The sequence below is a fragment of the Perognathus longimembris genome, chromosome 17, assembly GCF_023159225.1.
Source record: "Perognathus longimembris pacificus isolate PPM17 chromosome 17, ASM2315922v1, whole genome shotgun sequence".
Classification (NCBI taxonomy): Eukaryota; Metazoa; Chordata; class Mammalia; order Rodentia; family Heteromyidae; genus Perognathus; species Perognathus longimembris.
The window spans coordinates 36,367,028-36,488,923 of NC_063177.1; the positions used below are offsets into that span (position 1 = coordinate 36,367,028).

Here is a 121,896-nt window from a genome sequence, read left to right on the forward strand (position 1 = left end):
GCAGTGATGACACCCTGGAGCTCTCCATCATGCCCAAGGACGAGGACATCCTTCAGCTGGTGAGTTCAGCCCCTGAACCAGGGGGCCGCAGAAGCCCTTCTCTTCTACATTGGCCCTTGTAGGAGACAGAGAAAGAGACACAGGCTGGTATTGCCCAATGTGGGCTGCCATGCCCATCCCTGGGTTGGGGCTACTGGTTGCTTCATTCAGGGCTGCTCTGTGCTCTGTGCTTTGGCAGGCAGGTTTCCTGCCAGGATATCTGGAAGGAGAGTGGCCCAGCGGGCCCTGCCAGACTGGCATGTTCTTGTTGCTTCTGTGAAAGATGTCTGTTTCCTGTAACCCCCCGCCCCCCCCCTGCACTCCACCCCAATTCATCCTTGATCTCAGTGAGTGTCTCTGCAGGTGTGTACATGCATGCATAACAGAAATGCACCCCCCCTCCTGCCCCTCACTGCCATGGGAACCACTCAGCAAAACACCAGATACACAACCCATAGAAACTCCTTCATATGGTATACCACGTACCACAGTGTGCCATACACATGCCCCATACCAGACCTAAGTCGTGATACAGATGACAGCAAGACCGTATACCTTGCTTACCAGAAGCAACGTCCCCCCCCCCCAGTGCCCACCCCAAAATCTGTCACAATGCATAGATTTCAACTCCATGCCACTGGGACACACACACTCATTGTTGTGCCCTCCAGACACTGGGGCATGCCCCAGCCCAGCTCAGGCTCCTGTGCTCAGCAGGGTCAGGGATCTGGCTTATACAGAGGTGATATGTAGTCTGCACCCAGCCTAGCTTACTTAGCTGTGCCGTGGAGTGTGCAGATCAAGAACATGACCCACAGAGGGAATCTGAGGCACGCACGCCCACAGCCCTGTGCCAGAGCTCAGGACACTCTTCCGGGCTCAGAACCCATTTCCCTGGCCTCATGGCCCCCAGCCAGATGTCAGCTTGCTTGGCCCTGAGGTCACCGTCCAGCCAGGGACGGCTGAGGGCCAAGCCCCAGAGGCCCTGGGAGCTGCTGTGCTGGCTTCGGCCCTGGATGTTCTCTCCTAATCACTGGAATCACGGGCCACCCTTGGCACGAGGCTCCTCTGGGAACCTCCATCCCCGACCTCAGTTGTCCCCTTGCTCTTCCTGGGGACAAGGAGGAACAAAAGGGGGCTTAGAGAAGTGGGTGGCGCATCTCAAGTCTCAATGGCCCTTGTCTGTACACTTCCCCTGTGGAGAGACCAGTTATGAGGGAGAGACAGGGTGGGGCCCACCCCCCAGGCCCCTCCTTCTACCCTTATCCCACCCACCCCCCTTTTTTTCTAGCTGATAGGGACAAGAAGGTAGCAAGGGCAGCGCTTTGAGTTCGGCTGCCCAGCCGGAGTGGACTGGCAGCCCCAGATGTCAGCATCTGGGGGCCTCTCTAACCCTCCACCCCCCATCTCGGAGCAGCCAGAGGGTGGGGCCCAGGCATTCCTGTGGTTGGGAGCCAAAGCTGGGAGGCCAATCCGGTGGCAGTAGCTGCTGACGCCACCACCGACGCGGCGAGGCCTCTCCACACCCATCCTCCCTCCTCCTCCCGCCAGCCAGCCTGGAGAGGGGGCGAGGGGGAGTCGCTGGGAGGACAGCGTGAGCGACCCAAGGCCGGCGGGGGCCGAGGCCGTGGGAGGGGCAAGCCTGGACTGGGACTGGGGGCAGCTGGCCAGCCGGAGGTGTGGGCTTGGAGGTGGGCGGGATGCTGCCGCCACCACCGTGATTCAGGGAGCTCCGGGAGCCAGCAGGATGGCAGGAGGGAGAGGTATGTGTGTCCCGGCCCGCCGGCCCGAGTGTGCCTGTGAGCAAGCCGGAGGGGCCGGGTACGGAGGTGTGGTTAGCTCATCACATGATGTTTGTGCCTGGGACTGGAGGAGTAGTTATTTGTGTGTGTGTGTGTGTCATTGTGTTTGGGGTGTGTGTGTGTGTGTGTGTGTGTGTGTGTGTGTGTGTGTGTGTGTCTGCTGGGTCGGGTATGTATCTTCCGGTGTCTCCAGTGGTGTGAGGTATGTGTATGTTTAGGTTCCCCCTTCCTCCACCTTTTGATACTTCACCCTGAAACACTGTCCCCCCCCCCTCCCCACTGCCCCATAGCTCATCCAGGGCCCAGCTGGGCCAGGGCCACAGGCTGCTGTCCCTAGGGGCTGCCTCCTTTTTTGGCTGGGCCTGGCACAGGCCCTGTCACTCCTCAGCAATGCAGCGTCAGCCTCAGCAGCCCGTGCCAAATTCCAGGCCTCGGGGTGGCAGAAGGTGGCCCAAGGCCCCTCAGCCAGGCTTGCCCCTCCTCCAAGTTGGCCTCTAGAGATCAAGGGCTGGGCACGTCCTCCTCACCCCTCCATTCAGAAGCCAGTCTACAGCTCCTGGTCCCAGCCTCCCTCCGCCCCCGGCTTCTGCCCACTCCCAGCCCACCCCACCCTGGCCACGCCCCTCGGCCGCCTTTCTTCCCTGTCATCTGCCACCTAGACTGGGCTCTGGTGGAGTTTTCCAGCTCCACTTGGGGGGCTGTGGGCATCTCTGAACTTAAGGGAGCAGGGACACAGCAAAGAGCAGGATTCAGGGAGGACCCCAGGGAACATGCTGAAATCTCTGTGGCTAAATGCCGCCCTCCAGCCCCCCTAAGTCTGGGAGTAATCCTGGCTCTGACTTGAGAGTGTGTATGGGTCTGTGAAGCCTCTTCTTTGTCCTCCCCTGGACTTTTTGGAGCCCAGCCTGCTACTCTCAACTGTTCAGGACACCCTCACTTAGTCCTAGGGGTGCTGTAGCGTTGCCCCGTGGCTGCTACTGGGCTCTGCTCACCTACCTCTGTGTCTCCGGCCAGGCTTACTCCCAGGATGCCTACCTGAAGGGGAACGAGCCATATTCTGGAGAGGCACACAGCATCCCAGAGCCGCCCCCACTCTGCTATCCCCGAAAGACCTACGCCCCACCAGCCCGGGTCTCTGCCTGGGCCACTATGGTGCCTGAGCCCACCTCAGCCCTGCCCAGTGACCCCCGGAGTCCTGCCACCTGGAGTGACCCCGGACCCCGTGTGCTGCCCGCCACCCGTGCCCATCTGGACAATTCTTCCTTGGGGATGAGCCACTCCCGCCCCAGCCCTGGTGCCTTCCCCCACCTCTCCTCCGAGCCGCGGACCCCCCGTGCCTTCCCAGAGCCTGGCAGCCGGGTGCCCCCTAGCAGACTGGAGTGCCAACAGGCCTTGTCACACTGGCTGTCCAACCAGGTACCTCGCAGGTTGGGGGAAAGACGGTGCCCAGCCATGCCACCCCGGGCCCGCAGTGCCTCCCAGGACCGGCTAGAGGATGCGACTGCCCACCGCCCATGGCCCTGCTCCACCTCCCAGGATGCCTTGAGCCAACTGGGCCAGGAAGGCTGGCACCGAGCTCGCTCGGACGATTACTTGAGCCGGGCAACCCGCTCCGCCGAAGCCCTGGGGCCAGGAGCCCTGGTGTCGCCTCGCCTCGAGCGCTGTGGCTGGGCTTCCCAGCGTCCATCTGCACGCGCCTCTGCCTGCCCACCCCGGGACCTGCCCGGACCCCAGGCCCCACCCCCAAGTGGCCTACAGGGCTTGGATGACATTGGTTACATCGGGTACCGGAGCTACAGCCCATCATTCCAGCGACGGACTGGCCTCCTGCACGCACTCTCTTTTCGGGACTCGCCCTTTGGGGGTCTACCAACCTTCAATTTGGCCCAGTCCCCCGCACCATTCCCACCAGAGGCCTCTGAACCACCCAGAGTCGTCAGGCCGGAACCCAGCGCCCGGGCCGTGGAACCTCCTGCCGAGGACCGCCGCAATGAGGTGGTCCTGAGGCAGAAGCCACCGACGGGCCGCAAGGTGCAGCTGACCCCTGCACGACAGATGAACCTCGGATTCAGTGATGAGTCCTCAGAGCCGGAGGCCAGCGGGCGAGGGGAACGCCTGGGCAAGAAGGTGGCTCCTTTGGCCAATACCGAAGACTCTCTGGCTTCCATCCCCTTCATTGGTGAGTGACGGCGCAGATGGCAGTCTTAGGAGACTGGTTGTGCCTTGTTACCCCGCCCATCTGCCTACCGTGCATAAGACTCTGGGCTGGATGCTGACAGAATCATCTTGTTCCTCTGTTTGTCCATCTGCCTGTTTATCCATCCGTTCACCCATTCTCTTGTCATCTTCTCTTCCATCCTACCTCTCATTCATCTGTTGAGCTATCTTTCCATCACTTTTCTTTCCTCCCTCCATCTTATCTTTCCATCTATTCATCCACCCAGCCATTCTTCCTTCCTTTTCCCTTCCTTTCTCCTCTTCCTCCTCCGTGTGTGTGTGTGTGTGTGTGTGTGTGTGTGTGTGTGTGTGTGTGTGTGTGTGTCCTGGGGCTTGAACTCTGGGCCTGGGCACTGCCCCTGAGCTTCTTTGGATCAAGGCTAGCACTCTACCACTTGAGCCACAGCTCCACTTCCGGCTCTGCTTTTGGTAGTTTAGTAGAAATAAGAGACTCACAGACTTTCCTGCCTTGGCTGGCTTTGAACTGTGATCCTCAGATCCCAGTTTCCTGAGTATCTAGAATTATGGGCATGAGCCCCTGGTGCCCAGCTTTTCTCCTTCCTTCTTTAGTTCATTTATTTGTTCCTTTCATTCATTCATTCATTCACCACTCTTTTAGTCTTCCTTCCATTCTTTCATTCTTTCTTCCCTCCTTCCTTTGTGTTTTCTTTTCTCTTTGTTCTTTCCATCTACTCTCTATCCTTCCACTAAACATTTCTGTCAGACAGGCTTTCCGTGCAGCCTACGGAGATAGTCAGTAGACAGAACAAGCTGGTGGTGTGGTTGTGGTACCAGGAGGTCCGGGAGGATAGGGAAGGATTGTATGGCTCAGATTGGGTGTGGCAGCCATGGAGAGGATCTTGGGCAAAGGACATTTTGGCTAAGAGTTGGAGGATGAGAAGAAGGTTGTGGGGGAAGAATGTTTAGGGAGAGCCATGTAGGGGGGAGTCAGGACGCTCTTCTAAGACCCCAAGGCCCTTTCTGTCCACGATGTCCCGCAAATTGCTAGGGCCTTGAATTTTACCCTAACAGCAGAGGATACTGTGAGGGAAGCTCGTAGGCTGGATGGTGAGGAGGAGTTAAGAAGGCAGAGGTCGAGATGATTCTCAGCTTTCTGACCTCATTAGAGAACAGTGTCTCATCCCAGCATTGGGGGATGGGGAGGGGAAGAAGAAAGTTTAAAGCTTGTTGGATATGAGGCACCCATCTAGGAGGGAGCAGACTGGACTGAGCCGGTCTGGAGGGGCTCAGGAGAAAGATGGGGATGCTAGATAATTGCGCTGGGAACAGGTCCAGGGAATGTAGCTGCATCTGATCCACACAGGAAGTAAGGAAGAAGCCGGGCGAGGGTGGCGAGCCACTGACTGTAGCTTTCAGTCTGGGGAGGCGCAGCCTGCTTTAGAAGTCCTCAGACTGGGGTGTTGTCAGACTTTTCCCCACTTGAGAGGGGCCTGCGGCCCCTACCCACGGAAGTCCCCAGCCAATGGAGAAGCCTGCCTTTACTCTCAAAGAGCTTCCAATCTGGTGGAAGAGCTATAGCCCCTGCCTTCAGGAAGCTTCCTGGCTGATGGGGGAAATATATTGGCTGTGCCTCAAGAGCCCACTTTAAGGGGTGTGGCTTAGACCCATTCCTGGGTTCCCTTGATGTGGGGAAGGGTTCCCTCAATGTGTGTGTGTGGGGGGGGGTGCCCTCAGAGATGAGAAAGTGTTCCCTTGAGGTGAGGGGGTTCCCTCCATGTGAGGAAGTGATCCCTCGAGGTGAGGGGGGGCTCAGTCTGGTGGGTGGGCTGCTCCAGGCAGTGTGTGCTTACGGCGGGGCTTGAGAAGCCTATAGCGTGTGCTTAGAACTCAGGGGTGCAAAGCCCCAGGACTGGTAGGGCTGGGGCCCAGCGGAGGGGTGGGGGGTGTCCCGCCATCTTTACACCTCCCCTCCTCTGCTCCCAGATGAACCCACCAGCCCCAGCATCGACCTCCAGGCCAAACACGTCCCTGCCTCCGCGGTGGTCTCCAGTGCCATGAACTCGGCCCCTGTCCTGGGCACTAGCCCGTCCTCTCCAACCTTCACCTTCGCCCTTGGCCGCCATTACTCACAGGACTGCAGTGAGTGTTCCTGCCCCTTGCACCCCCGCCCCACCTGCCTGTTCCCCGGTTGGGGGGGAGCGGGGGGGGCCCTGGGGGACCTTCCACTGCCCACTGTGTGTTTTCTGACAACCGGGTGTTGCTCCTCTGGGCCCTGTGGAGAGAATCCCCTCGTGGCCCTGCCCAGAATGGGGGGTGCTCTGGGCGGCCTGGACCTCCCAGCGCCGCAGCCCCTGAGGCCCGCTGTGGGGTGGCTTTGCAGGCAGCATCAAGACTGGTCGCCGCTCCTCCTACCTACTGGCCATCACCACGGAGCGCTCCAAGTCCTGCGACGACGGGCTCAACACGTTCCGGGATGAAGGCCGGGCGCTGCGGTGAGGCCCTGTGCCGCGCGGATGTGGGGCGGGGCGGCCTCCGCCATCCGGGCCCCCCCCCTCCCGCTGCTCCCCCGGCCCTGGCACACGGGGTGGGTGACAAGAGAGTGAGCTCCTCACCGTGCTTCCCACAGCCCTCACCTCCGGCCCTTGCTCCCCAGGCGCCTGCCAAACCGCGTCCCCAGCCTGCGGATGCTGCGAAGCTTCTTCACCGACGGGGTAAGCGGCCGGGGCGCCCCTGTGCCTGCTCTGGAGGGCGGCAGGGAGGGCCGGGAGCACAGCCGTGGGTGAGGGCAGGCGCCGTGGTTCCTGAGACCCCAGGGGGAGCCACTCGGGCTCCTGTGTCCTTCCTTTTCGTGTCACAACCCCCCCCCCCACCCCTCCCGACCCACCTTGCTTCTGCAGGCTTGGTCTGCACACTGCACCTCCTTCCTCAGGACGTTGAGCCTGTCCCTCACCTCATCTGGAGAACCCCTTTCTAGAGGCCCCACTCCCAAACCACAAGGCTCATCTTTCGGCTATTTGGCTACTGGATTTCTTCACTCAAGGCTGGCAGTCTGCCACTTGAGCCACACCTCCCCTTCTGGTTTTTTGGAGATAAGAGCCATGAGCTCAGAGCTCAGTTGTGAGATCCTCAGATCTCAGCCTCCTCCTGAGTATGTAGAATTACAGGCGTGAGCCAGTAGCGCCCAGCCATAACTCTCTCTCTTTTTCTCTCTCTCTCTCTTCCCCCCCCCCCCCACCTTCCTGTGGTGCTGAGGATGACACTAAGGCCTTACATATGCTAGGCAAGCTCTCTATCACTGAGATGCGCGCCATACTCCACAGCTCTGTGTGTGTGTGTGTGTGTGTGTGTGTGTGTGTGTGTGTGTGTGTGTGTACACTAGCCAGTACCAGGGGCATGAACTCAAGGCCTTGTGTTCTTTGCTCAACTTTTTCTCTCATTGCTGGTGCTCTATCACTTGATCCATGCTTCTACTTACAACTTTTTAGTGGCTAATTAGAAGAAAAAAAAAAATCTCACAGATGTATCTGCCCTGAATGGCTTTCAATTGTAATCCTCAGATCTCAGACTCCTGAATGGCATGAACGCCAATGCCAACCCTGGCTTTATTATTATTATTCTTTTTTTTTTTTTTTGCCAGTCCTGGGCCTTGGACTCAGGGCCTGAGCACTGTCCCTGACTTCTTTTTGCTCAAGGCTAGCACTCTGCCACTTGAGCCGCAGCGCCACTTCTGGCCATTTTCTGTATATGTGGTGCTGGGGAATCGAACCCAGGGCCTCATGTGTAGGAGGCAAGCACTCTTGCCACTAGGCCATATCCCCAGCCCCTATTATTATTATTTCTTTTCTTTCTTTCCTTCTTTCTTTTTTAGGTCTGAGACCAGAACTTGAACTCAGTACCTGCCGCTATCGCTCAACCATTTGAGCCACACCTCTAGCCCCTCTTCTGGATTATTTATGGACTTCAAAAGCCATCTTGCCATCTTGATTTAAATCCTCCGTGTCTTGAGTTTTAACACGTTCAAGATATTGCCACCTGGCTTGTTTATCACTTCCTCTGCTTACTTAACTCTCCCTGGCCGGTGTCCCCCCCCCCCCTCCCGTGACTGAGTCTTGTTGACACTGTGGCTTCCTCCTGGTGCTCCTGTGCACACAGCTACCTGCTTTTCTCACAGTCTGTTGTTGTTCCCACTTCCCCTATTTACTTAGCTCCTTGTTGACACAAGCGCTTCCTCTGTTTCCTTAATTCTTCTCAGGCTATAAAGTTAAAGGAGGTCCCAGATTGGCTCTCCTGGCGTGGTGAGGCCTGCAGTCTGCTGGCCTTTCCTCCTTTATGGCTTCTCCATTACATCTCATGACCCTAACACAAATGGTCCAGCGACTCACAGCACAAGCAAGGCCCACGAGGTCACACAGCGCCTCGGAGTGTGGCACAGACACTGGCCAGGGCCGCGTGGCTGCTGGTGGCTCATGGGGTTCCTGCGATGCTGGTACTGTGGAAGCCACCCTAAATTGCCCCCTGTTGTCTCCCTGCAGTCTCTGGATAGCTGGGGCACCTCCGAAGACGCTGATGCCCCCTCGAAGCGACACTCAACCTCTGACCTCTCGGATGCGACCTTCAGCGATATCAGGAGAGAAGGCTGGTTGTATTATAAGCAGATCCTCACCAAGAAGGGGAAGGTAAGGTGGGCCAGGAATGAGGTGGGGGTGGATGGAAGCTGGCTTTGGCAGAACTCTCCAGCAACTCCTACACCTACCTACTCTGCAGCCTGTGAAGCGACAAAGAACCTGCTTAGCCTGTAGCATGAAGGACAGAGATTAGAGACTGGGAAGGACTTCCAAGGGAAGGAGGAATTAAAGAACTCACAAAAAGGTTTACAAGAGAGGAGGTCTTTGCTGTGGGATGGGTGGAGCTGATCAAGCGGTGTTTGGAATCCTGACAAACCAACGTACCATGATTTGAGTTGGCCTCTCTGAAAACGGCCACTGGAGCTCATGAGAAAAGATTAAGGCAATCACAGAGGAGCTGAAGCCCAGGCGGAGAGCAGAGGCCAATCTTCTTGGGACTGCAGCAGCTTGGTCATCTCGTTCTCAGGGCACTTGAAACCCTCAGGGAGGGGGCCTTTGAGGAGAGTTAGAGCTTTCAGAGGCACATCACTTCCTGATGGTGGCTTAGAAAGAAAGAAGCCCAGTTAGGCCAGGCGCTGGCTGGGGTCTGTAATCCTAGCTACTCAGAAGGTTGCTTTGAACGGACAGCTCAGGCAGAAAAGTCCAGGAGACTCCATCTCCAATCAGCCAGCAAAAAGCTAGGCTGGAGATGTCACGCAATTAGTAGAGTGTCAGCCCTAAACAAAAAACAAGCCAAAGAAGACCTCAAGGCCCTGAGTTCAAGCCACAGTACTGTCCAAACACACACACACACACACACAAAGACCGGTTATAAACTACCATAGAGGCTCGGTGTGGCGGAACATGCCTGTCATCACAGCTGCTTGGAAGGCAGAGGTCAGAAGATTATATCCAGGCTGGTGGGTAAAAGGAGACCCAATCTAAAGCCAAAAAGACTAGGTGTATAGCTCAGGTGGTAGAGCACTTAACCTAGAAAGCTCCAGATCCTCAGTTCTATCCCCAGTACCACAGAAAGAGAGAGAGAGAGAAAGAAAGAAAGAGAGAGAGAGAGAGAGAGAGAGAAGGAAAGAGAGAAAGAAGAAAGAAAGGGGGCTGGGAATATGGCCTAGTGGTAGAGTGCTTGCCTTGCATGCATGAAGCCCTGGGTACAATTCCTCAGCACCACATATACAGAAAAAGCCAGAAGTGGCGCTGTGGCTCAAGTGGGTAGAGTGCTAGCCTTGAGTAAACAAAAAAGAAAAAGAAGCCAGGGACAATGCTCAGGCCCTGAGTTCAAGCCCCAGGACTAGCAAAAAAAAAAAAGAAAGAAGGGAAGGAAGGAAGAGAACTAGAAGAAGACCAGTTAGAATTCATTACAAAGACCTAGGTGAAAGATGGAAGGCCTGAACCTGAGGCCTAGGAGTAGGAGATAGGGAGGCTGTGGAGGGAAGGCAAGCAGGACTCCTAAGAGAAGATGGAGCCTAGGGCATGAATCTCAGGCAGAGGTTCCTCTGCATTCCTCTGCAGGCTTCTGTTTATCTCTCAGCATCCATACAAAGCCAGCAGGAAAACCTAGGTTTGACTCTTGTCTTAGGCCTCACTGTGACTTAGTGTCCTGTCTGTAATCTCTGTTCTTCAACCTCTTGCTTGGGATTAAAAGAAATGATGTAGCAGTGGCTCACGCCAATAGTCCTAGCTACTCAGGAGGCTGAAAGATGAGGATCACAGTTTGAAGGCAGGAAAGTCCTTGAGACTCTTATCTCCAATTGACCACAAAAAAATAAAAAATAAATAAAATCCAGAAGTAGAGCTGTGTCTAAGTGATAGAGCCTTGAGCAGAAAGCTAAGGGACAGCGTTCAGGCCCTGAATTCAAGCCCCAGTACCACATACAGAAAGAAAAAAGAAAGAAAGTGAAAGAAATTATCAAAGCAAAAGATTTCGCAGCCCCTGGGTCTGAGGGGCTGCTGTTCTGCCTTACTGCCACTAGACAAGAAGGGGGTCATCTCTGAGGCCCCGCTGTGGATGTCCAAAGTCCACAAGCACTCAGGTTCCTTCTGTAAAATGGGGTGGTACTTGCATCTAACCTTTGCCTACCTTCCCATTAAATCACAGTGCCTGATACAATGTAAATGCCAAGTAAATAGCTATTGTACTGTGTTGTTTATGGGATAATGGCAAGAAAACGCCCGTCCATGTTCAGTACAGTTCAGTACAGTTCAGTACAGATACAGTCTTTCTCTCATATTTTTTTGGTTCACGGTTGGTTGAATCCATAGATGTGGAACCTGAATATTCTGATCTGACTTTTCCACCTGGGAACAGCGTGTGTTTTTGTTTGTTTTGTTTTTTGCTAGTCCTAGGGCTTGAACTCAGGGCCTGAGCACTGTTCTTGGCTTCTTTTTGCTCAAGGCTAGCACTCTACCACTTGAGCCACAGTGCCACTTCCAGCTTTTTCTGTATATGTGGTGCTAAGGAATCTAACCCAGGGCTTCATGTATAAAAGGTGAGCACTTTACCACTAGGCCACATTCCCAGCCCCAGCGTGTGTTTTTAGTGAAATGCGCTTTGAAGCTCTTGCCCTGGCCATGTCCTCAAGCTCAGGGCTCTGGGGACCTCATTCACTTCCTTAAGCCTCCCTTTTCTGATCTATAAGATGGGACAATATTCTTCTTCTCCAAGTGTTATTGGTGGAGATGGAGTGGGACTGGCCCTTACCCCAATCAATGCTAAAGATCCCTCGCTCAGCCTCCTGTCAGGTTGTAAGGACACAGGGCGAGGGAGCCAGTCAGCCCTTCCCCTGGGGCTCCCAATCACAACAGAGACAAGTGCACAGATTGTCAGGAAAGGGGCTCAGGAGGTTCAGCAGGGAAGGGTAGGGGTGGGGGAAGCAGGCACCCAGAAAGCTGAGGCAGGAAGGGGATAGAAATGTTCTGGGCTGGGTGTCATGGCTCCCGCCTGTAATCCTAGCTACTCAGGAGGATGAGATCTGAAGATCATGGTTTGAAGCCAGCCCGGGCAGGAAAGTCCATCAGACTCTTAGCTACAATTAAGCAGCCTGCGATCTGAGGTGTGAGAGGAGGCGTGGGAGGGGGGCAGATATTCCCAGAGCTGCTGGCTCCATCTCCCAGGTACCTGTTCCCCCCAGGGGTGGCCCCTGGCCACCTGGCTTCCCTGTTTCTTGGGCAGGGATAGGCGCTGGTCCTGTTTGCTCACTGACCAGCACTGAGGAGCACAAGGAGCGTCCACTCCTTTGCTGGCCCCAACAGATGCCACTTTTGAAGCAGGTTAGAGGAAGGGTATCGTGAATCCATCCTGTGTCCCTTTTAGCGGCCTGATGTCACCTGCTCCAGCCTCCTTTCCCCTCCCAGTCCCAGCCTCCTTCAGACAGCGCTCACCAGACGTGAGCATACGTGGGGTACCATTCCTGCAGGAAGAGCCAGCACCGAGCAGGGTGCCACCACAAAGACTTCAGCTGAACTCTCATTCCACCAGCAGGGGGCACCAGTGCCAGGGCCCAGTGTGTCCAGGGCAGTCCAGCTGGTTCAGCCTGAGGGTCTCTGGGAGTCTCCAGGTTCTCTAGGACTCTGCCCAGCAAAGTCCAGTTGTTCGGGCTGCGGTCCCTGTTCTGGGCATCTCTGTCTAAGCCCAGGAGTTCTGTGAGGGCCGGCAGGGCTCACTGCTCAAGATTACCCCAAAAGGAGGCCACGTGTCCACTGTGTCCGCCCTGTCTTCTGTCTTTAGGGAGATGGATCCCCTACCCTCAAGACATGCCAAAGATCAACCTATTTAATCAGTCAAATCGGTGTATACCTGCCCTGCTCTGGGCTCTAGGCTTTGGGCTCTGGAGCTAAGAGGACAGATGAGCTCTTGCCCTCAATAACTGGCCAGCCATTTACTGGAGAAATCCACAACCAGGATGGCCTGAGATTTGTGGAACTGCCTTTAGGGGGGAAATGGCTAGATCTAGTGAGGTGATTCATACCTGTGTCCCAGCTAGCTACTCAGGAGGCTGAGATAGGGAGGATGGTGGTTAGAGGCCAGACTGGGCAAAAAGCTCTCAAGACCTAAGCTAGGCACCTGTGACTCATCATTCACTCTATAAAAGGCTGGGTGTAGTGGCTTGTGTCTGTCACCCCAGCTACACAGGACCTGTAGCCAGTGTAAGGTTCACCAGAAAGGAAACCCGCCACATGGTTCAGGCAGAAAGGAGTTTATTGGGCCGGGGGGAGGGCAGGGGGGGTGGGGAAGCAAACTTCCAGCCCACATAAGATGGAAGCATGGGGAGACAGAGGGGAAGGAAGAAAGGAAAAAAGAGAGAAAAGAGCAAGAGAGAGTTCGTGAGAAAAGGAAAGAGAATGGGGACCGTGTTGAGCTGGACTATATAGGGAAAGGAGGGAGGTCTGGCCAGGTGGATTGGATGTGACCTCAGAGAAGGGGGAGGTAACTGCCTCCAGGTGTGCCAGTTACCTAGGTAATGCAGGTACTGGGTGCGGACTTAAACAGGGGGCGGGGCAACTGCATGGAGCCCTCCCTGGGGTGGATTGTGGTCCAGATCAGCTCAGGCAAAAAGTGAGATCCTATTCAAGGGTGAAAGCAGCCAGGCACTGGTGGCTCACACCTGCAATCCTAGCTCTCCAAGAGGCTGAGACCTGGAAAATTGAAGTTTGAAGCCAGGCCTAGGAAAAAAAAGTTTATGAGACTCCACTTCCAGTTCACCAGCAAAACGCTGGACTGGATGTGTGGCTCAGAGGGCAGGGTCGGTTGTGAGCATGAAAGCTGAGCAAGAGCGTGAGTTTAAGCCCTGCTACCGGCACAAAAGCAAGAAAGGCAACACGGGTGAGGGGTGTGGCTCAGGTGGTAGAACACCTGCTAGCAAACCAAGCTCTGAGTTCACCTGGGCAGAGGATATGAAATTCTTATCTCCAGTTAACCACAAAAAGGTGGAATTAGAGTTGCACCCCTGGTGGTAGAACACTAGCCTTGAGCACAAAGACTCAGGGAGAGTGCCCAGATCTGGAGTTCAAGTCCCAGGACTGGCCAAAAAAATAAAGAAAGAAAGAAAAGTTCTGAGTTCAAATCCCTGTGTATAATAATCCCTGTAAATAATAATAATAATAAAAATAAGCTAGAGAAGCTGGGTGCTGGTGGCTCATACCTGTAATCCTAGCTACTCAGGAAGCTGAGATATGAGGATCATGGTTCAAAGCCAGCCAGGGCAGGAAAGTCCATGAGACTCCTTATCTCCAATTAACCACCAGAAAACTGGAAGTGGTGCTGTGGCTCAAAGTGGTAGAGTGTTAGCCTTGAGCAAAAGAGTTCAGGGACAGCACCCAGGCCTCAAGTTCAAATTCTCCCCACCCCCTGCCTGATTAAAAAAAAAAAAAAAAAAAAGCCCAAGAAGGCTTTATCCAGGAGGTGTTGATAATCTTGGAGCTCGATCTGAAGGGTGAGAAGAAGGCAGCCACATGAAGAAGTGAGGGAAGCCTAGCGAGGGGTAGGTAGAGGCAGAGGCAGGAGGCCTCGTTCGTAGCCCGGGCCAGCTAGACACTGCCTTGAAACCCCCCCAGGACTAGGAGCACAGGTCAGTGGCAGAACCCTTGCTGGCATGTGCAATAAGCTGGGTTTGATCCCTAGCAAACAAAAGTAAGAGAGGAGTTAGGACCTGCTCCCCCAGAGGGAGCAGCCAATGCGAAGGTCCTGAGGACAGGAAGATTTCAGCAGCTCACTGGCAAAGGCCCGGCAGCTTAGCAATGGAGGAAGGAGATGAATTGGGAGAGGGGACAGGCCTGCACCTCAGAGGACCTTGGATTTGGCTCCAGGGCCATGGGCTTCCATGAGAGGTTGCTGCTCCTTAACCTTTGGCAAGGATGGCACAGCTGCAGGCTAGAGAAAGCGCTGGCGAGGTGAGGGGGACCTGGGAGGATCCGTGCCAGTGGTGCTGCGTGCAAGATGGTGGTGGCGAAGGTGGAGACGAGCGATACTGTGGAAGTCGTAGACCCGTGGCTTCCTGAGGAGTTAGACATCAAGGGCGAGGAAAGGGGAGGAGTCACAGGCAACTCCCAGGTTTCAGGGCAATTGGGTGGATTGACTGAGGCCAAAGGGGGCGGGGGGAAGGAAAACAGGTTTGGGGGTGAGAAGCCTCAGCCTTGTAGTGGAGCGCCTCTGGGACACATGGGCACGGAGGGAGCCGGCCGGGAGAGGTTCAGGACGGGGCTGGGGCGACTTGTGGGCCAGGGCTGTGTTTGTGGGGGTCCCCCCCACCCCCAGCAGACAGACCGGGCTTAGAGCTCTGAGGTCTCCACTAGAGGCATGCAGGGAGGGAGGGGAGAGGTGGCACGATCGATGCTCAGGAGCCTCGTCTTCAAGGGCAGCCCTCTGACCTTCAGAGGTCATCCAGGCACGGTGGGGTGTGCAACAGCATCCTCCGCCTCTACCCACTAGCGGCTCTAGACAGATGCCCCCAAGGGGCGGGTTCTTTGGTGGAGAACTGTGTATCAGGATGGGCAGGGGGCAGTGCAGGAGCCCAAGAAGGAGTCGGTAGAGAAAAGCCAGAACATGGAGCCCCTCATGCCATGCTTTGGCAGGGGCAGAGGCAGGAAATAGACACTGGTAATGGCCCCACTGTGGTCTCAGGCACTCCTGAGAGCTGCTTCCAAGCAGGGGGTGCTAAGTGGAGTCATGAGGGACCGGCAAAGAATTGGGGACAGCCCCTCCCCGAGCGTGGGCAGCTCCTGACCAGTTTTTCCATGCAGGGCGGCGTAGCTGGGGTGGGGCATATACCAGGAATGGCTTTCAATGTTTACTTAAAGAGGGTCAAGCTGGCCGGGGCCTGTGTGCCCCTCTACAGGCCCCGCTAGACGTCTGCCTGGGTGGCGGTGCTGGCCTCTGGGAAGAGGTTGCCCAGGTGCAGCTGGGTCGATTGGGGCCCCTGATGTGGGGCAGGTTGGGGGGGGGGTCTGTCTCCGCTGCCATCCAGGGCCTGCTGCCCCTGGCCCCTCAGCTTGGGGCCCCGGAGGGGGGGCAGGCCCGGATCTCACCTGTACCCCGTCTCTCCCCCGTGTCTCCCTGCAGAAAGCGGGCAGCGGCCTGCGCCAGTGGAAGCGGGTGTACGCCGCGCTGCGGGCGCGCTCGCTCTCCCTGAGCAAGGAGCGGCGGGAGCCCGGGCCGGCGGTGGGGGCTGCGGCGGCCGGCGCAGGTGAGGACGAGGCGGCGCCCGTCTGCATCGGCTCCTGCCTGGTGGACATCTCCTACAGCGAGACCAAGAGGAGGCACGTGTTCCGGCTGACCACCGCTGACTTCTGTGAATATCTCTTTCAGGCTGAGGACCGGGATGACATGCTGGGCTGGATCAGAGCGATCCGGGAGAACAGCAGGGCCGAGGGCGAGGTGAGGCCCGGGGCCTGCGCCCCAGCGGGGCTGTGGGGGCCGAGCAGAGCAGGGCAAAGCAGGGCAGGGCCGGGCAGGACAGGGCTGCCTCTCCGAGCCTCACTTCCTCTTTACCAAACACTAGCCAGACTTCACCTTACTACTCGCCACCTGAGTTCATGTGCTCCCAGAGCACCCGGTGTCCTGGGTTCAGTAGCCGCCAGGAACAATAACAACTACGGTCAGGACAGTAATTACTACTATGGTCAGGACAGCCCGGGGCGGGCCCTGGTACGGAGAGGTCAGTTTCAGGCCAGCGGAGCAGGCAGCTGAGTCTCCCATGGAGCGGGTTCTAGAACGAGGCGCCCCTGTCCAGGCTGCAGCAGGGCCGGCCCCGCCGCAGGGGCTGAGCACCGGCCTTGGGAGGGGGCCAGGAGGCCTGGGCTCTGGCAGCAGGCCGAGCCACGTGCTCTGGCAGTGGTTGGATGGTAGCCCTTCTGGGAGCTAGGGCCACACTCCAAGGTTCTGGGTTGAATTCCTGCCCCACCCCCAGCTGACATGCGCACAAATGTGCCCTGCCCGCCTGCACAGTTGGGTAGGGTATTGGGGTTGAGGTTGGATGTGGGCACCTGCCTAGCCATGGGAGAGAGGCACTTAGGCCCGGCCCTTGGGACACAGCCCCCTTGCTGGGGACTCGGGCCGACTAGGCCCTGCCCTCCTCAAGATGGCATACTTTCCTCACCGTGGGGACAGCAAGCGCCTGGAATCGGGCTTCTGCTCCCCAGGCCTGGTTATGCTGTCCCCAGCAGGGCCTCTTCAAGGGGGTCCTGTGTCACTCTTCAGCACCCACAGTAGCTGCCCTCAGGTCTACCGGGATTATAAAAAAGTGCAGCGTGCACAGTTCTGCACCCCAACCCTGAGATCGCCCTGTGGGCCGCCCCGTATTTATGGCTGAGGTGACTGAGGCTCGGAGAGGCAGCATGGCCTATCCGGGGGCACCCAGCCGCACCTGTGCTGTTCACAGACCCTGAGACTGCGAGAGAGGAAAGAGGGAAGGCCAAGGCCAGGGACGAGCTGTGTGGTGGGCAGGATGTGGGTGCTGATGTGGCCGCTCTCTTCTCTCCTGCTCCAGGACCCCGGCTGTGCCAACCAAGCTCTGATCAGCAAGAAGCTTAATGATTACCGCAAAGTGAGGTGAGGCTCGGCTGTCAGGGAGCAGCCTTCTGGGGGTGGGGGGGGAGGGGGGGAAGGTCTGGGCAGCAAGGGTCTTCCTGGCTCATCTCCAGCCTGGGGCAGGGCGTGGAAGGTCTCCACTTCCCCACGCAGGCACGAGGAACGGCCTCAGGATGGGAGGGAGGCACCGAGGGGCAGGAGACTGGGGTGGGCGGCACGCTAGGCCCGCCCTGTTGAAGACTCCTCTCTTCCTTTTTCTCACAGCCATAGCTCTGGGCCCAAAGCTGATTCCTCTCCGAAGGGCTCTCGGGGCCTGGGGGGCCTCAAGTCTGAGTTCCTCAAGCAGAGTGCAGCCCGTGGCCTCCGGACTCAAGAGCAGCCTGCAGGGAGCAAGGGTAGGAAGGTGGCTGGTGGTGTGTGGAGGGGCGCCGAGGGTTTCCTCAGGGCGCCTATCCGCACGTGTGAGCCTGGGCGGTGCTGAGGGGTTTCCAGGCTGGAAGAGCCGAGAGCCTGATCCCCACTCTGTGACATCCCAGCCCGGGACGGCATGGGAGGCTCACCCTGCCCTGCAGATAGCCGTGTCCATCTCTGTATATTTAGATGTCCCAGCCACTTGCAAGGCAGCCATGGAAGATCAGAGGCAGAGGCCAGGCCTGGGCGAAGTTAGCCAGGTTCCATCTCAAAAAACAACCTGGAGCTAGGCATCAGTGGAGACCCAGAGGATGGCTGTTCAAAGCCAGCCCAGATAGAAATGTCTACAAGACTCCACCTCTAAAAATAACCTGCAAAATACGGGGCTGGAGGTGTGGCTCAAGTGGTAGAGCGCCAGATAAGCAAGCAAGCCCAGCGAGTGTGAGGCCCCGAGTTCAAACTCTGGACTGGCAAACAAATAGAAAACTAAGCTGGGCGCTGGCTCGATTACCGAATCACACCTGTACTCCTTGCTACTTAGGAGGCTGAGACCTGAGGGTTGAGGATTGAAGCCAGTTCAAGAGACTTTTTGGGGGAGGGGAGGCTCTAGTCTCCTAGCCCCACCCCCAGCCCCCTGAATACTTTTCTCTAGTGAAGTCCCTATGTGCCAACGTGTGTGAGTGTCACAGTGAATGTGGGTGACCGGTCTGGGCTCCCCCAGCTCATCCTAGCCCTCTCTGCCTCCTCCATCCCAGATGACAATGCTGCTGCCCCTAAAGCCCCCTGGGGCATCAACATCATCAAGAAGAACAAGAAGGTCACCCCAAGGGCATTTGGCATCCGGCTGGAGGAGTGCCAGCCCGCCACAGAGAACCAGGTGAGTTCTTTTCCCGTCTCGTTCCAGAGCAGCAGGGCAGGGGAGACGGAGGCCTGGAGGCCGGGCTGCGGGGGACGTGGAGACAGCCCTGCGCCCTGTCCAGATCCTCAGGAGGGCGCAGCCCAGCGCTGAGGCCCAGCCCTGTTCCCTCTGGCTCCGTGGTGCAGTGCCAGTGCTCATTCTGGAGGTGGCATGGAGCCACTGTCTGGATGCAGACAGAGCCTAACCCTAACCCCCTCCCTGTGTCCCCAGCGCGTCCCCCTGATTGTAGCCGCCTGCTGTCGCATTGTGGAGGCCCGGGGGCTGGAGTCCACCGGCATCTACCGGGTGCCCGGCAACAATGCCGTGGTGTCCAGTCTACAGGAGCAGCTCAACCGAGGGCCGGGTGACATCAACCTGCAGGATGAGGTGGGTGCGGCAGGGCTGGTGGGAGGGGCCTGTCAGGACAGTTCCATAGACAGCGGGGTGCGTTCTTGGGGCCCTGCCCGTTCAGCTGGCCATCTCCCAAGGCTGAGGGCACCCAGAAATTCAGTCCTAGCCCAGAGGTCAGAGGCTTGCACATGGCAGTCTTGGCAGAACCTAGGATCCCAGGACTCACCACAGCCAGTGGGAGCCAAGTTCGAGGTCCAGGCAGTGGGACAGCTGGTGACGGCGCGGATGGAATGTTTGCTAGGAATGAACAAATTCTGGGAGAGAGCCAGCTAGTAAACATGTCAGGCTTTGGTTTGCTCTGTTCCTCCTTCCCTTTCCTCCCTCCCTCCCTCCCTTTTTTCCTTCCTCTCTCTTCTCCCTCTCTTCTTCCCTCTCTCCCTCCCTCTTCTCACTGTAGTCTTTAACAATGCACAAGCTAGGGCTGGGAATATGGCCTAGTGGCAAGAGTGCTTGCCTCCTACACATGAAGCTCTCAGTTCGATTCCCCAGCACCACATATATGGAAAACGACCAGAAGGGGCGCTGTGGCTCAGGTGGCAGAGTGCTAGCCTTGAGCGGGAAGAAGCCAGGGAGGATAGTGCTCAGGCCCTGAGTCCAAGGCCCAGGACTGGCCAAAAAAAAAAAACACAACAAAACAATGCACAAGCTATACTTAGCCCAGGGGGCAAGCAAAACCAGATGGGGGTTTACAGACCCCTGGCCTAGAGGAAGGGGAGCACTCCACAAGCCGAAGGGGGCTTGGGAAGGAGGCTTGCGGCATGGGGAGTGAGGCGGGCAGATGAACCCTGCTCAGGAAAGCGGACAACCATACTTAGGAGTTGGTAGCAGGCCTCTGGGTTCTCAAATTATTTTTTTATTATTATTATTATTTTTTTGGCCAGTCCTGTGGCTTGGACTCAGGGCCTGAGCACTGTCCCTGGCTTCTTTTTGTTCAAGGCTAGCACTCTGCCACTTGAGCCACAGCGCCACTTCTGGCCGTTTTCTGTATATGTGGTGCTGGGGAATTGAACCCAGGGCCTCATGTATAGGAGGCAGGCACTCTTGCCACTAGGCCATATCCCCAGCCCCTGGGTTCTCAAATTCTGATCCCCAACATCCTAAGGTTTTTCAGAGGCTGAGGGAAGTCAAGGACAGATGGGGACCTCCATCTTGGTTGGAACTAGAGCTGCCCTTTTGGTTCTACCTGTCACATTGGGTTTTTGTTGTTGTTTTTGTCAGTCATGGGGCTTGAACTCAGGACCTGGGCACTGTCCCTGAGATTTTTTTTTTGCTGAAGGCTAGCACTCTACCGCTTTGAGTCACAGCACACTTCCAGTTTTTAGATGGTTAATTGGAGATAAGAGTCCCATGGCCTTTCCTACTTGGACTGGCATTGAACCACCATCCTCAGATCTCAGCTTCCTGAGTAGCTAGGATTACAGGTGTGAGCCACCAGTGCCCAGCTCACCTTGGGCATTCATGACCACAAAGGCTTTGATGAAAAAGATGCTTTAGAAAACCATAAATCTGAGTCATGAAGGTACCATGACCACAAAGCCCCTTCTTGCCCTTGAGAGGGTGAGGGAAGACGTGTAGGTATGAGTGGAGACCTGTGTGTGAGCCAGGGAGAGACTGGCGTGGGAATCAGGGTAGCGGCAGCAGCTGAGCCCTCTGAGGACGCAGAGGAAGGCAGTCCAGGTAAGGGATGACGGCACTGCCCAGAACCCAGAGTAGGACCGGATGGTTGGACAGAATGGACGCATCTTCTGGTCTTAGCGTTATTGAGGGTGAAGCCTTTGACCTCGATCCAGTAGACAGCAACCAGGGGAGGTGTGAGAAGATAGCTGGTGTGGTGGAAACACTGAGGGTCAGGAGGGCAACAGGCAGGAGAGATCCAGTCCCAGAGCTGGCTGCAGAGAGAGGAAGGAGGGGCAGGAACAGTAGACATGGGGACTGGAGACCGGGGACATGACTATGCGCCTCTGACAGGCGGGGAAGAGTTTGGAGAGGGACAGGGGCTGAGTCAGGTCACGTCTCCATTGATAAGTCACTGCAGGCTCCCGACTGAGTGGAACAGAGAGCGGCCTGGGGTCATGTCACATAGGACTTGGCACTGGGATGAGGGAGGAAGCTACTGTGAGAGAGAGCACGGGCAGCAGGCCTTCCAGGACCAGTTCTGTGTGAGGCCCACAGGGGGGCACCCAGAGGGCTGGGTGAGCTGGGGGACAGAGGCTAGAAGGATGGGATAGGATCCCAGGTTCAACAGCTGTGAGGCGAGGAGAACCCATCCCTGAGGGCCAGCAGGAAGAAGCCAGGCTGGGCACGCCAGCACTCAGTGAGTCAGAGCCCCCAGAGCCGGAGGGAGGGCTGATTTGAGCCAGGCACCAAGAGGCTCCGGGTGCTGTCAGTCATAGATGTCATTGGCGGTGGGGCTTGCCGGGCCTCAGTGTTGTGTGTTAAGCCTGTTATTTGGGAATTTTGTCGAGCGTTGAACTGCAGCTCAGTTGTGATGAGTGTGCACATTGCCCCTGGGGTCTCTTTGTTGAGGATTTTCCATTTGCTTTCTGGTCAGGAGTTCACCGAGGCAGGATGGCAGGGTGTTCGGGCCTGACTTGGCCATGGTATGGGGCGATGGTGCCCCCTTGTGGACGGAGGGGGCAGCCACCCGCTCTATTCGGCCATTGATTTCCACCAGGGTTTCTCTACCTTGGCACTGTTGACAGTTGGGAGAAAATAATTATGTATCCTTCCTAATGGAGGAAATTGAGCAACATTCCTGGCTGGATCCACTGATATTTCCTCCCCTTCCGTGGGTGATAATAATAAACAAGAAAACAAAAGGGTGGGGCTGGGAATGTGGCTTAATGGTGGAGTGCTTGCCTAGCTATGCATGAAGCCCTGGGTTTGATTCCTCAGTACCTCATACGCAGAAAAAGCCAGAAGTGGCGCTGTGGCTCAAGTGACAGAGTGCTAGCCTTGAGCAAAAGAAGCTTAGGGACAGTGCCCAGGCCCTGAGTTCAAACCCCAGGAGTGGCACAAAAGAAAAGAAAAGAAATGAGATGAGGAAGCAGTCATGTGGAGGGCGAGGGAGTAGAACTCTAGTACAGGGGGCAGCATGTGCAGAGGGCTTGAGACGCGGGGGAGCCAGGAGTGCCGTGAGCACGTAGGCTTCAGGTAGGTCGGTGACTCTCGCTGGGTGGGCCGCCATAGGAGGCAGGAGCCCAGCTTGGTCCTTGCTGGCCCAACAGAGGTGCTGAGGGCAGGTTTATGTGGGTGGCTCCTGCTCATTTCTGCCCCCCACAGGGCCTGGCCCAGAGAAGGTCCCTGGGACTTTCAGTAACAGGCCTCCTAGGGCCAGATGTGTGTTTTCTGGGCTGCTGGGGAAGCCTGGTGACTCGGGCAGGCCTGGCGGGTCCTGTACCTGCAAGTGGGGGGGCTCGGATACTTGAGGCGCATCAACATGCGGTCTGATGGCTTTCCTTCTTTCCCCAGCGCTGGCAAGACCTCAATGTGATCAGCAGCCTGCTCAAGTCCTTCTTCCGGAAGCTGCCTGAGCCTCTCTTCACTGATGGTGAGTGAGAGACGGAAGTGGGAGGTGTAGTGAGAGGATACACACACACACACACACACACACACACACACACACACACACACGACCCCCACGTTTGTATAAAACACTGAGCTGGGGCTGGGAATATGGCCTAGTGGCAAGAGTGCTTGCCTCGTATACATGAAGCCCTGGGTTCGATTCCCCAGCACCACATATATAGAAAAAGCCAGAAGTGGCACTGTGGCTCAAGTGGCAGAGTGCTAGACTTGAGCACAAAGAAGCCAGGGACAGTGCTCAGGCCCTGAGCTGGTACAGATGTGAAGCGAGAAATCAGGTCCTTGTCCTTCTCCCCTATCCTCCCTCCCCGAGGCCACCCTTCCCGCACACTGGCTACGTGTCCAGTCCTACTCCTTCACAAGAAGAGGGAAAGGAAGCTCAGAGAGGTCAGGTGACTTGCCCAGGGGCCCCCCAGCCTGTGTGTGGCAGAGCCAGGATTCTACCACTGAGCTCAGTTCTTGACCGGGTCCTGAGTTTCTTGTTAACAGTTGTCGCTTCCTTCCTGCCCGGTGCACATGGGTGGCACCTGTGCCTACGTGGGCTTTGCAGTTGTGTTTAGCCGTGTGCTGCTAAGTACCTCAGGGCTGGCTGTCTTGGGGGAATTCCGTGATCTGTGGCCTATTTCAATCTCCATGGTGTAAACACCCCCCACTATGACTTATTCTAAACCACCACCAAGATGTCATCAACATTAGCCAGGCACCCGTGACTCATGCCTGTCATCCTAGCTACTCAGGAGGCTGAGATCTGAGGATTCCAGTTCAAAGCCAGCCTGGGCAAAAAAGCCTGTGAAGCTCTTATCTGCAATTAGCTACCAAAAAAATGGTGGAAGTGGAGCTGTGGCTCAAGTGGCACAGTATGAGCCTCAAGCAAAAAGAAGTCAGAGACAGTGCCCAGGCCCTGAATTCAAGCCCTCCCCCCCCCAAAAAAAAACACCCCAAAGTTATCAACATGAAACTGGGAAAAGATGAGCATCATTCATTCCCAGGCACTGGTGTGCACACGCCGCAGCACACCCCCGGATTAGTTCATAACAAAGGCAAGGTTGTAATTTTGAGATTCATTCACGTCCCCGCAGAAAGCACTACTTCATTCTTCTAAATCCACCTCCTAGGATTGCAGACTGGAGAGGCAGTCATTTCTCTAATCCCTCCTCTCCGGGTAAGCGTCTAGATTGTCTTCAGATACTTGCTATTACAAACCCTGCCTTAGTCAGTGACTTTCCTGGAGGGTGTCCTGCCCCGCCCAGCGCTGTGCTCCTGGGTTAGGCGGCATGGAATTGCTGCATCCGTATTCCGCTGAGTATCTTTGAGAGCTACAGTCAGACTGTAGGCTGCGGGGGGGGGGGGGGGGGGGGGGGGGGGCTGATTCACGCTCTCACTCCCACCCCCACCCCCACCAGTGTGTCTTCCACTTCCCCATCAGCTTGGATGTAATTCACCTTTTAAGTTATTATTTTCTTAGAGGTACTGGGGGGGTGGGGGTCAAACCTGGAGTCCTGCATTAACTAATGCTATTAGTAATTTATGTGTTTGTGTGTGCCAGTACTGTGGCTTGAACTCAGGGCCTGGGTGCGGTCCCTTAGTTTTTTGCTCAAGGCTAGGAATGTTCTACCATTTGAGCAATAGCTCCACTTCTGGCTTTTTTGGTGGTTAATTGGAGATAAGAGTCTCATGGACTTCCCTGCCTAGGGTGGCTTTTAACCTCAATCCTCAGATCTCAGCTTTCTGAGTGGTTAGAATTATAGACATAATCCACTGGCATCTGGCCTTGTTATTAATACTTTAAACTTTTACTAGTCCGTGGAGGAAATGGAATCTCGTTTTCAGTGAATTCCCTTATTACCAGGGAGATTAAATCTCTCTGCATTAGGATTTTTGTTTTTGTCAGTCATGGGGCCTGTGCACTCTCTGAGCTCTTCTGCTCAAGGCTAGCACTCTACCACTTGGAGCCGCAGGGCCACTTCTGATTTTCTGGTGGTCAATTTGAGATAAAGAGTCGCACAGACTTTCCTGCCCAGGCTGGCTTTGAACTGTGGTCCTCAGATCTTAGCATCCTGAGTAGCTAGGATTACAGGTGTCAGCCACCAGCACCTGGCTCAAGTAGTCTATTTTGACAGTCTTCTTTATCTTCCTTTCTTCTTGCTGATTATTTTTAAGATACGGTCTTGCTTAGAAACCCAGCATGTCCTAGAATCACTCTGAAGTCCTGGATGGCCTTAAACTTGGGATTCTCCTACCTCAGCCCCCAGAGTACTAAGATTACAGGCACACATCACCACCCTCAGCTCTTTGTGTCAATTTATTAGCCTTTTCTCTTTCCTCTGCAATTGCTTGCCCACACTATATGTCCATTTTCTGCTGGCTTGTCATTTTCAGTAGTGATTTGTGGGAACAAATATTGTAGATTTGAACCCTTTGTTAGTATTTGGAAATATTTACTCTGGTTTGTCATTTTTCCTCTTAACTTTTCAGGTTTTTTCTTTTTACTTTCTATATAGTACTGTTTTATTTTTTTGCTGATCAGCTGGAGAATAGATTACAAAGATCTTGGTTATTCTAAGTACATAAATGTGTTTCCCCACTAAAAGACATTCACTTACATAGTTATACCATGGTGATCAAAGTTAAACAGCTGAGTGCCAGTGGCTAACACCTTTAATCCTCGCTACTCAGGAGGCTGAGATCTGAGGATCCAGGTTTAAAACCAGCTTGGGCAGGAAAGTCTGTGAGACTCTTACCTCTTATAGATTACAAAAAAAAGCCAGGAGTGACACTGTTGCTCAAGTATTAGCGTGCTATCCTTGAGTAAAAGGATCTCAGGGACAGTGCCCAGGCCCAGCGTTCAAGTCCTAGGGCTGGGAAGAAAAAAAAGTTAAACATCTGTACAAAAGTATTTCTAATACTGTCCATATTGAGTTTAAATTATTTTCATTTATTGAGTTTAACTTTTCTGTTTTGAGACTGAAAATGAGCTGGCCATAGTAGGGCCTGTCTGTAATCCCAGCACTCAGGAGGTGGAGGCCGAGGATCGCGAATCCTAGGCCAGTTTGGGTTCCATAATGAGACCCTAACCCACACGGAGGAGCATGCATCCTGGCTGTCGGCGTGCGTGTACGCAGCCGGGTAAATTTTGTATTTTGGTGTTGGAGGCGCAACGAGGGCCTCTCGTGTGAGCGAAGCAGGGCTCTCCCACCCAGCCCCCGCCCAGCCCCAGCCAGCGGTCAGAACCGCCTCCTCCTGGCTCGTTGTGAGGTCCCCTGCGTGGGACCGTGGGGAACTTCAGGAGCTGGGGGGGCGCAGGTGGAAGCGTCGGAAAGGCTCTCCTGACTGTGCTGACCTGCTGCGCCCCTGCGGCTTGTCCTGGAGAGGGGGACGGGGCCCTTCCCAGATCACCATGCGGCTCACGCCTCACTTCCTCCCCGATGGACACCCTGGGCTGCCCAGGTCAGGCGCGCACCCGAGCTGCCTTGGGCTGTAGACAGACACTCAAGGGCTCAAAGCTGGACTGGCATGGGCACCAAGCCGTGCCCTGTGGCAGGGATGTGGCGGGGGTGCCGCGCCCGCTAAGGAACCCTCCCTGCGTTCTAGACAAATACAACGACTTCATCGAGGCGAACCGCATCGAAGACTCCAGGGAGCGGATGAAGACGCTGCGGAAGCTGGTGAGCCATGGGGTGCCGGTGGGCAGACGTGGGGTGGAGGGCAGGAGAGGCCCCGGGGGACCCCTTCTCCTCTTAGGGCCTCAGCGTCCCCATCTGTGCCAAAGACATGGGGACAGAGAGTAGATTCCAGCCTCTCTGAGGGGGGACACCCTTGGGGACAGGGTGGGGTCAGGATGGGGGCATCTGTCATAGTCTGCCCCCCCTCCTCTTACCCCTCCCCCGCCCCCAGATTCGCGATCTCCCGGGACACTACTATGAGACGCTCAAGTTCCTCGTAGGCCATCTCAAGACCATCGCCGACCACTCGGAGAAGAACAAGGTGGGTGGGCTTGGCGTGGAATGGGGGAGGGGGGAGCCCAGGGCTTACTGGGGCCTCATCAGCAATGCCTGCCCTCACCCCCTGCTGCATGGCCGCCAGTGCTTTTGCTAAGCACGGAGGGCCTCCAGAAGCCCCGTGTGAAGGAGACCTGGCCTCTGATCAAGTGATCAAGCTCAAGGTCTGAGGTCCCCGCCTTTTCCCGATCAAGCACCTTTTAAAAAAAAAAAGGAAAGTGATGATTTTTCTCCTGGGTCTAATACCCTTGGGACCTCCACCGTAACTCCCATGCCAGGGCCCCCCAACAGTGGGCACAGACACCCCCCCCCCCGGCCCAGCCTGTAGAGGTGCACAGGCGGGCCACGGCTGTCTGGCCTGCTCTCTATTTGCCAGGCCACCCTCGTTGTCCATGCATGAGGTCTATCCCCTAAGCTAGGGACAGCTGGGAATGGGGCGAAGGGCGTGGAAAGGGGGAGAAGGGGGCAGTGGTGGGGGTGAGAGCTCAGAGCATCGACCCCGGCCTGCCCTCTTCCCCCGCCCAGATGGAGCCTCGGAACCTGGCCCTGGTGTTTGGGCCGACATTGGTGAGGACGTCTGAGGACAACATGACAGATATGGTGACCCACATGCCAGACCGCTACAAGATCGTGGAGACGCTGATCCAGCATGTACGTGCCCAGGGTGTACGTGCATGCGTGCGTGCGCGTGTGTGTGTGTGACTGGCAGGCATGTGTTGGGTCTGTTTGGGGATAAAGAGAAGCTTCTGGGGGGTGGCAGGCTGGCTGTGTTTCTAGGCAAAACAGGACTAGATCTGAGAAGTCCCATGGTTCTGAGGCCTAGGAAGCTCCCTGAGCTCCAGGGTGCCCCGAGTGGGGAGGCAGGGAAGGCTCCTGAGCTTGGGGTGGAATCAAGGGCGGCAGGGTGGGCAAGCGGCATGGGCATGGCTCTGGGACAGGATCCTCCATTCTCATTCCCGCCTTGGTCTGAGTCAGCTCGCTTCTCCTGCTCCCTGAGGACATGTCGAGTCCTCCCTCCCTGCCTCCCGAGTCCTCTTGTTTTCCTTGACTTTTAGCATATCTGTGTTGGTTGTGGGGCTTGAACTCAGGGCCTGGGCGCTGTCCCTGAGCCCCTTTGTGCTCGAGGCTAGTGCTCTACCACTTGAGCCACACCGACACTTCTCCACTTTTGAGTGGTTAATTGGAAATAAGAGTCTCACAGGGACTATCCAGGCTGGCTTTGAACCACAATCCTCAGATCTCAGCCTCCTGGGTAGCTAGGATTGCAGATGTGAGTGACCAGCGCCCAGCTCCTGGGTCCCATTGTCCACTCACTTTGGTCCTGTGCTTCCCTCCTGGGCTCCACACTGCAGCCCGCCCACCTGGCCAGCAGAGGGCGCTGGAGGCCCTCGTGTTCCAGACCAGATGCAGAGGCCGCTCTGCCCTCTTCTGGAGGTTTAGGATGTTTTTTTTTATGAGTCATTAGATTTCCATATCCAAATCTGAGACCCAGCTGCACCCGGGTCTAAGAAATAACATTGGACTTGGACGGAGGAGGTTCCAGCACCGGTTTTCGGCCACAGTCCTTCTACCCCTGCCTCCTGAGTGGCTGGGCTTACAGATTTGTGTCACTGTGCCTGGCCTTACCTTTAGAATGACCTGTAAAGACAGATGGTAAATTCCTTGGAATACTGGAGGAATATGCTAAAACTACAAAATGCCAAGGTCTGTGATGCTTGGGGCAGGGTGATGAGAATTTGAATGACTATTTCAATGAATTTAGTTGTTTGTAGTCTTTTTTTTTTTTTCATTTTTCCTTTGTCAACTTTGATGGCTTCCTAGAAATGCATTATATACAGTTTATCTGAATTATCACATTTATTATTCTTTGATATCTTTATTATGCTTCAGATTTCTTTTCTAGCTATAGTTATTTTTCCTTTTCCTTCTGTGTTGTTTCTTCTCTTTGTCTTTTTTTTTTTTTCTCACCAGTCTAGAGCTTGAATGAAGGGCCTGAGCGAGCACTGTCCCTGACTTCTTTTTGCTCAAGGCTAGCACTCTACCACTTGAGTCCCAACACCACTTCTGGCTTTTTTCTGTGTATGTGGTGCTGGGGAATCAAACCTAGGTCTTCATGCATGGCAAGGCAAGCTCTCTACCACTAAGCCACATTCCCAGCCCTCTTTATCTTGATCAGACTTGTTAGAGACTTGTTTTTTCTCATTTTTTTTCAAAGTACAAGCACTGTTCTTGAGCTTTTTTTTTCTTTTTACTTAAGGCTAGGCTTCTACCACTTGAGCCATAGCACCACTTCCGGCTTTTTAGATAGTTCAGTGGAGATAAAAGTCTCACAGATTTTGCTGCCTGGGCTGACTTCGAACATTGATCCTCAAATCTTAGCCTCCTGAGTAGCTAGGATTACAAGCATGAACCACAGGGCACCCAGCTCAGTTTTAATTTTTGATTAATTTTGTTTTATTTTATTTTATTTTTTTTGTTACCAGTCCTGGGGATTGAACTCAGGGCCTGTGCACTGTTCCTGGCTTCTTTTTGCTCAAGGCTAGCACTCTGCCTCTTGAGCCATAGTGCCACTTTCGGCGTTTTTCTATGTATGTGGTGCTGGGAAATCAAAACCAGGGCTTCATGTATATGAGGCGAGCACTTTACCACTAGGCCATATTCCCAGCCCACTTGTTGATTATTTTAAATACTTTGTTTTTAACTTTCTACTGTATTGATTTATTGGTTCTTTTCCCTCCTTTTAAGAATATTTCTTTGCTTTTGTTGGGTCTATTACCCCTTACCTTTATAAGTAAATTGCTTAGTTCATTTATCATCAGTTCTTCTAATTTCTGTTTAAATTCACTTTGCTTTTACTTCTAAATGTACTTATTTAGAAGACTTAGGTTTATAGCAAAGTCAAGAGAAAGGTACAGGGGCTGGGAATATGGCCTAGTGGCAAGAGTGCTTGCCTCGTATACATGAGGCCCTGGGTTCGATTCCTCAGCACCACATGTACAGAAAGTGGCCAGAAGTGGCGCTGTGGCTCAAGTGGCAGAGTGCTAGCCTTGAGCAAAAAAGAAGCCAGGGACAGTGCTCAGGCCCTGTGTTGACGGCCCAGGACTGGCCAAAAAAAAACAAAAAACAAAGAGAAAGGTACAGAAGTTCCTCTGTGTCCCCCGGGCCCCCTCTGCATTGTCATCCTCGCCCACCTTCACATGTGAGGTCCTATCTCCAGAAAACATAAAATCTGCTGGGGATGGTAGGGCACGCCTGTAATCCCTGCTGACTCTGGAGATGGGAGGATTGCTGTCTAAAGCTAGCCCTGGGTTTGAAAAGCTATCTGGAAAAATAAAGTAGAAAGGACTGGCGGTATGGCTCAAGTTGTTCAGTGCCAACTTAGCAAATGTAAGGCCCTCTGTTTAAAATCACAGTGCTGAAAAAACCAAACCAAAACAGCTCAGCAGCAGCATCACGCAAGTTCACAATTCACAGCAGGGTTCCCTCTTGCATCTCCCGTGGCTGGCCTGAATAAATGTAGGATGGAGGGTTAGACAAGGAATTTTCACTGCCCTAAAACCACCTCCTTGCTCTGCCTGGTCATCTCTCCCCTCCCTCAACACCCGTAACCATGGGTCCCTTTTATCTCCAGAGTTTTGAGTTTTTCAGAATGTCTTGTACTTGGAGAGTTGGAATCATACAGTATGAACATTTTAACTGCATAGATTCATTTAGTAGTATACAGTAAAGTGACCTCCGTGTCTTTTCCTGGCTTAAGAGCTCTTTTTTCCCCCCTTTTTAAAATTGTTATTATAAAGGTGATGTACAGTGAGCTTACAGTTACATAAGTCAGGTAATGAGTACATTTCTTTTTGGACAATGTCACCCCTAACTCATTTATTTTTGAAACTGAAGAATTTTTCATTGTCTAGATGTATCGTGGTTTATTTATTCATTCACCTACTGAAGGACACGTACGTGTTCCTCAGCCTTTTGTTAGTGTACATCTGAGGTAATTAACTTAGCAAGAAAAAAGGGTTTTATTGTGTTTCATGGTTATGAAGGTTCTAGTTCATGACTGACTCCATTGCTTTTGACTTGTGTTGAGGCTGCAAGGAAGCAGAAGAGAGTGAGCTGGGTCCCACAGTCCCCTTCAAGGACACACCCCAGAGGCCTAAGGAGCTCCCACCAGGCCCCAACCCCCTAAAGACTCCGCTTCCTCCCAGCAGTGCCCTGCGCGGGCTAAGCCATTAATGCAGGAGCCTTGTGGAACACTTGTCCAACCAGAGCAAACTCGGCTGCTTCCAGGGTTGGAATAAAATGACTATAAAGATCCATGTACAAGTTCTCCCATGGATCAAAGTTTCCTTCTTCCTTGGGTTAATATGAAAAGCGCTGTTTAGTTCTGTAAGAAACCACCGAACAGTAACCCCAAGTGACTTCGCCATTTTGCATTCCTACCAGTGTTGAACAAGCCTTCCTTGTGCTCCACATCCTAGTCAACACTTGATGCTGTCAGTGTTCTGGACTTTGGCCTAGGTGTCATAGGTTGTAGTGGCTCCTCATCTTAATTTGCTTTTGTTTAGTGATATACATTGTGGAACCTCTTTTTTTTGTGCCAGTCTTGGAGCTTGGACTCAGGGCCTGAGCACTGTCCCTGGCTTCCTTTTTGCTCAAGGCTAGCACTCTGCCACTTGAGCCACAGCGCCACGTCTGGCCGTTTTCTGTATATGTGGTGCTGGGGAATCAAACCCAGGGCCTCATGTATACGAGGCAAGCTCTCTTGCCACTAGGCCATATCCCCAGCCCCATGGAGAGAAATTTTTTTTTAATGTTTTTTTTTGTTTGTTTTTTTTTTACTCTGGGCCTTTATTTGACTTGCTTGCCCTGCTGGCACTCAACCACTTGAGCCAAACCTCTAGCCAGGTTTTGTTTTTTGTGTTTTTTTTTTTTAATTTTGTCAGTCCTGGGGCTTGAACTCAGGGCCTGATGTCCCTGGCTTCTTTTTGCTCCAGGCTAGCACTCTACCAATTGAGCCACAGTTCCATTTCTGATTTTTTTTTTTTTTTTTGGCCAGTCCTGGGCCTTGGACTCAGGGCCTGAGCACTGTCCCTGGCTTCTTTTTGCTCAAGGCTAGCCCTCTGCCACTTGAGCCACAGCGCCGCTTCTGGCCGTTTTCTGTATATGTGGTGCTGGGGAATCGAACCTAGGGCCTCGTGTATCCGAGGCAGGCACTCTTGCCACTAGGCTATATCCCCAGCCCTCCATTTCTGATTTTTTGAGTGGTTAATCAGAGGTAAGGATCTCATGGTATGCTGGTGGCCCAGTGGCTCATGCCTGAAATCCCAGCTACTCAGGAGGCAGATCATGGTTCAAATCCGGCTCTGGTAGGAAAGGCTGTAAGACTTTTGACTCCAGTTAACCACCAGAAAACTGGAAGTGGCGCTGTGGCTCCAAGTGCTCTAACCTTGAGCAAAAAACAAAACAAAACACCTCAAGGACAGTGCCCAGGTCCTGAGTTCAAGCCTCACAACCAACCAAAAAAAATGCTATTATTTCTCTTTTGTTTTCTATTATGAGCAGAGAGCATTGTCTGTACGATGCTGGCTCAGAGGAGTAACTCTTGAGTTCTTCTCTGGCCCAAAGTATGGTTGCTGTTTGGTTGTTTCACGTGCTTTCTCTAATGGCTGGGAGCAGGGTTCTAAGCATGGCCAGACTCGTCCATTGTGTTGCTCAGCACATCTGCATTTTTACTTTTTATCCGATGGGCTCATTACAATATTTAATTTTTCTGGTCTCACTGTAGTTCTATGAATCATTACTTAATAATATTCAATGCCTATGTACTATGATTTATTATATTTCTTAATCTGTTGTTCCTGTACCGGAACAGAAGATTCCTCTTTGACTCATAATTTTCCATAGTTTCTGTGTTGCTCTGTTTAAATGCTTCTTCTAGACCACACACACACACACACACACACACACACACACACACACCTTTTTTTGTTTTTTTTAAGAGAGGCAGGATCGGCCAGGTGCTGTTGGCTCAGGCCTGTAATCCTAGCTATCCAGAGGCTGAGATCTGAGGATCGCAGTTCAAAGCCAGCCTAGGCAGGAAAATCTATGAGACTCTTATCTCCAGTTAACCACCAGAAAACTGGAAGTGGAACTGTGGCTCAAAGTGGTAGAGTGCAAGCCTTGAACAAAAGAGTCCAGGAACAGCACCCAGGCCTGGATTCAAGCCCCACAACCCACAAAGAAAAGAGCTCAGGTACAGTTACTAGGTCCTGAGTTCAAACCCCATGACTGAGAAAAAGAGGCAGGAACAAGCCAGGCACCAGTGGCTAATGCCTGTAATCCTAGCTATTCAGGAGGCTAAGGTTTGAGGATCGTGGTTTGAAGCCAACGCAGGCAGGAAAGTTCATGGACTCTTTATCTCCAATTAACTACCAAAAAGCCAAAAGTAGAGTGTGGCTTAAGTGATAGAGCATTAGCTTGAGCAAAAACAGCTCAACAGAGAGAGAGAGAGAGGAAGAGAGAGGGAGAGAGGGAGGTTTATTTTGGATTTATTTTGGCTCACAGTTTCAGAGGACCCAATCTATGACTGCTTGACCTTGGGCCCTGGCAGAACATCAGGGAGCGGGAGCCTGTGGTGGAGGACTTTCTTAACCTCATGGTAGACAGGTAGTAGGGAGTGAACCAGGAAGAAGAGGGGCTCTTAGGTTTGTGGAATGACACACACACCCATTTCCCCCAGTGACCCACCTTCTCCAGCTAAGTATTATCTTCTAAAATTTCTCAGTCCTTCCAAAATAACACCATCAGTTAGGAACTAAGCTCCAGTAGATAAGCCTGTGGAAGACAATTCATAATCAAACTATAACATTCCGCCTCCAGCCTCCAAAGGCTTAAGTCCATTTCATAATGCAAAATACAACCTGACCATCTCCAAGAGTCCTCAAAATCTTATCAGTCCAACATTATACAAAGGTCTAAGTCCAGCTAGGTGCTGGTGGCTCACACCTGTCATCCTAGCTACTCAGGAGCTGAGATCTAAGGACTGCGGTTCAAAGCCAGCCAGCGGGGCTGGTAAGTTCCTGAAATTCTTATCTCCAATTAACCACTAGAAAACTGGAAGTGGTGTTGTGGCTCAAAGTGGTAGAGCACTGGCCTTGAGCAAAAAGAGCTCAGGGACAGTTCCCAGGCCCAGAATTCAAGCCCTATGACTGACAAAATAAAGAAAGCCAGAAGTGGCACTGTGGCTCAAGAGGTAGAGTGCTAGCCTTGAGCAAAAAGAAGCCAGGCCAGGAACAGTGCTCAGGCCCTGAGTCCACGCCCCAGGACTGGCAAAAAAAAAAACAAACAAACAAACCCCACAAAACCTCACCATGTGGCCCAGATTAATCTCCAACTGTAGCGCCTCCTGCCTCAGCCTCCCAGTGACAGTATTACAGGTATGTGCCACCCCACCTGGCCCTACTTTCACCTCCCCCCCCTCCGAGCAAACATTGATAAATATTTCTTCAAGATTCTTAATCTCTTAAGATAAATATATCTCAGTGTGAAGCTTTAATTTTATTTTCTATCCGCTTGTCTGGAAGTTTGTGAGAAAGCTCTTGCTTGTCCACCACTGGAAGAACATCCTAACACCTTTTTCTGGGTAGGGAATATGACACTTCAGTCCTTCATATGTACGCGTGCGCGCGCGTGTGTGTGTGTGTGTGTGTGTGTGTGTGTGTGTGTCCAGCAACCATGTAACCATATCTCACCCTTTCCTGCTAGTACACATGGCTGGCACCAGGGGGCGCTGCCGCCCCCCCCAGCCTTCAGGCTGGCATCTGAGTGCCGCTCAGTGAGATGCCCTGGCGGGACCTCCCCAAGCTAGTCACCTGTTGATAACTGGCCTTCTTGAACTAGGGGGTCTGCTTCCCTCCCACCCTGGGCCCCACTTGTCCCTCGGCCTCCCTAGTCTGTAGAGCTGGGCTCCCATCACCGCTGCGACCTCCTTCCTGGGCTCGGAGGAGGCGCCAGCAGATCACTCTCAGCCCCCTCCACGCTGATTTCACCCCTTCCTTTTGTCTCCTCTGCAGTCAGACTGGTTCTTCAGCGATGACGAGGACAAGGGAGAGCGAGTAAGTGATGGGGGGGGGGGGGGCTGTTCTGCGCTGGGCTTCCATCCTGGGGACTCCCAGCTCTGGCCATCTGATGGAGGAAACACAGCCCTTGTCTGATGGGGAAGTTATAGGCCTGGCTCCCAGGAAACCCAGTCCACTAGCCCAGGCTGTGCCCGCCCTCCACTCTTATGGGAGGGAAGGATGTGGGGAGCTTTAGTCTGATGGGGGAGACATGTCTGTTTGTCCCCAGCTGAGGGAGCCTTTGGGATTCTGTCCTGCTATGGAAGGCAGAGAACAGACCTGTGGAAGACACATGGGCCCTGCCCTAGTGAGCCCCAATCTGATAAGGAGACGCGGGTCCTAGTGTCAGGGTGCCCTGTTCTGAGATGTCCAAGGTCTAGCCTTGAGGAGGCTCGGGCTGACTTCTCGTCATGTTTGCAGACCCCTGTGGATGACAAGGAGCCACAGTCAGTGCCCAACATCGAGTACCTGCTGCCCAACATCGGCAGGACGGTGCCCCCTGGCGACCCAGGCTCAGGTGAGTGCAAGAGCCTGGGGTGGCTGGGGGGGTGGCATAGGAGGGTAGGCTCTGCCTTCCTGGGAGGTCCCAGTGCCTGGCCAGGAGTCTAGCTTTCCTGCTACAATCTCAGCCTGGCTGTCACCAGTCCCCACCCAGAGAGGAGCTGGGGCTGTCCCAGGCAGGCCCCTCCCCTCGCCTGGGGAGATCCAGCTTCAGGCCTGTGGAGCCCAGCACCCAGGCTGGACAGGGCTCCGCCCCCAGGCTGGGCAGGGCTCCGCCCCCAGGCTGGACAGGGCTCCGCCCCCAGGCTGGGCAGGGCTCCACCCCCAGGCTGGACAGGACTCCGCCCCCAGGCTGGGCAGGGCTGGGCTCAGCCTCCTCTGGTCTCTTTCCTCAGACTAATTTCTCATGGGCTGGCAGTGTCCTTCTATGCGAGTTCCTCTTTTTAATTTTTCTTCCTTTTCTTCTTGCACCCTGCCCTCCCTCCTTTTCTCCCTTGCTCTCCCTCCCCATCCCCTCCACCCTGCCCTCCTCTTCTTCTCCTGCCTCCCTCCTCCAGCGGACCTGTTGGAGATTTAAAGGGTACTGTGCAGTGTTGCGGCCTCGGTCACTAACAGTAGCGGGTGATTATAAGAAGGCTGGGCAGGCCCGAGAGCCAGGCAGGAAGGTGCCAGGCAGAGGACCCCACCCTGACGCACACCAGTTACCGGTGCTGGGTGACAGCAGACCCTCACTCCCACCCTGCCCCCTCTCATCCCTAACTCCCTTCTCAGGGGGGAGGAGGCGCTGCTGGAGCCCTGCCTGGCCAGCCCTCCAGCAGCCTTTGCTCACCTCAGACTCTCCAAGACTCAGAAAGCTGGGCTGGGGCTCAACCTCTGCAGGGAGCCAGTGACACGGCCTGTCAGCCCTTAAGCTCCCATTTCAGAGGCCCCTGGCCCTCCGCCCCCAGAGGCACAAGCATGGCCTCTTCCTTCTTGGCTCCCCTCACCTTTGGAATGCCCAGTTCTGCCTCAGGCAGAGCTCCCCACAGCAGCCCTACTTGTAAGCTACAGTCTGGGAGTGGGGTAGCGGGGATTAGCCCCCCCCCCCCCCCGTCTCTTCTAATCACCTGCTGCCGCTGTCCAGTGTGTGTGGTTCAGCCCATCTCACTGTTCTCACCGTGTGCTGGGGGTGGGGCTGGGGGGACCTCTAACCTGCCTGGCGGAGAGAGAGTGTGGATTAACCCCACCTGCCCGCGACCCTGGGGGGGGGGGCTCTGAATCAGTCTGCCCCCTCTCCAGCCTTGGAGGGGACATGGCCGGAACTTGTTTCTGGGTCCTTCTCCACTTAATGAATGCTATCATGGACATGGGACCCCAGTCCCACAGATAGGAGGCTTTGTCCTCTTTTGTGGCTCACTGTAATGGGGCTAACCTCCCTCCAGTCAGCAGCCCACTGTTACCCCTAGGTCCCACCCACCCACTTCATTTCCGCTCTGTCTGGACCATTCATGTGGACTCGTGGTGGGGTTGGGGAGGGTATAAAGGTGGGTACAGACCCCACCTCTCCATGCACTGTGTGGTCTCCATTTCTCCAGAGCATCTGTGATTTGCTGTGTTGCACTGCTGTGGTTTTTGTGGACTGCATCTGATATTTGGCATCTTCTCTCCAGTGCTTTAGAGTCACTGGGTCAGAAGGGGCAGGAGAAGGAACCAGGCCCAAAGAAAAGCACTCCTTCTCCTTATCCCTGGACAGATGATGGCCCAGTGGCCCCCAGCATGATGTCACTTCCTGCTGAAAAGGAAGTAGTCACTGACATCATTTTCAGCTTGTAGGGCCTGGGGAGAATGCCCTGGTTTCTGAAGGCTTTGAGGCAAGAGAATTGTGTTCCTAAGACACCCAGTCTTCTCTTACCCTGTTTCAACTTTGTTTTCTTTCTGTCTCTTACCAACAGATTCCACCACCTGTAGTTCAGCCAAGTCCAAGGTAAGCGGCTAGACAGTCCTAAAGGTTTTCTCCCTGTTCATACCAGCCCACCTTGGTTTTCCACCAGGAGAATTGGGAGGATGATTGTTGGACCATGAGGAAAAGTTAGGGTCCCTAGGAAGGAAGGTGGGAAATCTCAGTATCCAAAGTAAGCTGAGAAATCACTCACCTAGGCAGTACTTGGTGACACATCTGGTGTAGTAGAAGGGCCCAGCTTGGGAGTTCAGTGGCCAAGAAGCAGCGTAGCTAAGGGGTTAGAAGCACAGGCTCAGGGGTCAGTCTTTTTTATTTTTCTTTTGCCAGTCCTGGGGTTTGGACTCAGGGCCTGAGCACTGTCCCTGGCTTCTTTTTGCTCAAGGCTAGCACTCTGCCACTTGAGCCACAGCGCCACTTCTGGCTGTTTTCTATATATGTGGTGCTGGGGAATCGAACCCAGGGCTTCATGTATACGAGGCAAGCACTCTTGCCACTAGGCCAGGGATCAGTCTTGAGTTTGAGTCCTAGCTCTGCCACTCAGTAGTTTGGGGACAGTGGACATGTTATTTAACTTCTTTCTGATACTCAGCTTCTTCATCTGTAAAATGGGGATAGACCAGAATGTCTGCTATAAGTAAATATTCTTTGAAGTCTTTGGGAAGCCTAAAGCAAGCAAAAGGAAGGGCCAGTAAAGGTGAGATCAGAAATCAATGAAGTTAGAAGCAGTTAAAAAGTCAATTGAACAAAAAGCTAGTTCCTTTCTTTACAAAATCAATAAAATTAATAGGCCTCTAGCCAGACTGATTGTAAAAAGAGATGGCACCAATTGCCAATGGCAGGGAGGTGACACGGGACATCACAACAGACCACACAGACACTGAAAGTATAATCAGAGGATACTCTAAGCAACTTTATGCCTATAAACTCAGTAATTTAGAAGAAATGGATCAATTCTTTGAAAGACTCAAATCATCAACACTCACTTGAAGGGATAACCTGAATCATTCTATATAAAGAAATTGAATTTGTAATTAAAAACCTTGTAACAAAGAAAAATCAAGGCCTAGATGGTTTCACTGAATTCTAAAAAGCCTTTTAGGAATACACACACACACACACACACACACACACACACACACACACACTTTTTTTTTTTTTCTGGTCCTGGGGCTTGGACTCAGGGCCTGAGCACTGTCCCTGAGCTTTTTTGCTCAAGGCTAGCACTCTTCCACTTGAGCCACAGCGCCACTTCTGGCTCTTTTTGGTAATTTATTGGAGATGAGTCTCACTGGCTTTCCTGCCCAAACTGGCTTCAAACCATGATCCTCAGATCTCATCCTCCTGGGATTGAGCTCGGATTATAGGCGTGGGCCACACACACATTTTTGTGATATGGTTTCAGGGTTGCCAGAACTTTCTATGTAACACTATGTTTGAGGCCGGCCTCAAACTTATATTCCTTGGGCTGGGGACATGGCCTAGTGGCAAGAGTGCTTGCCTCATATACGTGAGGCCCTGGGTTCAATTCCCCAGCACCACATATACAGAAAATGGCCAGAAGTGGTGCTGTGGCTCAAGTGGCAGAGTGCTAACCTTGAGCAAAAAGAAGCCAGGGACAGTGCTCAGGCCCTGAGTCCAAGCCCCAGGACTGGCCAAAAAAATAAAGCAAACAAACTTATATTCCTTGTCCTCAGCCTCCTCAGTGCTGAGATTATACATTACCGTATCCAGATTAATTTTATTTTAGATAATTGATTTATTTAAACAATCTTAAAATATTTTAATTACGGGGGCTGGGGATATAGCCTAGTGGCAAGAGTGCCTGCCTCGGATACACGAGGCCCTAGGTTCGATTCCCCAGCACCACATATACAGAAAACGGCCAGAAGCGGCGCTGTGGCTCAAGTGGCAGAGTGCTAGCCTTGAGCGGGAAGAAGCCAGGGACAGTGCTCAGGCCCTGAGTCCAAGGCCCAGGACTGGCAAAAAAAAAAAAAAAAAAAAATTTTAATTACGGAATAGCATTATTTTAATATAGTTGTACCTAACCTAATAACATTTTGGTCTGTATGGAGCACATACATCGGAAAACCCGTAGAGCCTGGGTGTGTACTAAGCTGTTCTGTCAGGTTGGTGTGAGTATACACTATGATAGTCACACAACCACAAAGTCACCTGACCACGTACTTCCTGGAATGCATCCACATGGTTAAGTGACATGGATGCATTTAGATAATAGTTCTCTACAGTCTCTTCTAGAAAATAGAAGAACACTTTTCAACTCTTTCAGTAAGGCCAGCACTACCCTGACACCCTACACTGACGGTGTCTCTGTAGGGTAGGTTTATTTACTTAGTCAGACCATGGATCCTTCCTGAACATCTGCTACATGTCAGCTGGGTTCTGAAAGCATAACAAGCAAAGCAGAGAGCTTCCTGGCCTCCCAAGGCTGGTCTTCCCAAGTGGAAGACAGACGTTAAACTAATGAGCAGATAAGGACCATGTTGGGGGGGAGGGAGATAGAAGCTAAGATACTCAGCCTGCCCCCCAGGGAGGGAGGTGGATGAAGAAGCCCTGGGACCCAAGCGCCGCAGGCATTAGACACTTCCCCAAGCAATAGCCAGAGAGCGAGGAGGCACTGTGGGTGGGGTGGGCGGTGGGAGCGCTCCCAGCTGATTGGCACTTTCCCCTGTGAAGGAAGCGAGGACCTCAGCTCAGTGAAGGAGAGCCGGCAGGTTAAGCAGTAAAGGAAGTCTGAAATGGGCCTCAAGAAAGCATATGAATCCCTAAAGGTGCCATGGAGTGTTTAGGATTTGAGGGTGAAGGGAGGCCTCAGAAATGACTGTGGCCATACCTGCAGTGGACACCGCTGACTTCCGCCCAGTTCACAGGCCTCGGTTTCCCCAACCTCCCTTTCTCTGGCCAGCAGATTCTGGGCCTGCCTGATGGCCGCATTAGACTGGAAACTCCTCAGGAGGCCTCTGCTTAGCCGCAGTGCCTTAAACACGCACAGAGCACGTGGCCCAGAAAGTGCAGCTCTGCACTAAGCCCGCTCAGACTTCACTGTGACCCTAGTGAGCCACTTAGAATTACTGGTGTGAAACAGGAAGAGAGACGGACTCAAGCTGGTCAAGTGCCCGCCAGGCGCCAGTGGCTACAGAGAACTTTGCACCAATACCCATTTCATGTCATCCTTACAAAAGATCCTTGAGGGTTTTTTGTTTGTTTGTTTTTATCTTCGTTTTACCATCTCTATTTTGCAAATGGGAAAACCGAGGCTCAGATAGTTCCGGTAATTAGAATTCTGGGCATGGGCAGCGGCTGGTCAGTTGGCTTCTTTCCACAGTGAATGCTCTGTGCTCAGTTCTGACCCTCTGCTTTAGGCTCTGGGTGTTTTTCTTTTTTTTTGCGCCAGTCCTGGGCCTTGGACTCAGGGCCTGAGCACTGTCCCTGGCTTCTTCCCGCTCAAGGCTAGCACTCTGCCACTTGAGCCACAGCGCTGCTTCTGGCTGTTTTCCGTATATGTGGTGCTGGGGAATCGAACCTAGGGCCTCGTGTATCCGAGGCAGGCACTCTTGCCTCTAGGCCATATCCCCAGCCCCGGTGTTTTTCTTTTTGCCAGTCTTGGGGCTGGAACTCAGGGCCTGGGCTCTGTTCCTGAGCTTCTTTTACTCAAGGCTAGCACTCTACCACTTGAGCCACAGCGCCACTTTGGGCTTTTTCTGTTTATGTGGTGCTAAGGAATTGAACCCAAGGCTTCATGCATGCTAAGGCAAGCACTCTACCACTAAGCCACATTTCCAGCCCAGCTCTGGGTATTCCCTGCTTTCCTGATGCTGGGCTTGGATTTGTCCTTAGCATAAGCCTGAACTAGTAGACAAGCCTCAGAGGCAAGGACCAGGCTGCCAGTTTATTAGTAATGAAAAAGAACACCATGACCTGCCATGAGAACGGAGCCTAGACTGGGCCTGTAGCGGGTGGTCAGGGCGGTCTGAGCCACTGGGGATGCTGGGCATCAGAACCTAGGGAGAAGAGCTGGCCACATCCCATCCTGACCATAGAGATAGGGCTGCCTCGGGCCCCAGGGCCTGGCCCTCCTACTTGGCTTCCAAGGGCGAGGACCAGGTGGGGGGGGGAGTGGGGTGGGGTGCTCACACCGCTGCTGGTTGTTAGGGTTTCGCTGAGAGCCAGGACTAGGTGAGGCAGCGAGCACAGCCGCCATCCAAGCCCTCGGAGGGAGCGGACCCTCGGTGCTGGCGGCTGGGGTGATGTGGGGTGGAGGCCTTGTGGGTGAAAAGGCGGCGGTTTCCCGGCCTAGGGAGTGAACAGGGGCCGGGTGGGAGCTTGTGGTCAGGAAAGGGGCCTCGGGCACCGGAGGGACTGGCGTGCGGGGAGCCCTGGTCACGGCGACCTGTGGGGTGTCTGCGGGACGCCAGCCCCCATGGGAGCCGGGTGTGCAGGATCTAGCCAGGGCTGGGTTCGGGGCCGGGAGGGTAGACTTGGGGCCCCAAGGAGGGCCGGGCATCGCCGGGGTTGTGCTCCGGGGTAGGGAAGGACCCGCGGGGGCCCCGGTCGGCCTCGAACCGCTGCCCCTCACCTCCCCACCTCCCCGGTCCTCCCGCGCAGGGCTCGTGGGCCCCCAAGAAGGAGCCGTACACCCGGGAGATGCTGGCGATCTCCTTCATCTCGGCCGTCAACCGCAAGCGGAAGAAGCGGCGGGAGGCGCGGGGCCTGGGCAGCAGCACGGACGACGACTCGGAGCAGGAGGCGCACAAGCTGGAGGCGGCGGCGGGCGCGGCGGCGGCGGCGGGGACGCCGGGAGCCCCCGAGCGGCGGGACGCGCCCCGGCCGGGCGCCGCCGCCCCCGCCGCCCCCGGGCGCCTCAGCCCCCCGGCGGCGCCCGAGGAGCGGCCGGCGGCGGACACGCGCTCCATCGTGTCGGGCTACTCCACGCTGTCCACCATGGACCGCAGCGAGTGCTCGGGCGCCGAGAGCCGGCGCGCGGGCGCGGGGGACGAGGCGGACGACGAGCGCAGCGAGCCGAGCCTGGCGGAGACCGACACGGAGGGCGGCGCGGGCCCGGGCGCGCGGCCGGGGCGCCGGCCGTCCTTCAGCTCGCACCACCTCATGCCGTGCGACACGCTGGCGCGCCGCCGCCTGTCCCGCGGCCGCCCCGACGCCGAGGCCGCCCCGGGCCCGCCGGGCTCCGCCTCGTCCAGCAGCCAGGAGTCGCTGCGGCCGGCGGCGGGCGCGGCGGCGCTGGGCGCGCGGCCCTCGCGCATGGAGGCCCTGCGGCTGCGGCTGCGGGGCACCGCCGACGACATGCTGGCCGTGCGGCTGCGGCGCCCGCTCTCGCCCGAGACCCGGCGCCGCCGGAGCAGCTGGCGCCGCCACACCGTGGTGGTGCAGAGCCCGCTGACCGACCTCAACTTCAACGAGTGGAAGGAGCTGGGCGGGGGCGCCGCCCCGGAGCCGGCGGGCACGCGCGCCCTCAGCGACAACAAGGACTCGGGCCTCAGCAGCCTGGAGTCCACCAAGGCCCGGGCCTCGGCGGCCTCGCTGCCGCCCGGGGACCTGGGCGCCCCGCAGAGCCAGGCCCCGCGCCGCCTGGCCGCCTCCCGCCTCCACCAGTGTCTGTGACGCCCCCCACCCCGGCCTCCACAGGGTCCCTGGGGGAACGAGTCTCCCCCTCCTCCTCCTCCTCCTCCTCCTCCTCCTCCTCCTCCTCCTCCGGCTGGCACCCCCACTTGGGCCACCCCCCCTTCCTGGGCGCAGCGGGGTGCTAGCCAGAGGATCTGTGTGCTGGAACTGGTGGGCCGGGCCGAGGAGAAGCCAGGAGCGGGACAAAGGTGAAGGAAAGTGGGGTGAGGGTGGGGGGTTAGGGACCTTCGTTGGCCATGTAAAGTGAGAGGGAGCCCCGAGAGCCAGGCTCAAAGCAAGGTCCTGGGTGATACTGGCTTTTGGCTTCTTTCCTCTGCCCTCCTCCACCAGCCCCTCGCTGAGGAGGGAGGGGCCTGTGTCTTGGGAGAAGATTTGTACACGTGTGTTTGTGTGTGTGTGTGAAAGAGTGAGTGCATAAGTCACTGTCCCAAGGTGTTTCCAGTAGAAGCTTCTGCCCCCTTCCTCCCCTCACCTGCCCCTCAGGTCCCTGCCTCCCCCCCTGCTTGTTAGAGCCAGGGGGAGAAGCTGGGGCCACTCCACTGAGGCAAGACTGAACCCCTCACCAAGGTCATCCCCACCCCCTCTGCCAATCTCTCAGTCACCCCCTGAAGCTCTTTGACCAAGGGGAGCTTCAGCTCCCCAGTTTTGGGAGAACCCCTTTTAGTTCCTCCAGCTGTGCCTGCTCTGTCCACAGCTCGGCCCAGACATTGCCTCCCCTCCCTTTGCCCCCCCTTCTTCCCCTCGGAGGGGATAGTCAGGATCACCCCTGGTGGCTGTCTTTCACACACTGACTTACGGGGTCTGAGCTGGGCTGTTCCTGCAGGATGGGCAGGGCCCAGCCTCCTCTCCCCACCCCCACCCCCACCCCACACTGTAAATAGACCTCAGAGCACCAGGCCCCTGACCCCCTCACTCATTCCAGGGAAGCCCTGCCAGTCCTCTTGTTTTATGCACAGATTTGCTGTAGATTTCTCTGTCCTCCCTCTCCCATCCTTTTATTGTAAATATTGTCTCTAAATGTGTAACATATTATAAAGAATTTATAAGGATTTTTAAAGATGTTTTGCTCATTTTAAAGTGTTGTAACAGTGTTGGATAAAGCTCCCCCCCCCCCCCATTTCCGCATGGTTCCTGTCACTGTGCCCTTGACACACCTGTCTAGGCAACAACTAAGATTTTCCTGCTTCTGAAAAGCCCTGTCTTCAAAGTACAGTCTATATCTTGGAAATAAACAGCCTTCCTGGAGGCATGAGTCAGCTGTCTCACTTGTTTGGGAAGGAGGAGGGGGACAGAGCAGGGCTGGGATGGGAAACAGGTGAGGTTCCCAGTCCTCAGGAGGGCAGGGCCGGTGGTGCAGGCTTGGGTGTGGGCTGAGCCCGGCCAGGTGGAGGCACCGCCTCCCCTCAGCGGCCTGGAGACTGGTCTTGGCAGCGGCGGTGCAGGCTTGGGTGTGGGCTGAGCGCAGCAGCGGCACAGGGGCCTTCAGGCAACTGCCAGGCTCCTGCTTCTGAAAGTCTGCCAGCCTTCAGTACGGCTTCAGAGGTGCTGCCCAGCAAACAGGCTTGACCAGCTAGCAGTCTAGGTCCTCCAGGCCAAAATACTGCTAGAGGCCGGTGTGGGGGGTGTGTTTGTTTTAGACACATGGATATGCATCAGTCATCTCCATTCTGTATGCTAGGAAACTGAGGCACAGAAGTGATGACTTGCCCACAGTCACTCTGCTAGTAAGTGGTGGAGCCAGGGGACGTCAGAAGTCCAGGGAGAGGATACAGGGATTGAGTTGCCTGCTCTCTGGGCCACCTCCAGGCAGCAGTAAGTTGTGGATGTCCTGGGTAGCACATGCGCACACTGACAAGGACTGCCATTCAGTAGGCAGTCGGTGTTGGAAAGGAGAAGGAAGTGCCCCATGTGACTGCCCTGTGGCCCTTGGTCTTCAGTCGGTGATGATGAGAGAGATGGGAGTGGTATTGGCTACTCTCCATTTCTGGGAATAGAGTGGGAAAGAGAAGACAAGATCTGCTGACATCCTAAAGGAGGTGGATGGTTTCCAGGTAGGATGAGCTCCAGCTCTTTGGGGGACCTTGGTGGGAGGGGGGACCCATGTGGTAGCAATCTCAGCTGACAGTGAGCAGGTGCCCAACCTGTGACTCCAGAGGGCTGGAACAAGGCGCAGCTGGGGCTCCAGCAACAGCTGGAAGACTGGATACGGGACGTAGCCATTACCTTGTGGGACGGAATTTGTTAAGTGTTTTAGGGCAGGGACAGATGGGAGGCCCTCATAACCCCAAGATTCAGCCAAGCAGAACACCTAGAGCTCCCTCAAGGGAGCTTAGAACATGCTAGAACAGCGGTACAGCCTTCAAACACCAGGCACTCCTGAGAGCAGCCAACAGGACCTCTGGCCTGCTCTGTGCACACGGTGTGTCATCCCTCCATTGTGTTTCTTTACCTGTGTTTGTACAGGTGTGTGTGCACAGCTTCAAGGCTGATTGTGTTTATATCCCAGCTTCCGTTTGAAAGCAGCTGCTGTAGAGGAGATGGGGACATCACCCCCCCAAAGAGGGCGGGAGGCTGAAATCCAGCGTGGAGAGTGCTTGGAGGCTATCTGACCCTAATTGGTTTGGGGGAAGCATTGACTGTGGGGTTGGTGGGCAGAGCAGATTCAAATCCAGAGCTGTACTCCCTGGTTGTATGACTCTGGATGGATGCCCAACATCTCTTGAGTGCAGACTTCCTTAGTCCCATGACAGGGAGTGGCAGAGCAGCCATGGGAAATGCATTTCTTGGGATGCCTACCCTGGAGCGGGCCCCAAAAAACTCTCGGGGGTCCTTCTTCAGCGACTGAGATGGTGTTGATTCTCATGGGCCTTGCAACAGCACCAGCCTTGTGCTGGGTCCCATCCCTCCTCCTCCACACCCTGTTCTCCTAAGGTTGAAGCCATGAGTATTGGCCCCCTCGCCCAACCTATCCATCCCAGCTCCTTCCATGCCTTCACCAGTGAAGATGAGAAATAATGAGACAGCAGAAGACAGGGAAGGAGATCCAGGAGAGGAAAAAGAAAGTTTTATTAAAGCCCCAAACACTCGGCTAGAAAAACCAAAACAGAAAGAGCAGGAAGGTGGGGAGAAGAAAAAAAGACATTAAAAAAGAGACAGAAAAAACACAGCAACCCTTTTCCATTTAAAAATTGTCAAGTTACACCGACAGAGGTCACAGAACATCCACAGAAGCCATCACTGCTACACCAACACGAGCCCTACGGGGTGGACAGGGCGGGTGTGGAGCCCGGGTGGCCCGGGGATCCCTCCGGGACCCCACTCAGAGCCTCGGCCCTGAGGCTCCTGGGGAAACAGTGTCTTGTAGAAGGGGCAGGAGAGGAAACACCCCCCATGCGATTAACACAGCACAGTGGGCAGGGGCAAGGGGACCGGGTACAGGGGTCCCCAGGACGTCATAGTTTCTCGTGGTCAAGCACACGGATGGACGGAGCAGCGAGGCGCATGCAGCTGGGGTCATTGACGTGCTGTGGGCTTTGAGAGGCCGGGGGGGATGGGGGGGCTTGGAAAGAGCTGGGAGGGCGGTGCAGGAATGATGGGACACACATGCGTGCACTCACGCGCGCACACCCACAGAGGGGCTCCCACACTCCTGTCTGCACCAGCACTCACGTGCACACATACACACCTGCAAACACAGGTCACATGCACCTCCATGGATACACCTCTGTCCATCCACACACGGTCCCTATACAGATAGCCAGGCATGTTGGCACGTACATTACACATGTTCACACTCACATTTGCATGCCAATGCCCAAACAGGTCACGTGCACCTATATGCACACACTTCCCCTGCATGTGATAGGCCATGCCTTGTGCACGCATGTCCCGTGCCTCTGCATACATGGCCACTGGGCTTGTGCTAGCATGCACACACGCACACGCGCACACACAGGCTGCACACACTCCCACGCAAATGCCTCCCAGCCCATAAATGTGCAGGCACCGAAGGGAAGAAAGCTGGACTGTACTTGAGAGGCTGGGGCGGGGCCCAGTTCCCTCCGTGCCCCTCATGGGTGGACGTTTCCCCCTTTTCCCTCCTCCCCCCACAAAGGGACATTCAACTCAAGACAATGACAGTGGGGCACACACCCAGGTCACAGGGCTGAGTGGGGGGGAGGGGACAAGCAAAGAGTAGCAAGCAGAGTGTAATGGCGTGAAGGAAGGAGGGGGGTACCTCTCCCCCTCCCCTCCTAAGTCAGGGGTCTCTGTACAGCCAAACCAAACCAAACCGCTTCACTGGACCATAGAAGCCAGGCCTCGTGCCTGTCCCCAGCCCCCTCCCCCCCGCCGAAACAGCGGCTAGGGAGAGCGTGCCGTGGTTTTCTCTTTTTTTTTTTCTTTTTTTAAATATTTATATATATTTATATTACGTATATCATATATATATAATATGTAAATATATTTTTAAAACAATATAAAATGTTAAGACACTTCACTTAAATGTAAAGAGTTGCCTGCAATTAAAAGTAATTGCATCATTTATGAGGTCCTTTTTTTTTTTCTCCTATTTTCTAGGTTTTTTTTTTCCTTTCTTTTTCTCTTCCAGGAGGGATTTCTTTTTTTTTTTCCTCTTATTATTTCTCAAAAAGGCTTGCTTGCCTTGGTACAAAAATGATCCAAAGCTAAAAAAACAAAGATGAAACAACAGAAACCAAGAACCAAATAAATGAAGAAACACAACCCCATTTCCCATCCCTCCCCAAGCCCTCCTTAGCTTCCTCTGGCTGCCCCCAAGCACGGGCCTCCTCCACCACACCCCAAATCCTGGGGTCCTGTCTCCTTTCATGACTCCTTTGTCCTGTGCTTTTACGGGGACCAATCTTAAGGCCCACTCCTTGTGCTTAATACACCTTGTGCAATGGGGCGCCCGCCCATCCTCCTCCCCCTCCGCTGGCCCCTCTGTGCCCCCGGGAGGGGGGGGCGGGGGAGGGCTGCCAGCCAACACCAGTGCTCTCGCCCTACAAGGGGCTTCTGCAAGGGAGGGCACTTGGCCTGCTGCTCAGGCTTTGGGGACCCTCAGACATCTCACCAGTGATCACCGGATCCCCACAGGTCTCACCCTCGAATGGCAAGGAGGACAGCTGAAGGTCAAGCCTCCCCCAGCTGTGAGGCCCAGGCAGAGCTTCTCCTCACTGCACCCCACCATTTCCCTCCGTGGGTCCGTCCCCATTTCCCTCACCACCACACCCTCCAAATCTACTTCTCTAGGCCCTTCAACCTAGCCCACCCCACCCCCATTAAATAAGTTAATGGCATTTAAAGTGCTAAATTAGGAAACTAAAATGCCCCTCCCTGTGCGTGCTGCCCGGGTGGCGGGATGTCTGTCTGCAGGGCACAGGAACTCCTCCCTCCCATAGCACCGGCCCAGCAGCCAGCTCCTCCCCAGGGACCTAGCCCCTGGCCTCTCGGGCAAGTCCTACAGTCCTGGCTGTCTTTCGGGCCCCCTGGGGCTGGTGAGGAAAGGGGTGGAGTAGCAGCAGCGTTCACTGTCTCTTCTGAGGCTGGACGGGGAGTGGGGCACCTCCAGGGCCAGGGTTTTTCTCGTCCCACGGTCCAGCCTGGTGCTGGGGTTGGTCCAATGTCCAGCGCTCCTCCAGGAAGGGACGCAGTAAGGGGAGGAGTCTCTTGCTGCTCCAAGTCTCCGTGGCTCAGAGTTTGTTCCGGGTATTCTTGGGAAATTAGGGGGGGGGGGAAGGCAGGAGGGGGCGGGAGGAGAGGGGAACTTCAGGATGGACTTGGGAGGAAGAAGGTGAAAGAGAAGAGGGAGAAAGGATGACAGGACGCGGGCCAAGGACAGGCCGCTTGGAACAGGGGGAAGTCAAGGGAAGGCGGTGTGTTTGGTTTTCACTTGTACTCTTTTGCTTTTAAAGTTGTTGTTTGTTTTTTTTAAAGGAGATAATTTAAAGTGATTCATTTTAAAAACCAAAAACACCAATGGGGGGATGGATACAGAGGTCAGAGGAGGGCCACGCGCGCGCGCGGCAACCCTTGCAGAGTGAGGTGGAGTGGAGAGGGAGGGAGGAAGGAAGGGAGTGATGGCAGGCGTGAGGGAGGGCACAGGCTGGGATGGAGGTGGGAGGGGCTTCTAGAAGGAGATGGAAGAATTCCTTGCCCCAAAGGAAGTCAATACAGGGATGGAGGTTCTGGAACCCGAGGGCTTTTCTGAGACTGGGCTCGAGGTCTCATTCGACCCGCTCATCTCTTTAGATGGTTTAGTGGCCTGGAACAAAAACAGGGGCAGGGGTCAGAGAGAGCACAGGAGAGCCTGGGCGCCGGCTCCCCGCTGAAGTTTTGAAAAATGGATAAACCTCCATAAATCCGAGAGAGAATTAACTGCAAAAGCGAGAAACCTGCGGGGCATCGGGAGGGAGAGAGAGCGGTCCCCTGAACTGGGGAGATGGGGCACCGGGCAGGGACAGACAGGAAGTGGGGGAGGGGCGTGGGGTTTGGATCAAAGGGTCTAAAACCAGAGTGGGGGGGGCGGTCACCCACGGTTACTGATAGGGAAGAGAGAAGGCAGAAGAGAGACACCGAGAAGCACGGGAGAGACCCGGCCCAGGACAGGCAGAGGGGGACAAGGTGGGGTAGAGGGTGGGGAGGGGGAAGGGAGAAGAACGAAAGGTTAGCTGGGACAGGGAGGCATCTGGAGCCAGAAGCAGAGGGGTCAGCAGCCCAGCCCAGCCATCGGGGAACATCCAGGCCTCAGCTGGGGGGCCACTGGGAGAGACAGGAATGAGCCTGTCTCCCCAGGCACCCCAAAAAGCCCCAGCTGGGAATCTGGGGGAGAAGGCACTTGTGATACCCAGCCTCCCCTCAAGGTGCAAAAGACCCCATGGCAGCAGTGTCCCCCAACTCTCAGCACCCAGATGGGTAGCAGGGAGGCCACTCCCCAGGGCATAAGCTGTGCTCCCTGGCTGGCTCTGAGCTCCAGAACTTTCTGCTCACCTTCCTCCCCACCTCCCAGAGACTCCCTGGGTCTGTGCTGGTCTTGGAGGGCTGCTCTCTGAGGCAGTGCTCTCCAAAGCCTGGGCATCACCTCCAAGGAGCAACGTGTGGCATGTGTCACAGAGGCAGGCTCCAGCTTCCCTTCCGGAATCTTCTCAGATGTGAGCTGGGGAATGCGCATTTTGAGCAGGGGACCTAGGTGAGTCTGTTACACATTTGACTTTGGGAATCCCTGGGTTCGGGCAAAACAAACCAGGCTGAATTCTCAGGGTAACTATGCACCGTGTAGCCTTGTGTGACAACTGGATAGCCTTGACTTCAAAAAAAGAAAAAAAAAAAGGCAGTGTGACATGTCTCAAATCCTAGCCCTTAGGAGGCTGAGGCAGAAGCGTTGAGAGTTTGAGGCCAGCCTGAGCTACAAGGCTAGACCTGTCTCAAAAAAGCAAGCAAGCAAGCAAGCAGAGACTGAAAGCCTGGCAAGTAGCCCATACCTGTGACTCTAGCTACTTAGGAGGCTGAAAGCTGAAGATTGTGGTTCAAGGCCAGGTGGGGCAGGAAAGTCTGTGAGATTCTTACCTCCAGTTAGCCACAAAAAAAAAAAAAAAAAAAAAAAAAAAAAAGGTAGAAGTGAAACTGTGACTCAAGTGGTAGAGCACAAGCCTTGAGTGAAAAAGCTAAGGGACATCACCCAGGCCCTGAGTTCAAGCTTTGGTACTAGCAGACACACACACACACACACACACACACACACACACACACACACACACACACGGCTGAAAATAGAGTTGTGTGGCATATGACCAGACAGCTCTCTGTGGCTAGCTCTACACAGACTCTCCCAGGTGTCCCGCTCAAGTTTCAAGCAAGCCCTGCCTTCCGCTGTAGGGGCAGCAGGTCTTTGCTGGCCTGCCTGCTAGAGAGCCACTCTGTTGCTGGGGGATCACCAGCTCTTCTTCCCCGGGGGCATGAATGGCCTACAGGATGACAAGCCAAGTTTTATGACACTGCCATTTACAAGGGACAGGACATTCCCCCTTTATGGAAGTCAAGGCAAGATTGTAGGTCTTCTAGTCTGCCCCCCAACCCCCACCTGGCTGCTCCTCCTTTACTCAGGGTTCCTAGGCCACAACCTCAGGACCAGCAGGTCTGTCTCTCCCAAGCCTCCAGTACCTGAGCTAGAGACATATTCAACCCAGCAGCCCAGCAGCCCAGAAGCCCCCACCACCCATCCCATCCCAGGGGCCACTTACCCACCCTCCCCCACTCCAGCCTTCCCTGCAGGGAGTCCTTTCTCCCAGAACCCCATGGGAGGAGAGCACACCTACTGTCTCCTACCCGTGTCCCTTCAACCCCACCATGTCCACAAGCACGATGCTGGTTTCCTCCCGGATAGCCTCTTTGTTCTGAACCAGCCTTTCTAGTCAAAAGCTTTTGCTCTTCCCTTTGGTGTCTTTTTAGCACCTTGGTCTATTATAAGCTTTGATGTTTGGAACACCTGACTTCAAACTGTTGCCACCGCTGGCCGCAGGGCCCTTCCTTCCCTGTGTCCAGCATTCACAGGTTTCTGTGGCTGCCTCCAGGGTCCCTCTTCAGAGACCACTCTTGATTGCTCTGTGGCTCCTTTGTGAGGTCCTCATGGCCATCTTCCCTCCCCGGAGACTCTGATCTCAGGTCTATCCAAAACTCAAGGTTGTCAAGCTGGGGATGCAGGCCCCACCCTTCCCATGCTCCCATCCTGTTCCCCTCAAGTGTCTGGGCCACTGCCAGGGCCTCCCAGAGACCAGCAAGAGCAGGAAGCTGTGCTGTGGGACTTCCCCTAAGTAGGCAACTGCTCCACTCATCCCTGGGTGCCTTGACATCCCATTTGTCCCTTCACACTCTAGGTGGGACCCTCATATGTGTGGGACGAGACAGTGTGGTCTGTAGAACTCTTACTGTTAATGCAAGAAGGGTGTCCATATCAAGCTGTGTGTGTGTGTGTGTGTGTGTGTGCGCGTGCATGTGTGTGTACCTGTGCACGCATGCATGCATACACATGCCTGCCAGTATTGAGGCTTGAATCAGCATCTAGGCCCTGTCCCTTAGCTTTCTTTGTTCAAGGCTGACCTTCTACCACTAGAGCCATAGCTCCGGTTCTGGCTTTTTTCTGGTTAATTGGAGATAAGAGTTTCATGGACTTTCCTGCCCAGGTTGTCTTTGAACCACGATTCTCAGGTCTCAGCCTCCTGAGTAGCTAGGATTGCAGGCGTGAGCCACTGGTGCCTGGTTACTCCAAACTTTTTTTTTTTGCCAGTCCTGGGCCTTCAACTCAGGGCCTGAGCACTGTCCCTGGCTTCTTTTTGTTCAAGGCTAGCACTCTGCCACTTGAGTCACAGTGCCACTTCTGGTCATTTTCTGTATATGTGGTGCTGGGGAATCGAACCCAGGGCTTCATGTATACAAGGCAAGCACTCTTGCCACTAGGCTATATCCCCAGCCCCCCTGTACATGCTCTTCCTCCCATTTCTTTTTCTATCTTTTAATTTTTTCAGCCGTGAAGCTTGAACTCAGGGCCAGGGCGCTGTCCCTGAGCTCTTTTTGTTCAAAGCTAGCACTCTACCACTTTGAGCCACAGTACCACTTCTGGTTTTTCTGGTGGTTAATTGGAGATGAGTGTCATAGACTTTCATGCCCAGAGCTGGCTTTGAACAGCGATCCTCAGATATCAGCCTCCTAAGTTACTAGGATTACAGGTATAAGCCACCAGCACCTGGCTCTTCCCTGTTTCTTTCTTTCTTTTTTTTTTTTTTTTTTTTGTCAGTCCTGGGCCTTGGACTCAGGGCCTGAGCACTGTCCCTGGCTTCCTTTTGCTCAAGGCTAGCACTCTACCACTTGAGCCACAGCGCCACTTCTGGCCTTTCCTATATATGTGGTGCTGGGGAATTGAACCCAGAGCTTCATGTATACGAGGTGAGCACTCTTGCCACTAGGCCATATCCCCATATCCCCAGCCCCTTCCCCGTTTCTTATTTCTCTCCATCTCATCATTGTGGAAGACGGCTTTGACCACCAAGCAGGAACACCTGGCGAATGCATAGTCCATCAGCTCAGTGAGGACATGTGACTCTTCCCTGCGTAGCTTTTCAAAGCTCTTCCCCATGCCACTGGGACCTGGGATCTCAGAACCTGCTTCATGTTTTTGTCCCCTTGTACAGAGAGAGAAAGAAAGCCTGCAGAAAACAGAGGACCAGGGCCAAGATCACAGCGTGGGCTGGTGGGGACCAGGCATGGGAGTGACTGGAGCACAACAGTGTCGGGAGGAAGGGTCCCAGGAGGCCCAGCAAGGGAACCAACAGAACTGACAGGGAAGGATCCTGGCCAACAGGGAAGGGATTCCAGCTGGGAGCAGAAGGGATGGAGTTTTAGAAAGAAGAAATCTTCTAAATACGTTCTTCTAGCATAGGGCGAGTGACAGAGGTAAGTACAGAGGAGAGCACTTTGCCTCCCTAGGCATGAGGGTCTGGGAGGACCCCAGGGGTAGGCAGTGCTTCTCAAGGGGCCAGCAAAGAGGCAGTCACAGGCTGGGAGGTGTGTGGTGCCTAGATACCCAAGGACCCTGAAGACCTAGCGGTGGGGGCAGTGACCCCCAGCACAGAGACTTGGGTGGGCAGAGCAGAGCGCGAGGGAAGCCTGATCCCCAGGAAGAGGAGGGTGTGGTGGGAGGAGACAGGGCCAAGGCACCTGAGAATGGAGAAAGGAAGGAGTGGGTAGCAGAGAAATGCCCAGAAAGGAAGCAGCAGAAGGGCTAACATGAGGGGCGATAGGAGTGGGAAGGACACCAGGTCAAGGAGGGAGGCCCAGCCAGAAGGGACTGAGGAACCTGGGGAAGAGCAGCCTAGAGGGAGGCACCTGATCCATAAGGCAAGATAAAACATCTGGCAACAGGTGAAGAGGTGGCACTCCGGGGCACGGAGGAGACAGGATGGGTAACAGTGGGGTGTAACTACAGGCAGTGCATGTGTGTACTTGGGGGAGGCCTGTGAGATGGTCCTGATTTGTGTCCTGTTTCCTGGCCTCTGTCTCTCCATCTATCCAATGGGCACAATAAGATACCTGAGTCGTAGGGGCTGGGGATATGGCCTAGTGGCAAGAGTGCCTGCCTCAGATACACGAGGCCCTAGGTTCGATTCCCCAGCACCACATATACAGAAAACTGCCAGAAGCGGTGCTGTGGCTCAAGCGGCAGAGTGCTAGCCTTGAGCGAGAAGAAGCCAGGGACAGTGCTCAGGCCCTGAGTCCAAGGCCCAGGACTGGCCAAAAAAAAAAAAAAAAGAGAAAGATACCTGAGTCGTGAGAAAGGAAACAGCAAGCATACATGCCGGACACGAGTGAACACCCTAGAATGTCAGCTGCTCTTCTGGATAGAGAGGACGGGCAAGCCTGGTCAGGACACTCATCTGGGGCCATGAGGAGGAAGGTGGGGGCTGGTGAGGAAAGGTTAGGGGGAGGGATGGCTGGAAGGTCCGCAGGCTGACCTCGTACCTGCATGGCAGTGGCTTTGGGCTGTCTGAGTGCCACTCCTGGCTCTGATGCCATTTTACGGGCCCTTGTGGAAAGTCCCTTTCCTGTTCTGAGCTGTCCCCTCATCTGCAAAGGAGGCCACTCTATGCAACTATGCAACTCATGCACTCATGCAACTCTAACCTCCTGCCTCTGTGCCTAGGACCTGCTGGAAGTCAGAGCATCTGGACAGAGCAAGGCCCTCCTTGACACCAGAATGGGTGTCCTCCTGACACCCTGGGGCTGCTCACCCAGTGCTTGGCAGATCTTTCCACATCCAGACCTGACCACACAGCACACTACAGGCCATGAACACCCAAGGGTGAGGGTGCAGGGTCGTTGTGCCCCTCCAGTGCCCTGTTGACCTGTTCTTGACTGAGGCCAAATGTCCTCCCCTCAGTGCCACCCCAGTGGTGAACCAGTAGCAAAACTGGGGGACCAAAGAGCGGGTAGGACCAGCGCATGGGGAGGGAGGAGGAGGCAAGCGAGGTGGGCAGGAAGGTGAGGCACCTGGGACTGCTCTCACCCCCAGTAGCAAGTGACGTGTCACCAGGGCACAGGGTTTCCCAGTCCTGGAGCAGAGGACTCCTAGGGTAGCCAGATGCAAGGTCTGAGGACGGGAGGGAGGTGGGAGCCAGTTCTGCCTGGCAGGGACAGGAAGAGTGACTCGAAGCAGAGGCTCAGAACACACGGAGGGAGCACACACCCCCACCCCTGCCCTCACCTGCTGCTGGGCCTGGATCCTCATGTACTCCGCCCTCTGCTTGCTGTGCTTGCCTTTGTCAGGGCTGCCCACCTGGCTCTGCGTCGCCTTCAGCCGAGAGGCCCCGGGAGTCACCACCTTCATGGGTGGCACGCTGCCGCCGCCACTCTGCAGAAAGAGAAAGGGTTGTGGTGGCGGCGTCTCACGTGGCACCTGCAGCAGAGGGGTCTCTGAGACTGAGATACCCTCCGTGAGACTCCCAGAGGCCCTCCCCTGGCTCCACAACACGCTCAGCCCCACACTGCCTTCCGGGGCCTCTGTGGTGGCGTCCTTGAGTGGCCCAGAGGCAGCTGGTGCCCTTCTGGGGAGGTGATGGCCCCTAGCACCGTGTCTGCTCTGGGCGAGGGACACACCACAATGGTCCCAGAGGCGCAGGGTTAGGCAGGGGAGTGCTCTGGTGTGCGCGTTCGTGCGCACATGTGTGTTTCTAGGATTGAACCTAAGACCGTGTACATGGTAATTCTCGGCTACATTCTCAGCTTTTGCTTTTTTTGGCGGGGGTGGGGGGGTGTAGGGATTCTCTAAGAACAGACAGAGCCAGGTCGGCAACCTCAGGCCCTGTAATGGAGGGGAAGGGGAAGTCATCCCAAAGGTGGGCAAGCCTGGCCCCCTTGGCCAGGCCCGCCCAGAGGTGCTCTGGGAACCCAAAAGTGCAAGCAGAGAAATGACAGAGACAGAGAGAACTGGAGACAGGAGTGGGGAGCGTGAAGTGGACGAGGGGGGTAGATCTTTATTCGCTGGGATACAGATACAGAGTAGAGAGGGGGAGGTCCTTCCGGTGCCTTGCCGAGGCTGAGAGGGCTGAGTCCTGGGCAGGCTAGCTTCCCAGCCTCCCCAGGCTCAACCACATGCCCCTGCCCGGCAGTGGGCTTCCAGGAGGCGGTGGGCCGAGAGAAGGGTGGGAAGGGAGCTGCTGTGGGACCCCAGCAGCCCCCAGCCCCTCCACTCTGAAGGGCCAGACACTGGAGCAGGAAGACAGCGGAAGACTGAGGGGAGGCATCCACCTGGGGCCTGGGGGGCGGGGGCAGGGTGCTTCCAGGGTGCCTCGTGGTGGGGGCAGTGCCCATCTCCTTCAGGGTGGCTTCCAGCTCCCAGAGCGTCTCCTCTAGACTGTCCATCCTCGGCAGGGTGGAGCCTCGTACTGAGCAGCCAGGGCCGGCTGCAGGCTGCTCCTCAGGGCAGGTTTGGCTAGCTCGCCTGGACTCCTTGGGAGTCTCTTCTGGATGCTTCTCAGGAACAGTGGGTCCCCAAGGACAGGGGGCTCTGGCTCCTACATCTTCTGAGCTTTGGCCTCCTATGGCCAGGTTCTTCAGAGTTTCCCCTTGCTCCTTGGGCATCAGGCTGTTCTTGGGCCAGGGAGCCTCAGCCACCTGCCCAGGCAGGGCCTGTGGACCATTCCAGGCCCTCCTACTGCCAGTCAGAGTACGGGGTCTTGGCATGGGCGCCATCCTGGGACCTGGCTTCTCAAAGCTGGCCTCGGGTGGGGAAGAAATGCTGGGGGGACACTCTGTCAAGATGATCTGTGGGACACAGAATGCCCGGGGACCCGGGGCAGCCTGGAGGAAGAAGAAACGTGAGGAAGAATGGGATCCCAACAAGCTACAGCCCTAGTTGAGATGGGAAGTTTGAAATGGGTAAGGCTAGACCCTGGCTCTCCCAGATGGGGGACACTGAGCAGGGGAAGGGTAACAGCTGCTACCCAGGCCACTGGAGGCACAGCCTACTTCCAGGTAGACACCAGTTTACCAGGAAGCTCAGGTATATATACATATACATATATATATACACATACATATGTATATGTTATATTATATGTATATACTGTATTGTATATAATATGGGCACATACAATATATATTATATATAATAAGGGTATATATAATATATGTTATATATTCATTCCTCGTTGCCCAGGCTGAACCTGGAGGCAAGTCCCAGGGCTCATCCAGTCTTCCTTCCCCTCTGCAGTAGAGTAGGGCTGGGGGTGAATTTAGCCAATTCACGTGGGAATGTGCAGAGCAGAGTGCCCGGCATGTGGTGAGCTAATGGCAGCTATGTGCTGAATTGAACGGAATGATCCAGACCTTCCCAGGGCATAGGGCAAATGTCAGCCCCAGCCTGGGAGGGTAAAGCCATCATCCCCATCTCCAGCCAGAGGCTCTGGTCCCTCCCGCCCTTGTAAATGCTTCCGAATGGGGCTTCACAGTAGAGGGTGGGGCTCATCCTTGGCCGGTCCTCTTCTGGACACCCTTGGGTGCCTGCTCCCGTGTAAGCATCCACTCTGACCCTGACTGGGGTCCACAGAGGACCCCAAGGAGCTCCCAGTCTGAGTGAGTCATGGCCCAGTTCTAAGCATCTACCAGACTCTATCTCATGTACACCCTCCTCTTCATGCTTATAGACACCCCTGAAAGGAGCCCCTCACGGCCCCCACCTCACAGGGGAGGGATGTTGGGTGTGTCACCCACTGTCACAGACCCTCAGTTAGTGGCAGGGCCAGGACTTGAACCCAGACAGCCTGACTCCAAGTCCAGTGCTCTTTCCACTAAAAGGAGCTGTGTAGGGACGTGTGGGGAAACAAAGACCTCAACCACCCCTCCCAAGGCCACCCCCTAGCCCTGCAGCTGCTTACCTGGAAGTGGGGGGGCTGCAGGCAGGCAGAGAAGTCCCTACTTGCCCGGCTCCACTGTCCGATGGCACTCAGGATGCAGAGGGACAGCCAGGCCCAAAAGGTTAGGGAAAGGGCCTTGTCCATCAGACCCCCCCCTAGGGGCAGGTCCCCAGAACTGGAGAGCAGCAGAGCTGGCACTGAGGGGACACAGCCACCCAGGAGGGGCCCCTCCCATACTGCTCAGCCCCTGATGGCTCCTCAGACTGCTCTGGGCCATGCCCAGCCCAGCACATAGCATTGCCCAGGGTCTGATGTCTGTCTGCTGCCCCGCCAGGAGACCAAAGTACCACCAAGGCCTCAAGCCAGGCCAGAATTCAGGTGGCTGCCATCAGGAATCCACTGAGCACCAGAAAGAACCACACAAAGCAGGTGAAGGGGTGTGTGACTAGGACGCTGCCGCTTCTTGGGGCAGAAACTCTCCTGCCCCCACCTGGGCAGGCAGAGGGAGCGGCCCCATCCCTCCCCCGTCACTTCCCCAGTCACAGTCCACCCCCAAATTCCCAAGAAAGATAAGTGGAGTAGGAAAATAGCAAAGGACTGAAGTTAGAGAAAAGGAAGAACTTCCCAATGCTGAAAGACAGAACCAGCAGCGAAGGAAGTAGCATGGGTGTCTTCCATCCCAAGTTCCCCAACCAAAGGGGACATGGGACAGGGGAAGACTGTAGGGGAGCTATCTTGCTCCCACAATGCAAGGCATAGATTCTAGTGGGAAAAGCGGACCGCCTCCCCCGGCACAAGCAGCGGAGTAGGGCATGAGAGAGGAAACGAAGCAAGGACTCCAGACTTTTTTTGTTTTTTGTTTTTGCTTTTCCTAGTCCTGGGGCTGGAACTCAGGGCCTGAGCACTGTCCCTGAGATCTTTTGCTCAAGGCTAGCACTCTACCACTTGAACCACAGCTCCACTTCTGGCTTTTTGGTGGTTAATGGGAGATAAGAGTCTCACAGATTTTTTTCTTTGACCAGGCTGGCTTCGAACCTTGATCCTCAAATCTCAGCCTTCTGAGTAGCTAGGATTGTAGGTGTGAGCCACCAGCACCATGCCAGACAAAGTATTTTGAGTTGGACCCTGTCATCTTCTCAGATCCGAAGTACACTCTTGACCCAAGACAACTTTCAGGCTTTGGGTCAGAATCTAAACCCATGCTGCCAGCCAGGACAAAACACTCGGGCCACTGCCAGCCAGACTGGGAACCACGCCTGTAACAGAAGGAGGACTCAAAGGGTCACCGCACACCCAGGCTGCTGGACTCTCTGGGGAAGACCCACCTAGGGGGCCACAGGAAGGCTGAGCTGTGTGCGGCCCTTGGTGTGGGGGAGGGGAGCCCACGTGTGGGAAGCAGGGGCAGTGGTGTGAGGCGTGTTAGCAGGTTAGCGTGAGAGGTGCAGACAGGAAGCTGTGGAGGCACAGGCAGAGAGGAAGCTGTGAGAGGTGGGGGGGTGCAGCCCCGTTACCTTCCGTATGGGGCCTGGGGCTGAGCCCCCGGGGGCCCCCAGATCCTGAGGGGACAGCAAGATGGGGATCGGCTGACGGCGGGGCGTAGGGGGGAGGGAGGACACTGAGCTTCTCTCAAACACCTGGGGAGCAGAAGGTGGGGCAGGTTTGGAGGAGGGGGCTCCAGGGAAGATGAGGGTGCCGGTTGATGGCACAGGTACCCATGGGGAGGGTAGCCTGGGATGGCATGGGCCCCCAGCCTCACCCCTTAACCCATCGCCATAGCAGCCAGCAGGCTCCACCCTTCATTTTCTCTCTTCTTTCAGTGGTCCCTAAGGCTTCAGGGCTCCAGGCATTGGGGCAGAGGGGCTGGGGGCTGGGCGTTAGAGTGCAGTGGCTTGCAGCTTTGGAGAGCCACAGGGTCCTTGGACAATGGAAATCTCAAGCACTGTATGTTCAGAATACTCAGGCGATGGTCTCAGCGCATTAGCTGTACTCGAACATATGATCTCAGAATATGCGGGCGTGACGGGCTGGGAATATGGCCTGGTGGCAAGAGCGCTTGCCTCCTACACATGAAGCTCTCGGTTTGATTCCCCAGCACCACATATATGGAAAACGGCCAGAAGGGGCGCTGTGGCTCAGGTGGCAGAGTGCTAGCCTTGAGCAAAAAGAAGCCAAGGACAGTGCTCAGGCCCTGAGTCCAAGGCCCAGGACTGGCCAAAAAAAAAAAAAGAATATGTGGGCGTGGAGCTTCCACAGTAAGTACAGTGGGTCTTGGGGGTGCTCAAGTGAATCTCAGAGACTACCATAAAAAAAAAACCTAAAACCTCCAAAGAGGGGCCCAGGAAGATTCTCCCAAGTGCTAGAATTACAGGCGTGTGCCACCACACCTGGCTCAGGGAGGGACTTTCAACACTTTTATCCTTTTTATCAGTGTTGGTCCTAGGGTTTGGGAGGGAGATGTCCCTGAGCTTTTTTGCTCAAAGGTAGTGCTCTACTAATTGAGCCACAGCTCCACTTCCAGCTTTTTGGCGATTAATTGGAGATAAGAATCTCACAGACTTTCCCTGCCTGGGCTGGCTCCAAACAGTGATCCTCACATCTCAGCCTCCCGAGTAGCTAGGATGACAGGCCTGAGTCACCAGCCCCCAGCTTTGACCCCTCTATTTTACAGTGAAGAAACGTGGACACGAAGAATGGATCGCAGGGGCTGGGGATATGGCCTAGTGGCAAGAGAGCTTGCCTCGTATACATGGTTCGATTCCCCAGCACCACATACACAGAAAATGACCAGAAGTGGCGCTGTGGCTCAAGTGGCAGAGTGCTAGCCTTGAGCAAAAGGAAGCCAGGGACAGTGCTCAGGCCCTGAGTCCAAGGCCCAGGACTGGCCAAAAAAAAAAAAAAAAAGAATGGCTTGCAGGCTTAGCACCACGGCCTGCCCTGGTCCTGCTGCCTCACCCTGGAGCCAGTCTGGCAGGGAAGTGGGCCTGGCTGAGGCCGGGGGGGGGGGGGGGGCGGGAGGGGCACACCTCTAACCCACCTCCAGCTCAGCAATGATGCGGTCCTCATCGTCCTCGTCCTTGATGGCCGAAGCCATGATGGGTGGTGTGGACGCAGGGCGGGCCACCTCAGACACAGCCCGGCGCAGCTTCACCTGGGGTTTCTGCACCTCCAACTCCTCAGACTCAGCTTTCTGCAAGATCCAGGTGCTCCATCAAGAGCAGGCTCCAGCATCAGCTTATCTCCAAGGCCCCAGACCATCTCCCACCTACCCCGGCTCAGCACCTGCTACTTCCTCCATCTTCACCCAAGTGCCCCCACCAGGCGGGGCTGTTGGGGAGAATGAACGCAAATCCACACTCTTGGGATCTACCACGATCGATCTTGGGATCTACTGGCCTCTACCTCTTTCTCTCCCACTATCTCTGAGAGAGGACCCCTCCCACCCTGAGGGTTTCCAGGGGTCATCGCAGGCTTCTCCCTCACTCAAACCCCTGGGATTCCCACCGGCTTGGAGTGGCACCTTGATGAAGGCTGAGTCTTTCTTGCTGGTGACCACCACCTCTCCCGTGCGCGTGGTGGTCAGGCCATGGGAGGAAGGAAAGCTCCGGCGGGGAGGGGGTGGCGGGGGTGATTTGGAGGGCTTCTCTGTGCGGTATCGGGGCACCGTCAGTTCATCTGCAGGCAGTCAAGAGGCTAGGGTCAGAGGGCCTCCCCAGTCGTGCAGTTTCAGCCCTGCATCTGACTGCAAGGGTTTGATAAACCTCGTTCCCTTCTCCAGGGAGGACTGAGAGGATAGAGGAAGGCTCAAGGGAAAGGACACAGGGCTTCCTGGCTGCCTTCTCCATTTGCTTCTCCATACCATCTAGCTCTACACTGCATCTGAGAGCTTGTGAAACTAAACCAGTGCTGCTAAACCAGCACTTCAACAGCTCCGTGGTGAGTCACGCACTCAGTCAGCTTTGGGAAGCACAGTGCCCATCCATCTTCTTGCCCCTCAGCTCCTGCCAGGCTCGGTGGCCCCACCCACCAGCATCCCCCTCAGCCCACCCCCCCTCCCCAGACCTGTCTCCAGGGCAAGCTGCTGAAAGGTCACTTCCATCATCACATTCCCCTGCCTTCGATCCTCCAGTGGCTCCCCATCACCCCAGACTAGACCAGGCTCCCTAGACCAGCACTTCCTCTTCATCCCTGCCAACCTCTAGCCTCTGCTCTGCTTGTCACTGCCAGGGTGGACCCTGGTCAGGCAAACATGAATCTCGGGGGCCCTCCCCAGGCTGTGCCCACTCTCTGACTAATTAGGGGTGTCTGCTCCTCTACAACCCCCACCCTTGGCCACTAGGGCTTCCTGAAGGACTGTACAGGCATGGGGCCGCTGGGTTCATTCTGAATCACACACTAGGAATGGGGGGAGGGGATTATTTAACCATTAGGAGTGGAAATGTCCTGACTGTACAGTGGGAATTGTGGCTGAGTAAGTGATTGACAGCTGCCTCCTGGGGCTGTGGTGAAATTAGAAGAAGGCATTTGGACAGTTCCCATCAGAGTCATAAGCGCTTGCAAACACACACATGAATATTATGCCTGCTAAATCCTAAGCCCCTCCACAGCAGGCCTTGACTTTCTTTCTCCCCAGCATCTTGCACACCGTAGGGATTTTCACACAATGTGTTGCTGGATTGAATAAATGAATGAACTAGGACTTCCCTGTCTGCTCAGATTCTGCCTCCCCACAGTCTTTTTCAGGCGTAGGAGCCAAGAACCAGGGTCAGCACCGGTCACCACAGCACACGTTCTCAGGGTAGCCTGGTACCGGCCTGAGTGTATCCACCCTCCCTGTGTGGCTCTCAGGACAGGGGAAGAGCCTCAGTGGAGTCCAGCTTACTCTCCTTTTGAGTCCTGATCTCCTTCAGTAGCTGGGGATTGGCTGCTGATGGCCAGTGCCCCCTCCTGTGGCAGCCTGGCTTTCATAGTGCTCACATCCCAATACCTCCCCAGTGACCAAGAACCCTGAGGATGGGGGTCCCCAACTCTGGGCTCCTCACTAGCCCTTCTGCTTTACCTGAGCCCCTCCTTCCACTGGGCTCCGTCCGCGGGGCTGCCTTCTGGCCGTGGGGCACCTTGGGGGCTTGTGGTCCGGAGTGGGGGCGGGGCCCGGGTGGGCCTTGCTGGCACAGTCCAGGTCAGGGATGGCCTTGAGCAGCTCAGCCTGTGTCTCCTCCAGCAGTCGATTGATGTCCTTGGCGCTGTACTGGGTCAAAGCTGCCCGCTTCTCCTCCCAGTCTCGCTCCGCAGCCTTGACAGTCAGGAGGGGCTGAGGGTCAGGACTCCTACCTGTGCTCCTCCTGAGCTCTAGGGCTCAGCCACTTCCCCCAGCTACACATGAAGGGATGGACAGGGAACCCCAGCAGGCTCTGGGCCTTTCTACGTGGGGATGATACACTCGCCCCCATGGGTCTGGGATGCCATCTTGATTAGTCCTGTTTCTGGACGTTCTAATCTCTTTCTGACTCATGGACCATGTCTCCTATTCACTTTGGGGTGTTTTTTTTTTTTGGCAGTACTAGGTTTTGAACTTGTGGCCTCATGCTTGCTAAGCAGGCACTCTTACCACTGAGCCACATCTCTAGCTGATTTTTTTTTTCCTGAATATTTTTCAAATAGATTCTCACTTCCTGCCAGTGCCTAGGTGCAGTCCTCCATGTTAGCTCTGCTGGCAACTGGGATAACAAGCATGGGCCACGGGGTCCAGCTCTTCATTAAGAAGGAGTCCCACACTGGGTGCCAGTGGCTCACACCTGTCATCCTAGCTACCCAGGAGGCTGAGATTTAAGGATCTCAGTTCAAAGCCAGCCTAGGCAGAGAAGTCTGTGAGATTCTTATCTCCATTTAACCACCAGAGAACCAGAAGTAGAACTGTGGCTCAAAGTGGTAGAGCAGTAGTCTTGCGAGAAAAAGCTCAGGGACAGCAGCTCGGGCCCTGAGTTCCATGACTGGGGGTGGGGGTGGGGGCGGGGAGGAGTCTCACAAATTCTTTTTTTTTTCCCTTCCCAGATTGCCTTGAACTGGAATCCCAACAATCTCAGCCTCCTAAGTAGCCTGGATAACTGGTACGAGCACAGAGCTTAAGGGCAAGCTGTGCTCACAGGCGCCCGCGTGTTTTCTCTGTTAGCATGAGCCAACACCACACCGCTCTGTTTACTAGAGCATTCTCTCTAGGATTCATGTTACCTCATTTTGCTTCTTAGACTTTCATTAGAGAACTGATTACTCCTCCCTTCCCCCCACCCTCCAAATGATGCTGTTTTGGCACTTGTCACTACAGGGTCATGGCAACAACTTGAGAACATAGCTCGTACCCCTCACCCCCAGGCCCCAGCACCTCAACAGCCACGGCCTTGTCCATGCTTCTCTTGCTGGGGGTGTCCAGGCCTTTGGTGGGGTTGCCGCTCTTAGGGGTGAGAGGGGCTCCTTCGACTGGCCCGGTCAGCTCATGGAGGTTCAGTGGGGGGCTGGGGGGTGGCATTTCAAAGTCCAAGCCCTTGTTGAAGTCTGTCTCCGCAGCCACCTTCTTGGGGGACTGACTGAGGAGGTTGTTGGGGGGTGGCCACACACCCTCGTCCACTTGCCTGGGGTTGGAAGAGTTTGGAGCAGCTGTGAGGCTCAGGTGAGGGGTGGTGGCCCCTCGGAGGAAGTTGGGCTCTCCTCACAGGACAGCCAAGGGATCTTGCAGGGGAGATATGGGGAGGCCTGGAGAGGAGGAGAGGGCAAGCCACACCTGCAGCGGTCAGGGGTCTCAGGCCAGAGTTAAAGTGCCTACCCAGTGGCACATCAGGGACCTTGGGGGGAAGTCAGTATAAAGGGCCAACCATCCCTATGGATCTGGACACAGTGTGTGACCCTCCCCCTCCGCCCCCCCCCCCACCGGCACAGGAAATCAGAAGTCAGGACGAGAATGACCTGCGGATCTGGGCCAACGTGTCTGTGACCCCACGGCAGCGCTTGAGGAGCCCGTCCAGCCGCTGTGGCTCCTCCTTCAGGAATTTCACCGCCTCCACCTCGACACGCAGCACTACCCGCATCTTGCTCTGCAAACCTGGGAAATGAGCTGAGGGGACAGGAAGGGGTAAGCTGGGAAGGAGGGAGGGAAGGAGGGAGGGAAGGGAGCAAGCAGGAAGGACTGGGGAGCTGGGGACGTTGCTAGAATCATAGCAGGGACTTTCCCACTGGCTCGGGGGCCACTGTCACCAACACAAGCTCACCCTTAAGCTCTGTCAGCGTTTCTCCGAGCTGCTTCAGCACCAGGGCCTTCTCCTCCAGCTCGGGGCCGGGTACCAGCCGGTGGTTGTGAGTTATGTCCCTCTGGATCTTCTCCACTGACTTCTCCAAGTCACTGCAGCCACAGAGAGACCCTCTCAGCCCCTCTGGCCCCAGCCCAGCCCCCTGAAATTGGGCAGCTGGAAAGAAATCAAGCCACTAGTCAGATCAAAATTGAAAGCAATCTACCAGGCCACATGCCCAAGTGAAACCAGAAATGCTAAACCTCATAGACAAGCCCCCCCAAAGAGCTTCTTAGAGGTGTCCCCAGCCACAGTGGAGAGACACTGATCTTTAGCTATCTCGGCCCAAATCTCCCTCGCTGTAACTTGCAGCCTTTGACTCTCATTTGGTCAGGATAGGAGCAGAGAGCCTGGCAGCCTTTCCGAGGGCCCCAGGCAGCTTCGTGTGCCTGGGAGGGACCCTGTCTGGGAGACACTCCTGGGCTAACAACCTACATTTAGCTGCCAGGTTCTCCGCTGCCTCCTTGGCAGGAGATTTGTGGGCTGCAAAGGTTTTCAGCTGGTTTATATGAAGCTTGTGCCACTTAAGACTCTATAACTTTCTATAATGTAAACCAGACCACATCATCAGCCCTTGCATTGAACCCTAAATGAATTCATCATCTCCAGTGTAGCTGAGACAGGGATGTGGATAAGGGTTGAAAACGAGGCTCTAGAGTCAGCAAGATACAAACTCCAATCCCAGCTCTTCCTTCCCAGCAGAGAGATCTTGGGCAATTACCTAATCTCTGAGCCTCAATCCTCTCACTCAAGAAATGGGGATGCTAAGTATTCCTCCCTTGTGGGTCACTATGAGGATTAAATGAGCTCATGCAGATGAGCTGGTCCCTGGGAGCTGCTAATTTTCCCTCCAGCAGCAGCTCGCTACCTGGCTTACTTCTTTTTAAACCATTCAGACCTTCTCTGGGGTCCAGTATGTGCTGTCCACTCTGTCTTTTTTTTTTTTTTTTTTGGTTGGTCACGGGGCTTGAACTCAGGGCCTGGGCACTGTCCTTAACTCTTTTGCTCAAAGCTAGCACTACCACATTGAGCCACAGATCTACTTCCAGTTTTCTGGTGGCTAACTGAAAATAAGAGTCTCACAGACTTTCCTGTCTGGGCTAGCTTTGAACCATGATCCTCAGATCTCAGCCTCCTGAGTAGCTAGGATTACAGGTATGAGCCGCCAGCACCCGGCTCTCTGTCCTTCATGACACCATGTTCTCTGCCTAGAACTTTCCATACATGTATATACACACACACACACACACACAAACACACACTTACTTCTACTCATGCTCAGATTGCAATGGGAAACTCTCCTCCAGTCCTTCCATTTGGGAATTGGTGTGCTTCTTGCAACCCCCACCCTGCAAACTCCTCATGCTCCTGTTTGCTGGGTTGTGCAACCTTCTGGACCTCCAGCCCCAGGCAGACAAGAGCTGTCCTCCAGATTCATCTCTGATTCCCGGTACCTGGCACAGCTCCTGGTGTAGAGTGGCTGCTTAGTAACTAATTGCAGCGTGAGTAAAGAAGTCAAAGGAAGAATTGCCACGGGGTGGTCATCTCAATTCTGTACTTAAGTGGCTGACATCCTTGACCCACATGCACAACTTCACATGCATTCCTGTCAAATCCCATCTGCTGGATTTCCGCTCAACAATCCAGGTGCAAACAACTTTTGAATCTGTCCTATCACCCGAGAGCTTTGCTTGCCTTAAAGCTCTGTGTCATCAGCAAATCTCATTGGCAGGCCAGAGACATCTTCATCCAAATAGCAGGTGAAAAGACAGAGCAGGGCGAAATCTTGGGACCAGGCATTACCACATAAAGACCTATAGTGTATGAAGGGTTTACTGTGTGCCCTGTGTAATAGTCACCCTTGATACTCATTACCTTCTTTTTAACTTCAAAACTAACCCTGGAGGTAGACACAGTCAATACTCCTTTGTACATGAACAAGCAGTGGTTACAACACTGGACTACATTTCCCAGGTTCCCTTGCAGTTAGAAGTAATCATTCAGCAGAGGCTTACTCAATGGATGAGTATAAGGGGTAGATGCTGCTTCCAGATCTTGCCCTTGAGAGCTTCCTCACACCCTTACCCTCTGGTTAAGAAATCATGACATGGGGGCTGGGATTGGTGGCTTCATGGTAGAGTGCTTGTGCCTAGCATGCATGAGGCCCTGGGTTTGATTCCTCAGTGCCACATAAACAAACAAAAAGCCATTAAATTGGGGCTGGGAATATGGCCTAGTGGCAAGAGTGCTTGCCTTGAATACATGAAGCCTTGGGTTCGATTCCCCAGCACCACATATACAGAAAATGGCCAGAAGTGGCGCTGTGGCTCAAGTGGCAGAGTGCTAGCCTTGAGAAAAAAAGAAGCCAGGGACAGTGCTCAGGCCCTGAGTTCAAGGCCCAGGACTGGCAAAAAAAAAAAAAAAGCCATTAAATTAAAAATATTTTTTAAAAGAAATCATGACCTGATGAGTGATCTTGAGAGGGACTTACTGAAGAGACCATCAGCTTGGGTCCATGAAAGACAGCCACCCTGATAACCCACCCTAAATTAAACTGTTTCTTGACAAAGAAGAGTATGTCTAAGCTGGGTGCTGGTGGCCCATGCCTGTAATCCTAGCTACTTAGGAGGCTGAGATCTGAGGATCAAGGTTCACAGCCAGCCAGGGCAGGACTCCTTGAGACTCCTGTCTCCAATTAACCACCAGAAAACCAGAAATGGAGCTGAGGCTCAAGTGGAAGAGTGCTAGCCTTCAGCTAAAGAGCTCAGGGACAGCGCCCAGGCCCAGAGTTCAAGCCCTACGACTGACAAAGAAGAAGATTATGTCTATTATTTTTTATCTATCATACAATTTCAGAGCTTATTATAGCAGTTGCTCTAATTTAAGGATACTCTACATGAGACTTAGGCATGATTTTTTTAAATGGTCTAGGAAGACTTAGACATTAACAAGTCTAAAGTACAACCGTACTCTGTGGCCATGTAGCAAGTATGTCTCCCATGAGCCGCTGTGTTCTGGTCCTGCTGTATCTTGCTTCCACAATGGCCAGACATCAGCCACCTGCTCACCTGCTGGCCTACTCAGCCCTTGCTCCACCACACAGGAAAGAACAACTCCCTCCTGCTGTGTTCCAGACACCTGACAACCCCAGGCTGGGGCCACCTTTGTCAAATAGTCACTCCCAAGCATCATTCTGAGGGAGAAGTCCTCCCTCATTTAAGGGAAGACTCCAGTGAACCTTCAAGGGGAAATAACATTGAACCCCAAGTGGTGTGCATATGAGCAACCACAAAGAGGTAGGAAAGTGGCATGGAGTGTGGGGAGAAGGCAAGGACCACAAAGAAGGGATCAGCCCTATACCACCTCCAGACTCCAGGAGCACCTAGGTTTTCTGATCATCCGATCTGCTAATGTTTTAGAGCTTCTAACTTGGGTAGGACAAGCCTGAAATCCTAGCGATTTAGGGGGCACAAATTGGAGAGATGACCAGCTGGGCAAAGAGATGTTGGAGAGATTCCATCACAGCCAATGGCTGGGCCCAGTAGTGAGTATATTACCCCTGCTACAGCAGAAGCACTGTAATTGGGCACAGTGATATACACACCTGTCATCCCCAGCAACACTAGAAAGCACAAAGAGGAGGAACACAGCTCAGGCAGGTGTAGGCATAAAGCGAGAGCCTTCCTTGTAAATAACCAATGTAAGCCAGGCACTAGTGGCCCACGCCTGTAATCCTAGCTACTCAGGAGGCTGAGGATCTGAGGATCAAGGTTCAAAGGCAGCCTTGTCAGAAAAGTCTGTGAGACTCTTATCTACACTAAATTACCACAAAAGCCAGAAGTAGAGCTATGGCTCAAGTGATAGAATGCTAGCCTTGAGCAAAAGAAGCTCAGAGATAATGCCCAAGCCCTGAGTTCAAGACCCAGGACCAGCATACTCCTCCACCCCCACAAACCAATGTCAAAAAGTGCTGGAAGCATGATGCCCTGGGTTCAATCCCCAGCACTAAAAACAATAAAACAGCAGCGTCTAGACTTTCCATATACATATTTAGTCCTGGCAGAGTCAAGATGACAGGGTCAGGACAGAGCCAGCTAAATAATTTCCAGGGCCAAATGCAAAAGGAGAATTTTGACCCTAATTCAAAAATGACTCAGAATTTCAAGAGGATAGCTGAGCATTAAACAAAGCACAGGGCCCTTCTGAGCTCACAGTCCTGTGTACGCCCCCAGAGATGGCACACCTCCAAAACCAGTCCTTGGTTAGCAAAAGGCAGACTCCAGGAACCAATGGGACTTAGCCAGCAGAGGCAGGCCCCCCAAAAGGAAATGCCCAGACAAGACCCAAGTGTTTGGCTAGACGGACAGTTGAGCGGGCCAAGTGGAAAGACTGTCAGCAAGATGCCAGGAAAAGAGGAAGGGGCACCATAAAACAAAGCAAGAGCAAGTAGGTAGGGGCTTGCAGCCAGAGCAGGGGTCAGCACAGGTGTACAGTCCATGCCTGGGGCAGCTATGGGAGGTAGGCAGAGAGGACCTTCAAGGCCAGACCAGCTCTACCCTCACAAAAAAGAAACAAGTCCACTCCAGGATGGATAAGCCTGTTAGAAGCAGCTGTTTGGGTTTTTGGATCCCTCAAGTGAGCAATCTGAGTAATGGGCTTGATAAAAGATGGGGATGGGAAGCCGCTATGTTCCTAGAGAACTGAGGCCCCCAGGAAGCCAGGGACCAGACACTCCTAATAACCAGAATATAAATCTGCCTTTTATCTCTTCCACTTCTGTGCTTTGAGATTTCTTTGAATTTCCCTTTAATGTCTCAGTAAAGTTCCTTTTGAAAATTCTGACCAGCGTCTCTGTGCCAAATGGAAAAGGACAAGGAAAGGACAAAGAAGATGGATAAATGGAATCCCCCCGGGGGGTGGGGGTGGGGAGGGGATGGAGGCTGCTGGTCTACTTGGAGATCTGGCTGCAGCTGTGGCTAAGTTATCCCACCGTGAGTGATAAGCACGGCTACTTGTGGGTGTTTTCCATGCCAAAGATGGGCCCTGACTCCACCTCAGCCGCACGATGCCACGGGACTCCTTGCTTGGCACCTTTGACAGGCCTAAGGACCACCAGGCTGTCTGGGCCCCAGGCTCCTTCTCAAGATAGAACTTAGTAAAGGAAATCTAGCTCCTGTGAGCAGCTCTCCTGACTCCCTGAGTCTCCAGCCAGCCCTGACTGCCCCTTAGTACAACCCAACCTCTCTCTGGAAAGAACTGCAAAAATCTTAGTACTGGACACAAACAAGGACACGGAGGTAGAGAGGCAGATGGGAACAGCCCTGATTTCACAGCCTCTTGGTGCTAGAGCTGGAGCCCAGGCCTTCCAGTGCTCTGTCATGGTGCAGGGGGTACCATAGGAAGGAGCAGAGTCTGGGTCTGAGAAGGGGAAGCTGTAGTGGAGCAGGACTGCTTAGACCCTGAATGGACAGTGAAGAACGGCTTCTCCCTTCATAGTTACTAGACAATTGATTTGCGGCCAAGCAGCCTTTTGCTAAATTTGGACCACAGACTGTCTTCTGTTAACCCTTCCATGTCTGAGCCTTCAGGATGGGGTGATCGCTATCCTCCCTCTGAGAGCTCTAGAACCCACTTTTGGCTGTACTAAGGAGGGAGGTGGGTTTTCCTTGGCTATACCTGATCTCAGAGATCAGGGAAAGGAAAGTGGTAGCAAGGGTGGCTGGTCAGTCAGCACCAGGCTGGGGGGGGGGGGGAGCAGGTGAGATAGCAACATCCTGGCATTCCACTTGGGTACACAGATCACAGGCCAGAAGGAGAGTAAACAGAGGGCAGTCAGGCAGCTGGCCACAGGACAGGGAAGCTGCAGGCCGAAGGAAGCAAGACCATAGTAAAGACAGGGACCAAGCCAGGAAGAAAGGGAGAGAGAAAGAAAGGGAGGGAGGAAAAGAAGGAGGGAAGGAGGGAGGGAGGGAAGGAGGAAGGGAGGGAGGGAGGAGGAAGGAAGGAAGGAAGGAAGGAAGGAAGGAAGGAAGGAAGGAAGGAAGGAAGGAAGGAAGGAAGGAAGGAAGGAAGGAAGGAAGGAAGGAAGGAAGGGAGGAAAAGAAATCAGGACTGATGCCAGATAGACGGTCAAAGGTTTGTGGGTCACTGAGAAAAACAGGTCACAGAGCAGGAAGAAATCAGGCTTCGGAACAGGCCAAGGCCGCCTGGGGTTCCGGAGGAAACCAGGTTGTGGGGTCACCTGGGTGGTGGTGCCCCGCCCTCCCTCCGCGGCCGGGCCCAGTCTCACTTGAGCTGCTGGGTGATGAGCTCCTCGTCGTTGAGGTAGCGCAGCCGCTCCTCCTCCACCAGGGTGCGCTGCCGCTGCAGCGGGTCCTCCTGCCGCCGGGCCGCCTCCGATACGCGCATGCTCAGCTCCGCCTCGGTGCGCTTTAGCAGCGCGCGCACCGACTCCTGGTTCTGCAGCTGCGGGGGGCGGGGGGGGGGGGTAAAGGAGGGTGGTTGGACGAGTGGACCCGCGTGGGGCCGAGAGAGGTGCACCGTCGGGGAAGGGCGGGCGGAAGGCATTGCTAAGCGGGTGAGGCTCCCCCAGCCAAGGCGTGGCACGATGGGGGTGGGGAGGGGTTGAGGCAGTGGGCCGAATTTGGGGGGCGGGAAGGGGGGGGGTGGGAAACAAAGGCTGTAGAGCGCCATGGGCACCGTGGAGCATGGAGCGGGCAGGGTTTTCTGCGTGGCTGTGGGCCTGAGCAGCAGCAAGGGGCAGAAGGCAGAGTTAAACTCTGGAAAGGTATCCAAACCGGAGGAGAATGGGAAGGAAATGGGGCCCGGGAAGGGAGTGACCCTACCTAGGGCCTAGTGGGCAGTGTGGTCGCTTGTTGTAGCTTCAAGAAGCCTTGAAGGGGGATTATCCTGGAATAAAGGACTCGAACCCTGGGGGAGTTTTCGAGACTGGGGCACAGAGACCAAGGATGGGACCCTGTCCCAAGAACGGTGGGGACGGATAAGCGAGAGTTTACCAGTGGCCAGATGGTAACTCTGCCCCCTCCTCAGCCTGTCTCTGCTCATTATCGTCACCTGATGGGCCCTTGGCCCCTCTGGGGGAGGGGCACAGCAATGCCAAGTTCCTGATGGGAGGCACCATCTGCCAGGCTGGGCGGGGCAGACTGTCAGGGCTCAGGTAGGAGGAGGGAGGGGGCCTTGGGGAAAAAGGGCCAGAGGAACTGGGTCAGGGGAACTGGAACTGCCCTGCGAGACAAACAGGATGAGGGGTGTCTGGGGGCTCCAGGAGGGCAGTGGAAAGAAGCAGAGCTGGAGAGTAGGGCCTGAGCGAGGGAGCAGAGTTTTAACTAGGAACCCTGAGAGAAATAAAGAGGACAAAGGCAGTGCAGAGAGAGGTCTGTGTGTGATCTTTGAGGGACTCCTAAGGAACTCAAGGAGCTCGGTTTCGGAAGACATAAGGGTAGGAGATGGGGCGTGGCTTGTGAGAAAGAGGTGTGGCGAGCTGTGGCTGGGGGGGGGGGGGCGGAGGAGGTACCTGGAGCTTGCGCAGCTGCTGGAGCTGACCGCGCAGGTCACTAGTGCTGTTCTGCAGGCCCCGCAGGTGCAGCTGCATCTGCAGACGGCTGACAGCAGTGGACTGCCCTGCAGGAGTGCTGCTGGCTGAGGGTGGGGGAGGGCCAGAAACCGGGGTAGCCCCACTGCTCCGGCTACCAGACCCACAAGCTGCGGAGAAGGACCAGGAGAATGGGAGAAAGGAGCAAACCGTGTGCCTGAGAGGGGGACTGGGCAACACTCTCCCCACTCTCAAACCCCCACAGCAGGCAGAGAGGTACATGACTCTGATTGCCCTTTCATAGTGGGGTACAACACACCAGAGCCATGACATCTCGGGCCAAGGTGACTGACTACTGGTTTATCCATTGGAAGCCCAATGAGGCAGCCAGTGTCTGAGCCCCACTTTACAGATTAGGAAACTGAGACTCAGAGATCAAGGACCTCTGTGGGGAGGGGAGAAGAGGCACTCACCTGCGGAGGGGGTGGCTGCTCCATTGGAGCCTTCGATCTTCTCACTGTGGCACAGGGGGAAAGAAGATGGCCATCAGGATGCCAGGCCAGGCTGGACCATCAAAGCTGAGGACTTTAGATGTCATCTCCAGCTCCCTGATCTTAGCACAGAGTCCCAGAGCAGGAAAAGCAGGAAAGGGACTCATCCAGGGTCACCCAGTGAGACACTGGCAGAGCTGAGCCCAGGGCTCTGCCCTCCTTACTCCAAGTTCAGGCCCTGGCAGGGGTGTTGAAAGAGGGAGCTCACCTTGGGGTCTCCGGCTCTGAGCCTCGTAGTAGGGCACTTTGCACCAGGCCTGTGAGGCTGGCGATCTGCTTCTCCATGGCCTCCATGCGCTCCCTGGGTAAGAAGACAGCTTTGAGCAACCCCACCTCAGATCATGAGAGCCTTCCCTTCCAGGCGGCCCGCACACAATTAGACACCCAGTGCCTCGGTAGCAAGCCCATAGCGCCGGCCTGCTGTGTCTCTCACTACTGCCTCCTGAGAGGTCCTATCCTGACCTTCACAGGCTTTGCATATGCCCCTCCCCCCATCTTTCTCCCTACCTCCTCTAGAAAGCCATCCCAAAGACCCAGTAGCCTTGAGGAAGTCCTTCTACATCATCCAAAGGAAGTCCTTTTTTTTTGTTTTGCTTTCTGCTTTTTGTTTTAAGTGTGTCTCCCCAATAGACCAAAGCAAGGGACTGGATTTTCCCAGTTTGGTATGAACAGAACCCAGTTCGGGGCTAGCACAGGCTACAAGAGTGTGAAAAGGCATGGCTTCTCACCTCTCTGCAGTGCTGCCCCAGTGCACAGGGTATCTCCTGTCTGAGTGCGGGATGGGGGGGCAGGGAGGGAAGACAGGCCTCCCCAAGGGAAGCTAGGCAACCCCCCACGGGCTTCTCGCTCCCCCACACCATTTCCTATCAGTTCCTACCTTCACCCCAGTGGACTTCAGCGGGGCCTATGCTGGACAGCTCTCCAGCTGCAATTTCTGAGTCCCAGCCAGGGAGGCACTAAGAAGGGCTTGTCCAGTTCTTTGATTTTTATAGCAAGGTAAACTGAGGCTACATGTCCAGAGTCCCCCATCTGGGGCCTCCTAGACGGTCCGGGCTCCCTCATCAAGACCACCCTGCGTTCTGCAGTCGTCCCCCCCCCCACCCCTCCACACACACACACCATCCCCGCGGGTGCCTCTCCCAACCCACGGAACACGGCCCCGAGGCTTCCCGCGCGCCTCACCTGGTCTCCGTGTCCTTGGCCGGCGGTGGTCCGAACCCCACGAGGGAGCGCTCCCCGGGCCCCGGGAAGAGCTCCGGAGGAGGGGCCCCGGCCACGGAGGCGCCTCCCGTGCTGCGGCTCTTGCCTCCGGGGCTCTCGGCGAAGACCGAGGAGGACCCCGAGTCTTTGCGGAAGGACTGGCGCACGGGGGAGCCGCGGCTGGGGGGCCCCGAGTAGGGGCTGTGCGGCGGCGGGGGCCCCCCGGGGGGCGCGGCCACGTCGGCCAGCTTCTGCGGGGACGAGGGCGGCAGGCGGAAGCCGTAGCCGTCGCCGTAGAGCGCGCCCGCGCCGCCCGCCGCCGCCGCCTTGTACAGCGAGTCCTCCAGGTCCGACTGCAGCGCCGCGGCCGAGTAGGTGCTGAGCGAGCGCACCGAGCCGCGCTTGTACAGCCCGCCCGCGCCGGGGTAGGCGAACGGGTCCCCGGCCGCCGCCGCCAGGCTCAGCCGGCCCTCGTGCAGCAGCCCGTAGGGGTCGGCGTAGAGCCCCTCGCCCTTCACCAGCACCATGCCGCCCGCCTTGCCCGCCAGGTCCTCGTCCGGCTTCACGTCGCGCCGCTCCAGGATGGCGCTGGGGCTGGGGCTGACGCCCTGCGCGGCCGGGGCGCCGCCCAGCCGCTCCGCCGCGTGGTGCACCGGGCTGCCGGCGTACGAGGGCGGCCGGCCCCCCGCGTACGAGAGGCGCGAGCGGGATGGCGAGCCCGACGGCAGCCCCGACGGCAGCCCCGACGGCAGCCCCGGCGGCGGCGAACCGGACGCCAGGTGCGGGGCCGGCGACAGGTTGTTGAGGCGCCGCGTGGGCGACGACTCCCGCGACGCGTACACCATCTCTCTCTGCGCAGAAGACAGCCCCGGAACCCCATGGGCCTGGTCACCAAGGGGACCCCTCTCCCCTTGCTTGAGGAACCAGCACCTCTCCGCGGATGCTTGCCAAGTCCCCCCTGCCCTCCTCTGTCTTCCCCCTCTCCTGCTGCATCTGGGGTCCCTCTCCCATCAGGGTGTGTGTGGGGGGGGGTGACAGATGGAGGGCCACCCCTCGGCCTGCTCTGCGGCGGGGAGTGGAGGAGGGGAAGGGGTGGCTGCTGAGAGCCTGTGGGAAACCCGGAATGGACAACCTAGCAGATGAGGGGAGCGAGTCCGCCCTAACCCCACCACCTAGGGAGGCGACCCTTTGCTTCAGTTCCCTCCCCCCCCCCCATTCCCATCTCCAGAGTTGGGCCCCCGGTCCCAGGTGACAGCCGTCCGCGCACTTTACCCGCCCGGACTCCACCTGCCCAGCCTCTCCCCGGTGCCCTGGGCCTCCCCAGCCGTACCCGGAGGTCTCCATTGGTGAGGTGAGAGCCAGGGAAAGCGGCGTACAGAGGCTCTTTCCTATAGATCTTGATAATACTGCGGTCCTGGATATCTCTGGGGGGTGGGGGTAGAGGAAGAGGGGGGGCAGAGGGTCACCATGCAGCCCACCCGGTCCCCTGCACAACGAGGAGGGGACAGCTACTCCCAGGAGAGCCAGGAGGGATCTGGACACCCAACCCCTGGTAAGTCCTTCACGCAGCGGCTCTAGGTGCCTGGGGCTGCCCGCCAGCAGCACACACAGCAGCCTCCACCCGTGCTCTCCTCTCCCTCACCCACGGGAGCCATTTCCAAGTTGGCTCAGGCTCCGGGGACCCGCGGGGAGGGAGGGTTCGGCGGGGAGGGGAGGGGAGGGGAATGCATGCGGGCAGGAAGAGGGCCGGGCTCGGGAAGGTCTCTAAGGTGAGGGCCACGCCCACCGGACGTCCTCCAGCTCGTAGAAGACGTTGCGCGCCTCGTCCTTGATGAGGATGGCGGTGTTGGGCGACTTGAGCATGCCCATGGTGAGCTTCTGCGGGAACATGTGCGCGATGAGCGCGTGCAGAGTGTCCAGGCTGCTGACCTCGTGCGTGATGTGCACGCGCCGCGTCTCCTCCCCGAACTGCAGGAACAGCACCCCTGCAAAGGAGACGCGGCCCTTGCGGTCACCGCCGCCGCCAGGCCGCCCGCCGGCAGAGCGCCGCCCGCCCGGAGAGCCAGGGCCCGCTTCCGGAGCTGCGCTGGTCCCCGTCCCGCAGTGGCAAGGTCTGAGGCCGGACGCCGCCCCCGAGTGCAGGTGCACCCAAGCGCCGTTCATGCTGGGGCGCCAGGCCAGCGGGTAGTCCCTCCCCACCTCGCCCCACCCCCCAAAAAAACCAACACTCGCTCGATCCCAGGCAGCTAGAGTCTGGGAAATAAGATTAGGGAAAGGATCCCGGCAGAAACAGAGGGAAATGGAAAAGATGGAATGCTGGAGAGAGAAGTGGGAAGAAAAGGATGGAGGAAAGGGAGAGGGAGACTGCCTGGGAGGGAAAGGGCTTGAAGAGGGGAGGGGGGACAAGAGTCAGAGAGAGGAGCGGGGGAGAGCCCAGGATGAAGAGGTGCAGTGAGGAGGGGGCTGTTGGGGGAGGTAGATCTGTGCTGGAGGAGAAATGGAGTGATTCAAGGCCAGAGGAGAGCTAGGGAGAAGCATGGGGGGGGGGGCGGAGCTTATGTCCTGGAGGGAAGATGGACAGGTTGGCCAGTACCTGGTGAACGAAGCTTGGTCTGACTGGCAGAGCGAGAGAGGGGCAGGCTCTGTCGGAAGCGGTTCATCCTGCTGAAACCCAGGGGCAGCTCTGCCTCCGACATGGTCTCCAGCGACTCAGCCGAAGCGTAGGACAGCTTGGCTGCCTGGTCTGCCAACCCTGGCTGGGCTCCCTGAGTGTGGCGTGAACTGCGGGTCTGCAGGAGCAGGGCAGGGTGAGATGCATCAGCTCTGCTTTGCTTGGCCACCACCACCACCTCCATCCATCCAGGCTCAGGGAGCCCCCTCCCACCAGACAGCCACAGCAACACACACACACACACACACACACACACACACACACACACACACACACACACACACACTGGCAGGAGAGTCTCTGGGGTTGAAACTCATGGGGTAACAGCAAGTTTCCCCACCTCTCAGAGCCTTAGCCTCCCCAGCACACCCAGCAGGTAAGCAGTGAGCCAAGGATTCAACCACCCCAAGAAGCCAGACAAGAAGCACCTGAGCAGGAGCCATGGGCATGCCTGCTATTTTAAGCCAGCAAAGAACAACAAAAATTTGTCACCGAGGTGAGCAGCAGAATCATTGAGCAAATTGGGACATTAGTTCCAGACATTAATTAAGCGGCGGGTTTGTGAGCGGCGAGATTTATTCTTCATGGAGTTCAGAGGGTGGGGGTAGACTAAGGAAGCTGGGGCCCAGGGAAAAAGCAGAGTGATGGAAGGCCCCCAGGGTCCTTGTGGTAGAAGTTGTGGGCCCTTGCAGCACGGGGTAGTGACAATGTCCTTGACTTAGAGTGGCTAGGACAACTTTCCTAAACCCCAGGGAGCCAACAGCAGCAGGCAGCCTGTGGAGTACACACAGCACGCATGAGCACATGCATAGGGGCCAGGCTCCGCCCCTCCCCGCCACACGCCCGCAGTGCCCAGCATGGCTACATTTCGCCGGCACTATAGCGGAGGGTGGGCACTGGCTGGAGTCAGGAAGGGTGTCACAGGACAGCTTGATTGCTGTCTCCTGGTGGGGGGAGAGGCGGGCAGTTCACTATAGCCTCAACTGTACTGTAAGAACCTATTTTTGGCTCAAGCCGGGAGCGGTCACCCAGGCCACAGCCCCAGTATCTCCCCTATCACCTAGTTGTTATACAGAAACTCAGTTGTTTAAAACAGTAAGATGATATATAGCTATGTCATATATATATATATATATATATATATATATATATATGCTTAGAGTCACAAAAAGAACACGCTGCCCAATTATATTTCTCTATAAAATAAATTATTTTTAACAACATACCACTCAAAACCACTAGCACTGGCTATGTTACATCCCGGCTGAGAGCTTCCTTGTTTTTCATTTTCTACATTATATAAAATTAAGTGGATTTTGCACAATCAGAATATATTACTTTTATAATTTAAAAAGACAACAATAAAAAGTATCTCTAAAAAGGAACGATTTATTCTCCTCTTCAGCTCCCTCTTTCCCCAAATCCTGATTAACCCCTAATTAATCTCCATTTTCCTATTAGCCCAGTGTAATGTTCCAATTAGATTAGAAGTCTCAAAAAGAGAAAGCCTCTTTCTCACATGGGCAGCATGCCCAGCTGTCGTGAAAGTGCCCTTGAAGGCTTGGGGATGTGGAAGGTCAGATGTGGAGGCTAGCAAGGGCCTTCCAGCTTCAAGCATAATGTCTCGACCAGTGGGTGAGCATGGATCTCGGGAAGAAGCAAAGCAGTGTGAGAATTGGGCTCCTCTGAGGGAATCTTTGCCCAAACTCACACCCCAGTGGCTCCTCTAAGCTGACCACCAACACCAAGCTGTGCCTCTCTCTCTCTCTCACCTTCAGCCCCAGGGAAGCCACAGTTGGCGATCTCTGTTAACAGTGTTGGGAGTCAGGGCTGGGCTGATGGGCATGGGGTTGCCAGGCAACTGAAAGGTCAGCATTTGCCAGGCTGGGTGGGTGAGGAGCTACAGAATGAGGCAGCTAGCAAGGAGAAAGAGTATGAGGACCCACCAGGCCAGGTCAGGGGCACAAGTGAGACACCAGGAAAACTGCAACAGGCAGAATGAAGGGGGCTGAGGCTCTGGGGCTGGCTGACTGAAGAAGGAGGAGCCCTGGGAGGACAGATGGCTACCATCCCCTTTACCACTTCATCCAAGCCCCCTAGCCACTGGCCACCCTCAGAGCATCTACACAAAGCCCTCCCGAGGAGAGGCAGAGACTGGGAGTCCTGCTTTCCATCCCTAGGCAGGAGAAAGTAAGACATGTTAGAAGGACTTCCCAACCAATAGGGAAGTGGCAAGAGAAGCAAACAGTGGCCCAAGCCAAACTCCCAAAGATAGGAAGGGGACTGCTCTGGGCAGCAGGGAGCACTTTCAGGACCTGAGCTTCCTAAAAGCAGTATATGGACTGGAGCAGGAGCACACAGGTGCTTTGACAAACTCTCTTCCAGGACCTCACATTCATTAAATCAGTCTCTGAGTGGAAGCCTGTGGTTAAGGATTTTTTTTTTTGCAGGTTCCTAAGATAATTCTGGTGTCTAAGTGTTAGACTCAGATCAGCATCCATGATTCTGACAGCTGATGTGTTTAGGCTCTGGTAAGGCTTACTATGGAGGAGTAGACACTGCCTAGGACATACATTTTCTCATCTTTGCAGTCTTACAATAATTCTATGATGCAGACACTAATCCACTTTAGAGAGGAGAAATCAAGGCCCAGGGAATTTTGTAAATTGCCCCTAGGTCACCAAACTAGTTAACAGTAGGTGGAATTCCCCACCAAGCCGTCCAGCTCTCAGGCCTACGCATTTAACATCAGTGTCTCCCGCCTCTTCCAGAGAGGCTGGGCTGACACCAGGATTCAAGGACCCCATGAGGCTCTGACTCAACAAGCACTCCTTGCAGGGCTCTGGAAGAACGTGTGCAAACAAGACCCTTGGTGTGTCTGAATGGTGCCTGCCCTCCCATACCCTGCCATGATGCCTGGGACAGGAACCAGAGACCCCAGAAAACCTACAGCAGTCTAACCAGGAGAGAGAGAGAGAGAGAGAGAGAGAGAGAGAGAGAGAGAGAGAGAGAGAGAGAGAGAGAGCCAGCCTGAGGAGACTCCCCTCGGGGTCAATAGGATGCCCAGCTCTCTAGCTCTAAATTATCTAAACTTTTCAAGGGAGACAAAGTTAGGCACCAACCCCAAGTCTGGCCCTCTATGTGAACATAGTTTTAGGGGTACAAGACAGGAAATGGTCATTCCTGGAACCAATCCACTCCCCTGTGATGAAGAGCAAAACAAGGGAGTCTCAGGACTGCCCAGGGAAGTGAACTTTTTACTTTTTTTTGGTCTGTCGTGGGGCTTGAACTCAGGGTCTGGGCACTGTCCCTGAGCTCTTTTGCTCAAGGCTAGTACTCTCCCACTTTGAGCCACAGCACTACTTCTGGTTTTCTGGTGGTTAATTGGAGATAAGAGTCTGATGGACTTTCTTTCCTAGGCTGGCTTCGAACTGCGATCCTGGGATCTTCGCCTCCCCAGTAGCTAGGATTACAGGTGTGAGCCACCAGCGCCTGGCTGAGAAGTGAAATTTGATGTCAGGGAACAGATCCTAAAATGAAATCCTGGGTCCAAGTTCCTCTCCCAGCCAGCCATCTCAGCCCTGCTCCTTCTAGAAGGCTCCTACTGGGCTAGCCTTCTACAGTCCAGATGTCTACGTCCCTGGAAGGTGAACCCAGACTATCCCAAAGCAGCAGCCACAGCCAACAGCCCTGGGTCCACCTCCCACATAACAGGGGACCCGTGCAGACGCACAGCCGGTGCAAAGCATGTGCAGGGGAGAGGCAGGGAGGGGCAGCACATGCAATTGTCATGGGAGCAGAAGCATCACACACTGACCTTGAAACTCCAGTAGTTTGGCTGCTGATGGAAATAAGAGAAGAGATGGTTATGAGGAGGCAGGAGATAAAGTGCAGGTTAGAGACCCTTGGAGAACTCAGGCTTGTGCCATGGCCCTCAACCCCACTCCCGAAAGCAGGAAAGAAGGAATGCCCATCTCGTTTCCTATGAAGTATATCTCCTTCTCTACTGAGACCCCAACATCCTGGTGCACCCAAGATGGACAGGTTCCTAGTCTTCTGGATGGTGGGGGTGGAGGAGAGGTAGGAAAGAATGTTCCAGATGCTTACAAGCCACTTTCTAGCTATAGTAACTGTTGTCAGAAACCTACAGTTGTGGGGGAGAGGAGAAGGGAAGCACAGAAGACTGTAATACAGGGAGCCCACAAGACCGCTAAAAGAGGGGAGGAATTCATGTGGGCTGTGAGGTCAGAGAGATGGCACCTGGTTGCGGGGGACCAGGGAACTTTCCCCAGAAAAGAAAGCATTTGAGTTGGGTCTTAAAAATGAAGTAGCTGGAGGCTGGGAAGAAAGTTGTGCAGAGGGGAAGGGACAGCATGGGAGCGAGCGTGGCCAGGGGCAGGCGGGCAGGAAGAAGGAGGAAGTGTGGTCTGCAGACCTGTGGAGCTGCAGTGCAGCCTAACTTGCCACTTCCCAGGATGCAAAGGGGAAGGGACAGCATGGGAGCGAGCTTGGCCAGGGGCAGGCAGGCAGGAAGAGGGAGGAAGTGTGGTCTGCAGACCCATGGAGCTGCAGTGCAGCCTAACTTGCCACTTCCCTGGCTGCTAAGGCACTGGGGCAGGACACTGAGAACAGTGTGAGGATCCAGACGTAACTAGGTGGGCAAGTTGGGAAGACATGAATGGGGCAATGTAGGATCAGAACAGGACCCCAACAAGGCTTTGGGCAGGGAATGGAAGAGAGTGGCGGAGGTTTCAGACAGGGCAAACAGGCCCGTGTGCCAGGACAGGCTTGGATTGTGGAGAAAAGTGGATACCGGTGGTCTCCCTGCACTGGACAAAGGATGGAGAAGTATGAGCAGCAAAGGGATTTGGGGTGTCAGTTGGGGAGACAGTGCAATGCCTGGGGCTGGCAAGCTGATGGGAGGAGGGTTCTAAGAGGGGAGGGGACTGAGGTTCCTCCCCCCTCGTTCGCAGTCACCCAGGGTTCTGGGTCACAAGGCCCTGCCTTCCCTGGAGACCAGAAGGCCCTTCCAGATGGCTAGGGACAAGGCAGGAGCAGTCCTAGGGGCACGCTGGTTCTTGGCAAAGCTGAGGGCATCCTGCTGACCGGTGCCAGCCTCAGTAGGACAGAGGCAGCAGATGGCCTGGCCCCGGGGTGCCTGGCACAAACAGAAAAGATTCCCCAAGCCTGAGTCACTGGCAGAGGAGAGGGGCATTGGGAGACATCCCTGAAGGGGAAAGGATGGGAAGCTAGGGTGGCCTGTGCCATGTAAATGCTTTTGTGGCAAGGAGAAGGCTTAGCAGATGCACCCCACCTTGGGGTGGGGGTGACGCTGGGATGGAGGTGGACTCAAGAAGTCTTGACTTGCCAGAACCACGCCCCCACCCTCCAAACCACAACTGCCATTTCCCCCAGAGTGCTGGCTTTAAAAGATGAAAGAGAAACAGTCACACACCAGGCAGAAGAAGGGGACACAAAGCATGCACCAGCCCCAGCCATTGCCTGGACTACCCAAGGACCAGCAGATGTCCATGGGTGCGGGGTTGGGGGAGGGCCCATGGTGGACCCTGGCTGGAGTTACCGCTGCTTGTGGCCTTGGGAGGGAGGGGAAGCAAAGGGAGTGGACACACAGGGGGCAGCAGGAACAGGCGGAGGACACTGGAAGGTTTATGAGAGTCAGGTCTGCAGACCCGGAGTGATAAACAGCTCTGCAGAGGAGGCCTTGTCCCTCACCCAGCTCTACACCACACCAGGCTCAGGCAACGGACACAAGGGCCACTCACAGCTCCCTGGAGCACTGAGCCGTCCACACACAGACACATGGGCTCTCAGATACATCCTTAGATAAAGGATATCACAAGCACATTCAGAGCAAGAACACCCAGCCCACCAAGGCACATGTAGAGAGAAGCTGTGAGAGACAGATCTAGAAACAAACAGCAACTCAGAAGCATCCATTCAGAGACCACCACCCCTCCCTCAATGCACACCCAGATCCCCAGGACTGTGACTCGATCACACACAGTCTCACAGGCAGATACACCCAAAGCTTCCAGTAACACTCATACCCATCCTCTCAGCAAATGTTAAAGTCACAGATAGAAACATGGATATTCTCTCTCTCTCTCTCTCTCTGTCTCTCTCTCCCCCGTCTCCCTCCCCCTCTCCCTCTCATACACACACTACACACTACTCAAGTTGCAGAAACACACACAAAGTAGCACACACATAGCATGTGCTCATGGCCTCACAGAGAAAGTCCTTAATCCTTTTTCTCCTACTAGCTGACCAGGGGCCTCTGACTACCTTAGCCACTATATCCCAGACATGCTGTTTCAGAGAGGTGACCTCTTGAATCAAGAGGCACATGTTCCCTTCCCAGTACTGCACTGATGTCAGCACATTGGACTCAGGGTACCTTGTACAGATCACTTGGATTCCCATCCTGGCCCTGGAGGGGAGACAGAGGCAAACCTTGACCATGAGGGCTCTGCCCTGAGTCCTAAACCTGCCTATATTCACTGGGTGGTCACCTGGCAGGAACAGGTCACAAGTCAGCCCAAGAGAAAGGCCATGGTGGCATCAGTGCTCCAGGTCAGCCTAGCTCCAGGAAAAGGTACAGAAGGAAGAGGAGCATTTGTGCTCCATGAACTTGGATGAACGGATGAGTGATGCTAAGATGATAACCCAGGACTTCTGGCTCTGAAGCTCAGAATGGCTCTGAAGTAATTCCTACCTCTTTCCTTCGTCCCCTGTCCAAAAAGTGGGGAAAATAATCCTCTTCCAACCAGCCCCACCAGGAATGAGGCATATAGTTTCCTGGCAACTCACTATCCTTGGAGGAAGAAGAGGCCTCTGAGGAGATCAACCATCCTCCTGTCTCTTTCCAGGAGTTAACCCAAGGGATAACCCTGGATGACTGAGATCAGGGGCTCCTCCCCTCTTCTCCTAGGGGGATGCTCCCAGTCACTCCTCACCCAACTTCCAGTCCCTCCTTTCTGGTTTATCTCTTCCTCCTGCTGTGCCCACCACAGTGTCTGGTGTATAGCAGGCCCTGAACAAATAGGTGGCAAGGAATAAATGCCAGCAAAATAAGACCAGCCCATGTGGGAGGGGTGGCTCTGAATACTCAGCCTGGCCCTCTTCCCTCCACTGGCACAAGTGCCGCTTAGTCTTCTGGGTTCATTCCCTGGGAATCTCCCTGCATGAGAAAGCCCCTGGGGGGGGGGGGGGGAGGCAGGAGGGCCTCTGGGATCCTTTCTGCTCACCATCCCAGCAAAACACACACACACACACACACACACACACACACACTTCCAACACCAAGGCCAAGCTATGCCCTCTCCTAACATTCAGGAAAGACCAGGCCTTCCCAGAAGTCAGGAAGAAGGCAAAACAAAAAAGAAGAAGAAATGGCTGTAAAGAAAAAGGCCCTGCCCGGAGGGAGCAAGGCTGGGCAGAGTCCAGCTACAGGAGCTGGAGCGCCCTGCGAGGGCACCAAGAGGGTAACATGGAAGTCAGCCAAGCCTCCGAACGAGGATGTCATCCATGGGGGAGGGGACTTCTGCAGGAACCCGGGAAAGCGAAGGAACTCCCCGAGGTGCAGCTCTGCCCATCCCTCTCCCCCGCCCCAGCCACTGGCCTCCGGCTTCGGTGCCTGCACGCCTAGCTCTGGGAGGGGCGGGACCCAGCCCCTCCGGTGAGCCTTAGCCCAATTGTGGGGGAAAGGAGGGGTCCTCCTCATACCTCCCCGGGGCCTACGTCCTCTGTGGGCCAGGGGAATGCGTGACCCCGCCTTGACCCCGAGCCCCGACGGCCACCCACCCACCCTGGGGGGGGGGGGAAGGGGAGAGGAAAGGACAGCCGTGGGGTTCGCGCGCCCAGCTCCTGGGCGCACACACCCACCTCTCAACTCGGGTGAACACGAGTCCCCCCGGCGTGGGGGTTCTCAGCGCTCCCCCCCCGCCGCACGCGCGACCCTCCCTCCCCCTCCCTCCCCGCTCCTCCCCCCCCCCCGCGCCCTCCCTCCGCGTGCGGACACCGACCCCGGTTCCCGCCTGCCCGGCGCGGCGCGCGCGCGTGGAGGGGGCGTGCTTGCTGCAGGAGCGGCGCGGGGGCGAGGGTGCACCCCGGGAAGGTCATGACTTTCCGAGGGGCGCCTGCCGCATTTTGGGGGTGGGGGCTGGCCCCCAGGGAAAAGCACCTGCCGCGGTGGGAGGTGGGGGAGGAAAGGGACGGGGGCGTTTCTCCGAGGTCGGGAGACCCGCAATGACGGCGCAGCCCTCCCGCCCCCCGCCCCCTCCAGCCCCGGGCCGCCCCCCCCCCTAGGTGCTAACGGAGCCGAACCCCAAGTGCGCGTCCCCGCCCCGCGCCGACCCGCTCCCCCCACCCACCCCCACCTTACCTGCGGCTACAGGTGCAAGCGCCGGGCCCCCGGCCCCGGCCCCCGCGTCGGGCGGGGGAAGGGAGGGCGGCCCCTACGCCCACCGCCCCGGCTCTCCCCGCCCCCGGCCGCCTCCGCCGCCGCCGAGGCCCTCTGCTGCAATGCGAGAGGCGCCGCCGCCGCCACCGAGCCGGCCCGGGCCCCGGTCGCCCCGGTAACCGCGACTCCACCTGGCGCTGCGCGGCGCGCCCGCCGCCGCGGCCGCCGTGCACATCCCCTCCCCGGCCCCCTCCCCGGGCGCGGCCCCGCCGGCGCAGCCCCGCCGAGGAGCGGCGGAGGCTGGTGGCTGCGTCGCCGCGGTCACCCGATCTGCCGGCCCGCCGCCCGGGACTCGGGTTGCAGCAGGAGGGAGGGAGGTTAGACCGCCTGGAGGAGGGCAGGGGGAGGGGCAGTGGCTCGCTCTAACCTCCGGATCCCTTCCCAGGGTCCTCCTCCCCGCCGCCACCCTCACGGGTCGCAGCTGCCTGCTCTACCTTCGGAGCCCACGGCCTCCCCGCACCAGGGTCTCGGCTGTGCACCTTTGCCCTCTCCATTCTTCCCTGACTTAATTCCCAGCTGAGTCTGGAAGGCCTAAGATTGCTGAAGTTTTCCTGATGGCTCTGATCTTGCCCTGCTGGGTGACTCTGGCCCCTCGCTAAACGTCTCTAACTCTATAGAAAGAAACCTCAGAGTGATCCTTGGGGACAAAGAGTGTGTTAAGCTCCAAGTATCTGGTGATACCAAGATACTGCACACGACCTGGGGGAAGTTTCCCCTCTCCTCCAGGAGAGTAGAGAGCCCATGTGGACAGACCATAACTGAGATCACTGAGTCCAGCCCCAGACACATCAAACACCCCAACCCTGTCCTCTCCCTCAGACATTCCTCTGGGGCAACCCCAAGCACCTGCGCACACTGCACCTGTTCTCGGCCTCATCGCCAGCCTTGTCCCAACCACTCTGGTCTCCATAGCACACTTGGTCTCACGCAGGACAAGTCTGTCCCACTTGTCATACAGTCTTGAGGAAAGACACATCCTTATTCCTGAGTTGGGCCAAGTTGGGGCTGTAGTGGGCTCAATGCCCTGCGAGTGATGCCAAGTGTGTCAGTAGATTGCTAGAGTTGTGCTATGCCCAATTCAAAATGCCCCAACTGTGGAGGCTTGTCATTTCCTAGATGGCCACCATGACCATTCATTTATTTTTTCCTTGAAAAAGTCAAGCCTTGTCAGCCTTGGGTATGAGGACCTAGACCCCTTCCACACACTGGATTTGCTGCTTCTACCCCCACTGTCCTCCCCACACATACAAGATAAACATTTTCTAGTTGAGACCTTCCTGGGCTGTCCTCTCCTAACTGCAACTCTGATTCCCTGGTCCCTTCTCCCTGTTTGGGCCTCATTATTCTTTCCTGATAATAAATATCCAGAGGAACCCAGCTCCTAGTATTTTGTCTAAGGATGCCACTGTCTGCGCTGACATCTATCTTCCCATCAGGCATACTGAGGTTTGGTGAGGAACTGGGGAATTAATTCAGAACCAAAAGCTACATGCCCAAATTCTCTCTCTTTTTTTTTTTTTTTGTAATTGAGATTAAACCTTGACATAGCAAGAAGAGAGAGAGAGAGAAAGAGAGAGAGAGAGAGAGAGAGAGAGAGAGAGACATCATGTAGAACTTCCTGGTCAGAAGTCAGGAGAAGAGGGCTGGGAATATGGCCTAGTGGTAAAGTGCTCTCCTCGTATACCTGAAGCCCTGGGTTCGATTCCTCAGCACCACATATACAGAAGTCAGGAGAAGGTTGAGTGTGTTCAGCAATGGAAGAGTAGGATGTGAATAGGGAAATAAGATGATCTAGGGGAAGGGGTGTGTGTGTGTATGTGTAAAGAATAAGAGGCTCCTGAGAAGCCATGGAGCAAGACGGAAGTTCTCCTGTGTAAAGGAGATACTTATATTTGTGCATAGATTTAAATCATGAGATTGTCCCTCAAAAAGTTTGTTCCTTCAAACCAAACCAGTCTGGGGAGGTAGTGGTAAGTAAGGAATTAGACAATGATGAGGGGTGGGGTTGTGAGAGTAAGGGACATAGAAAGTCTCCTGAAAATAGGGGGGGGGGGAGTCCTACATAAAAGGAAAGGGATGCAAAATAATTCTCAATATCCCCCCTCCAAAAAAAAAAAGGCCTTCCCAAAGCCACGCTCCAGCATGGATTTGGGGTGGGGGTGGAGGCCGGTGACTCACCTGGGCGGGCTGGCCAGCCCCGGAGGGGGCGGAGTCGCCATGCAGGTGGGAGCAGAGGGAGCTGAGGAGGCACACAGGGTCCACGGTCCAGCCGCCAACCTGTGTGTGTGAAGCCAGGGACACCCCATTAGGGGGAGCGGGCAGGAGCCGCTGGGGGGGAGGGTGGCTGGGATAGGATCAGGCAGGGGCATTCCTGAGGCAAGCCTTGGCACCAGGCTCACACAAGAGAGGGGCAAGGGGTCTCTCACATCAGCTGGGTCTCTAGAGCCCTGGGCCATTTCTGAGTGTCTGTCATTCCTCTCTGGCAGGGTAGGGTCTTCCCCAACGTAAGTGTCTGAAATCTTGAGCACCAGCTCCTCCCTGGTGAGGGCCCTTCTCACTGTTCACTGTGTGTGTCCCCTTCCATCTCACAGATGGGGACCACTGAGCAAGAGAGGCCTGCCCCAGTTCTCTGTGTAGACAGTGTATCTTCCTTCCCTGCCATCTTGGTGGATGCGTCTTCCTCCTACCCCAAGGCCACCTGCCCTGATTCCCCTAGAATTTGCTGGTTCCCTGTGTCCTTCCGTCCTGTCTCTCCATTGCTCCTTTCCTCTCTCAACTATTTGGCAAGCTAGCGCCATGCTCTGGCACCAGTTACTCCATGGCAGCTGAACAGGCCTTGGTGGGTGTCTGCTCCTCACCCTCTGAAGGACTGAATGGATTCACGACAGAGGAAAGGAATGAACTTGTGATGGGGTTGTGTTTGTGTTCATTCCCTGAGTATTTGCAGAGTACTTATTGGATGTTTACCAGCCAGACTCCTTGTGCCAGTGAACATGCCAGCAGCCTTGGAGGCTGGAAATACCTTCCCTCCCAGGCCTACCACCTTTTGAAGCTGCCATTCTGGCCGTTTTCAGCTTTCTCCAGCTTCACCTCCCCAGACAGCTCCAGTTCCTCATCGACCCAGTCTCTCTAGGCCCTGACGTTGCCCACTGCTTCTCTACATTCCCAGCTTGAGCTCTCAACACCAGCTGGACACATGGCTCCTTGTCAGTCCAGGTCACTCCTTCAGGGACCTTTCTCCTGCTCCCCTTGGGATTTCTGGGATCCTCTTCCTAATCATCACAGGCTTCCTTCTCTTCTCAGACGTCATTAGGCCTAGGTGGCGCTTAGGTCAGACGTCCCATGTCTGTATCTGCCTTGACCAGCAGATCTCCCAGCATTGGTCCCTCTGGAGTCCAGCACTGCATGTCTGGAGTCTAGCTGTGAAGGTCCCACCCAATCCTTACATCCGATGTCCTTCTTTCCCTTCCCATGGGCTTCCTTGCCCTTCTGTTTCCCTCCAAGGCACTGATATCTCCCTGTCCCCACTGTTTCCCCCCTGCCATTGCCTCCTAAAAGTTTAGTCTCCCCCCCCCACCCCAAGCCCCATGGATTCTTTCTCCTCCTGCTTCCACTTCCCCAAACACCACAGACCCCACCCCCACCCCTGGTCCCCGCCTTCCAGACCTACTTTGTCAACTGGTCCCACAAGTCTCCCACACACATTCCCTACCTGAGGGACTTCTGCACCACTCCCCAAGCCCAAGTCTGGGCTCATGCTGCCCTCCTGTACCTCCTAAACATTCTCCTTCTCTGCCTATGCAAATCTCACTCTCTTTCTAGGTCTTGTATAGGTTCCTCCTCCTTCAGGAAGCCTTCTGAGCAGGCCCTCCCTCCTGCTGTCCCTGCCCCTCGACCCCTCCCAAAGGGCTGTACCTCTTATAACAGAATTGAAGCATCCTTTCTCCCCAGCTAGGGGCATTCGTGACAAATGTCCTTAACCGGGACGAAAGGATGACATAGGATGACAAATGTATCTGCCCCCCCCCCACCTCCAAGCCAGAGCACACAGACAGAACCCACTGAAGGGGGCTCCCTGAGAAGCAAGGCCATACTCTCTCTCATCTTGCAACTCTTCCTAGTCCCACCCCCGATGCTGCTCCCAGGACTCTGAAGCCAGGAAAAGACAAAAGCCAGACAGAGCTGGAGATGACATCAGGGGGCCAGACAAGGTACCAGAGATGTGCCCACGTTCCAGTGACATCCACTGCTACCTGGAAAAGGGAGCAGGGCCCGCCCCTGCCCCCCCCCCCAATGTGAGTGAAAGGATGCTGATCCTTTCTTCCTTCTCCCCAAGGGGCCAATGCCAAAGTCCTAGGATCCAATAAAACAGCAGCTGTTAAGGCACCACCCACTGACCCCCAATGCAGGACCGAAGGCAGAATACTAGTTTTCATGGCCGAGAAGCTGATGCTTGGGGTAGAGGGGTACATAAGGATCTGGGTCAGGCTGAACAGGAAGCACCCCCCTAGGAAGAGACGGGTTCTGGTCCCCCAACCTCCCTCTCACAATCTTCCTGTTGGCACCAGACCACCAGACCAAGCCACTGACAATGGAGGAGGAGTGGTGCGGTCAGAGAGGAAAGAGGCGAAAGACCCCAGTTCTGGACTCTGCCCTTGCAAGAACTGGTGACAGGTCAGCGTCAGCCAACGGAACCAGGCTCCCCTCTTAGTCCAAGCTCCCCAACTCCAGCACTGGGTACAACCTCACTTCAGCAGGTCGGTCCCCAAAGCCTCTCTCTCCCCTTCCCTCCCTCCCGACGACTCCTCGAGGACACGCCTTCGCCTTCCCCGCACTTCCACCCCCCAAACAACCGGGGGACCAACTCCAGGCGCTGCAAATCCCAGGAAGCTGTGCCCCACCTCCCCCCCCCCAACCCCCGCCCAGGCCTCAGGGAAGACCTCCTGAAGGCCGCTACCCCGGGGAGAGGCAGCTCCCCAGCGGGGCGTGGCCACCCCGCGGCCCCACCCCCACCCCCACGCCGCGCCCCCGCGCCCCCGGCCCGCGCGCCCCCGGCCCGCGCGCCCCCGGCCCGCCCCCACTCACCTGCTCGCGCATGCGGTCCTGCTGGCCCCGCAGCGCCAGGGCGTGCTGCGGGTACTTGCTCTTCAGGTGGTCCATGAAGGCATCGCGCTTGCGGTCCGCGTCCGCCTTCTGCAGCCCGCTGAGCGCCTCCAGGCTCTGGGCCGCGATCACCGTGTGCCGCCGCTCGGACGTGTGCACCAGCCCCACGTTGGAGAAGCGCCGGCCCCCGCCGCCCCCGCCGCCCCCGCCCCCCAGGGTCCGGTACTCCCTCGGGTACTCGGCATCGTCCGCAGACAGCATGGGGGGGCTGCTCCGCTCGGGATCTGCGGGAGGGGAGAGGGGCGCGGGGGAGGTGGGGGGGTCATGGCGAGCCCGGCCTGGGGCTGCCCATCCTCAACCCCCGGGTTCCCTATGCCCAGAGAGGTTCCTGGGGTGCCAGGTGGCGGGGTGGGGAGCCAAGCCAGGGGCAGCTCGCTCCACCTTCGTGGTTTCAGGGCCATGGTAACTGCGGCTATGCTGCCCTGGAGAGCAGGGGGAGGGGGGAGGGGGTCCATAAAGGAGGAAGGAAGGCCTACCCCTACCCCTTCCTAAAGCTGGTGGACATGGAGAGGGGAAGGGAGCTGCCTTTTTGCATGCTCCTGAGTTAGGGAGAAAGCTTGCAGGTAGTCTAGAACATTCTCTCAGGAGAAGCTGGTGGGTGGCCTTAGCCTCCTCCCTCAGGGTGGCATGTCCAGTGCATGGATCCTTAACCTGGAGGCTGTCATGGAAAGGAATCAGGAATCGGGGAGCATGAGGGAATGAGGCCCAGGAGCAGGACTTCCCAAGGAGATGGTGGACCAGGGTCTAGGGCAAGGGACATATCTTTTTCCTCACCCCACCCTACCCCCACCCCCCAGACAGACAGACGGACGGACAAGAGAGGTTGGTCACAGAGAGAACAGTGAGAGATGGATTAAAGACAAACTGAAAGGAGAAAGAAAGCAGACAGAACAGCTTGGGCCCTGTCCCCTCCCCCCCACCCCCCCTCCCCTTCTTCAATGTCTTCTCCCAACACTGGCGGCTTCCAGAGAGATCCATGAGAGACGCACAGGGGACAAAGGACAGTGCAAAAGGGAGGAAAAATTAAAAAGGCCGGGGGTTGAGGTCCCCATACAGAACTCTGATACCCAAATACCAACCAGCCACCTTGCCCCCTGGCCTGCCCAGGCCTAGCTCTGCTGTTTGCTCCCCATCCTCTAGCTAAATGTTACTTTCATCCCCCTGGGGGCTGGAAGCCTGACTGGGGGCCACCTTAGCCCTATTCCTGGGCATGAAGCATCGATTTGCCTTTCCTTTCCCTCAGAAGTCACTCCCAGTGGAACAAACAATCTCTTGAGCTCATCCCCCCCCCAACCCACACCATCATCAACCTGAGTAGCACACCCCAAATAAAGCCAAGGACAAGGGCATTAGGCTCTGCCAACCAGCTATGCCCTCTACCACCTGACCCTAGCGGGTCCCTGAAGAGTGAGTTCTTAGCACTTTTCTTTCCTCCACAAAGCTATGGTTTACCAGGCTTACTACCAAGTCAGTCAGTCACCCCTTGCCCAACCACAGATGAAAAGAAGAGAGTCAGCTTCATTCCAAGAACACACCACACACACACACACACACACACACACACACACACACACACACACACACAAACACACAACCCTGGGCTGAAACTGAAGCTGACACTTCTGACATCTGGAACACACAGCCTAGAGGATCCTGCACCTCCCACCAAAACCATAGGGAGAGTAGATACCATGGACCCGGCTCCCCAGGGCCTCTCTAGCATCTCATGGCCCCAGAGAGCCCCCCAAGTCTTCTGTGGCATGGGTATTAGTGCAGTTCTCTTTCCAGAGATAGTGGGAAGATGGCTACTGAGGCTCAGCAGCCCAGTGACAAGCCCAAAGCCACAGCGAGTGATACAGGTCTGATTCGACCCTAGTACTTATTAGGTTTGCACAGCCACGCTTCCTCTGACAGATGACGATTGTTTATTGAGTGGAGCGGGCACTGACCACGCAGCACCACACTGTGTGGACTTGCTTGCTTACCTGCCCCTGATCTCCCCACCATAGCTGCTAGCCTGGGATTGTTCCTCTCTTCCCCAAGTATTCTTCTCTCTCCCCTAGCCACCACCCTCTGCTGTGAGGTCCAGATACAGAGATGACTTGGAGAGAACCATCATTTTAAATCTCAGTAGTCATACCTGTATTTTCATAAGGGTTAGAACAAGTCCCAGTGAGAAGTCAAACCAGTGGCTTCATTGTTCCTAGGGATGGCAGTGAGATAAGGTTTCCACTCAAATGTTTTTAAGTCCAAAGTGAATTGAATTAACAAAACAACAACAACAACAAAAAAAACCCAACAACATTGCAGCTGGACATGGTTGCTCATGCCTGTCATCCTAGCTAGCTACTTAGGAGACTGAGATCTGAGGATGGTAACTCAAAGTCAGCCCAAACAGACAAATCTATGAGCCTCTTATCTCAAACCAATCAGTAAAAAAGTTAATCAGTTAATCAGTGAAAGAGTATCTCAAATGGTAAGAACGCCAGCCTTGAGTAAAAAAGCTAAGCAAGAGCACAAGGATCTGAGTTCAGGCCACAGTACCAGTGTAGAAACAAAGCAAAACAAAACCAAAAACAACAACAATGGGTTGATAAGATGCAAAAAGAGTTCCCTAACATGGAGGAAACCAGGGAAGACCATACTGCTGACTGAATGAGGCTAGGAACAATGCAGCCATCTTGCTGAGGACCCAGTCTCTGCTCCTTAATAGCTTGTGGCAACCAGGGTGGCCAGTGAATGAGAGAGAGAGAGAAAGAGAGAGAGAGAGAGAGAGCTGAATAATACATTGGAGAAAGTGCTGAGGGTGATCTGGGTATCTGGGTGCTAAAGAAAGAGCCCTAACTAAGCCAGGAAACTGCTTCCCATGACCCTCATCTCCTTCTCCTCCTTGGCTGGCCCTGACCACCATCTGGAGGTCTGCAGCCCCACTGCATACAGCTGAGCAAAGGGAAACTCTACATCCCAGGAGCCCTCTCTTGGCCCAGGCCTTGCTTTGGGTCCAGCTCTAGCCTTGTTGGGCCAGGAGAGACCTCCCCTAAGGCCAATGGCCAGACACCTCTGCTCTGTGAGGGCTCTGGACACAAATGGCTGCTGTTGTGACAATTCTCACCAGATTCCATCTTCCAGCCTGCTTCCCTTCTGGTTCCAGAAGAGTTCCTTACCCTACCACAGCCCCATGCCTCCCTCTTCTCCCTCCATGCCAGTCCTCTTTCCTACCTGGAGGGGTGTGTGTGGATCTTAGTGTGCCTGGGGGTGGGAGAGATGGATTGCAAGTCTGAGGTGCACAGTGACTGTGGGGGACATTGGGGGGCATGGGGGATGGCAGGGAGCAGGCCCCGGGGAGGGCAGAATGGGAGCTCTTGACTGAGGTGGCAGGGGGAGGGGACTGCTGAGTGGGCTTGACAAAGAGGGGTACAAGGAAGAGCCCAACAGACACTGGAGGAAGTGGCAGGAGGTGCCCCTAGAGTGGCAGAGAGAGCAGGGAGGCAACCTGCTGTTTCAGAGAGGCAGATTTGAGGAGCTTTACAGTTTAAGACCCTTTGAGATGTAGGGCTTTATTAAACAAAGCAGGGAAGCTGAGGCTCAGGGAGCAGGCTGAAGCCTGGGTAACCCAGGCATCCTAGCTCCCTGTTGGGGACACATTGAACTTTCCTCCGCAGGGACTGGTGGAGGTGGAGCTGGGAGGCCTAGCTGGGGTTTCTGGTTGGAACAGGCCAGTTGCCCTTAAGAGAGAGACAGGTACAGCCTTGGTCTGAGGGTGGATCACTGGAACCTGATGTCAGAGCAGGGAAGGGAGGGGAGACACTTTGCCAGCGACAGCAGAGTTTAGTCAGCACCTCCCCACAGGCAGCCCAGGCTAGCCGTTCCTTTAGGTATTGGTTCCATCCATAAAGCTTCCCTACTGAGTGCTGGGTCTAATCTGGAAAAATAGGGTGTTAACCTCCATAACACTGCCCCCAGGATGAGTGAGAAGCCTTGACAATGGAGGAGAAAGTGCATTGTTTCCAGTGAAAGACATTCCTGACCTGTGGGTGTTGGGCCCCCAGCAGGATGACCTCCTCATTCCCTGGGAGCCTATTTCAGCCAACAACCAGTCCTTCAGCTGTCCTGACCCTTTTCCAACTGAGCAGCCCAGGGAAAAAAGCCAGGCAGATTGATTCCAATAGAGCAAGCCACAGGATCCAGGCCTCAGGCCCTGGGCAGATCAATGCTTCCTTTTGGTGTTCAGGAGGTGCTAAGGGATCTGGGCTGTGTTCCATAAGGGAGGGATACAGAAATGGAGGGAACAGTGGTAGAAACGCAGGAGCAGGGAACTCTGACGGTAAGGAATCATTGGGGGTGGGGGGGAGGTGAACGTGGGGATTAAGAGCCAGAGAAATAAGGGAGGGGCCGCAGGGTCTCCCTTCTCTCCAAGGACACTCGGTATACAAAGCCAGCTATCGAGTCTTTTAAAATTTTTGTTTTGTTTGTTTAATGTTGCTGTTGTTGATTGATTGATTGATTGATTGGTAGATGCGGAGTCTTCCGATGTAGCCCAGGCTACCCTCCAACTTGCAATCCTCCTGCCCCAGCCTCCCAAGGACTGGGATTACACATTTGTTACCATGCCCAGCCTTATGATCAGAGGACATAATGCCTGATCACCAGGCGTCCGTGAACTGGAGCATCTGAATGAAAGGAAGCAGCAAGTGAAGAAGCAGCTGAGCCAGGGCGGCGGAGGTGAACGCGGCTGAGGTAGGGGTGAGTAGGGAGCCGCGGGTGCCCCCCAGTGGAAGGGAGAGGATATAAAAGCGCAGGTGCTTGGGAGGACAGCGACATTGTTATTTGTTCCACCGATTCCAAATTATACGTTTATTTATGGGCCTGACTTATTTTTATCCTCCACCGCATTCTTTTACATGAGATCACTGTAAGCTCATTATGAGAATCAAGATCCCAACATCTTAGTGACACCATGTCATAAGCACTCCGGCTCTCCCCACCTGGCTAGCGCCTTTACCCCAGATGTCACTCTCTACCCTGTCCTTTAGCTGGGGTTGGACAATGTTTGCACATGACATCATCTTCAGAGAAGAGAATGGGGAGAGGGGAGCTGGAGGGAGGGAGAAGGCAGGAGAGAGACAAAGCGGAGGGAAAGTAGAGGGAGAGGAGGAGCCACAGCTAGAGAAGAGGAAAGGACTGCTGGCAGGCAGTCTCTGCCCCCTCCCCCAACTCAAAACCCTGTCTCCATCTCCCAGGATGTCAGAAGCCAAGCAGAGTCTGTCTCTGTCACATGTGTGTCCCCTGACCCCCCCCCCCCCAATCTGGGCAGAGGTAGGGAATGGGCTGAGCCATGGCAGGAAGAGAAGACAGAAAGCTCTGAGAGTGACAGGAACCCAGGGGGCAGGGTGAGGTGTGCATGGAGGTGGCTAAAAAGGGAGAGGGCCCACCACACACACACACACACACACACACACACACACACACAGAGTGCAAGGCTCTCCCGTCCCCTCCACAGCTGAAGCAAGAGGAGCCCAAGTCACCCAGGAGGAGCCCTGAAGCGCTGCCACCATCAATTGCACCTGACAACTCCATCCTGCTGCCACCAGCTTCGGTCAGGAAGCAAGCTGAACATGGAAGCTGGAGGTCAAAGGCCAAAGGTCACCCAGGACTAGCTGGGCATCCACCCAGGGAACTGACTCAGCCTCTGCCTTTGGGTGGCTGGCACTGTCTTTCCCGTGCCCGGGGCCCCTCACCCTGCTATCTCTGAGTCCTTGGTGCAGAAGACCATCTGTGTCTGTTTTCTAGAACCAGCTTTTCCGCCCCATACCACAGCAACCAAAGTCATTTTCCGGGCAATTGCCTTTCTGTAAACATTCCTGTATAATATCCCCCCAAATTGCTAATGCCCAGCGCCCTGTTGAGTCTCCCTGTCACTCGAACAAAAGCCTTGGAGATGGGGGACTGGAGGGCAGAGCTGACTGAGGGGAGGTGGCAACTGGAATGAGGATTCAGAAGGGGCTCTCAGTCCCTAGCCTGAGCCCCCAACACCTGTACCTCCTGGGACTCCCCATACCTTGCCAACCCAACTATCCCCACCCCCCACAAAGGTCAAGCCACCTCAGAGAGCTTGTCTGAGTTGGCAGCAAGGAGCGGGGGAAGGGAATCCATCAGAGGCAAAGGCTAGGGGAGGAAAAGACCCTGACAGCCTGGGGGAGATTAGACAATAAAGGTGACTTCCTGGTGACATGGGACAGAGATACCAAGGAGACAAGGCAAGGCCAAGCAAGCTATCATCATTGGATCCCCAAGCAGGGACAGGATCCCTCTCTCTGGCTATGATCTATGATTGGAAAGATGAAGGGGAGAGAAGAGGCCAGGGAGAGCCCATCCCCACTCAGATGGTTCCTACCCAGTACCCAGGCTCTGGCAGTGGTGAAGGGAAGGTGGGCAAGGTCAGAGGGCATCAGGGGAATGCTTGGCTGGTGACACACTTGAGGTCTCTTCCCCATCCCCAACTCCAGTCTGCAGAGCCTGGGGCCCTCATCTCCTGGCACAGCCTGAGTCACTGCACGGACTCCCTACCAGAAAGGTGGTAAGGCCGGGGTGGATCTGTGGCCTATGTCCCTGTGGGTTTCCATTCCCGGGCCCAGGGCCCGCTGCTTCCCAGCCCCAGGGAAGGTAGCCTGGTGGGGACTCAGAGACTCAGGGGGATGACAGAGTCCTGGGAGGGGGCAGGGCACTGCCAGTCACAGCTTCACACAGGCAGAAAAACACAAACCAATTTGTGCAGATTTAAAACCCACCGAAGGCCACTTAGTTGGTAAATGAGTTAGAATCTAATTAAAGGACCGCATACGGGGGCTGGGGAAGGAGAGCTCACCTGCCTAAGAGCTGGGAGGGTGGAGCCTGGGCTTTAGTTATTCCCATCAGAGCTACTTTCTAGAGCTTTCCAAGGGGAGGAAGCATTTGGAGGATTGGGAAGGGTTGAGGGAGGCCGAAACAGATGCCTCCCCTGCCAACTTTCCCTTCTTACCTACCCCTGGTGGTCCTACGTGTTCTGTTCTCTCTCCCAGGCTAGCAGCAGACCCAGGACAGGACCGCAGCCCATCTTGGATTGAGCACACCCCCCTGAAGTCTAGATTAGGTAGATTAGGTAGTCCCAAGGACAGGATGGTGGGGAGGACTGAGGGCCTGGCATCTTTATTGCCGGGCCTGGCCTTGGTACCACCTCTGCTTGCTGCCTAGCTCTGTGGCTATGAAGTCTTTGCACCCTCTCCCGACTCCATCCAACTCCCCAGGGCCCCAGGCACATGGCAGCTCTCTAATCCTGCTGGCCTCTCAGATAGAAACGTCACCAGAGCTCCCCTGGCCCACCTTGCCTATACCCATAAAACCACACAGTGCTCTTGCTCTAGGCAAATGCCTTCCATTGTAGAGAAAGAGAGGCGAACAGAGCAAACCTGACCAAGTCATCCATGCTGACCCTGGCAGTAGAGCCAGAAGCAGAACCCAGGTATCCGGGGCCTTAGGGACAAGGACTTTTCCATTCCACTATGCCACTTCCCAGAAAGCAACTGCCAGGGGAGCCCTTTGCCAGGCCTTAGGCCCCAGGAGAGCATAGACTAGCAACCTCCCAGTCAGATAACAGGCTACATGCAGCACCAGGGCCCAAACGATCTGTACAGGGGTCACAGCCCAGCCTGGTAGGGGCATGCTCCCCACACAGAAAGCAGGGTCCCTCTACTTGACAACGCGACCACACACTCAGGCAAGACCCCCTCTTTGCAAAAGGGCCACAAATCAGAATTTTTTGGATACACAGCCCTCCCTCTTCCAGCCGCTCCTCCCCTCCCACACACAGCCGGCAAAGCTGTGGCATTCGCCAAAATTGTCACTGAATTTCTGGATGACAAAGCTCTGCTCAAACTCAGCTCCACCACTGATTAGTTGTATGACCTTGAGGAGGTCGGAGGCCTCTCAGAGCCTCAGTCCTCTCATTTGTTTAAAAACCAAAACAAAACAAAGGCAGTCACAGATAGTCACGCAGGTTTTACACAACGGCACCAGCCAAGGAGGTGAGTGGGGCCAGTTCCTTCCCATCTACCCCACAGCCTCGTTTTCTTCCACTCGGCTGTCAAAGCTGTATCATGTGGGGACTGTGGGCTTTTACATTTTAGCTTCTAATGAAGATTTTGGCTAATTGGCTTCCTTGGGAAGGGAGGGGGTAGAGATTCAGGAAGGAGCATGTCACCCTCAGTCTGAAGCCTGAGCTGGAAAAGCTGGGAACAGCCCTGGCGGGTGACGCCGTGTTAACAAGCTGACTCCTGTGTGGCATCTCCACCGCTCACGCGCCTAGGGAAGGTGTCCTGAAAGCTTCTCCTTGGAGAGACAGCGGGGAGAAGCACAGGCTGGGAGGGAGAGAAGGAGCCAGAGATGGCGGAGAGCGAGGCAAGGTGCTTGTCCTAGCTTGGAGGAGATGGCTGGATCACTCCAGCTCCGGTGCAGCGCCTGGAGCCCCAGGTATGGGCAAAGGGCCTTTGTTTACCTCAACCTGCTGCAAGAGGTGAAGGAGACCCACTGGCCGCTCCATCCTACCAAAGGTACATAGAGTCCATACCAGGTATTCGTGAAGAGCTTCATATAGATGAAGCAGAAGATCCCACCTTGCCCACTTTCTGTCCCCAAAGACTCTCTTCCCTGTGGTTAGGCTGTCCTCAGAGGCCTGTCCCAGCCCCAAGGCCCCAGCCCCAGACAGCTCCTTAGTCACCAGCATAATCAGAGCTCCTGCAGGCTCCAACAGAGGCTCAACGGCCCAGACACATCTGGCTCTCACTCCTGTGGCCATAGCTGTACAGTTAGCACATGCCCACCAGCATAGGCCCAGTCCGACTGCCTCGCCTGCACAGTCCACAGTCCCAGCATTCAATGGGACCCATTGGCCCAGCCGGGACCCAGGCCACCACTCACAACCATCCTGACCCCCCACCTGCCATCCTGAATGCACCTAGATAGCTGGTACCCTATGCCCATGCACACACATCAGGTGCACACAAGTCTCCCAAGAAGACTTTCTGGGCCTCCCTCATGTGTCAGGTCACTACATCTCTAGCTTTGGGTGAAAAATAGTGTAGAACCCCATTTGCCCATCCTGGGAATCTCTCGGGTACCTCCTCAACACCCCCTCCCACTTTGCCAAGTTCAGGGGTTCCTTGCTGAGGTTCCTTCATCCCATCTCACATACTAAAGTGATGGGGCCAGAGACCGCAAGACCACCAGACTGATCAATGCTTAACCAATGAGGCAACACCAAGGCTCTTCTGGGATTGGAGTACTCTGAGCCCTAGTTCTGGTTAGGGCCTGCTCCTAGGACATGGCATTGGGCAGGTGATCACCCCAGCTCCCAGCTGCTGCTGAAAGGTAGAGGCAAAAGCTCTCAGCCCCACCACTACCACCCTATAAGTCAACTGAGAACAACAAAATCTGTATCCCATTACTTCCTCTCTCCAGGGGTACCCAAAATGGAGGGGGAAAGGGAGTCCCAAATTACAAGAGACTCTGTTGCCTGGCCACTATGTCCAGAGAAAGTCAGGCCTCACCAGATAATACCAGGCATAGTTCTCTCTGTTTCTAACCTAAGCCCTCCCATCACCCATCCCTGAAGAATCTAGAAAGACAGAGCCCAGGCAGAAGGGCAAGGAAAGCAGCCAGTTTCCCTTCCGTCTACTGAAGGTTCAAGTCTCCCTTTTCTTTTATCTGTGATGCCATCTTGAGTGAAGAGGCCGACACCTGGGCACAGGGGGTTTCAAGTGTTCAGGGTGCACTCGGTGATAGAACGAATTGGTAGGTAGGTAGAGAGAGAGAACTGGTAGGTTAAAAACAGAGGAAAACCCAAAGCAGCCCAGGGTGCCTGGAAAACCCAAGGTAGTGGCGAAGTGAAGCCTCCGATAGCCCTGTCCTATGACCATCGACGAAGGACCCAATTCTCAGAGTCACTGTGTAACGCTGCTCTCCCACTGTACAAGTGAGGAAACTGAGGCCCAGAAAAGGATGGTGTCCAAGACGGGAGTGGGTAAAGCGGAGGAGGAGCCCAGACTCCCATCCTTCCCGCTGCCCCCACCCTCCCACCCCCACAGAGGCTGGTTTTGCCACCTCACCATCCCTGCCTTCGTCTCACGAGGACCAGAGCCCCCGTGTCCCTGTCTGCCTCCTCCAGGAGAGACACTCAAACGAACCTCTCCTGGTAGAGGCAGAGGAGGCCTGCTCCCCAGGACTGGGTGAGGCATGGGGATAGAAGGGCAGAAGGACCGCCGGCAAAAGAGCCACCTAAAAGCATGGAGCCCAGCCTGGGAAGGTCCCCACTGTCCTGGACAGGCCTTCCATGGCCTTCTTCAAGCCCCTGGTGGGCACTTTGTGGGCACAAAGTTGCCTCCAGCTGACTTCAACCCATGTAAAGACAAGCCCGCAAGTCCTTCCATTCTCAAGCCCAGCAGTTGGGGGCTTGGTGGCCTCCTGGAATGGAGACCTCATTATATTGAGAGCACTCATCATCTTTGCACCCTCACAGGGGCCCAGAGGACGATCCTGACCTGTCCCTTCAAGAGCCTCTTCACCCTGCACTTTCCCCCACCGCCCAGATCCTCCTTACATGGCCTGGCCTCCAGCCTCTCCTGTCTGTACTGCCCTCAGTGAACGCCCTCCCCCTTCACCCCACCTCCGTGTCACCACCCCTCTTAGCTGGTGGCCTTCAGGATGGCTCCTGTGGCCCTGACTGGGTCTCAGCAGCACAGCACATGACCCCTCTTTGCTTCTGCTATTAAGTGCCTTCAACAGTCCTCCCTCCACCCCTGCATGGATGCCCGAGGGGAATAACACCCCTGCTCCAATCCCAGCACATACCTTCCCCGCTGCCTGCTCCTGGGACACTGGCTGCCGGGACCCAGGACCTCAGAGACCAGCCTCCTGCCTGGGCGGGGTGCCTCTCCCAGTGGAGGAGACTAAAATGGCTTGCTCCTCCAGGATACTTCCATCTGCCTCAGGGATGAGCCTCGCCCAGGAACTTGAGGGCTTTGCTCTGCATCTGATCTCCTAGCAGCTGGCCCGTCACAGCCCCTCCAAGGCCCACTGAAGATGCAGACACCAAAGGGTGTGCCAGGAGTCTGAGTGAGCAGCTGCCCCGCCTGGCATTCTCTGGCTAGTGGGTTGGGGCCCTAGGTGCCCTGTCCAGTTGCCAGCCAGCTGTCTCGGAGGCACGCTCGGCCTCCCCTGAGGGCTGAGAAACCACAGCCCACAGGACAATAGCTGATGCACAGTAACCACACAGTGCTTCCTCCTTGCTAACCTACTTCCTCTTCCCCAGTGCCGCCCCAGCCCTGCTGCTGAGGGCCCCAGGCTCTCTGAAGGAGAGGCTGCCCCTCCTCCAGCTGCTTCCCACACCGTGCCCCGTGTCTGCATCCCATGCTCGCACAGTGGCTAATTCTGGCATCTCATCAGACAGTAATTATGGGGGGGAGATGAGCAGTGCTGTCATCGCTATAGCTCGGCACCTGTCACCACGTCGCCATCCCAGACCGCTGGGATGGGCCGGAAGCTGAAGGGGAGGGGTGCATTTGTGTGACAAGCACTAACTCCCTCCTGTCTCTGCTACCCTCACCACCACCCCCCACCAGCCCTCTCTCCCCACGATGAACTGAGTGGCCATTAGCCACCCCAGGGCTCCCGGTTACCCAAGACAGCCCGTGATACTACGGTCCTATGTCACATGGACACATACTCCTGTGGGATGCAGCAAGCCAAAGGTCCAATATTTCCAGGCTCTGACCTTGAACAAGTCCTTTCACCTTTCCAAACCTCAATTTCCCCAGTGGCAAAACAGGGAAAATAATGCCAACCTTGAGGGGAACTAAAAGGGGCGAGGGCTGGAAATATGGCTTAGTGGTAGAGTGCTTGCCTAGCATGCATGAAGCCCTGGGTTCCATTCCTCAGTACCACATACACAGAAAAAGCCAGAAGTGGCGCTGTGGCTCAAGTGGTAGAGTGCTAGCCTTGAGCAAAGGAAGCTCAGGGACAGTGCCCAGGCCCTGAGTTCAAGCCTCAGGACTGGCAAAAAAGTATGCAAAGTCTCTAGCACAATGCTAGGCAACACAAGGGTGACAAGAGCAATAAAGCATACTGAGGCTGCACTGGTGTGTAGGCCTCTTGTCCAGCTGGTTTACAGTTACCATTGCTTCTTTGAATTGTATGGCTTATAAGGAGTACAAGTGTGTTTCTCCTCACCACAGTCTCCACCGTTCCCTATTGCCCTCATCACTGCTTCATTCGTTTCCTGCCCCTCGGTGAAATCAGATCGGTAGACTCACTGATGATACCCAAAGCTGGACTGCTCAAGGCAGATCACACTGAGAGCCATGAGCCATGAGACAGTGTTCAGAGGCTCAGAAAACAAACACCAGAAATGGTCAGGAAAAGAACTAGCTAAAGAAAGAGCATAAAGAGGAGATGACAAAAGGAGGATGCAGAGCCAGCACCAAAAAAAAAAAAAAAAAAGAATAAAGAAAAGAAAAGACATCTCAGGAGCAAATGAGGCAGAGAAGAGCGGAAGATGGACCACAGAGGAACTCCATCTGCAGAAGCAAGGCTAAGGCTCTCCCTGTACAGCCTGGGGACTGAAGCTAGACCTGACAAAGGCCAACAGAGATTGCAAGGCTGGAGCTGCCCAGTGGAACCTGGGGTTGTCTGTCTAACCTCAGGGCAAGGTTACTGAACAATAAAATACACAGAAGTGTTAGCGCAGCACTCTGAGAACCGTCATGGATTTAGTAGAGAGCCTAAGCCTGCTGGAGGACTAGCCCAATAAATGCTGGCCCATCAATAGCAGAGATTCTTGTTTCTTTGAACACTTGGTAACACAGCAGACCTGGACTGCTCCCTCTCTTCAGAGATGCAGTGAGTCTCTGTCTTTGGGGGTATCCAAGAGGGGTAGGTGAAAGAACATCCAAACCTCAGCTAGAGGCCCTGTCTCCATTCCTGCCCATGTTCCCCCCACCCCACACCTCAGCTGTCTGCTTTTGTTGGGGTTGCTGTTTGGGGGTGGCCCCGTGACCAGGATGGCCAGAGGGGAAGGGCTGGTCCCCAGCCTCCTCTCTGCAACAGCCCGGGATGGGGGAGGGGAGGGAGCAGCAGGCAACATCCTTGCTCTTTTAGGAAAACGGTAATTTTAATTAAGAGGCAGACAAACGAGTGCTTTGCAGATTGTCTGGGAGCAAAGTTATTAAAAAGCCATCAAGGCAGCGGCAGCAGCCACAGTGGCAAGGAGGGTGGCCTCCCCTGGCTGCCCACCTGGATTGCCACCGACTGCCAGCTCCAGGAGAGGGGGCTGGAGGATGAGGGGCCTCAACACTGCCGACAGGAGTTCCTGCAGCCCCTCTCTCTCTCTACGAGGAGGCAGGCAGCCCCCAGATAGCCCCCAGGGTAGCCCCCAGATAGCCGGCCAAAGAGTGGGACTAAAAGGGAACCAGAAACCAGCCCGACCCTGCTGGGGCCAGGATCTGAACCCTCTGCTTTTTTGGTAGGGGTCCCATCCCAGGATGGAGAGAGGCACGCTGGGGTCAGGGGACATGTCACAAGGGGCATGAAGTACAAAGGCGCTACTAGCAGGAACAGGCTCTCCTAGGGCATCAGGGGACATAGTAACCACAGCTCACAGCCTGGACAGCGGCTAAGTGGCACTCCCACGTTAGCTCCCCACTGAGGCACAGCCTGCCAGCAGCACCTACCCTGGTGCTGGCCTGGCCGGGAAAAGGCGCTCAATAGATCTTTATTGAGTGAAGGGGGATGGGAGGGAGGGAGTGACTGAATAAATGAAATGAATGGACAGGTTTGCAATCACCTAGGAACTAAACAACGCTGCCCTGACACCACATGGGGCCTCTCTTACGCCCACCTCCGGCCATCACAGGAACAGCAAGCAACCCCATAAGTAGCATAGCTCTGGCACTTGACTTCTCTCCCCAGGCTGCCAGCCCGCCCCCCCCCCGCTCCCCCCCCACCCCTGCAGATGACCCCTGGAACCTCTTCCCCCTCCTCAAGCCCAGATAACACAGAGGCTTTGCAGCCTGCACACAGAGGTACATGCACACGTGCTTGCACACACACACATGCACACACATGTACACACAAACACGTTTTCTGCCAGGTCAGGTGACCTCCCAGAGTTGGGCATCCGCTGTCCCTTCCCAGGCCCTCCAGGAGAGCCCTTCCTTCCCCCGGCTCTGGCCCTCAAGGCTGGGGAGGGCATCTGACTAGGGGGTGGGAGGTGGATGTGGGAGGCCCCCTCCTGGCTTACTAACCTGGAGACTTTAAACAGAGGGAACAGAGTCCTGGAGACTTCCCTCCGGAAGCACGCTGGAGCCCTGGGTAAGGGACAGGAAAGGAGGAAATGAATGAATGACTGACTGAATGAGTGCCCAGGCAGGCTGGGAGGAGGGAGCTGGAGAGAGGGGGGCTGGGCACGTGCTCCCATCATAGGCCAGTGGGGCCCACAGGGGAGTAGGGGGTCAGGGACAGGGCAAGGCTGAGCCTTAGGACTGTCCCTTTGGGGCCCGCCAGGGTCTTGGGGGAAGCCGGGTAGAGACTGGGTGTTGGGAGGAAGAGCAGGGACTAACGGGGCAGAGACATTTGCAGGCGACAGACGAAAGGACGGACAGTAGGACAAAACAGAAAACGGAGAGGGGGAGGGGGTCCCCAGAACTAAAGTCCCAGGACAGACCATAAGCCAGGCTTTGTTCTCCCAGAAACAAGGTCAGTTTCTTAACAGAGGCACCCACACAAGACCCCCAAAGAACAGCATTTTAGAGGAACCACCTGCTTCCCTTATCAAATGTCACCCACTCTGGGAGGTCAGCGGGTTCAAGGTCAGAGAGGACTATTGACCACCTTCTCCCCAGCCCAAGAGACCACATCTGTCCACTTGCCCCTGAGAAAGGCTTCCAACAGATGCAGGAAACACAAGCATCACACAGATACAGATACAGGCGCTCACGCTCACACTGGGATGGGTCGTGTGGAAAAGGCACCTGTGCCCAGTCTGCCCTGATGAAACCCCTTCCCCTAGGGCCTGTCCTCACAACCCCAAGCCCTCAAATGGCCAGGGTGGGGGTCCCCACACCTGTCTACCAAGCTCTCCTCTCTCCCTGCGGGAGAGTCCTTCCTAAAGCTGTTCCATCTCCCTCATGCAGAGCTACCCATGCCTCTATACTGAGCCCTGTTCTTGCAAGTAAAGGACTTGGGGGGGGGCGGGGTAGGAAGCAGACCCATCCACACTCACATCACGTCTGGCTACAAGTGTGCTCAGAACCCCCTGCCAATCTCATGGTGCCAATTTTCCCACCGATTACCCAACACACGGACATCCCAGGGAGAAACAGCTGCCGTATCCAGATGTCAGGACACTGACTAGGGGAGCAATAAAACGCTCATTAATAGATCTGGCCCCGAGGGCTCCTTGGATGGGCAGTGGGGGCCACAGTCAGGAGAAGTGAGGGACAGACTGGTAACCATGGGGGGTCCCTCTCACCTCCTTCTTTGTTTGGTTTTTCTTTTTGTTTTTGTGCCGGCACTAGGACTTGAACTCAGAGCCTTGTTCTCTCGCTTGGCTTCTTTGCTCAAGGCTGGAGTTTTAATGCTTAAGCCACATCTCTAGTTTGAGATTTGGGCTGGTTAACTGAAGATGAAATCCTCTTGGATTTTGCTGTCCAGGCTGGCTTCAAACCAAGAGGCTCCGCTTCCAGCCTCCTGAGTGACTAGGAATTACCAGTGAGCTACCAGTGGCTGCCCCAGGGTCTAGCCTCAGGCAGGCTGTAGTTGAGGCTCTAGGTCTTAGGTAAATCTGGAAAGGTTTTCCAGAGCAAGCCCCTTCCTCAGCTGTAGGTGGATCCTCTACCCTCAGAGAGGAGAAGGAGGAGGAGAAGGAGGAGGAGGCAGAAGTTACTATTTATTGAATATTTACAGTGTGTCAGCAGCTCGGCCTAAATTACCTCATTGATTCTGGGTACTCACCCTTAGGAGGAAGCCACTGTTAATACCCCCAGGTGGCAGATAAGGAAACTGAGCTCCAGAGTGGTGAAGCAACTTGCCCCAAGCCACACAGCAAAATGAATGTTCCAGTTCTGATCTATCTGCCTGCAGAGCCTGAGTTTTTAGCCCAGGTCTACACTATTTCCCAACCATCCTCTCAAATCCTTGGCTTACTTCCAATTCAAAGACCTCTGGAAAGTTCCAACTGAAGTCTAATCTTTACATTGCATGCTCCAGACAAGATTTGTGTTCATTGTCTCTCTGTTTCATCCAAGGGATGGTAGGCAGATGCTTTTTTTCCTAGTAAACTCAATTTAGTAAGTTTGACTAAACATCCATGATACATCCTCAGAATGAAGGTAATAAACATATCCATGTTACACACACACACACACACACACACACACACACACACTTGAGGAAACTTGGGAAGTGTGGCTATAATAGATATACTAATAGGCTTTTAGATATAAAACCATTTTAAATTATTTCAGCCCAGGTTCACAACTCCATGATGATGGGCAATCCCTTTCCTATGTTGTAATATTCCGTTTACAAGTATCCTGTTGAAGTTTTCTCTGTCTACATTCAGGAGAATTCATGAGAGATATTGTCATGAAAGTTTTCTGTTCTTTTGATGTTTCTGTAAGTTTTTCACATAATAATGAACCTAATGGAATGCATTGAGAAACAATCCGTTCCCTTCAGTTTTTCTGAAAATGTTTGTGAAATATTGACATTAGGTATGGTAATACATACTTGTAATCCTGGCACTTAAAAAGCCTAAGGCAGGGCTGGGGATATGGCCTAGTGGCAAGAGTGCTTGCCTCATATACATGAAGCCCTGGGTTCAATTCCCCAGGACCACATATACAGAAAATGGCCAGAAGTGGCACTGTGGCTCAAGCGGCAGAGTGCTAGCCTTGAGCAAAAAGAAGCCAGGGACAGTGCTCAGGCCCTGAGTCCAAGCCCCAGGACTGGTAAAAAAAAAAAAAATCCTAAGGCAGGAGGATCATGAGTTTGAGCTTAGCCTAGGCCAATCCCCCTAAAAAAATAATTGGGTGGCTGGGAATATGGCCTAGTGGCAAGAGTGCTTGCCTCGTATATATGAAGCCCTGGATTCAATTCCCCAGTACCACATATACAGAAAATGGCCAGAAGTGGCGCTGTGGCTCAAGTGGTAGATTGCTAGCCTTGAGCAAAAGAAGCCAGGGACAGTGCTCAGGCCCTGAGTCCAACCCCCAGGACTGGCAACAAAAACAAAACCAAACAAAAAAGAATTGGCATTAATTCTTCACTAAAATTTATTTCTTAGCCAGGTGCTGGTGGCTCACACTTGTAATCCTAGCTATTCAGGAGGCTGAGATCTGAGGCTCACCACTGGAAGCCAGCCCAGGCAGCAAAGTCAATGGGACTTTTATCTCCAATTAACTACCAAAAAGCTGGAAATGGAATCATGGCTCAAAATGGTAGAGTGTTAGCCTTGAGCACAAAAGCTTGATTACAGCATCCATGCCCTGAATTCAAGCCCCGGGATGTGAGCATTTTGAAAGCATATACTTTTGGGAAAATATGCTACGTAATCCCAAATCACTTGTTTTTCCTGTACTGGGTATGAGCTCTATGTCTGGCCCCAAATCTTTCCTCATTGTTGGGTCCCGGGGCTTGAACTTGGGGCCTGAGGCTTGTTAGGCTGACATTCGATTACTGAGCCACATCCTGCACCGTTTTTCCTGGTTACTTCTGAGACAGGGTCTTATTTCCTGACAGGTGTGTCTCTGGACTTCAGTCATCTACTTTAGGCTTCCCTGAGAGGTGCGCACCACTAGCTTCTTAGCTTCTTCCACTAAGATAGAGTCTTCTGGACTTCTCCTTCCAACTTCAAATCACAATCCTCCAGATCTCTGCTAAGATGACAGGTATACGCTACCAGTACCCAGCTTAGCCCCAAATCTTTTCTGGAACAATTAAAAGTACTTAGGGGGCTGGGAATATGGCCTAGAAGTAAAGTGCTCACCTCGTATACATAAACGCCTGGGTTCGATTCCCCAGCACCACATATATAGAAAAGGCCAGAAGTGGCACTGTGGCTCAAGTGGCAGAGTGCTGGCCTTGAGCAAAAAGAAGCCAGGGACAGTGCTAAGGCCCTGAGTCCAAGCCCCAGGACTGGCAAAAAAACAAAACAAAGAAAAGAACTATGGATCCTTTGAATGAATGCTGGCAAAAAAAAAAAAAAAAGTACTTAGGAACTCAGAAGAATTCCTAAAAATCCCTTATAGAATTGAAATTCAAATACAGATACTACTTAGAACAAATATTAATCAAGAGCTGAGGGCTGGGCTGGGGATATAGCCTAGTGGCAAGAGTGCCTGCCTCGGATACACGAGGCCCTAGGTTCAATTCCCCAGCACCACATATACAGAAAATGGCCAGAAGCTGCGCTGTGGCTCAAGTGGCAGAGTGCTAGCCTTGAGCGGGAAGAAGCCAGGGACAGTGCTCAGGCCCTGAGTCCAAGGCCCAGGACTGGCCAAAAAAAAAACAAGAGCTGAATGGGTGGCATATGCTTATAATCTCAGCACTTAGGAGGCTGAGGCAAAAAGGCTGAAAATTTGAAGGTAGCTTAGACTACAGGTTGAAAGCCTGTCTCAAAGTAAAATAAAACAAGTAAAGTCAATCAAGAGAATGCTATAGAGGAAAAATCAATCTGAGAGGCTAGTCCTGGCTTGCAGGACACTGGCTGTCCGGTGTTCACACCTATGTGGGCATTGTACTTGAGCTTGGTGCATTGGAATAAAAGGCAATAGAGGACATTCTAAGGACTGAGGATTCTCAAATATAAGGACTAAATTGGAAGTCATGAGACACAGGAAATAAGTCACCACAATGAAGGCTCACTGAAATTAGATATCCCCAGATCCTTCCATGTTAGATTTATGTGTAGAAGCTGAAATAAGCTGGGGCTGGGAATGTGGCTTAGTGGTAGAGTGTTTGCCTATCATGCATGAAGCCCTGGGATAGACTTCTCAGCACCACATATATAGAAAAAGTCAGAAGTGGTGCTGTGGCTCAAGTGGTAGGACACTAGCCTTGAGCACAGAGAGGCTCCAAATCAGTGGCCAGGCCCTGAGCTCAAGCCCCAGGACTGGCAAAAATAAAAAATAAATAATAAATAAATAAGTCTGGAGCCAGAAATTATATGGTTGTCTATGTCATGCAGCAGATGAGATTTCAAGGAATCTCCACTGGCAAAAATAATACTTTTCTGTTCTTCTAGCTTGTGATAGCCTACAAAAAAAAAAAAAGAGCTACAAGGCTCAGGGTGTAACTCAGTGGTAGAACACTTGCTTAACATGTAAGGCCCTGGATTGTTCCCAAGTAACACAATAAAGAGAAATACAATGGAGCCGGGCACTGGTGGTTCACGCCTATGATCCTAGCTACTCAAGAGACTGAGATCTGGGGATCATGGTTCAAAGCCAGCCTGGGAGGAAAGTTCATGAGACTCTTACCCTATTAATCACAGAAAAGACTGGAAGTGGTACTATGGATCCACTGGTAGAGTGCTAGCCTTGAGCAAAAAAGAGCTCAGGGACAGGGCCCAAACCCTGAGTTCCAGCTCCTGGACTAGCAAAACAAAAACAAAGTTTAAATAAATACAAAGATTTAAAAAAAAAGAGGGGCTGGGAATATGGCTTAGTAGCAGAGAGCTCGCCTTGCATGCATGAAGCCCTGGGTTCCATTCCTCAGCACCACATAAACGGAAAAAGCCAGAAGTGGCACTGTGGCTCAAGTGGTAGAGTGCTAGCCTTCAGCAAAGAGAAGCCAGGGACAGTGCTCAAGCCCTGAATTCAAGCCCCAGGACTGGCAAAAAAAAGAAAGAAAGAAAGATATGTAAAGAGTAAAAGATCACAAACTGGGGCTGGTGTATGGCTCAAGTAGTGAAGCACCTGACTAGCAAATATGAGGCCCTAGGTTCTATACCCTAGAAAGAAAGACAGAGATCAAAAATGCTATAAGCCATAATTGAAAAAAAAAAAGAAATTTAAACGTTTGAAATATAAATAAATAAATAAAGGGTTGATGGTGTAGCTCAGTGGTAAGATATTTGCTTAACATTTTCAGTTCCCCGAGTTTGAACACCAGAAATGAACAACAAAATCTCACAGTACACAGAAAGAAAACATTACATGAAACTATTGGTGGGAGGATTAATGTGAACTAGATGATCAGCCTAGTTCACAATTCTTTTGTTATTTTGCTTTGTTTGCTACATCCCCAGTGTACCCCCTGCCTTTTGAGATGGGGGTTCACACCATTGCCCAGGCTAGCCTAGAACCCTTGGGCTCAAGCCATCCACCTGCCTCAGCTTCCAAAGGTTGCTTCCTAAGAAGCTGTAATGCCAGGCGCATGCTCTTCAGTCCTTTTTTGTTTTTTTGGTGCCCATTCTAGGGCTTGAACTCAGGGCCTGGACACTGTCCCTTAGCTTTTTGATACAAGGCTGATGTTCTATCACTTGAACCACAGCTCCATTTCTGGCTTTTTGCTGGTTAATTGGAGACAAGAGTCTCACAGATTTCCTGCTAGGCTGACTTCAAACTATGATCTACAGATTTCAGCCTCCTGGGTAGCTAGGATTATAGGCTTGAGCCATCAGCACCCATCCAGTCATAATTTAAAAAAAAAATAGAAAAATAAACTGGATACCAGTGGCTCATGCCCGTAATCCTAGCTATTTGGGAGGCTAAGATCTGAGGATCATGGTTTCAAGCCAGTCCAGGCAGGAAAATCTGTGAGACTCTATCTCCAATAAGCTATTAGAAAACCAGAAATGGAGCTGTAGCTCGGGTAGAGCTCTAAATGTAAATAAGCTCCATAAAGATGAATGTGCGATAATGGAAGTGAATGTACTGTTGACAGTATATCAACCTGGTGTGTGTCTGTGTGTGTGTCTGTGTGTCTGTGTTTGTGTCTAGGTATGCTAGTACTAGGGCTTAAACTCCTAGCCCTGGCCTTGTGCTCTTGCTTGGCTTTTTCACGCATTGCTGGCTTTCTATCACTTGAGTCACACTTCTAGTTCTGGCTTTTTGCGGGTTAGCTGGAGATTAATTTGTCTGTCTGTCTAGCTCCAAACTGAGATGCTCCCATCTCAGCTTCCTGAGTAGCTAGGATTATAGTCATGAGCCACCAACCCCAGCTCCATCAATTTTTCTCATTGGTTGATTCCTTTTTTTTTTTTTTTTTGGCAGTCCTGGGGCTTGGACTCGGGCCTGAGCACTGTCCCTGGCTTCTTTTTGCTCAAGGCTAGCACTCTGCCACTTGAGCCACAGCGCCACTTCTGGCCATTTTCTGTATATGTGGTGCTGGGGAATTGAACCCAGGGCTTCATGTATAGGAGACAAGCACTCTTGCCACTAGGCCATATCCCCAGCCCCTGGTTGATTCCTAATGATAGTATTAAACAAGACACAGCCTACAGGGTTCTGCCTCATCCAATCAGAAGGAGTCTTCCAGGGTGGGGTGAGGGGCAGATGATTCTGACCCTGGACTGCCAACTAGTCCAGAAAAAAAGAGCTGTCAGGCTCCATAGAGGAGGTCCAAAATTTCCTGAGCTCCTCAAAAACCCTCCATGCTTGACCTACAAGAAGATTCCAGCTGGGGAGGTCCAAAAAGTCTGATAGTGGATGGAATGGGGATCTATGTCCATCTTTTCCTCAAAGGCCTAATGTATAAGAGACTAAGGATAAGAATGGTGTGTGTGTGTGTGTGTGTGTGTGTGTGTGTGTGTGTGTGACTCAGATCACCCTGACCACAGGGCCCAGGAGAGGATGCAAATGGACCAGGCTGTGTCTGTCTGTAAGGGCCGCAATGACCCGCTGAATGCCTTCCCTGACGGCGGGAATCATTAATTCTCCCCCAGTGAGGCAGCCACAGGTGCCTAGTGTGACACAGAAGATGCCTGCTGCCTGTGTGATTATCAGGTACCCTGGGGCAAGGGAGACAACAGAACACATCTCCCTCCCAGGCTCTGCACAAACATTCTAGCTACAGTCTTTTCTGTGGGGGCTCTGGGTCCTGAGGCTTCTGAATCTGGGGCCCATTTGAGAGCCTCTGGGTATTGTATACCCCAGCTACTCTATAGCCGGAACTGAGGGATACCAGAGGACTGGAGAGAGGATGGACACATCCTTTCCAGGCTCGAGATACTCCAGTCCAGGACATGCAGGCAACCAAGCCTGCTGGTGGACAGTACCTAGAACCCAGACTGAGTGGTGGGGCGGAGGTGGTGGACAGGCTTTGTGAGAAAAAAACATGGACTGGATTTCAGTTTCTGGATGGGATGAAGTGTGGCAAAGACAGTTTTCCCCGGGTGGGAAGTAAACCGGGGAGTTTGTGATGCGCGGAACAGCCAGATTCTCTAGCCCAAAGGAAAGATGGAGCAAGGTGTGCCTTTGGAACAGGAGGAGTATTTGTAAGATTCTATGTTTTGTGTGTGTATGTACATACATACAAGCACACACAGCACCTAATATCATCTTGGCCTTAATCTCCATTGCTCCTGTATCTCTGGGGAGAGGAGGTGACAACTGGAAGGGAACATAAATACCCTCTAGTCCGCCTTTCTCTATACCACCAAGGACACTGAAGACCAGAGGAGGCAGTGAAATTGTCAAGGTCACACAACATCAGGGGAGACAGACAACCTGATACCAGTGTAAACAAGCTCTAGCACTGCACCTTTACCTCTCTGCCTTAGGAGAACGGAACAGTAACTTCCCAGGCCCTTCTGTTCTCTACCCTCTCTGGACCCCTCCCCATCTCATACTCCTGCACTCAGCCAATCACAATGGTCACATTCTTTAGTATGTCCAAAGGTTACCTTGGAAGGTCACAGTGACCAGCCCCGTGCCACCAAATATAACACTAGCCTACCTGCATTCATGCACCTATTCTTGATGTGAAAGTGGCAAACCTTCATGCACAGGACAGTTTTTCTTCCCATCTAACCTTGATTTCTCCTGCTGCAGCGTGGGCCTGTTTCCTCTCAAGCTGTCCTATGCAGAGAAAAGCAGGCTTCCAGCCTCCAAACCCTCTGTTTGCTCATTCTCAGACGAAAGGATGATGGCAGGGTATACCAGAATGGCTGGTTCTGAGTCCCTGCACGTGTGGGGCAAGGGGTTAGATAGAGGACCACAAACTGAGCATGGGAGAAACAGCTCTTCTAGGAAATCCTAAGTCTCAAGCTCAGGCAGACGTCTCTGAGCTCCTCTCTAGTACCATTTATTATTAAGTGTCAGGTTCTGTGTTGAACATTTTTATCTAGTATTTCATTTATTTTTTTTTATTTTTTATTTTTTACCAGTCCTACCTGGGGTTTGAACTCAGGGTCTGGGCACTGTCCCTGAGCTTCTTTTCGCTCAAGGCTAGCACTTACCACTTGAGCCACACCACCACTTCTGGCTTTTTCTGTATATGTGTGGTACTATAGAATCAAACCCAGGGCCTCATGTATGCTAGGCAAGCACTCTACTACTAAGTTATATTCCTTCCCAGCCTCATTTATTCTTTTTTTTGGCCAGTCCTGGGCCTTGGACTCAGGGCCTGAGCACTGTCCTTGGCTTCTTTTTGCTCAAGGCTAGCACTCTGCCACTTGAGCCATAGTGCCACTTCTGGCCGTTTTCTACATATGTGGTGCTGGAGAATCGAACCCAGGGCTTCATGTACAGGAGGCAAGCACTCTTGCCACTAGGCCATATTCCCAGCCCCCAACCTCATTTATTCTTTACAACTACTCCATGATTAGAAATGAATCCATAGTCGGGGGCCAGTGGCTCACCCCTGTAAACTTAGCTACTCAGGAGGCTGAGGTCTGAGGACCTAGGTTCAAAGCCAACCTAGGCAGGAAAGTCCTTGAGACTCTTAACTCAATTAACTACAAAAACAGCCAGAAATGTAGCTGTGGCTCAAGTGGTAGCGTGTCAGCCTTGAGCACAAAAGCTCAGGGACAGTGCCTAGGTCCTGAGTTCAGGCCCCATGACAGGGAGGGAAGGAAGGAAGGAGAAAAGGATCCTCTGTCTATGACAGTCCTTCCCTCCTTGGTGAGTTTATGATCTAGAGGATACTTGTATTTCTTCCTTCAGAGGTTCTCTTCATTAGTCAATGGTACAACACTACCTTCTCCAGGCTGCCAAATTGTACCCCAGCCATGCCCCATGTGGATGGAAGGAACCAAGGCGGGACTGAGGCTGGTGCGGAGGGCAGTGAAGCCTTGGGAGGACCCAGTAAAGCTCCTAGAATCTAGAGTGCCCCTGGGAGTGCTATTGAGACTTTGGCCCTTGGATTCCTATTTGGACCTTCAGAATTCCCTCCACGAAGGCCACCCGGCCAGACCCACCTCCCCAGGGAATGCTCAGCTTCCCCCCTTCCGGGGAACTGGGACAGTAGGAGCCTGGGCCAATGGGCAAGGGGAGTTAGAACAGGGGGTGGAGCTCTGGGCCCAGTGTGGGTGGTGTCCTCCCCTTCAAGCAGGCTCTATTAATATATGCAAAGCATATGCAGCTCACCCAGGAGAGAGACACAACATTATTGGAAGACTACCTAGGAGAATCAGCCCACACCCCCTCATTTCACAGGTGAGGAGAGAGGCTTGCACTGGGAAGGGACTTGCTCAAGGTCACACAGACACCTGGGCACTGAGGCTAGGTCTGATCGAGGTTTCCTGACTCAGTCCCACACTCTTTCGGGGATGGTCTTGTCTTTCTTCTGGGGGAGGGGGATGTTACAACAGGGCAAAAGCCACCCTCCCACCCCACCCCAGGCCTAACTGGGGCTCCAGCTCAACCTATCAGAAGCCAGGGGTTGGGAAATGGATAGAACCCAGCTGCTTCCTGGATTCCTTCTCCATTCTCCCTTCTCCTCTCCTCAGAGCAGGAGGCAGTCTGCAAGGAAACAGTGAGCATGGGCAGCAGGAAAGTTGAAAGTCTGAGGGGACAAAAGGGCTTGGGGCTAGCACTGGGCAACTCGAAATCTGCTCTGGAAATGGAAGCTAGCAGAATGCCTGAAGTATATGAGGCAAGGGAGCCCAATGTCAGAACAAGGTGCTACTGTGGTGCAGGGAGGGGCTGGCGCCTTTACCACACACACACACACACACACACACACACACACACACACACACACACATCCCTAAGTGCACAACATCCCCCTACTGCTGTCTGGACTGATAACTATGGCACCTGACAGACTATAATAGCCAGCCCAGACCCATCCATTCTGAGGCGGCGGCTGCTTTCTGAGCACACATCTTCCTCCCCAGCCCCCCCCCGGGCCCCTCCCATTTGGACTTCAACCTTCCAGACAGTCCTAGAAAGCAAGACCGCTGCTAGGGAAAGGAAAAGAAGACAGACAGATGGGAGGGGCAGCCAGAGGGAGAAGGGGGAGACTAAAGAAGGTTGACAGGGAGACAGGGGAGTAGAGAGAGAAAGAACACATGAAGGGCAGAGTGAAAGAAATGGGGACAGAGAGGGAAAGAAAATAAGGAGGAGACTGATGGATTGGGGAGATGGTGGGGGGTCTGAGGGTCCCCCAAGAGGGCTGTGAGGTCAAGAGTGCATAGAGGGAAACAGGAGGACAGTGCAGACCCCAGGTAGGGGGTATAGGAGACCTGACAGTAGGTGCTAAGCTATCTGCAGGAGTTGAGGACCATGTCTTCTCCCCCCCACCCCCCCCCCGCCGCCACCCACCTCCCCAGCAGCTACCCTGGCTGCCAGGAAACCCATCCTCCCTCCCTGCTTCCCTCTCTTTCCTCCTCCCTCCCTCAGGGCAAGCAGGCACTGCTTCTCAGCCAAATCCAAAGCCTTCATCTCCACTTTTGAGAGCCTGGAATGAAAGCAGGGGAAGGGAGTGCAGCCCTCAAACCCGCTGACGGCCAGATTTTTATTATCTTTGCTCGAATGGGCCCTGGGAAGCCAGCAAGAGATTCTTCAAAGAGCGGCTGAGTGCCTCATTGAAGCTGCACCTGCACCAGCCCCCCCCCCCCCCAACTGCAGGCACCAGGGGCTGGGGTTTGACCTGTCCCCACCGCTCCAGCCCTAAAGACCAAACCTAGGCTGCCAGGAACCTCATCCCCAACGCCTCATGACCGGGCTACCAGGTCAAGAGCCAAGCTCACCCACCAGACCTGGGCCTGATGGACATCTAGAGACAGTCTTGGTCCCTCTCTGGGCCTGGAAGACATAAACGAAGGAAGAACAGATCTCCTTGCCAGGACTCGGAGGAGATAAGTGCTTGGGATTCCTCGAAAGAGAAGCTTTTACGGCCAGTCCTGGATCCTTCCCTAATTCTACCTGCTCCATTCTACCCTCCATTCCTCCTGACTCCCCTTGGTAAGATGGACCCCTCTCAATTCCTTTTCCTGTACCCCCCCCACAGTCCACTATGCAGAGGAGAAATGGTTGGAACTGTCCATCTTCTAGCCCCAAACACAGCTCCCACAGTTCAAATCTTCTTTCCCTAAGACCTAACCTGGGTGGGGAGGGAGAGCTAAACAGACCAGGTACTTACTTCAAAGAACCCAGTCCTTCCTCCTCAGCACTTCCAAAGCTGGGGTTTGGCAGAGAATGCTAAGGCTGGCACTGGGCAGAACAGCAACCGTGCCCTCCCTGTCTCTCCCTCCCAAGGCTCCAACCACACCGTGGAGATCAATGCCCGCAGCCAAAGAAGGAATCAATGGTTCTAATTAAACCCTTTTCCTAGGGTGCATCCCTGGCCAAAGAGAGAGAGACAGAGAGACAGCATCCAAGAGGTCCTGTGCCCTGGCAGGTCTGCTATACCTCTTTAAAAAGCCTGGAGCCATGCAGAAATCAGGCCATGAAGATCCAGACCTCCTGGCACTCGACAAGCAGAGTAGTAAGGTAAAAGCATGAGATGAGGAGCCCTCCAGAGGGCTCATTCTAAGGCCCTTTGCTTAGGAAGGTACCCTCCCTGCCTGAGACCACAGTTGCCTCTTCCACCCTAGGAACCTGAAGGGGGACCCAGCACATCTCCATCCCAGCCCTGAGGGTCATCACAGAGAAGCAGTCATCATGGAAAAGGCGGAAGGAGCAGGCTTGGAGGGGGACACCGGACAAAGACCCTCTTGTCCCCAAGGCAGGGTGGCAGGAAGCCAGGGCAAAGCCTTGCACTTGCTGCCAGTGGTGCCTGGGTGCCAGGCAGTCTGGGTGGGGAGTTGAGGGGGGGCATATTATTCTGGAAGCCCCTTCCCCTTCTGCCCAGAGCCTTCACTCCCATCCCTTGCTTCTACACAGTCACCTGCTAAGCCTTTCTGGTCCACTCTCAGCATGCCTGGAACACTTCTTCCCATATGAATGCAGCCCTTGACCCTTTACCCAGAGTAGCCCCAACACCAACCAGCACCGGTGAGACCCCCCCCCCAGACACAACTGCCCCCACACACATACATACACACACACAAAACCATGCCAGAAACCGCCACCATCCCAGCTGCCACCAGGGATGACAACCGCACATTTCCACGCCGAGACTCCATCAAATGCATCATCAATTTTTAAAGACCAACTAGAGGGATAGGGAAAGGAATGGGAGAAACTGAGGCACAGAGTTAGACAGCAAGGCAGATGGCTCAAGGTCACCCAGACCAAGATACCCACATTGGGGAAGAAGATCCCTTAACCACCGCCCCTCCAAACTCCAGAACCCACCTCAAGGAACATTTAGACCCACAGATCCAAAGTCGGTTCAGCTTCCTCCAACTCCCTACCCCCCACTTTCTTTGCCTTTCTCCCAGACTGAAGCTAGTGCATCTCTCGTTTTTGAAGGGCTTCAGCCATAAACTCCCAGCTAGGGGACCCCCACTATCTTCAAAGTTGGGGGCTGCAGGACCTCCTGGCCTTGCGGTATTTTGAAGAGAGGGGGCTGCAAAGCCAAGCCGGGCTCCCCTCCTTGTCCACACCGCTGATCCGTCCGGCTCACCTGGCTCCCCTCGGCCCCCAGCGTCCCTCGGTCCAGCCTCCTCCCTGGGGGAGCGGGCACGGCCTTCGGCGGTCCTCTCCCACCAGGCCAGGGCGAAGCGCCGGAGGCACTGCCAGGGCTGCATGGGGAGGCGTGGGGCGGGGGGCGCGCACCAGCAGCCGCACACGCCCCGCCGGGCCCTGCCAGCCGAGCTGCGGAGGCACCCGGCCGGCCCCCTCGGCTGCCACCAGCATCCTGCTGCCCCCACCGACGGGACTCGGAGCTGGCCCGGGAGCTTCTGACGTAGCCGGGGGGGAGTGCGTGGAGAGGGGGGGAGCAGGGCGAGTCCCCTCCCCAGCCCCGCCCTCTCCCCCTCAGCCCTCCCCCTGCCCCTCCCCCCACCCCCCACAGTCCCTACCTCCTCACTCTCCCAGAAAGCCGTCCCCAGCTGGGGGCGCCCTCCCCTGCCTGCCCTCTGGCCTCTCCAGAGGGAGGGCTTACGATCCAGTAGCCCCTCCCCAGCCCCTCCCCCTGGAAGGGCCCTCCCCACCCTCCAGCCGAGCGGGGCGCCGGTCCCCAGTTTCTGCAACTGCTGCTGAGGCTCCGAGGTCTCCAGGGCGAGGGCCTCGAGGTGCCAGGGGTGGGGTGTGGAAGACAAGGCTGGTATCCTGGCAACGCAGCCAAACCACCCCGGAATACGCCGAGCCCCTTCCTTCCTTTCCCGAGGAGGGGGCTTAGCCCCGGGCCCACCCCACCCCTGCACCCCACGCTGGGGCCGGGGTGCGGGTGCTGCTCTTCACTTGCCCATCCTCCCATCCCCCTTCAGCCTCCCCGGCCGGGCACCGCGGTCGGACCCCTCCCCTCCCCCACCCTCCTCTTCCTCTCCCACCCCTCCTCCACACCAGCCCCTCGGGTCCCCTCCCCCGGGGCACCGCAAGGCCCCCTCCCCTGCTGGCCCCCAGCCTCGCCAACCCCTGCCCACCCCCTCCCCCTCGCCGGGGTCCTCCCCGGGCCGGCGTCTGGCGATCCCCTCACCCCGCTCCCCATCCACCTGCGGCCCGAGCATCCCCGGCCCCGCGGGCCGCCGCCTCCCGGGTCCGGCCGCCGCCCCCGCCCCCGGCCGAGGGGAAAACACACAAAGAAAACAGAAATACCTTCCACTTAAGCATGGAGGCACATTAGGGAGGAGAGAGACAGGGACATGCCTTGGGACTGAGCGTTCCCCATCGGGCGGGGGCGCGGGGGGGCGGGGGCCCCGGGCCGGCCTGCCTGCCTGCCTGGCGCTCTCCCTCTCGCCGCCTCGCGGGCTCCTCGCTCGGCCCCAGCCCCGGGGCGCGGTGCCAGGCGGGCGGGCCGGGGGCGCGGGCCCCGCCGGGGTGGACCAGCTGGGAGGGCGCCGGTACCGGGCGTGTGGGTGCACGCGCGAGCGCGCGCGCGGGCGTGTCACCGAGTGTGCGAGAGCGAGTGTGTGTGTGTGTGTGAGAGAGAGGGAGAGAGAGGGAGAGAGAGCGGAGCGCGCGCGCGGCCGGCGCGGGTGTGTCACTGCGGGCGGGAGCGCGCGGCGCGCGCACGCGGCGGTGGCCGGATGGTACAAAGGGCCGCCGGGGGTGGCGGGGGAGCGGGGGAGGGGACGGGGCGCCGCGCCTCCGCGCGCCCTCGGAGCCGCACCCCGGGACCCCCGCGGCGCGCTCCCGCTTTCCCCCCCTCCCCCCCCCGCTCCCCTCCACCTGCTCCACCCCCGCCCCGCCCCCCTCCCCCCGCCCCCCCCACTGCAAGCCATCCTCCAGCCACAATGGAGACGAACACATTGACCCGGGACTGGCCTCGGAGGAGGCCCCTGCCGGGGGGAGGAGGGAGGAAGCGGGTCAGCAAGCGGCGGCGGCGGGGGGGGGGGGGGTCCCCAAGTCCTGGCATGGAAAAGCACTCGTGGGGAGGCGGGGCAGGGAGGAAGGTGTGGGACAGGTTGCAAAATCGTGGAAGGTGGGGGGGGGGCACCCTTCAGCCAAGGTGACCTCGGAAGGCAGCGATGGTTGTAGAGGCCCGGAGAGTCCGGCCCGTGCCCGGCCTCGGTGGGCGCCCCCCTCACCTCCGGCCCCTGCACGCTGCCCAGCCCCAGCTCCCCGGCGCTCCCTGCTGGACGGCCTCCTAGCCCCCCACTTTGGCTTGTGGCCCCTGCTTCACAGCTACATGATCTGGAGTGAGGGGGACTGTGCTCCTCTGTCAAGTGACACACACACACACACACACACACACACACACACACACACACAGAGTCCTGGGGTTTGAACTCAGGGCCTGAGAGCTGACACTTAGCTTTTGCGTTCAAGGCTAGCACTCTACCACTTCAACCACAGCTCTGCTTCCCACTTAGCGGCTCATTGGAGAGAAGAGTCTCGCAGACTTTCCTGTCCGGGCTGACTTCGAACTGGGATCCTCAGTTCGCAGCCTCCTGTATAGCTAGATTACAGGCCTGAGCCACTGGCTCCTGGCTACCACGCCTTCTTCTGCAGTATCTGCCAGCGCCATTGCCACCTCCACCGCAGCCCGCCGAGCGCAGAGCAAGGCTCTGCCCCACCCCTTCCCCGTCCACTCCGGTTGGCTCACCTGTGGGCTTCTCCAAGTTCTCCAGCTCCAGACCAGGTGGGCGCCCACCCCTCTTTGAGCAGCTCAGACTGCTGCATCCCTGAGTTCCTCCGACTTTCTGGCCAGTCCCTTCTCCCTCCAGACTCTCTTGGGAAGGAGAAGGTGGGCTGAGCCCCCTGCTCCCTTTACTTACTCCTGGCATTCCCCAGGTCAGTTCAGACCAGCGAGAAAAGAGCACAGTGCATATATCTCTGCTGAAGGCCACAGGATAGAGTGGCAGGCACACGGAGAGCCCAGGAGAGGAGACCCCACCCCAAGTGGCCCAAATGACAAACCGGTTTCCCCACTTCTCGATCTACCCAGTGGCTGCCTTAATCTGGGCTCTCCTGCCTTCCTTCCTGCCTCCAGGCCTGCCTGTAAACCAGCCACATGCCCAGTTAGGGGCAAGGTCCCAGATACCCCTTACCGATCAATGTCCAGCTTCAGTAACTCAGGTGACAGAGCCAGGGCTGGGGGAGGGGACCTTCCAAGTTCCAGCTGGACAGCTCCGGAGGGCAGCCAAGAGCCATGTACCCGACAACACACCACACCGGCTGGGCACACGACCCCAGCAGTCGGCACCCTGACTTGTTCCCTCTTGGGCCAGCTGCCTCTCCCTCTGCCAACTGGATGGTGCCCATCTTTTGGCCTCTGAATACTCAGTGGGCACCTTTCCAGCTCCCTGCCTGGCTGCCTG

At 55.1% G+C, this 121,896-nt stretch overlaps 2 protein-coding genes across 7 annotated transcripts in view; one reads left to right on the forward strand and one right to left on the reverse strand.

Moving 5' to 3' along the window:
- The window catches only part of Arhgap23 (Rho GTPase activating protein 23), a 72,175-nt gene extending 29,473 nt beyond the window's left edge, over positions 1 to 42,702 (forward strand). For 3 of the 6 annotated variants that reach the window (XM_048365637.1, XM_048365633.1, XM_048365636.1), the window contains exons 6-24: positions 5 to 59; positions 2,856 to 4,020; positions 6,003 to 6,158; positions 6,400 to 6,511; positions 6,646 to 6,730; positions 8,552 to 8,695; positions 15,696 to 16,010; positions 17,122 to 17,183; positions 17,427 to 17,557; positions 18,329 to 18,450; positions 18,703 to 18,858; positions 22,354 to 22,432; positions 26,059 to 26,132; positions 26,362 to 26,451; positions 26,991 to 27,116; positions 34,538 to 34,579; positions 35,003 to 35,099; positions 37,015 to 37,046; positions 41,646 to 42,702. In XM_048365637.1, coding sequence (XP_048221594.1) covers positions 5 to 59; positions 2,856 to 4,020; positions 6,003 to 6,158; positions 6,400 to 6,511; positions 6,646 to 6,730; positions 8,552 to 8,695; positions 15,696 to 16,010; positions 17,122 to 17,183; positions 17,427 to 17,557; positions 18,329 to 18,450; positions 18,703 to 18,858; positions 22,354 to 22,432; positions 26,059 to 26,132; positions 26,362 to 26,451; positions 26,991 to 27,116; positions 34,538 to 34,579; positions 35,003 to 35,099; positions 37,015 to 37,046; positions 41,646 to 42,659 — 4,057 coding nt within the window. In that variant the 3' untranslated portion in view covers positions 42,660 to 42,702. Of the gene's footprint in view, positions 1 to 4; positions 60 to 1,643; positions 1,803 to 2,855; positions 4,021 to 6,002; positions 6,159 to 6,399; positions 6,512 to 6,645; positions 6,731 to 8,551; positions 8,696 to 15,695; positions 16,011 to 17,121; positions 17,184 to 17,426; positions 17,558 to 18,328; positions 18,451 to 18,702; positions 18,859 to 22,353; positions 22,433 to 26,058; positions 26,133 to 26,361; positions 26,452 to 26,990; positions 27,117 to 34,537; positions 34,580 to 35,002; positions 35,100 to 37,014; positions 37,047 to 41,645 lie in introns of those variants that run through there. The other 3 variants (XM_048365635.1, XM_048365634.1, XM_048365638.1) reach the window with 3 other exon arrangements.
- Positions 42,703 to 48,159: 5,457 nt separating this feature from the next.
- Positions 48,160 to 121,662, reverse strand: Srcin1 (SRC kinase signaling inhibitor 1). Its single transcript, XM_048365532.1, is given in 24 exon segments — positions 48,160 to 48,963; positions 54,952 to 55,098; positions 55,995 to 56,546; positions 59,113 to 59,235; positions 60,636 to 60,788; positions 61,119 to 61,273; positions 62,658 to 62,714; positions 62,717 to 62,891; positions 63,978 to 64,224; positions 64,556 to 64,703; positions 64,858 to 64,988; positions 71,225 to 71,400; positions 72,470 to 72,657; positions 72,961 to 73,004; positions 73,247 to 73,339; positions 74,221 to 75,089; positions 75,569 to 75,662; positions 76,025 to 76,223; positions 76,832 to 77,027; positions 80,727 to 80,750; positions 87,570 to 87,668; positions 90,477 to 90,778; positions 104,885 to 104,947; positions 121,182 to 121,662. Coding segments are annotated over 24 exon segments (4,551 nt in total). The 5' UTR covers positions 121,363 to 121,662; the 3' UTR covers positions 48,160 to 48,828.
- Positions 121,663 to 121,896: the final 234 nt, after the last annotated feature.